Source organism: Gymnoscopelus microlampas (genome assembly GCF_963454915.1).
Source record: "Gymnoscopelus microlampas genome assembly, chromosome: 14".
NCBI classification, from domain to species: Eukaryota; Metazoa; Chordata; class Actinopteri; order Myctophiformes; family Myctophidae; genus Gymnoscopelus; species Gymnoscopelus microlampas.
The window spans coordinates 45,942,261-46,046,387 of record NC_139951.1 but is presented as its reverse complement, the minus strand read 5'-3'; the positions used below and the strand labels follow the sequence as shown (position 1 = coordinate 46,046,387).

Genomic DNA, 104,127 nt, shown 5'->3' with positions numbered 1-104,127 from the left:
AAAGTAAACAATGCTTTTATCTGACAGGACTGACTGACATCAGGATTCTTCTGTTGGGAACGAGTCGGTCTGGGAAGATTTTTGCAGGAAACACCATACTGGGAGGATGGGAGGTTGTACCTTGGAATAGTACACCACAAGAGCAAGCTACACGCTTTCTGCAATCTGGTACTAGTATAAATATGTTGTTTGGCTTTTTTTGTTCTCTTTTTGTTCTCCCTTCCCACTTTCCCCCCCTCTCTTCTTCCTCCCCCTCTTCTTTCTATGGAAATAACGTTGTGATGGGAACGATGTACGAAAGCAAATTTCACCCACTTGTTTTACCTTGTAAACCTGACAATAAACCTGATTCTGATTCTTATGCAGCTGGAATTCAGAGGTTAGCGCAGTGCGATGTAAGAAAGGTAAGATATGTAGCAGCAAGGAGACATCTGACAGTGGTGGAGTCACCAGGCTGGTACGACAACAGTCCACTACAGGACACCTCAGAGATGGACAAACTGGAGATCCAGAACAGTGTGTCACTCTGTTTTCCTGGACCACATGCTGTCCTTCTGGTGGTTCCGATTCATGAAGCATTCACCAAAGCACAGAGAGTAGCATTAGAGGAACACATGACACTTCTGTCAGAGACAATCTGGAGTCACACCATAGTACTGTTCAGGAATGGAGACCGTCTGGGAGACACAAGCATTGAGCAGCACATTGAGGCTCAAGGGGAAGACCTCCGCTGGCTTGTTGACAAATGTGGGAACAGATATCATGTCTTCTTCAACCCTACGGAGAGTGATTCCCTCTCCGGAAGACTCTCTCGTCAGGTGACAGAGCTGCTGGAGAAGATAGATGAGATGGTGGCAGGAAACGGAGGTGGACACTATGAAGATGATGCAGAGGCTTCAGAGAAGGTGTCAGAGAGGAAGAGGAACATAGAGAAGCATGCCCAGACATTAATGACCAAGACACAGAGACAAAGAACTGCTCTGAAAGCTCAGTTTGAAGGTGATGATTATAAAATCTGTCTGTCTGTCTGTCATTTGTGTGTCTGTCTGTCTGTTATCAATCTGATTGGTAAATTAAATTATTATTAAAGACCCCATGACACGCTAGAAATCATGATATTTGCTCTACCATGACATACCGTATTTCTGGTCAAAACAGTTTGTTAGGGGGGGCTATGGACAGGACATGTCACAGACATTGAGTAGCGTTTACAGGAGCCAATGGGAAGAGGTTATCAGGTGTCAGTGACTAACAGACTCAAGTTGAAGAAACCAAAAGGACTCTGTATTAATCAGTGTTGAACAACTACGTGACCTATTTATCAGCTAAAATATATAGTTTGTTTAGAATCTAGCTGCGACAGTTTCGCAATGCGTTTTTCTCTCCATTTCTCCCCCGCGCCTGCCGCCTGTCAGTATCCAGCCAGCACACACTGGCCAGTGATAGCCGGCTGTGTCTGCTCTGCCGAGGTCCCTGCCTCGGCTGCGATTTCAGCCAATCGCAAGCAGGCCGGGCGGGCTTGGCAAAATCCAGTTGCCTTTAATTTATAGCATATTATAGCAGAGCTATAATATGGTGCTGGAGTTGATAAAGTATAAATGGGCGTGGGCCATAAATATTCAATAACATTTAAAAATATATATATTTAAAAAAATGCACCAGGCCCGGTGTGACATCAAAATATTTCAACTCTGACCAGCTCTTTTTATTTTTCTTTGTTTTTGGAAAATGTGAATTTCAATGCTAAATAACTACTTTTGTTGTCATTTTGGGGGCAGGTATTGCATATAATTGTGTACAGTGAAGCACAAGAAATAAGGGATTTTAACACACCACTGGTTTAAGTTAATGTAGAGTTTGTGTTTGTCAGGAGAACATCAGAGTCTACCAGCTGTGAGGGTGATGTGGGTAGGTGGAGAGAAGAATCAGAGGAGCAGCGCGGGAGATGTCACACTGCAGAAGAACGTGTTTGGACAAACTCCATTACAGGTGATTAATATTAATGAATGAATGAATTTGATGAAAAACACACACACACACACACACACACACACACACACACACACACACACACTCTGATGGCAGAGAGAGGAAACCATGCAAGGCACCAACCTGCCCATTGGGAGCAGTTGGGCTTGGGGGTGTCTTGCTCAAGGACACTTTGACACTAACTCGGCCGGGAGACCGGGAGCGAACTGGGTACCTTCCAGATCTGCTATACAAATAGCCAAAGTATCAACAGAGCATAAGTGGTTAAGACATCATCATGTAATCAATCAACTGTCAGTGATCATTACACACCTATTTTTTACTTTGTTATACGATATAGGCCAAGTACAAGTTCACAATCAGCAATCAAACAATGTAACTACAGTACATTTACTCAAGTACTGTACTTAAGGTACTTTTGAGGTCTTTTTACTATACTGGAGTATTTCCAGTTTTCAGCACTTTTGCTTCTACTCCACTACATTTCAGAGGCAAATATTATGCTTTTACTCCACTATAATTATTTTAAAACTTAAGTTACTAGTTTTCTTTGTAAATTTGGATTATGATCACAAAACATACATTAACTACTTCAGCCCTATATACTGTACATTTCGGCCATTTGAAAATAGCTGATCTACTGTATAAGCTCACAATGCGACACATTGTAAGCTTGCAGATCTGCTATTTTCAAAAGATTCTTATACATTTTATACATTTGAAAACTGTAAAATGGGACATTCTGCGTAATGAGTACTTTCTACCTTTGGTACTTAAAGTACATTTTGATACCAATACTTTTGTACTTTTAAAATCTGAAATTCTGCCTTTTTTTTTGCCAATTTGGGGGTCCACTTGCAATATCCTCACGGCCCATCAGTGGGCCACGGCTCACAGGTTGAGAGTCACGAGAGAGACTTAAATCACCTTTCTTCCCCATTCTGATGCTCGTTTTGAACTGCAGCAGATCATCTGGACCGTGTGTACATGCCTAATTGCATTGAATTGCTGCCATGTGATTGGCTGATTAGAAATTAGAAATTTGCGTTAACGTGCAGTTGGACAGCATACTTTATAAAGTGGCCGGTGAGTGTATTTTTAGGTTGTTCAATTATCCATATAGTTAATTGCTGTTTTATTACATTTTTTGTAGTTTTCCTGTGCAATGTTAGACAATGTGATAATGGGAGACAATGGGACAATGGGAGAATAATAAAGTCAGTGAGTTCATCTCTGTCAAGGTTGAGAGGGAACTCTTCACTGATGACATAATAGAATGAATGTTGATTATTATGACTAACACACAGTAAACCTCATATTCCAGGAGTTTGAAGCCCAGAATAAACTGACAGAATGCGTCAGACAACAGAGACGAGATGGTGAAACAAATGAGACTGTGGTGATCTGTCCATACTGGTTGACTGCACCTCCATCACAGAAGATGAAAGACGTCCTTCTACACGGTGTGACTCTGTGTTCTCCTGGACCCCACGCTGTCCTGGTGAAAGTTCCTGTCAGGTCCAGTTTCTCTGAAGCTGACAGGAGATCAGTGGAAGAACACATGGAGCTGCTGGGGGACAGAGTCTGGAGACACGCTGTGGTTCTGTTCACACAGACTGACTGGCTGGAAAGGAGACCTGTTGAGGAGTACATAGAGTCTGAAGGAGAACCTCTGAAGTGGCTCCTGGAGAAATGTGGCTACAGATACCATGTTTTCGATCAGTTCTGGTTAAAAGACAGAGAGCTGATGGACACAATAGAAAACATGGTGATGAGGAACGGAGGACACTTAGGATCTTCAGACTCAAGAGAAGACAGGTCTGTCGGAGACACTAGACACTTCAAGGTGAGACATTCATTCATCCATTCTTATTGTTTCCACTCATGGTTGTAAACAACAATTCTTGAGTTCTTGAATTATTAACCTCATTTTATACATTCCATGAATGAAAAGGAGCAGGAATAAGAAAAAAATACATTCATAGAATCGACCTCAGGTCTTAATGAGTTACATAATCGTGATCTCTGACATATGTATGTAAAATGTGATAATAACATTTTTTTCTTTAAAAACAAAAACAATATATGTACAGTATGTATGATATACACACGCAGCTCCCTTTTTAGTTATTCACTGTGACATATTCATAATATTAAGTGTGTGTGTGTGTGTGTGTGTGTGTGTGTGTGTGTGTGTGTGTGTGTGTGTGTGTGTGTGTGTGTGTGTGTGTGTGTGTGTGTGTGTGTGTGTGTGTGTGTGTGTGTGTGTGTGTGTGTGTGTGTGTGTGTGTGTGTGTGTGTGTGTGTGTGTGTGCGCGCGCGCGCGCGCCCTGCAGACCGAATGCTACACACTGTCTCGTAACCCACGAGGGAGATGTTTGATCATTAACAACGAGATATTCACTGTGGGGCTGGAAACCCGACACGGAACTCAGAAAGATCAGGGTATGTATCCCTGGTTTGGTGATCTGATATAATTTGTGTCGCATTCAAAGTCAACACATGATGTAGTCTGTCTCTCTCTGTCTCTCTGTCTCTCTGTCTCTCTGTCTCTGTCTCTCTGTCTCTCTGTCTCTCTGTCTCTGTCTCTCTGTCTCTCTCTCTTTCTGCCTCTCTCTCTCTTTCCTTATTGTGTCACACAGAGGCTTTAGAGAGGGTGTTCTCCAGGCTGGGTTTTAAGGTGGAGGTACACCGCAACAAGACAGCATGTGAAATACGTTGTGTGCTGGGAGACCTGGGAAGACAAGATTTCACGAAGGCAGATGCTTTGGTACGTGGTGTTCAACATATCCAAAGAGTTTATTTTTATTTTTATTGATTGAATACTTTATTTGACAGAAATGTAAACAGCACAAGGTACAGTCAGACATTTGGGCTAAAAGGACAACACAAACAAGTCATGGGGACTTGTTTCCATTATGTATTCAATTAATCAACGTGGTATAAAAATAACACAATAATACATATCATCAACCGATACTAAACTATTATGTAAAAAGAAAATCTCAGCAGAGAATGGCGTCACCTTTCTATGGGAAAATTGCGTTTACCTTCCCTTGTGGTCTCCTTATAGATGTTATTTTTCACCTCTAGTATTGTGGCTGATGTGGGAGTCACTCAGTGTCAGTCAGTCTTTCACTGTGCATTCCTGTCTTCACACGGTAATGAATAGGGGTGTGCCGATATATCGTCCCACGATATATCGCGATAGGTTTTCGTGACGATATGTATCGTTTTGGCGTAAAAAAATGTTTTCATAATAAAAAAGTGCCATATATCGTATCGATATCGTGAGCCTAATATCGTGTATTGTATTGTGAAATTAATCGGCACCCCCCTAGCTGAACCATTCTGCCCCTGACATTAGGTGGTGTGCGTGCTGACTCATGGGATGAAGGGATACGTGTTGGGTACAGACGGTGGGCAGGTGCTTCTCCGTGAATTGAAGCAGCCCTTCATAAGTGAGAGTGCCCCCACCTTGGCAGGGAAGCCAAAGCTGTTCTTCATCCAGGCGTGCCAGGGGGACGTCAGCCAGTACGTGCGTCCCCGGAGTAGCATACAGGCAGATAGTCTGTCCCTCAGTCCTGTCCAGTCAGTTTCGTGGTACGCAGACTTCCTGATGGGCATGGCGGCCGTAGAGGAATTCAAAACATTCCGGCATGTGGACACAGGTTCATTCTACACCCAGGAGCTGTGCAGACAGCTTGAAGCAGCAGCAGACAGGTGAGAGGGAGGTTTCAACAACTGTCACCAATACCTATTGAAATATACATGGTGCAAACGGGTAGCCATCTTAGGAGGGTAAGGGTAAATCACCAACCCATAGGAATCCACTGTAATTCAGATGGAGTTGGCCTACCTTTAAATTCATCCTACATGAACTGGAGACAATTTTGATTAGAATAAATATATGTTTCCAAGTGTAAGGTGTAGATAATGTGTTTTATATTTATTGTCCTGCTCAAATACTAGTTTCCCTGAAATGCAGAGTTGACAGAAAGAAGCAGTCACATTTCAGTCACATCGTAGTCATTTCACCAGCGCTAAATTCAAAGTGGGGCATCACTACTGCTGATCGACTGTTAAGTATTTTTGTATGTCACATGCTTATATGCATGCATTCCCTATACCTGCCGTGGAGCTCAGACGGTATAATGAAAAGTTACAACTTGTGAGTTTACCTGGTAGATGAAGCCAGGTATCTAAATGGATTAAATACTGTATATTAAAGTGCGTATTATGAACAAAATTTGCTTATATATAAAACAAAAACAAAACAAAAAAAAACGAATATAAAGATGATGATGATATAAACTCCTCTGTAATGTGACAAAGATGCTAATGGACATGATTATTTGATTTATTTTAAAATAAAATAGGCACACCGTCTTCAAGGCAAAGGATCACTTTATTGAGTTTTATTTTATCAGGTCACTGATGAAGATCCTGTGAGGATCGAAATGTTGTCTATAGCTACTCAATAAAGTGATCCTTTGCCTTTAAGACGGTGTGCGGGCTCTACTGTACCTCTTTTAATATTCGTTATTTGGATAGCCTAACCTTACTTACCAGAGTAATAAAGTGCTTCTAGCAAATGACGACAAATGGCGAGGTCGGACACCACTTTCCCTCTTCATCCTGCAGTTTGCCTGCATTTTATTTATAGATGGCAAGAAAATAAAATTCCCTGGTTGTTATTTATACAAAATGTGACACAGCACCCCTTAGGCATAGCTATAGCTGTAATAGAACTAAAATAGAACTATAATATAATACTATTAGGCTACCATGTATTTTGTTTGTGGGGGGGGGGGGGGGGCGCTGTTTCAAATTTAGGCGGAATACCCAAATGTTGTGTGTATCTATGGCTTATATTCTCCATCCAGTGATGTTTATTCAAGGTGCACTCAGTTTTTTAAAAGTGGACATATTTTAAATTAATGCCAGACCACAAATACACAATGTCAAAGGGGACAGAAATAGAAATATTTCTGATTTATTCACCAATATTCTGTCCCCTTTGACATCACAAGCACAAAACAAAATTGTCTTGAAGGTGAACTTTGATATTTAACGTAAATCCTATGGTTCTGTGGTGAGGAGGACAGGAAAATCAGACATGACACTTCCCAGTGTGTTACTGTATGTATATCAAGAGTTTGCGTTGGAGGACATTTTATACGTAGGCTGGAGATTATTTTTCCAGCGCTGAGAGCGGGTTCTCACAATATGCACGGAGAAGTAATAGATTATATTGTACAACTTGGAATTCAGTAGTAATTTGCCAATGTGATATTCTACTCTACTGTTTTCCTGACAGTGGAGAAGACATCCATAGCGTCCTGACAGCAGTGAACCGTGAGGTCGGCAAACGAGAGTATCCCGTCGACAACAGCTACGACATAGAAACGCCAGAAGGCCGGCAAACCATCTCCCAGAAATCCCTCGTCAAACAAATGCCAGAATGCCGGCACACCCTCACAAAGAAACTTGTCCTCAACTTCATCTGAGATGGGGGTGGGGGCGATCTCAGCAGAGATCACCTAGATAGATCATGGAGAAGGGATAGACAGGATGATGTTAAATATGAACAAACTGAGTCACAAAAGAGAGTTGTGTGAGAGAATTTTTGTGTAGCAGGGACTGTAATATCACACACACATTGAGAAAGTAGCTGAGGGAGAGATAAAGAGAGAGAGAATAGAGACATTAAGCCGGGGTTGATCAAGCCCCGACTTATTTCCCCGTAGCTACCCATGGTCAGTCCTATTAGGGCAAGACGGGGCCCCTCAGTCCGCTTCTCCGGAACTACGGACCGGGGGAGGCTCTGGCACGTGGAGGGACCAGGCTTTGTGGATGGCCTCCTGTCTGGGCCCCTCCTTCGTCTCACCAGGTCCAGGACCTGAGCGTTGCACCAGACTCCCCCCGTTCCAAACATTTCACTCCGGCGTGATGGTGTCTTGGGCCGTGGTGGTACTACAGGCTCCACTTGCGGCTTGCCTGAAAGGCCCTCCTTAAAGGCCTCACACCAACACTCCAAGAAAGCAGGGTTGAGGAGAGCTTTTGTATGAATAAATACAAATAAATAAATGCTTTAACCTCCTCATTGATAAAGCTGCAGGACAGTTTGTAAGCAATGAGTTGTCCCATAACTATCTCCAGTGGTGAATGATTTATAGCATTGAAGTGGAAATATGCAAACATTCGGCGGAAATAGCTGATCTACAAGCTCTTGTGAAGTATATAATTTCACGATCCGTGACATGCTCTGTCTCCCTGTTGTGTTTTCATGTATTTGTTGTTTCCTTGTTATAGTTAGTGTTTTACTTTTCAGTTTCAGTGTCCCTGTTATTCTGAAGTAATGTTGCAGTCCTTGTTTCCGTGTTAGGTGTTGCTTTACACTTCTGTACCTTATTTTGTAGTATTGTTCCATTGTTTGGTTCATTCTGTTTGTTTGGTTCAAGCTGTTGCCTGTCTTGTCTCACCTAACCTTTGATTAGTCATGTTCTCCTCCTGTGTCCTCTTAGTCCCCAAGTAACCTCGCATCACCAGTCTTTCCACCTCGGAGGAAAGCCTGGTCTGCGTTCCAGAAGACAACATATGATCCGGTCTAGACCACGCCTACTGAAAAAAAAAAAAAAAAAAAGAATCCTCTTTCCGGATTCTGCCCATCCGGTTTTGCGGTGCCTCTTTGTTTTGGTTCCCCAATCCCTATTTAAATGGAATAGAATTTCCCCGTGGGATAATACCGACGCTAAATAGTCTCCGGATAGTGCACGCACATTTACATTTAAAAAATAAGCTAAACTATGCCGCATCAAGGATTTTATTAGCACGGACCTATTTTGGGGTGAGACGTCTTTCCGGTTCTGCCCATCCGGCCACTTTTTCTTTTTTTTACTTCCGCTCCCGACCGGATCATATACCCGAAAATGGAATGCTGCCCAGGCTAGCCCCCCAGCCTATCCCAGTGTTGATTGTCTGTTGAGTTCACCTGTGCCCTGTTATTTCCCTGTCTATTTAATCGCTGTGTTTGCAACACAACATTCCCAGTTCATTGTCTTATGTTGCGTGGAGTATATTATGTCTTGGTTTCAGTTCCTAGTAGTGTGTATTCCCACCTTGAGTCAATAAACACTTTGAACAGACCTGTTCAGCCTCTGCCTCATCCTCCACTTGGGTCCTACATTCTACCCTGACTCAAACCGTGACAAAACCATGAAGCCTAAATAAATATATCTCTGTATTCCAATACATTTACAGACTGATTCAACTATTTTCTTGTTAAAAAACTAAAAACTAGATGGTGAATGGGGTTTATGAATGCTGTCATTTATGCAGGAGAGAGTGGGGGTTTAAATTATAGTATCTGCTTGTAAAGTGCATTTTCATTCAAATGCATTTTCTTAAATGGGACTACTGTATGTATATTCATTGTCGTGAAGTTGAATTTTGAAAGTCATTGCATGTGAAGGCCCAACCCACACCGAAATGTGTGTGTGTGTGTGTGTGTGTGTGTGTGTGTGTGTGTGTGTGTGTGTGTGTGTGTGTGTGTGTGTGTGTGTGTGTGTGTGTGTGTGTGTGTGTGTGTGTGTGTGTGTGTGTGTGTGTGTGTGTGTGTGTGTGTGTGTGTGTGTGTGAGTGAGTGTGAGTGTGAGTGTGAGTGTGAGTGTGAGAGAGAGAGAGAGAGAGAGAGAGACATGTGAGAGACATTATGGCTTCCATGAAATGAAAGCCACTTAGCCACAACACACACACACACACACACACACACACACACAATGACAGGAAGAGGCTTTAGTGTATACTGTTGGTCCTTATATATCAGTCAGGAAGTCGCGAAGTAAGCACTACGCCTACGCCACAACCACCATGGTTGTGGTGTAGGCGTAGCGCTAACGTCTTGTTTGTTGCATCAACCTACAGCTCTTCAGCAGAACTGACACTTTATGAAGCATCATGACACATTTTTGACAAGTCACCAAAACAATGTCATTCTCATTCCTTCAACACATATCCATTTGACACTCCCCTAACTCATCAACATTACTATACCTGTTGTTAATATTTACATCTGTTAAAAAAATTACATTTTCACTGAATAATGACTCAGATATATCATATTTCATATCATATTTACATCAAATCAAAACTTTATTTTTAAAGCACATTTAAAACAACCAAAGCCGACCAAAGTGATGTACAATATAAAAAATTGGCGCACAAACAAATGTATGTATGTATGTACAGTATGTATGTTCACATGGAATTGAAAGCCAAGGAGAATAGGTGGGTTTTAAGTAGAGATGTGAGAACCTCAATGGACTGGGCAAATTGGATACGGAGGGCCAGGTTGTTCCAGAGCTTGGGGCCTGCAGCCGCAAAGGCGCGGCCACCCCTGCTCTTTTTGCTAGTCTTCGGAAGGACCAGCATCAACTTATCTGCAGACCTCAGCAGCCAATCATGTAGATTCTCACGGTCGCATGAACTTCTTTTATTGTCAGTTTGTTATTTTCCATGCACACGAGAGGAAGTAGCCACAAAGTGCTTCTCTAATTCTATATATGAAAATATGAATCAACATTTTCCCATCATCAAGAATTATTTTTAACTCAATCTGAGGTAAGTAAATAAAAGATATTTTATTTCATTTTAATTAAATTAATTATGTAATTTTATATACTGTATATATATATATATATATATATATATATATATATATTTCTAAAAATGTTGATTTAAAAGCACACCATTTTTTGTGACGTGTAGCGAGTTGTAGATTTTGAGCTCTTTTTGCTGTTTGTCATACTGTACGTATATAGGGCTTAAGTGGTTAAGTGTGTATCTGCTATCAGGTAGAAAGCTGTATGTCCAAACTCTACTTTTCAGGAAACTATTATTATTATTATTATTATTACCCTTATTATTATTATTATTATTATTATTATTATTTTAAGTCGTAGAGCACTGTGCAGCGGCATCACCGCCAGGCCAAAAACACATACAAGTGTTTGTGTCATATTATTAACAGTTTACCAAACTTAAGCTCAAGTGGAGGTACGAGGTTTTTGACCAGAGAATGTCAATAGGCCTATACCAAATGTATTCTATGGAAAGTGTTGATTCTTCCAGTGAGTATGAGTTTGTGTTCAGTGAGGTGGTCGTCATTGCCAGTCAGCCAGCTGCCAGCATAAAAGCCTGCTCCACTTCAGGCCTTTTTGCCATTCTCACCATAGTGCTATGGGCCATATTTTCATGCTTTGTGCTTAAAATATCTTATAATGTGTGCTAAGGGGGTATTTCACTTTAAAGTACTTCTGAGGTAATTACTCAAGATATTTTATATTCATTTTTATCAGACATGCCCCCATCCTATACAAACCCATTGTAACTTCAAACTCCATTTTTAACCATGTTAGATTCACTGAAAACACACGTCCCTGGTTTTGGTGACTGAATTGTCCTTCTACTTCTACTGCATGAGGGCAGATGCGGTCTTGCTTTAGGCAAGGTTAGGCGACTGCCTGGGGCCACAACAGTCAGGGGGCCTCATGAGATTTACCCAAATTATTATTTTTTCAATATAAATAAATTGTTTTTCATTCCATTTGAGGCAAAAACTCAAAAATCCTGCGTGAAAATGCCACAACAAGACCTCTTATTTTATAGGCTTCACTTCATTTCACTCTGAGCCCCCCCCCCCCCCCCCCACCCCCTTAGTTCAGAATGCAATGGTCTATTCTATAGGCCGCCGCCCACCGGCCAATTGCAAGCCGAGCTGCCCAGAAAGTCACGTCACATAGGCCCAATTCCAAACCACCCCCTCACTGACTTGACTTGGGTGCGCGTTCATGTGAGCTCCGTAAGGGCTTGAGGGTTGTTCCAATCCAAATGGAATTGGGCCATTCTACGAAATAAGCACACTCACTCACTGACTGCTGGGTGTGTTAGTTGGAGAGTGGAGACAAGACAGGAAGTCACAGAGAGAGAGACACACAGAAAGTGAGAGATAGAGAGATTTGACAGAGGTGCACAAAAACAGAGGAAAATAAGAAGTTGATAAATAAACTCCCAAAATTAACTTAATTTTTCACCTCCCCTGCTGCACCTGCACCTCCTGGTGATACTGTTGTTACAGCAGCAACAACAACCAGCATTAGTGCTGCTAACAAGCAAGACCTCAGAAAGGAGTACACTTTTGTGGGGCACCCTTTGCTCAGCAAAACGCACAGCAAGGACCCCCAAATGTATATGTATTTAGCCGTGGACCCCCTTCTCAAAATATTTTGTGCCAGGGACCATTCGAGATTATTCCATTTCAAAATGTTAATAAAATACAAGCTATGAGCTTGTAGATCGGCTATTTTTGAATAAAGTGTCAAATAGGTTTACATTTTGATGCTCTATTAACTAATTTAGCTGGGGACCCCCTTTATTTAGGGCATGGGTTCCCAAACTTTTCTGCCCGCTACCCCAAAATAATGCGTCCATTGACTCACGACCCCACCTAACCCTGGAAGTACAGTAATTTCTGCACATAAACTTGCACGGTGCGCATTTGTAATGTATTAAGCCTAGGACTTTTGAGTGTAGGCCTACTACTTGTACTGTTAATAATCTTGTTAATATAGAATTCAATCAATCACATTTACAGTACGAGATGCGTTTTCTTTTTTATGACCCAAAATAATTTTGCGACCCCAACTTTGGGAACCCCTGATTTAGGGAACCAAAGACCATTAATGAATGACTGTATTTTATAATATTTTTCTTTACTTTTATTTGTTCATGCTTAGATTGTCTTTTTCTTAGGTTTTTGTTGAATTAATTGTTCCTGAGGTAAATAGTCCATCTAATCTAATCCATACTGGCATATCAGAAAGAATAAAACAGAGAGCGAGGGGAAGACAAGAGGAGACCCATGGACTCTGTCGCTGTTATTTTGAACGATGATGGACTACTGTGAAAAGGAGAGGGTAGTCCTCTACCTGCACTTCTCAGATTGAGTTATTATTGCTTGTCAGTCAAAGCATGCCGTTTTATGGCACCTTTCCCTTTGTTGCTGACATCAATTATGTATCAATTATATAAACAAGCGTGGGAGGAGGGAGGAGTGTTCAGTCGTGTGAGTGACTGTTGGGAGCGAGCCTATGACAACTAAAAGCACACACGCAGTAGTGCATACTAAAGCCAATATGCTGGCTGCCAGCTGATATTCTAATCTATACCAATGAAACAGGGATTTACCGAGATATGTAAATATAAACCAAAAGCCGGACAAGTATGCGTCCGGCCAGAGGATGCGCCGCGGAACGGAGAACAGCTAGGTCAAAAAACGGACGGTCTGGCCAAAAAACAGTCGAATGGCCACCTTAGTGCAGCTAGTGCTATAGTGCTACTCTCCCAATACTCCAAGGACACAGTCCACTACAATGTCTTACATATACCATTTTCTACCAAACAACATTTTTGCAACTGCTCATACACTTTCACTACACTCCCGCAAACCAGCATATTGTGTATTTGCAATCATTTCATCAACATCAATCCCTCAACATTTTCAGATTCCACTCACCTGTATAATGATTAGATTCCAAACATTGCTGGCCCACAATGACCTACCTGGCCACCTGATTCAGATGCTATCAATGCATTGAATGGGACATTATCACCTTTTATTAGACCATTGAATGGGCGAAGTAGGCGACCTACTTACCTACCCGCGATTTATCAGACCATTCATTGGGTGTTATCAAGACATACTGACCTACCGACGGAGATGACTTAAATAGTTCAGTTTCGGTTTTGGTTTTGGTTGTTTTGGTTTCGGACCATGACGGAGGCGCGCAGTCTCAGGCGAGCTGGAGCCCCGCGAAGGACCACCGAGGGAGCTAAAGCGACCGAGTTACCGTCCTGAGCGGTGCGACGCTCGCCTGAGCCTACTCAGCGCCGTTGGAGTTATGTACCGATAGGCACAGAATCGTAAATATTGTTGTGGGTACTGCTCCGCCTCCAAAGTAGGTCAGTAGCTCCTGATTACGCCCAATGAATGGTCTGACAAATCCCGGGTAGGTCCGTGTATCGCCTACTCGTCACCATTCAATGGTCTGATAAAACGTGATAATCTCCCATTCAATGCATTGATAGCATTCGAAGCCGGTGACCTGGCCTGGCGGAGACCCATGTGCTCCGAGGAGCACACTTTTATAGTTGTCTCCGCCAGGCCGAAGGCATGGTGGAGAGTATGTTTTCACTTTGTCCGTCCGTCTGTGAACACCTAACATTGGTCAAGCTTCATGTGACATCACAATATGTAATATAAATAGGTAAGACAGAATTAATCATAGACAGAATTAATCAGGAACAGTACTTTCTAATGTGATACTATCAAGGACAATACAGAATTACCATTCTGTATTGTCTATGCCTAGATTGGGAAGAGTGGAAATATTCCTGCAGGGAATTGAAACTTCACATTGTCCTGTTTATGTCACCCTGATTGGTTAAGATTGACTTTTACCACCTCGCCTGGCGGAGACCTGTGCTCCGAGGAGCACATTTTCTAGTTTTATTATATGTTTGCTATTTTAAAACATTTTTGTCATTCAAAAATATTATTAAAAAATCACACCCAGTGTGAAGTGGGCGGTGTGGTCACAGTGATGGAAGTGATTCACTTATAAAAAATCACACCCTGTGTGAAGAGAGTGGTGCCTTTGATGAGCCCCGTATTGATGTTGTCATCAATGTTTGTCTTTTGGACATACACCCGGACACACAGACAAAGTCAGATATAGGAGTGGTTGGCACCACTCAAAAACCATAAAAGTGTTTTTTTTGTGGGGGGTACACTGGTGGCCAATCACAGCGCAGGGTTGGGGGGGTGCAAATTGGATCGATGTCCAAACCTCACTTATAGGGGCGGTTGCACCGCCCAAAAATAAATAAAGGAAATTCTCACACATGAGAGGGACAATATCAATCACCGAAAAAAAGGACGGGTGTTGTCAGTGAATCCGAGGCTGAGGTTAAAAATGGAGTTTGACGTTACAATGGGTTTGCATAGCGATGATAGGATGAGGGTTAGGACATTGATTCAAGGGACACTTCTCCTTTCTGAATATTGTTGTCAAATTCCTCTTCAGTTTCATTGAAGAGGAGTTACCTTGTTGATTGAACTGAATGAACATATGCTCCAGTGGTTGGGAATCTGGGATGAATGGTGTTGTAGTGTGCAGCTGTAGTTGTTCCTGGGAAGGCCAGTAATCCTAGTTACTTTCTCTAGCACTATATAATATATAATCTGCTTCTATCTCTCTGCCTTCTGTGTCAGGTTTCAGTATATAAATAGAAATGTGACGTCATGCTGTGATGACGTCACGCTGGCATTGTGCCAGATTAGGTGGTGATCTCATGCTGGTGTCTGATAAAATGAATATCAAGTATCTATATATTGAATCAAGCAACTTAAAAATGGTCTGGGGTGCACACAAAAGCCTGAGTAGATGTTAAAATTAACTGTTTTAAAGTGACATACCCCTTTAAAGTACATATAGAAAGCTTCTGTCAGTGGTTTATATTTCATAGGATTTCAGTAAAAAACAGCCAAGAAAGGGCACTTTTCAACTCTGAGGGCATTAGGTAAAGTGCTCTAATCTGTGCATGTGCCTGCAGTCTGCCTGCAATGTATGAACTCTTTATGTGTTTATATGTCCATTTGACTTAGGAAAAAAAACACATGAGCACGCTGACACCCACTAGTGCAATATGTCAGAATGCTCCAAAGTGAGGGAGGCGCTTGTTTTGTTTCACTCTCACCAGATTAAGGTTTGATACGTTTTTTTTTACATGCATGACTTTTTCATCACTTGAAAACAGGACAGATGCACCAACAGTGAGGCTTTGAAGACCATGTGGAACAACCGAAGGTCTCACATGTTGACAAGCACACTGTCTGACATGGTAAGTCGATGGATGGAATGGTTGAAACTGTTCATACTGTATGTTCTGCATGTGATTGGCAGATAAATGTATTCTTACACTACAGGCCGAACTAACTTTTGTAGGAAATGTAATGTACTTGTTACACATTCATTCATTCATTCATTCATTCATTGTTTTGTTTTGTTGAATGTCACTTGGAATGATGATTATGTTTTTTCTAACAAATTCCCAAGGAAGTTTGCAAACTCCCTGGTTTTCCAAATGCACTGTAACATATACTGTACGTATGACAGCAACAATGCTAAGTAAATACAATAAAATAAAGCAGTCCACTATGTATGTTATATACAGTACACATGACAGCATCATTAAGTCAGTCTTTACAGCCGTGCATTCATCAAAGTTTTTTATTTCAAGGACCCCCAGTTTGATATGCATTAGGGACCGGGCCGGGACTCCAGTTTCAGAACCACTGCATTACAGCACATTAATGATTGACATGTTCCTCTTGATTGACAGCAATCACTTGTCAGTGCATGTTGACACAGGAGGACTAAAGTTTACAGTCATCTCTTCAACACTTTAATAAGGTAACGGATGTTTCAATATATCATCTTACAAATCAAATGAAGTTACAGATGTGTTTTTATAGGTAGAACACATCAGATGATAGTAAATGATGGATGTACAGTTTACTGTACAGTCAGACTCATCCTGCAATGGACTGTTCACTCTACTAGTGTCTGTCAAACTGTGCTGCTGCATCAGCTTTCAATCCAACACACTTAGGAACTGACAGGAATGTATATTGCAAATTTGTACGGCTATTTGTTTTGTTTATGGCCGTCCGTAAGCCAAAATGTCCACTTATAGACAAGTATCATTGACTTAGTGATGGACTACTGTGAAACCTACTGAACACATCCATGTACTCAGGATAATGAATCCTAACCGTTTGAGTGATCCCATGACCTTGTCTCTGGCGCCACTCTGAGGCCAAAGTGTCAACTTCACACACAAACTATCAATACTTTTGGCAGTTTACATTAATGTCATTTTAATTTTGGGTGTTTCCAGTAGGCTACAATGTTTTCCAGATTGTTCTCCAAACGAACGACCAGCAACACACCAGCAGGTGAAACATTATGATAGAAATATCAAGTGCATGATTAAATTAATTTAATGTAAAGTAGGACTATTTTCACAGAAGCATTTTTTGATTCATTCATGGAAAGTAAAAGAGTACACACACACATATATATATATATATATATATATATATATATATATATATACATACATACATACATACATACATACATACACACACACACACACACACACACACACACACACACACACACACACACACACACACACACACACACACACACACACACACACACACACACACACACACATATATATATACACACACATACACATACACATACACACACACTTTTGTATGTGGTTAAACAGCAATATTTTCTCTGACAGGACCATCTGACCTCAGGATTGTGTTGCTGGGATGGCAGCGCTCTGGGAAGAGTTCAGCAGGAAACACCATTCTGAGAGGAGGTGTTTTTAAAATTAGTCAGATAGGTCAGAGGTCAGCTCAGTGTGAGGTAAGACATGCTGAGATAGCAGGGAGACATCTGACAGTGGTGGACTCACCAGGCTGGCTCTACAACAGTCCACTACAGGACACCTCAGAGATGGACAAACTGGAGATCCAGAACAGTGTGAGTCTCTGTCCTCCTGGACCACATTCTGTTCTTCTGATGGTTCCTCTTGATAGAGCATTCACCAAAGCACAGAGAGTAGCAGTAGAGGAACACATGACACTTCTGTCACAGAGTGTGTGGAGTCACACTGTAGTACTATTCAGCTATGGAGATTGTCTGGGAGACATAAGCATTGAGCAGCACATTAAGGCTGAAGGGGAAGACCTCCGCTGGCTTGTTGACAAATGTGGGAACAGATATCATGTCTTCAACACTATGAAGAGCGATGACACTCAGGTGGCAGAGCTGCTGGTGAAGATAGATGACATGGTGGCAGGAAACAGAGGTGGACACTTTGAACATGATGGAGACATTTGTGAGAAGATCTCAGAGAGGAAGAGGAACATAGAGGAACATGTACAGACATTCATGACCAAGAAACACAGTCAAATAACTGCTCTGAAAGAAGGTAATGTTTTTAAAATATCTATTGTATCTGCCTGGTAAATTAATAATAATAATTACCCTTCTTATAAACTATAATAATCAATAAACTAGTATACTAGTACCAAAAAAAGTCAATGCACATCATCATAACATGTTGCATCATGGCGTGTTGTGAACTTGTAGATCGGCTATTTTCTCTATTTTTGAAAGGTCGGTCTGTAGATTTTATAAATACTGAACCAATTAACAAGAGCTTGTGACTAAATAATAACCAAGTTGGATCCATGGACACAGGTAATTTTTTTCCCCATTTCCTGAAAAGTAACGATTTTGGACAAACAAGGTTTCCACCCGACAGCAACGATATGAAGGCTGCTGTAAAAGTACATTTTATGACTCATCTAATGACCAAAAGATTGACATCTTCATTAACCACTGAAACCCTTTATTCTTATCAAAACAGACCTGAGTTGGCTCTGTACTTTGTGCACTCTTTTCTCGATCAACACCAAATTTCTTTCCCCAAAATAGCCGATCTACAAGCTCACAGTGCGTTGGAACGTGTGTCATAATTGTAATACTTTATATAACTCAATCTCTGAATCCAGGTCCTAAATATTTAAATCAGTTCAGTGAACTCATGTAGAGTTTGTGTCTGTTAGGAGAACATCAGAGTCTACCAGATGTGGGGGTGATGTTGGTTGGTGGAGAGCAGGAGCAGAGGAGCAGAGCTGGAAATACCATACTGCAGCAGAATGTGTTTCAACGAACTCTATACAAGGTGCGTATTATTATATGAATGTGATGTTATAATGCATATACACTCAGATATATTCAAATTAAACAGTAGAGACATCAAATTTTTTTTTTCTGATGACAATGTGAACATACTGTCATACATATTTAACATCCTTTTTACTTTAAAAAAAAAAACTTCTTTCAGAATTTTTAAATATAGCCGATTTACTACTCACAACTTGTCACATTGCAAAGTATAACATAAGCAAGACATGTAATCATTGAACTGTGATCAATAGAGACACACATGGACTACAAAATGTACGCCCACTATTGAGACAGTGCACCCGCAAGGTCCGTTAGAACGATGTACTGCAGCTGTCAATGCAATGCCTATGAGAGACATCGTAAAATACCGTAATTTCACTGGTTGACTACTGGCTGTAGCGATTGTTTTAATGTTCTAATAAAGTGTCCCATTTGTTTTATTTGTCATTTTTAATGTGACAATGTGACATGTCGGGATATGTCACTCCTCCATTTAGTTGGGGTATTTCCCCAACTTACATTCAGGCATGTTAATACAACAGCGGTAATTAAACCCACACGTTTACATTTTTCATGGAATTTCATAGAAAATTCATATACTATGAGATGTTCAAAATATAGACATGAACAAAGTCAGTCAGGATTGGGATGAGAATTCAAAGTCGGAGCTCGTTGCTCGGTGCTCGTAAAGACAGTGATGTCACTGAAACTACTTGCCTTTCTGTCGTCTCCCCTCTGATGTGTTAACATTATGGGTAACCCATTAAAGTGGCAAATTAAATGTGAAACACATCAACTATTAAGAAAACAAGAAGATATGTTGATAAAGGGCGGCAGTGGCTCAGGGGTGGAGTGGGCAGAATATAATGACAGTTTTGATTGTTATGATTAACATACAGTAAATCTCATATTCCAGGAGTTTAAAACACAGACTAAACTGACAGAATGTGATAGACAACAGAGACGGGTTGCTGGAAGAAATGTGACTGTGGTGAACTGTCCAGACTGGTCGACTACGTCTCCATCACAGAAGATGAAAGACGTCCTTCTACACGGTGTGACTCTGTGTTCTCCTGGACCCCATGCTGTCCTGTTGCCTGTTCCTGTCAGGTCCAGTTTCTCTGAAGCTGACAGGAGATCAGTGGAGGAACACATGGAGCTGCTGGGGGACAGATTCTGGAGACACGCTCTGGTTCTGTTCACACGGGGATACTGGCTGGGAGAGAGATGTGTTGAGGAGTACATAGAGTCTGAAGGAGAACCTCTAAGGTGGCTCCTGGAGAAATGTGGCTACAGATACCACGTTCAACATGGTTTCAAGTGGGACATTTCAGAACTAACAGAGCTGATTGAGAAAATAGAAGACATGGCGATGATGAATCAAAGTCATGAATCAAAGTCACCTCAATGTGAGATTGAGTCCACTAATAATAATAATAATAATAATAATAATAATATTAATAATAATAATAATAATAATATGAATAATAATAATATGAATAATAATATATTAATCTTTTATTATCATTCTAAATGTCTTGCTGTCTGTTGTCTTCTGTTCCAGTGAGTGGTGGAACACCTTCTGAGACAGGAAGTTTATGCAGCAGGCCTTACCATATTAATAAGAAGGTCTCTGATTGGCTGAAGAAGAGCCGGTCTGCATCAATTTCAACAGGATATAGTTCCATGACCCAGACAGACACTGAGGTGATGTGAGAGATGAAGATGTTTCATCCAATGAAACATCAGATATCTGTCCTTGGACAATGAACATCTTAAATGAGTTACTGTTAGTGATTTGCCAGTAATCAAGAATCAATAGAATATTTGAACTGGGTTAATACAATAAGTCACTTAAAATATGCTGTTACATTTTACATTACTTACACTGGCTGAATCTGGCTGAAAGTTATGTTTCCTTCGCATCATTCTTAGGATCTATCTACACAATCATCTTCTGAAGAGGAGGAAGAGGAGGAAGAAGAGGAGAAAGAGGAAGATGAGGACTCTGGTGAGAGACATGGATCATATCTCTCTTTTACACTGCAAGCCTCCAAGCTGCTTCTGATCCACTAACTGTCTGTCTTTACTCTCTACAGAAGACTGGATGAACATGATGAAGATGATGGAGATAGAAAGTGGAGAGGAAGGTAAAAAGAAAAGTCAACACTCCTTAATCGATTGTACAATGAACTCTAAGTGTTTGTGTGAATACAAAATGAAGGATTACACATGCAGAACTAAAAGGTTGTCTCTTTAATGTCTCCTTGTAGAGTTCAAGACACCAGAGCTGGGTGATTATGATAATGGTAGGTGAGAGATGAATGGATGTATGAATATGTAAATATGTAAATATATCACAAATCTAAATCTACACCTGCACAAACTCTGGAATACATCATCTCTCTCAAACTATTGTCACCTTTGAGACCATGATAACTTTTGACTTGATGACACTTATGTTACTGTCTAGAAGCTGAGCTTTTCAATAGAAAACATATTGTTAATCCAATATCAACTATTGTTATTTGTCCCTCCAGATCAGGTGTACTCAAGATCATGCTGTAAAAAATGCCAGCACGTCCAGCAGGTATTTGCCTAATGCAGATACTCTTCTTGATATTATACGTATGGTAGACTGTAGGTGACCCTAAATTATCTCCTGTGTTTTTTGTACTTGGTAGAGCTACGGCAATAAAAGGATCATTCCTGACAAGCTCTCCAGAGGACGCTTGCAGTGAGTCTGGACGTCACTTTGACATCATCTAGCCATCTGGTTTCATTCTATTCTTGTTCCTTATAAGACTTTGTGGTGGAAGGAGCAAGGCACTTAAAAGCAATAATAACGAACCAGTCTGCATGTTCACTATTTATTCAGCACCAAGTACAATTTACAACATAATGTCTAATCTAATCAAACACGAGAGCAGGCGGCGGAAGCAGAAAGCTTCTTCACATACCTGTAGTTTCAGCCAGGCATCTTATACTCTCTTCCTTTCCCTATCTTCACATAGTTTCAGGCAGCTATACTCTCTTCCTTTCCCTATCTTCACATAGTCTCAGGCAGCTATACTCTCTTCCTTTCCCTATCTTCACATAGTTTCAGGCAGCTATACTCTCTTCCTTTCCCTATCTTCACATAGTCTCAGGCAGCTATACTCTCTTCCTTTCCCTATCTTCACATACTGTAGTTTCAGGCAGCTATGCTCTCTTCCTTTCCCTATCAAGCAGACAGAATCAAATCTATTCTTACCTAACAATCACAAGGTGTTTCAAATTAAGCCTCCTCCCTCCATCATCAGAATTCATGTTGCTGTCCTAATATGTCCTAGTTAGTAAGTCCTTTCTTATCTTCACTTAAATCAGAGACCTTTAGTGTCCAGTAGCTGGTCAGTGTGACACGTCCAGATATCATACAGGATGTGTCCTCATATTTGTTCATTGTTAATGTAGCAGTTAAAGCAGACTGTGATGATGCAATTTTAGTCTGTATGACCAACACACACATGTTGTAGTGTATCCTATATATTTACTCAAATACATACACACAATCTAAAATATGAACCTTGCATACAGTATCACCTCATAGTCTAGGAATTCCCTAACAACATTTGTGTGTGTGTGTGTGTGTGTGTGTGTGTGTGTGTGTGTGTGTGTGTGTGTGTGTGTGTGTGTGTGTGTGTGTGTGTGTGTGTGTGTGTGTGTGTGTGTGTGTGTGTGTGTGTGTGTGTGTGTCTGCATTCTTTAGGGCTCAGCTGGAGGGAGAGGGGACATACGAGTGTGCATTAACAGGCTTGATATTTGAGGCGTCTGAGCGAGTTCTGGTGGGTTATTCCATCCTGTCCTGGTCCAAGTTCTACAAGTTCGTCCAGAACCCTTGGATGATCGCTGGTTCCATATTCAACGTACAGACAGTCAACAAGGATGCATCTGCCCTCAAGTTCATCCGGCTCCCCCACTCCCTGTGCCTGGCTGGTGAGAATATTCAGCATGCTGGCTCTGACAAATGTAATATTAACTGTACAACTACACATATTCCATGTCTAATATTATTTTACAATATTGTTAATCCAAATAACAGTATCCTACAGCAGGGGTGCAGCCATCGGTGGGCCTGGGTGTGCCGTGGCCCACCCACATAGAAAGCTGGCCCATCCAATCGATTTTGCAAAAAAATAAGAATTAAATAACACAACCCTACCCTAACCCTAACCCTAACCCTAAACCGAAATAAAGTAACAAAAACCCTAAAAGAAAGTAGCAAAAACCAGGAAGAAATACAAAAATCCTGCCTAGGCCCAGCCTATACGCTAGTATAGTTCTGGCTGCGCCGCTGTCCTACAGTGATATTTCTGCCTGTGTTCTGCCTTTTTTGGCCTTTTGTTGTAACTGTACCTCATCTTTCGCATTATCTTCATCCAGGCCAGGAAAAGGAGAAGGTATTTGGTGTCCTACACATCACTGGCAAGAATCCCCTCATTGAGATAGTCCAGTATTCTGGTAGTCATATAAAGTGGCCAGTGTCCTCCCTGTCACCCGTGGGTGCCATCCATAGGGTTTCCATCGCCCTGGACACACCGCAGGTGGAAAACCACGGAGCCGTGATGGTCTACGAGGATCTGATGAGTAGTATCGACGCTCACATTTTCCGCATCTTCCTCGCCGGCAACAACTCATCAGATATTAAAGTGAGAAGGCCACCAAGATGGAGACAAGTTGTTTTATAATGATAGTGTTATACATTATCGTGTGTGTAATTAAAATAATAGACATTTAGAGCTATAAGGATAGATTTCAAAGGAGCTCTCCGAAAAGTGAAAAGAGGATGTTAGAGGATGTCATCCTGTAAAAAAGTGGTTTATCAGCCTTGCGAAGACATTTCTGGCTTCAAAGAGGGCAGGAGGGAAAGGACTGAGCTCGTAACGCATAATCTCCTCCAATGCTATATACATATAAAAATAAATCTCAATTGAGATGTAGCCATTTTAAGCTCCCGGCCGCCATTTTGAACGCCATCTCAAAAATGACATCTTTCCGGAAGGTATATTTTCCTGCATTTGTAGTAGCCTATGTTCTTAAGCATCTCCAGAGGTACCAGAATCAATTGGAAAACACATTTTATGCCTTTTTCCAATTGAGATATAGCCATTTTAACTGGCTACTATCCAAATTATTTGGCCCTGGGTAGGCAACAGGGCCTTGCAGAAACCTGCGCTCCGAGGAGTGCACAGTTTGGTTGCTAGACATGATTTATTTAAACTCTGCTCTGAATAATTCTTGACTAGTTGGAATGCACCAGCATGTTCTCATTTTCACCAAAACCTTAATATGGTCTCCAATATTATTGAGTATTAACAACCTGTCAATCTAACGTACTGTATACTTGTCTGGAAAGAAGTGACTGTTTTTTTGTCTTTCCTACTTCTCTCATTTTGTCATCACCTGTTTTCCTTGTGTGTGGCAGGACATCAAGAAGATGGTGAAGAAAGAACGTTTCAACAGGGTTGACAAGAATCATCTCTGTCTACTGGTAGATGGGAAGTACAATCTGATGAGTGAGCCAAGAGGGGAAATTCATCCTGAGGTGTGTTTTTGTGTATAGGCAACAGGTGTAGCTGTGAACATGTTGTATGTATGTATGTATTTATTTATTACAAAAGTGTGATACAAATGTATATTAATGTTATGTGTCTGTGTGCAGTACTTGCCATTCACCCTGAAATCAACTGAGTTCAGAGGATTCTTTGAAGCATACTATAAGAAGCCACCTCCATTCGAATTGTATCTTAAAGTGAGTGGTATTGATGATAACGCATGGACTGCAAACATTCGAGAAGGTAACTACTGTATGTACACAGTCACCTGTCTACTTGTAGAATGTTTATGAATCTTTATAACTTTGCAGTGTACAGTATTTCTGAATGACGATGCCTATATTTTGTTCTCATGTCAGGTGACCTGCTGCTGGGTTCCACAGAGAAAAAGCTGCGCCAACTACAACTGCTTCGTTCATGTCGGACAAGCTCGGGCAAAAGGAGAATGCGTAAGAGTGATTGATTTGACTTACAATAATTAGGTTTAATTTGTAAATATCTGGATTTTCAGCATTGTAGCACCAGACAGTAATTGCCATATCTCTTACAGATAAAATGCAGACTTCTGATGGATCAGGTTCAGGAATCACCACTAAGAGACAGTTTCTCCTTAATGAGCCAGCAGGTGATTTCCTTACTCATGAGATATATAAATTCGAACATATGTTTATTTTTTATGTTACATAACTGTAACATAAAAAAATAAATCCATATATATATATATATATATATATATATATATATATATATATATATATATATATATATATATATATATATATATATATATATATATAAATATAGTCAATAAACAAAGTTTCAACCCAGCAGTGTCTTCATTACACAAGAGAACCTGTTGGGTAGAAACACTATCATTTTATTATTACACAATTATTTAAGTTATCAACATAAGACAATATTGAATAGGTCCGATTTTCTGATACGATGCAATTTATTCAGTGATGTAGACTAGTTCACTGAATATTGTGTAGCTTGTGGCTTTAGAAGCTGCTTGTCTTCTTCACATCATGAACATGAAAAAAAAATCTGCTACAGTATCAACTGATTATTGTTTTCTCTCAGGTGCATCAGGTGTGAAAGAACCTCAGACTGGCCAGACAACAGGTAAGACCTTTACTTGTCTCTGGCCTGTATATTTAACCCTGAAATCAAACCAAGACAGAATAATCGCATGGATAATGAGATAATTAAACTTTAACAAGTTCAGTGCACCTCTACTTTTCTGAGGCCTGAAGTCAAGTAACAATTGTCAATCTTATTTTCTTTCTGACAGACATGAAAGCTGACTTTGTGGAGAAGAACAGGAGTGCGCTAGTTCAGCGTGTCACAGAGGTTATGAGCATAGCAGATGATCTCCTTGACAAACACATTTTCACAAATGAGACCTATAGCAAAATCAAGGAAGAAAAGACCAGTGCAGAACAAATGAGAATACTGCTTGATGTTACACGTAAAAAGGGAAAAAGAGCGATGTCCGAATTGTACGATTCACTGCGAAAGCATGAATCGTATCTTGTTGAAGATCTAGGTAAGAACCAACAACTTTAAATCCCTCTCTCAGTCCAGTCCAGAGTTGTACAGTGTGTGACATGCTTTTTCTGTTTGTTTGTTTTCAAATTCCAGCAGAAGATCAGGGCAGATAATCATGCTGTATTAGCTGAGCTCCCAGTGGAAGCTGAAAACCTGGCTGACCTCAAACATCACAGAAACATCCACACGACCTGATGGCTTCTCTATGCAAAGACTTGTGTGACACAACCAGCATGATTGTGCGCTTGTAGATCTGCTATTTTATTACATTGTGGGATGCAATTCCTTATTGGATATATATTGTGGAGTTTCGCTAGGCGGCCGGCTGACAGGTAAGCACCTCCTCAATCAGCATGATCTGAGGACACCTGCGCTGACCAGCTAGGAGCGGGCATGAAAAGCACTCACTCTGCCTCAGTCTTCACTGGCTCTCCTCATTGAATGGATGGGTGCTCAAGCAGTAAGCCAAAACCTCCACTTATTCCTCCCTCTATATTTATGTTGGTGAAATGTCATACTATGTAGGCATGTCCACCTCTCTTCTCTCATAGGCAACATAGGACTTGACTGGAAAAGTACAGAAATGTGCACGGACAAAAACCGGAGGAATTTATGTTTGGATATTATTTTGTTATGGATGCTTTCCCCCATTCCCACTCTGTGCCATTATACTAAATAAATGCCCCTTTGAGGCTTTTGCAATACCGTCTCTTGTGTGTTGGTTTGGATATGGATCTTATAACAAGTAAGACGCGCGAACGCGGGAAGCGAACGCAGCCCTATTTTTTTTTGGTCTTTTTAAAATTGTTATGTTGTGTATTTACGGACTTGTAATCCGTGTTATTTCACCGTGATGGGGAGAGCGTAGAGAGAAAGTCACGTGACTGCCTCCACCTCGTATTGAAGTTAATTGTCAGTCCGTGCTATTTCACCGTGTTTGGGGGGCGATCGGGTTGGTTTCATAGTAAGCTCCACTCTGAGATCTGTCAGCAGCCAATGAGAGCGTGAGTCACATGGGGGCGCGGCTGCACACAGGCAGTGCATACACACAGAGACACACACAACCCGAGCATGGTTTCATAGTAGGCTCCACTTGGGCGGAGGCGCGCTCCTTCAGCGTTCGCAATCAAGCAAAACATTAACAGGTGTGTAGTCTCAGTGATTTGTACCATAGGAGATGCAATGTTTTTTAACATAAAATTGTAGAACATAGAATTTAAGTGACACAAAACAAAAGGTTAAATTCTTAATATAACACAAGTACCAACACTGATAAGAAACTACATTCTGCAAACAGCTACAGCAAGAAGAATCAACTGATTAATCAAAGGTATGCACAACAATGTCCATTCACCACCATGGATATCAACATTAATAGAAGTATTGTAGTTCACATCCATGTGTTCTGTATTAAAACCACACATCATGATGGTGTATTTGTCATTAGAATATTGACAGAGATAGTTTCCAAGGGTTCAGAAGGGTTGCTTTCATGCTAATTGCTGTTCATCTGTAGTGGTCCTGGATGAAGTAGTAGACCTACTCTGACATTTTCTTAATATTGAAGGTAGGTTAAGTGATATGTTTGGGTTAAAACTAAAAGTTTTGTATTAAATGGTTAAAGCTCTATATTTTGATAGTAATCATTGCTATAAATTTTAGGTATTAAAAAGGTCTTAAAAGTCCTTAAAGGACGACTTCACCACTTTTCAACATATCTTCATATAATAGGTCCTCAGCTCCTCACTAATGCTCATGATAAAATGATACAATTTTTTTCTAATCAGTCTGTGTCTCAGAGGAGGGCTGTAGACAGTTCAGAAACCTGTCTACCGGTGACATCATCGATGGGGAATCCAAGCTAATAGAAACTGCAGGCTTTGTATTCCTGGAAAGTTGCAATGCAATAATAGATCCCATTGTTCTCGCCTTTATAAAAATCTGAATACAAAATTGTAATCTTTTTGGAAAAAAATGTTTTGCCTGCTTATGGCAGTCCATCGATGTCGATGATGACATTGCTCCAAAAGCATATGTTGGGATGGTTATTGTGGTTGGTTTCGCCTGTGTATAGCCAGGTGGCTGCTCAGACAGATGCGTGATCCGCAGATTTTGTCACAGGAGGGGCAGGGGAAGGCAGCAGTGGTGGTTGGTGGACGTTTGGCACGTTGGTGCCAAACACAGACCAAGTAGAAAAAAATGGTATAATTTTATCATGAGCATTAGTGAGGACCTATTATATGAAGATATGTTGAAAAGTGGTGAAGTCGTCCTTTAAATTGTGACTTCACTGTGATGTGGGGAACTCCCCAAAATCATGTCAGGTACCGACCCACAGGTTGAGAACCACTGCTGCCGTAGACATATATGGGCATGGCTTCCTGCTCTGACACTCTCTCTGCGCGTCTAATCCAATCACTGCGATTGGGGGGCGGGACATTGAGGACATATTCTCTATGTGACGGCTCTGTTTGGGATTCCCTCATAGGGCCATCTCAACCAATCACAGCGACTTTGGGACATGTAAACACGGAACCGCGATTCTATGGAAACACAGGATAAATAATAATGACACAGGCTTGTCTAAATAACCCAATTAAACCGTTAATTAAATACGGCTGGATAGATACAGTACATCTAGTGTATGTATACTTTATACTAGATGGATACAGTATATCTAGTGTCTATCTATGTGTACTTTGCATGACTGTGTAGAACAGCACCATGACGTGAGAGGCTTCATTACAACACAAAGGAATAGAAGGCAACGCTTGGCATAAGGTAAGACATGGCTTTATTTAACTGTGCACTGTGTAGTTAACCTGTCTGTCTGTCTGTCTGTCTGTGCAGTTAACCTGCCTACCTACCTGTCTGTCTGTGCAGTTAACCTGCCTACCTGTCTGTCTGTCTGTCTGTCTGTCTGTCTGTCTGTGCAGTTAACCTACCTGTCTGTCTGTCTGTCTGTCTGTCTGTCTGTCTGTCTGTGCAGTTAACCTACCTGTCTGTCTGTCTGTCTGTCTGTCTGTCTGTCTGTGCAGTTAACCTACCTGCCTGTCTGTCTGTCTGTCTGTCTGTCTGTCTGTCTGTCTGTCTGTGCAGTTAACCTACCTGTCTGTCTGTCTGTCTGTCTGTGAAGTTAACCTACCTGTCTGTCTGTCTGTCTGCCTGCCTGTCTGTCTGTCTGTCTGTCTGTCTGACTGTCTGTCTGTCTGTCTGTCTGTCTGTCTGTCTGTCTGACTGTCTGTCTGTCTGTCTGTCTGTGCAGTTAACCTACCTGTCTGTCTGTCTGTCTGTCTGTGCAGTTAACCAACCTGTCTGACGTCTGTCTGTCTGTCTGTGCAGTTAACCTACCTGTCTGTCTGTCTGTCTGTGCAGTTAACCAACCTGTCTGACGTCTGTCTGTCTGTCTGTGCAGTTAACCTACCTACCTGTCTGTCTGTCTGTCTGTCTGTCTGTCTGTCTGTCTGTGCAGTTAAACTACTTGCAGCACTGTTACAGCGAGACTTTTATTATTTGGTTTAATAGAAGTGGCTTATAAACGTATTTGTGGTTGAGTGTGGTGTATTTGTGGTTGAGTGTGGTGTATTTGTGGTTGAGTGTGGTGTATTTGGTTAAATGTGTGAGTTGGCTTTAATAGCGTGTAGATCCTGTGTAGTGGAAATACTGTGACAGTCAACAAGTTGACAGGCTGGGAGAGTGTGTTGTTACTGTTGTCCCCAGATTGCTGTTGTTTTATTGTTGTTTGAGTTATAGGTAAAACATGCATTATATTAGCCTATGAGTAGAAGTAAAAGTACAGACAATTGGAAATGCTCCAGTAAAGTAAAACATACCTAAACATTGTACTTAAGTACAGTACTTGAGTACATGTACTTAGATTCTTTACAGCACTGCTTGTAAAAAAACGTCTTCCAGTACAAGTACAGTAGCTGACAGATAGTGTTGTTGTCTTCCCAGACAGACAAGAGCTTTTGATGTCCACATGTGCTGACATACTGTCTCCTATGTGTCCATTTATTGTGAATGCAGGCATGTTGTTAAAGAGTGTTGTAATTTCATTGTGCAAATGGTGCCATTCATATTTGGTGCAAATTCATGTGATTTGATTTTTAAAAAAAAGCTAAAATACCACAAAAAAAAAACTAACAGTTCATGGTAAAAGATACTACATGTATTTTATATTTTTTGTATTTTATATTAAGAGGGCAGTCTTGTTTTATTTATGTAAACTGTATAAAATCCACTGTACGATCACGAGATCAGTAAGAATACTGTGTATAGTATACTAGTTAATCCAGATCGTCTATTTTCAAATAGCCTAAGTATAAAATAGGGCTTAAGTGGTTAATTATGTAATGTATGTTTTGTAATAATGTTATGTAATAATAATTTAATTAGTAATTAAAGCTTTAAAATAATTGTAGTGGAGTACAAAGTACAATAAGATCTGTGAACGAAGTTTAAAGTATTAAAAAATAATGGAAAAGGTCACAGAGGGGGCGTGAGGACTTGTCTATCTGATAAAAGATTAAACATGTTGCACAACAATCATAACAAACTCCCTCATGTAACATCATTGTGAACTAACTTCTGTTTTTTCTTGGAACCACTGCCTTGTTTCATGTTGTCAAATGGCAACAAACCATTTCACTACATTTCCCAGAATGCAGTGACATACTGTTAACTATCCAATCATGTGCAGCGGTTGCTCCAGGTCTGAAGTTCATTTGGTTCCTTCCTGTCAGTTGCCCTCGCAGAAAGAGGAAGCACTCACAACGTTCTGCTCAAGTCTACGAAACAACATGTTTCCTTTCAGAAAATAATAAAAACTGAGGTGAGTTAACCCATTGAGACCAGGAAAGCATCTGTTTAACCATTATCTTATACTTTTGGCTATTCAAAAATAGCAGATATACAATGCCGCGCCATGAGCTTGTAGATCTGCTATTTTTGAAAAATCATGAAAATGTGTGCAAATATTTATATATATATTTGTTTAAAGTGAACATTTGTAACTCAAATATCTGCTTTTGGGGAAGTCTACAAATGTCTTCTAAATCCTAACGGTTCTTTTATTTTTCCTTTATTTATGTTGCTATAATAAGTGGTTCTCAAAAATTTTTCATGTCAAGGACCCCCAAAATGATATGTATTTGTCCACGGACCCCCATCTCAAAATATTTTGTTCCAGGGACCCCCAGAAGATAAGATTTGAGATAAAAATATATATATGTATATATTCAAAGATTTGCACAAATATTTCACTATTTTTGAATAGCCAAATAAATCTAAAACGACACAGATACGTTCCCAGTCTTAATGGGTTAAAGAGTAATATCTTATCATTCAAATGTGTATCTCTGTTGAGTTTTTAATGATTTGATGTAATATTTTGTATTATATCATATAATAGAATACTGTATTTATTTTTTACTGTATATATGGTCAGATACTTACATGTTTCATAATAACATGTTTACCAAACTCAAGCTCAAGTGAAGTTAACCACTTGAACCCCATATTGGTAAACGGAGTCCCTCAGGGCTCAATACTAGTGTATTTTCTGTTTCCTGTTATTATTGGGAAAGCTTTTGCAGAACGACAAGCTCATGAGCTTGTCTATCTGCTGTTTTCAGCGAAAGCTTTCCCCACAATACCGATGCTGGGGTTTAAGGTTTTTGACCAGCAAATGTCAATAGGCCTATCGCCACGTGTCGGCTATTCGGCTACGACACAGCCGATTTCACCCACTGCTCGGAGATGTGTCATAGTTATGCAGAAGGAATAGCCTCTTTCTTTTTGTATTTCACCCAGGTGGCCGTGGTTAGGCTATTCTATCCCTAACTGTAACCCTAACACTAACCTTAACCCATTGAATCCGAGAACGCATCTGTGTCATTTTAAGATTTCTTTGGGTATTCAAAAATAGCAGATCTACAAGCTCATAGTCGCGCTTGTAGATCTGCTATTTTTGAAAAATCTAGAAAATGTGTGCAAATCTTTGAATATATATATATATATGTATTTTTAAACAGACATGTGTCACTCAAATCTTTGCTTCTGGGGGGTCCCTGGAACAAAACATTTTGAGATAGGGGTCCACGGCCAAATACATGTTTTCTAAATCCTAACAGTATGTTGCTGTATCAGTGGTGCTCCAGCGTTTCCATGTCAAGGACCCCAACATGATATGTATTTGGCCGCAGACCCCCATCTCAAAATATGTTGTTCCAGGGACCCTCAGAAGCACAGATCAGAGTTAAAAATGTTCGCTTTAAAACATATATATATATTCAAAGATTTGCACAAATTGTCCACATTTTTCAAAAAAAAGTGTAGATCTACAAGTTACATAGTGTGGCACCTATGAACCATGAGCTTGTAGATCTGCTATTTTTGAATAGACAAAGAAGTCTTAAAATGACACCGATGCTTTCCCGGTCTTAATGTATTAACCTGACAGAAACTCTGCCTAAACCACGGCCATATGGGTGATTCCCTTGAAAAAGAGGTTCTTGCATAATATGCAGAAGTTCTCCGGTGACATGCACTGCCATCGCTGGGTGTAATCAAGGGGGGTTAGGGTTAGGAGTACAGGAAACCAAGTGTCGTCTATGACAGTGGTTCCCAAACTGGGAGTCGGGACCCCTGGGCGGGCCCCCAGATGACTTTGAGGGGTACCCAGATGATTAGCTTAATGGGCAACATACAGTATAAGTGTATGCAGGGTATCTACACATTTCTGAAGTGACAATTTAAGGATTTTTAAGACCTTTTTAATACCTCTAACGTGAAAAAAACAAACTAATAATAAGACCATTACTACGTCAAAAGTAACCAACAAACTATACTATAAGAAATGGTCAAACATTGGCCAAATTGTCAAATATTACCTAAGAAAGAGGCAACTATTGTGAAAATAGCCGATTGGCTATTCGGTTGTTTTTCACAACATTTATCTGTGGAACCAAGTCAAACAAAATATAATACCTCAATTCCTACAATTCCAAGTGCTTGTCGGGGTGGGGGGTCCCCGGTTCAAATATGATTATTTTGGGGGGGCCCCAGTTCAAATATGATTATTTTGGGGGGTCCCCAGTTCAAATATGATTATTTTGGGCGGTCCCCAGTTCAAATATGATTATTTTGGGTGGTTGTGACCTGAAAAGTCTGGTAAACACATCAGATTACAGTAAATGATGGATGTACAGTTTGCTGTGCAGTCATCCAGCAATGGACTGTTCACTGTCTCTAGTGTCTGTCAAACTGTACTGCAGCATCAGCTCTCAATCCAACACACTCAGAATTATGTTTATCACAGGATTGGTGATATTGCCAATTTGTATGGCTATTTAGTTTGTCTGGCCGTCCGTAGGTCACAATGTCCAGTATAGACCAGAAGGGATTGCTATGAAAACCACTGGGCTGAGCACTTTCATGTACTCTGTACCTAACTCTGTATCTATCCTAACCATTTGAGCGAACCCCTGACCTTGACTCTGATGCCACCCTCTGGCCAAAGTGTGAACTTCACACACAAGATATCTCACAGTTTACATTGCTGTAGTCACTCAATGTTCAATCGCTTCCATTGTACAGTAAAATGCTACAGGAGCAAAGCGGATGACCCCCCCCCACACACTTCTGTTTCGTCTTTGCAGTCACAAAAATGTGTCCCTCCCAACTAGAGCTTCAGCCCGTTTGTAGCCTTCAATTCTAGTCCTAGTACTGCGCTGATCAATGGTCACCGAGTTATGGCCATTTGAAGTGTTAAAGGACAACTTTGTTTTTTTACAACCAAGGTTTATGTTTTAGCTTGTAATTAAAGCAAATAGAAGATGAGTGTTCATTTTTTTCATTTAATGCCTTCTACAGTTTTAACAATTTTCGCTATCTTTTTTTTACAGTGGGTGGGGGCATTTGGCAGGTGGCTAAATATGTATTTTTTTACACAATAAATAAAGGTCCCGTGGTCTTTGATAGCCAGACGTGAGTCATTGGGGGCTAGAAGAGCTACTGTAAATAATAATAAAGAAATCGCCGGGTTATTGTGTAAAAAAAATACATATTTAGCCACCTGCCCGAATGCCCCCGCCCACGGCCACAAAGATCGTGAAAATTGCTAAAACTATAGAAAGCAGTAAATGAAAATGTTTTAACACTCATCTTTTATTTACTTTATAATTACAAGCTAAAACATAAACCTTGGTTGTACAAAAACAAAGTTGTCCTTTAAACACTGCTGTAACACTGCTCTAGTGTGTGCAATTTAGTTTGTAGACTATTCTCAAGCCAAACCGCTGAACAGTGTTTGTGCCAAGTTTGGTACAGATTGGAACAGAACGGAGCACCTGTGGCAATGTTCTCATTGTAAATAATGTCTTGCTGTCTGTTGTCTTGTGTTCCAGTGAGTGGTGAAACACCTTCTGAGACGGGACATGTGTACAGCTGGTCACCTGACAAGAAGAAGGTCTCTGATTGGCTGGAGAAGAAACATCACAGGGCATCCTATTCAGCATATGAGAGCATGAGTGGAGTTCTTACACAGACACAGGCTGACAGGATGAGTGTGAGAGATGTTGCTTCATAGATAAACTGATTGATTAACTTTAGTTTAGGGAAATATTTGCACTTTTGTCTTAGTGCAGATGCGTAGGTTGAGTACAATACGTTACTGTACGTCTCCTAGAATCTGTCCCTAGACAAGAGAAGAGAGGGGATGACGTTAGAGAAAAACACACAAAATACAGCAAAAAAGAATAATGAAATGTGTCTCCAAAAACCTAACCTAACCTAAAATACAATTAATGTCGTAAAAATCACATCCAACATCACATTGATGTTTAAAGGGATAGTAGAGACTTGAATTCATGGCTATTTTTTTTGTTTTTGTCGCTTTCCTAAGCCAATAATTTGATGACCAGCGGACCGGTAGGCAGCGGTTCCGGTAGGAGATACAAAGGAGACTCTTTGTGTCTCCTACCGGAACCGCTGCCGGTCATCAAATTATTGGCTTAGGAATGAGACAAAAAAAAACAAGGTCTGTAAAGTGAAAACCATTCAGTCTTTTTAATAAGTCAACTGCTGTTTTTTTTTTTAACAATCTCTGTTCAATGTTTCTTCATGTACCGTCATTTCTCCACCAAACATGGTCATTTTCAGAACACTGATTTAGTTTATGTTCATTCATGTACTGTAATTTGTGCCTGGCACCCACTGCACCCTGTGTATGTCCATAAAAGACCAATCCTATATCTGTCCTTGGATAATGGACATCTTAAATGAGTTGCTGTAAGTGATTTGCCAGTAATCAATAGAATAATTAAACTGGGTTTTATAGATTAAATCACTTAAAATATGCTGTTACTTTCTGAAGGTTGATTTCTCAGACAGGCTGAATCTTGCCGAAAGTTGGTGTTTTATGATTTCTCCTCAATCATTCTTAGGATTCGTCTAATAGCTCATCAGAGGAAGAGGAGGAGGAAGAGGAGTATTCTGGTGAGGGACATGGATAATATCTCTCTTTTACAACAGTGCATTGACTTGTGTCAGCCAGCAGGTGTCGCGGCAACAGCATGCGACCAAAATACTTGATAGACTTTTTGCCTTTTGTAGTCATTTACATCAACGTGTATTTACATCAACGTGTTTCTATAGTTACATCAATGTGTATTAATAATACTAATAATACCAGCTAATGTCCCTGCCTGGTTGACGTAATCATGTTAGGCTGCTTTACATTATGTTCTTTATGGTAGTTAATTGCCCCATTTGGAACCTCACTCTCTAGGTAGTTAATAGCAATCATATCTTTACTTTATTGAATTTAGAGGGAAGGGATGTACCATTGTCTACCATTTCTTAATTCATAAGAAATGGTACCCCCCCCCAAGGACCCCCGGTGGTCCCCGGACCCCACTTTGAGAACCAGTGTTTTACACTGTCAGCCTCCAAGTTGCCTCTGATCCACTAACTGTCCACTGTCTTTACTCTCTACAGAAGACATGAAGAACATGATGAAGATGCTGGGGATTCAAAATGGAGAGGAAGGTAAATAATGTAACTCTCCTTAATCAATTATGCAACTAGAAACCTGTGGACCTGTGCTGCTCAGAGCAGAGGTCTCCTGAATTCAGAGAACCGGCAGGGGCGGGCAGTGACACTCATGTATCCGAATAAAGCAACCTATTTTCAGCATGGCCCTTTCAAATGTCCCCTTGCGTCACGTTGCTCTGTGGTGGTGGTGGAACGAATTGCTGATTGGCTGAAGGGGTTGTCACTCAGTCAATACTACTACTCCCGCCCAGCTCCCGCCCACAGCCAAATAGCCAAATAGGAGTTCATGCCAGACTCATTCCTGAAATCAAATGGAAATGAGATTTCCGGAGGGGGGGTGGGGGGGGGGGGGGGTTAAAGAGAAAACATTGTGTGCTACCAGGCTAACACACAACTACTGTAAATGTTTTCTCTTTAACCCATTGAAACCGGGAAAGCATCTGCATGTGTAACCACTTTAACCATTATTTTACACTTTGGCTATTTAAAGATAGCAGATATAGCACATCACTTCGTGCTGCGTTATGAGCTTGTAGATCTGCTTTTTTTAATCTTGAAAATTTGTGCAAATCTTTGAATAAATATATAGAGTATACAGTATATATATTTTTTAAACAAGTTAAAAACTTTTTTTTTTAGTTGGGGGGTCCACGGCCAAATACGTATAATTTTGGCATTTTTACATCAAAAAGTTTTGAGCACCATTGATATAGCAACATTCATATTTCAGAAAACTGGTAATGGGTTAATGTCTTCCTATCCACAAGTTTCCTAGGGCATGGAGGGCATCACTTCCTGTCGATTTGATACCTGATTAGTCTCGCGTCACCAGACTACTATTCCACAATCTCTGAATGGTATATAGAGTCTGGAACTCCACTTCCCGAAAGATGTGAAACGGAAGTTTTTCAGACCGGAAAGACATTCGACCAATCACGAAGCGGTGCCCGCGGACCTGTAGTCCCAGTGGAAACAGAACCGAGGCGGAAGCATAGTCATAGGAGCAATAGATTCATGTTATTTGTGCGAGGATTGTTTATCACAGAAAACTGATAAAGGTATCATGGAATTAACGTCGAAAAAAATGTGAAAGAAGACACTAGTAGACATAAACGATGTTTATGAGATTCGTTGATTCCAGTCGGACTCCTTTGCGCCACTGCACAATGCTAAAACGGAAATAGATAGGGGAGGGGCATCCGCTTTCCCCTTACACATTATCAGAGCTTCCGAGTCCCAGACTGTATGCCGGAAACATTTGTAAATTGTGGGAGGCACCAGTCTGGTAACGCGAGACTAATACCTGATCAAATGGACAGGAAGTGATGCCCACCATGCCCTAGGAAACTTGTGGATAGGGCTGAAGAATCCTGATATGGATGATTCTGATAATGGTTGATGAGAAATGAATGAATTAATCTACGAATCATTGAAAATACGTGTAACTATTGTTATTTTTTTTTGTCATCCCAGATGAGGTTTACTCAAGATCATGCTGTGAAAAATGCCAACATGTCCAGCAGGTTAGTTTGTTCAAAGCAGATACTCTTCTATATATACGTACTGTATGTATGGCTGCTGTTGATCCTAAATGATCTCCTGTGTGTGTGTTTGCTTGGTAGAGCTACGGCAAGAAGATCATTCCTGAGAAGCTCTCCAGAGGACGCTTGCAGTGAGTCTGGACATCACTTTGACATCATCTGCCCATATACAGTACCGTAGTTTAATTATGATCTTCTTATTCCTTATAAGGCTTTGATTTTGGCATGTGTGTGTGTGTGTGTGTGTGTGTGTGTGTGTGTGTGTGTGTGTGTGTGTGTGTGTGTGTGTGTGTGTGTGTGTGTGTGTGTGTGTGTGTGTGTGTGTGTGTGTGTGTGTGTGTGTGTGTGTGTGTGCACATTCTTTAGGGCTCAACTGGAGGGAGAGGGCACATACGAGTGTGCATTAACAGGCTTGATATTTGAGGCGTCTGAGCGAGTTCTGGTGGGTTATTCCATCCTGTCCTGGTCCAAGTTCAACAAGTTCGTCCAGAACCCTTGGATGATCGCTGGTCCCATATTCAACGTACACACAGTCAACAAGGATGCATCTGCCCTCAAGTCCGTCCAGCTCCCCCACTCCCTGTGCCTGACTGGTGAGAGTATAATGCTGGCTCTGAAATATTTATTATTGACTCTACAACGAAAATCTTCTAATGTCTGATATTATTTTACAATGTGGCGAATCCAGCAGTGGTGTAAAGTAACTAAGTACATTTATTCAAGTGCTGTACATAAGTACAATTTTGAGGTATCTTTTACTTGACTGGAGTATTTCCAATTGTCTGTTCTTTTACTTCTACTCCGCTACTTCTCAGATGAAAATATTGTACTTTAACTCCACTACAATTATTTGAAATTTTTAGTTACTAGTTACTTTTTGATTTTGATTATTATTTCAAAACATACATTAAACACTTCCGCCCTATATATACATTTCGGCCATTTGAAAATAGCCGATCTACGAGCTCACAATGCGTCTTGATGTGACGCATTGTGAGATCTGCTATTTGTAGATCTGCTATTTTCAAAAGATTAGATTTTGTATTTATTTGAAAACTTATATTCTGCATAATGAGTACTTTCTACCTTTGGTACTTTAAGTTTTGACACCAATACTTTGGTACTTTTACTCAAGTAAATTTTGAATTCCGGACTTTTACTTGTAACAGAGTAGTTCTATATTGCAGTATTGATGTACTTTTTCCACCACTGGAACCCAGATAACAGTATCCTACAGTGATATTTCTGTTACACTATTGTCCGTCTTCAGCCTTTCTGTCTTGTTGTCTCTATAAAAGTGTCCCTCCTTCCTTCCTCCTCATTATCTTCACCTGCAGGCCATGGAGAAGAGAGGGTATTTGGTGTCCTACGCGTCACAGGCAAGAATCCCCTCATTGAGAGAGTCCAGTACTCTGGTAGTCATCTAAAGTGGCCGGTGTCCTCCTCCCTGTCACCCATGGGTGCCATCGCCCGGGACGCACAGCAGGTGGAAAACCACGGAGCCGTGATGGTCTACGAGAATCTGGGGAGCAGTATGGACAACCACTGTTTCCGCATCTTCCTCGCCAGCTGCAACTCATCACATATTCAAGTGAGGAGGCCACAAAGATGGAGACAATGTTTTTTTGTATAATGATCGTAATCGTGTGAAACATTATCTCAATATCTTTTAACTTTTAAAATAATAAAGTTTTAGAGCAGTGGTTCTCAACTAGTGGTCCGGGGACAACCAGTGGTCCTTGAAGTGATCCCAGGTGGTCCCCAGCTAAATGATGGAGAGTTGGTAACCAAAGAAAATTGACCCTTTATAGATCTTTAACTCTTGAGAGTGTAAAATGAAACCAAATGGACCCTTATAGATCTTTAACTCTTGAGTGTAAAATGAAACCAAATGGACCCTTATAGATCTTTAGCTCTTGAGAACGTAAAATGAAACCAAATGGACCCTTACGGGTCCATTTGGTTTCATTTTACGCTCTCAAGAGTTAAATTATTGTTAAATATCTGCATTACTTCATTAAATAATTGTTATTTTGATCAACGTTTGCCTGTTATCTCTCCTAATGGTACCAACATCAATACAGCATGGATGGAATTGTGGACAAAATCTTATCCAACAAAACAAAAAACAACAAAAAAATTCTATAATATAAGTTTTGGGTCTGAGAGTCTAAATCTCATCAAACAGTGGTCCGTGGCTCAAATGGCCCCAAAAAAGAATGGACTTTGATATGAAAAAGGTTGAAAACCACCGTTTTAGAGCTCTATAAGGATAGACTGCAAAGGAGCTCCCTGAAAAGTGAAAAGAGGATGTTGTAAAGCATAATCCAATCCAATCCACTTTATTTATAGAGCACATTTAAAAACAACAGTGTTGAACCAAAGTGCTGTACACTCAGTAAAATACTAAAATATACAATAAACAAGACAACGATTGACACAATGCCTGGGGGAAGCAGCTTCTCAATCTGAATTTTCAAATGCCAAGGAGAACAAGTGAGTGTTCAAACGTGATTTAAACACAGGCAGGTTTTGAGACACTCTAACATGGGGTGGCAGCTTGTTCCACAGTGTGGGCGCTATGGAGGAAAATGATCTATCTTAATCTAAGCATAATGCATGCTTTCCTGCCTATAGTGTGTGAAGTCACATAACTTGTACCTCGTACTGTACCTTTATTGCATAATGAGAGTTATCTGTCCACACAGAGTCAGTTTAACTTTAGTTTTTGACTCTTCAGACATGACTCCTCTTTGGTAGCAATCTTTTGATTGATTGAATATTTTATTAGGCAAAAAAATGTAAAACAACACATTTACATTTAAAATACTTTGTCTAACAGGTCCGTTCATAAAAGTCCTTGCGGACTTGTTTCCAATGAGGGCCTTGGTATTCAATTCATAGACATATATAGTGGCATCACAGTTCGAATATCATTACACAAAGAAAATAAAAAAACAGCAAGAATATATATATATCTATATATCTATATATATATCTATACATATATATATATATATATATATACATACATAAATACATACATATAATACTATGTACAACAAAAGAAAAAAAAAAAAGAAAAAAGGGGGGGGGGGGGAGATATGTACAAGAACAGGGGGGGGGGGGTCGGCTATCTAATGGGAAAATGGTACTACCTCCTCTTTTGGCCTCCTGAAAGGTGATTTTTTAAGGCTCTTTTAAATGAGCCCAGCGAACTGCATTTTTTGAGGGATGGGGTTAGCCCATTCCAATCCTGGGTGGCAGTGCTGTAGAAGGAGAATTTGCCCATGTTTGTTTTATGGGTGGGTGGTACCAAATTGTTGTTAACGCTCCCTCTGGTATTGTGACTGTGGGTGTCACTAACCTTTTGGAGGTATTTACTCAGATATGCGGGAATAGGGGGCATATCGGGCAAATTTTCGTTTACAATTTTGAAGGCCAGTCCCATTTTTAGTTGTTTAACCCTGTCTTCCACCCTGAGCCAGCCTAGGCTGGCAAAATGGGCGGGAGAAAGGTGGGTCATGGGCCCCAATCCGAGGAGTAGCCGAATCAGTTTGTTTTGGGAGGTTTGAAGCTTAGTCTTCAGTGACACTGAGGTGTTGGAGTACCAGGAGGTGCTAGCATAGTCAAAATGTGGTTGAATCAGGGCCCCTGAGAGGGTCCTGAGGGCCTGTGGGTTGACAAAAGAGGAAACTCTGCCCATAAATTTGGTTCTCTGGTTTACTATTTTGACCACCTTTGTCCCCATGCTTTCACCCGACAGGTATTTGTCGAGAATACAACCCAAATAGGTAATCTCTTCTTTGCTAGCGATAATTGTGTCATCGACTTTGACCTTGAAATCATTTACCTCCATCTGTCTGAGGGAATGTTTGGTCCTTTATCTGTCTAGTTGAACTAACAACCACAGGCAGTGTCTTGACTATCGTATCAACACTACATCCAGTCCAAATAAATGTAACTGCGGAAATCAAGAGAAATATTAAATAAAATAGATGAAGAATGCCTCAATATGAGCTGTTTTGGATATATTCATTGAACGCAATGTCGACTACAGGTTTTAATTATTTTTTATTCGATTTATTTTCAATCAATCATATGGACAGACGTAAAAAAACAGACGTAAAAAACGGATGATAGTGATCAATGACCAGCTGTTTTTAGATGACTATATGTTATGTTATTGCTAGACATGATTAATAATTCTTATTTTGACTAAACCTGACTAAAACATGGTCTTCAATATTTTTGACAACCTGTCAATATACACTGCTCAAAATAATTAAGGGAACACTTTGATCCCTTAATTCGTTTGAGCAGTTTGTGTTAGCAGTATGTACACAGATCATGAAAACTCAAAAATAATTAAGTGATCAAAGTGTTCCCTACATTTCTTTGAGCTGCATATAACTTCTAATCAGTGCTGGAAAAAGTATTCACATGCTTTACTTAAGTAAAAGTGTCAATACTGCAATGTAGAAATATTCTGTTACAGGTAAAAGTCCGGTATTCAAAATGTACTTTATTAGCATCAAAATGTACTTAAAGTACCAACAGTAGAAAGTACTAATTATGCAGAATGTCCCATTTCACAAGTTTTCAAATGCATACATATTATTAAAGTCTTTTTAAAATAGCAGATCTACAAGCTGAGCTTTTGAGGGCTGAAGTGGTTAATGAATGTTTTGTATTAATAATCAAAATCTATAAAGTAACTGGTAACTAAAGTTGTCAAATAATTGTAGTGGAGTAAAAGTATAATGTTTGCCTCTGAGATGTAGTGGAGTAGAAGTAAAAGTACTGAACATTGGAAATACTCCACTAAAGTAAAGATACCTAATTTTTTTTTAAAGATACCTAAAAAATGTACTTAAGTACAGTACTTGACCACTGCTTGTAATTGTCTGAGAAGAAGTGACTGATTTGTTTGTTTGTTTTTCACTCTCTCCTGTTGTTCATCACCTTGTCCACCGGTTGTGTGTGTGTGTGTGTGTGTGTGTGTGTGTGTGTGTGTGTGTGTGTGTGTGTGTGTGTGTGTGTGTGTGTGTGTGTGTGTGTGTGTGTGTGTGCGTGTGCGTGTGCGCACGGCAGGACATCAAGAAGACGTTGAAGAAGGGACGTTTCTGTACGGTTGACCTCGACTCCTTCTGTCTGCTGGTGGAGCAGAAGTACCATCTGATGAGTGAGCCAAGTGGAGAGATTGATCCCGTGGTGTGTTTGTGTGTAGATGTTATTCATGTAACGATTCACTCAACTCACCATATGTTTCCAATCACCATACTAGGTTCACAATACCATTTTCACAAACATATTTATTTTCCAGACAAATATATTTGTTTAATTATTTCTCTTACACAAATCCAGTATTTTCTTCTCTTTTTTTATTTTTTATTTTGTACAATACTGTGTTTTTAAAACTCTTTTTTTAATCAATTCTCTCAAGATCCTGTATTTTCCTGTACTATTCTTTTTTTTTTACGCGCCCTCTGCTGTTTGCATCGCGATACATTCTTTATTAAATCGATTTAAATTGTCACAAGTTTACATGCCTAGTAGATATAGGTGTAGTTATGAACATGTTCTATTGTATTCATCATGAATGTGTGACATAAGTTAATTGTTAATGTTGTGTGTCTGTGTAGTACTTGCCATTCACCCTGGAATCAACCGAGTTCAGAGGTTTCTTTGAAGCATACTATGAGCAGCCACCTCCATTCAAACTGAGCCTTACAATGTATGGTTCTGACGTTCCTGTATGGACTGCAACCATTCGAGAAGGTACCTACCGTATGTAATTTACAAAGTCACCTGTATGCAGTGGTGGAAAAAGTACTCCCATTTTTTTACTAAAGTAAAAGTATCAATACTGCAATGTAGAAATACTCTGTTAGGGCGCGCTCCCACCAAAACATGGTCGGGTGCACGGCCACAGTTTTTTGCAGCCAGCGGATTCTAAAATACGGGAGTGACGCGCCTGTCACTAACTTTCAGGACCGTCCCCGTAGCCCGCACCGCCTTCTGCCTTGAGCACCATGGTGCTTCCTGAGTCTTGGGACGGTCCGCCTTCGACTCACCCGATTGGACAGAGGGGGAAAATCAGCTCCTGTCTCCAGCAGAAATGGACAAGTCGTGTAGAGCAGATAAACGCACGGTCTGCGCGACAAGCGGAAAGATCCGCTCTTGTGTGAATCCACGCATTTACGTTGACAAAGCATTGGCAGATTCTGCCCCAGAGGTAAAATAAAAGTGCGGTGGGAGCGTGCCCTTACAAGTAAAAGTCCGGTCATCAAAATTTACTTGAGTAAAAGTACAAAAGTATTGGCATCAAAATATACTTAAAGTACCAACAGTAAAAGTACTCATCGTGAAGAATGTCCCATTTCACAAGTTAAAAATGTATAAAAAAGTATTTTGAAAATAGCAGATCTACATGCTCACAGAGCATGTGAGCATGTAGATCAGCCATTTTCAAATGGCTGAAATGTATATAGGGCTGATGTATGTTAATGTATGTTCTGTGATAATAATCTAAATCAGCAAAGTAACGAGTAACTAAAGTTGTCAAATAATTGTGGTGGAATAGTAGAAGTAAAAGTAGTGGAAATGGGAAATACTCCATTAAAGTAAAGATTCCTCAAAAGTGTGCATAAGTACAGTACTTGAGTAAATGTACTTAGTTACTTTACACCACTATGTATGTATGTATGTATGTATGTATGTATGTATGTATGTACTGTACACAGTCACCTGTCTACTTGAATGTTTGTGTTTTATTGGTGCTTTATCGTAATGTGTGGAACTTTGCAGTGCATTTCTGAATGATGAGGCCTATATATATATATATATTTTGTTCTCGTGTCAGGTGACTTGCTGGGCAGCACAGAGAACATGGGCAGCAAACTACAACTACTATTCGGTCAGCTTCAGCCGGGCTCGGGCGAGTGACGGCGACTGCTTAGTGACGGACTATACAAACCCCAAACCAGGTGTTTTTTTTTTAATCAACATCACAACTTCCCTCTCAGATAACTGAACAGGTTCCATGCCCGCTCTGAATGTGATTCAGGACTAGCAGAACGTGATGAGAACTGTGTAGAGCTTTCACTCAACACGGTGACAAATCAAGTGACACAGACACAAAGGTTTCTAACCCGGGAACGCATCTCTGTGTCATTTTTAGATTTTTTTGGGCTATTCAAAAATAGCAGATAAACAAGCTCATAGCGTGGCACCGAGTGCCGCGCTATGATCTTGTAGATCTGCTATTTGTTTTGAAAAATCGTGAAAATGTGTGCAAATCTTAGAATATATATATTTTTTAAAGCAGACATTTGTAACTCAAATCTTTGCTTCTGGGGGGATTCCAGAAATGTCTTCTAAATGTCTGTTGCTATAATATCTCCAACTTTTTCACGTCAAGGACCACCAAAAGTGATATGTATTTGGCCGTGGACCCCCATCTCAAAATATTTTGTTCCAGGGACCCCCATGAAGCAAAGATTTGAGTTACATTACATTACAGTCATTTAGCAGACGCTTTTATCCAAAGCGACTTACAATAAGTGCATTCAACATAGGTAGGGAACGAAAACTACTAATCACCAGAAGTCTTAAGTGCATTTCCTGCAAAAACAAGCCACCAAGAGTATACCTAGCGCTATGGTAAAAGTGCAATATATCAGCTACCTACTTTCTTAAACAGATGAGACAAAATAGCAAAATCAAATGAGCACGAGCTAATACAAAAAGTGTATCGACTAAACAAGATTCAATAAAACAGTACAACAATAAAACAAGAGTTCGTACAACTAGTTAACAAGTAAGCCAGGCAAAGGAAGGGTAGTGTTTCCTGAAGAGGTGGGTTTTCAGCCTGCGGCGAAAGATGGGCAGTGACTCTGCTGTCCTGACATCAGTGGGAAGTTCATTCCACCACTGTGGGGCCAGAACAGAAAAAAGTTGTGACCGTGCCGATCGACCAGAAGGACCCTTGAGTGACGAGGCAATCAGTCGCCCCGAGGTGGCAGACCGAAGTGGTCGGGCAGGGGTGTAGGCATCGACCATAGCCCGGAGTTACAAGTGTTCGCTTAAAAAATTATTAGCACACATTTTCACGATTTTTCTAAAAATAGCAGATCTACAAGCTCATAGCGCGGCACTCTGTGCTGTCATTGTCGTGCTGTGTGGGTCCTACATGCTTTAAGAAAATGTGCCTTGGTGCCTGACTAAATTGGAGGGAAGGAAAAAAAAGCCATGTTGGTAAAAAAATGATGTGTCATGACATAAAACTTAACATTCCAGCCAACCTTGATCTGCTAGAGTTTGCCTCGATCGATTACATGTCAATTTTTATCAATTTTTAGTCAAGTCACACCTCCAAGCTTAGATAAAGCTTTATCTTAACAACTTTAAGATAAAGTTGTTAAAATGATTGCGATGCTATATGTTAAATGCTTTTGCTGGCGACCCCCTGGAACCTTCCAAGGACCCCTGGGGGTCCCCGGACCCTACTTTGAGAACCAATGCCTTAAAAGACACTGTTAGAATAATGAACAGCACTTGAACAGAACTTGCACTGGATTTATTACATTGTGGGATCAGATTCCTTATTGTTTTTTTTATTAAATATTTGTATGTAATTTTATAATTTTAACTTTAACTTTGTTTTTATATAGAAGGTCTGAAAGGCCTGGGGCCCGTGTGTTTAATTGCAGTTAAATGAACTTTTAAGTGTTTGAATAATAAATTGAAACTTGTACATTGGTTCCTTGGTCTTTTCAGCCTGTTAGGCTACATGTCCATGTTAGCCCATTAAGACCTGAGGCCCATTCTACAAATGTCTTCTAAATCCTTTTCTGTTTTCTGAGAAAAACACGTTTCTATACGTATCAATGGTGCTCAAACCTTTTCATGTCAAGGCCACGGACCGCTCACCCCCCATCTCAAAATATTTTGTTCCAAAGACCCCCAGAAGCAAAGATTTGAGTAAAAAAAAAATCTTTAAAAAAAAAAAAAAAATATATATATATATATATTCAAATTTTCACGATCTTTCAAAAATAGCAGATCTACAAGCTCATGGTGCGCCACGAAGTGACGCACTATGAGCTTGCATATCTGCTATCTGTGAATAGCCAATCAATGTGCTATATATATATATATATATTAGGGCTGGGACTTCAATTGATTAATTACAGAAAATGTACGCCATTAAAAAAAAATCGCATTTTAATCGCGCTTAGTTTTTTCTCACTGGACGACTTTCAGGCGTACCGATCATACCGGTGCACCAAGACCGGTGCTCTGTTTATTATTCTGGCCTGGGATATTGAGGGAGAGTTGGACTGAAGGGGTCTATCTTATTTTTACTTTTTTTAAATCAATATGGACTAACTAGATTGTTGGTAGTGTTATGGCCTTTGGAGCAACAGAGTTTTGTTTTTGTTAGTCTGGTTTGTTCATACAGGATATTGGACAATGAGGTCAATCAAGACATCTTAATTTTTATTTCTCCTAATGTTCAGGGTTTCCACTGTTACTGGAATGTACTTTACTTGAAAGTATTGTGTTTTACTTGCTTGAATTTACAGCAGGTCCTTGAATTTATACAGGCTACCTGAATCTCTGAATATATTCCTAAAATTGATGCACTTTGTGATAAAACTTGCACTGATCTGTTAGTCCAGGGGTCTTCAACAGGGGGTCTGGGACCCCTAGGGGGTCCTCAGAGCTACTCTAGGGGGTCCGCCAAATCTTTGTGTGATAGGATTTAGTTTTTTTTTTATATTAACCACAACCCTAGAATTCCTTTTCTGAGGGGAACATTAGCCGAAAATAGCAGATCTACAAGCTTGTAGATCGGCTATTTTTGCTATAGGTGTAGAGGGGAAAAAAGAGCAGACTAAGAGACTAAGTAAAAACAAATAATAATAATCTGAAACACAATTTTATACAATATAGAGTACTAGGGGGTCCCTGCTTCATCTCTCTCTCAGCTAGGGGGTCCTTGGCCTGAAAACGTTGAAGACCCCTGTGTTAGTCTGTTTTGTACCACCTTGATTAAAAAAAACTATATTTTGTTGCTTAAACTTATGTATTCACTCATTGATTCACTCGGATACCAAATCTGTTTTAACTTAACGTTTTATTCATTATTTTATTTATTCATTCATTCATTCATTTAGTGTTTTCCCCCCCTCTACACAACATTTCTTTGCCAAAAATAGCTGATCAACCTTGCCTTGTACATGATCTTGTAGATCAGCTATTTTCGCATGTTTAAAATATTTGCCCCAGAATAGAGACGGTACTGTAGGTTCATGTTAATAGTTTTTTTTCTTCACATAATAGAACATTTTCATTCTTCATTACAAGGACTGGCCAGCAGAGGGAAACAGTGTTTCATTTTTTTTAATCTAACAGCAGTAACTTGTAATCAGTGATGAGTGGGGAGGTATAATGTAATGTCTGACTGACTGTAACAAATAATTGTAAATTGCAGCAGAAAATATGCATGTAGGCTACATAGTATGCATGTATTGTTTGTTCATTATTTATTCAACTTATTATAAAAAAAACGCTATAGATAGTATTATCATCTGTTATTGTTTGTTTATGGTAGTCACCCGGTGTTGGTTTTGATTGATTGATTGATTGTACTTTATTTAGTAGGACATGAGAACAACAGTACATGGAAGTACAAATTCACAATACAAGGTCTACTAAACTGGAAGACTCATTAAGCACTGAGCTTGTTTAAGATGAGATCCCCATGCACACACATCATGATGACATAAGAGACAGACAGTAGCAGTGGTGGACAGTATGGAGTAAAAGGAGGATCTGTACTTTACTTGAGTATTAGATTTCTTTGATACTTATTACTCTGATTTAAGTACATTTACAAGACAATATTTTACATTTACTCGAGTACATTTCTAGGAAGGCTGTACTGAGTACTGAGTACTTTTAGGTTGGCTGTTTCTTTTTTCTTCCCTAAAATGCAATTTTAGGGAAGGCCACACTTCTGCTCTCTCACACCGTGTTTCTGGCTTCCCCTTCCGCTCGCCTCATTTTTACATTCTGTATGGGTGTATAAGTGTAAAAGTAATTTCTATTTTCGTCTTTATAGGTGTTTTATAGGTGTTTCTGCAGGCTTTGTATAACATAGTAGTTCTACAAGCAAGCACACCTGCAGTGTACATCTTATAGTACAGTGCAGGTGGTTTCAGATAATTACTTCTCTGAAACAAGAGTTACAATGTCTTATACATTCATTACAGCAATTCATTGATATAGCAATTAAGAAATGTACTTCTACTTTTATTTTTACTTGTACTTTAAGTATTTTTAAAAGCATGTACTGTAAAAAAAGAATGACAAGAGATCTACTTAAAGAGGCACTATAACTTTATTTTTACTTAATAAAATAAACGTATGTTAATACAATATAACTTATACAATTGGGCCGGTTATATTGTGTCTCCCTGCCCTTCTACTGAGACATTTAGATGGTGTCAAAGGTCATGTCTCACCTAGACACAGGATCTAACATGAATTTTGACCAGATGTGTTAGTCAAAAGGAAAACAAAAATAGGAAATCAAAGTTTGTTCGTGTGGAGACTAAGCAAGTCGACTTGTCTCTGTGCCATCTTGTTTGGACAGGGTGAAGTTAGTCTGTGCATGTCGGCGTCATCTTGTTTTGACAAGGTCAAGTTAACGGTTGTGGGTGTGGGTGCTTCTTCTTTGTGACCACATCCTCTGCTCTCAGGAGAGCAGAAGACGAAATTTGTTCACAATAACACACGGTATCAGAGTGGGTACATCATGCATCCTGTGCACATTACAAAGCATCACACATTAGTCATCCAACCGACACATTTCCTGTGTGTGCTCGGCTTTCTCCTTGGGTGCTCGGGCTCCCCGGCACCCACAGGATTGGCTAATGTCTGCAGGTCTTTGCACAAACATGCACTGAACAGAGAGAATGTTCTGTTTTCTATGTCAACTGTATGCATGCAGAATGAGCATGTAAGGTATTGTGTCATATCACCAGATGTTACTTATAATCTGGTGAAAAAATATACGTGTAATCACTGTAATCAAAACGGCCTTCATGACAGTTACTCTATGCATTATTTTTTTTATTTTATCTTTTTTTTTTTAGAACAGATGGCCTCAGTTTAAAGTTAGCTCCATGTCCTAATCTTTGAAGCTGAACCCTGTTAGGGCAACCACACTAATAATCATCATAATTTTGCTGCCAACATCATCTCTTCCATATACAGCTCAGCCATTTGTATCCATCCCCTGCCTCCCAATCAGTATGAAAACTAACTGGCATCCTCCGTCACTCCTATACACAAAACATTTGACCACTCATCCCCTATATATGGTGCTAATGGCAGCCACGCTTCTACAAATTCGTCCAAGGTACCCCGTAGAACATCTCTCCAAGGGAATTAAACTAAACACGTTTTCAAACCATAGCAGGACACTTGGAGGACTGTCATCGATCAATCCATTTGTTAAGGATTGAAAAACGAGCAGCATAGAGCAAAGCTCTTAATAGATGTAAATTTCCTTTTGTTAATATGACATTTATGTCTGACCATAGAATAGAGTAAAGTGGATCTCTAATAGACACTAAGTGTGAGTTTCTAGATAGATATGCTTAGTAAGACACACGCATAAACAAATTAAATTAAATAAAACATCTGGGGGACGGCTCTCAGTTTGACAACATCTCTCTGTGTTTCCCCGCCCAGCTCAACACTATATAACCAGGAAACATTGTATTACTCAGGAATCAGCTTGTACCTGGTGCTGTGTGACTACAGATCAACTACAACAAGGACCTTGGATTAATGACTTTAAACCTTACCTTAAAGGTAAGGACTGTACCAGAAAACCAAACATAAGTTTGATAGTGATACATTTTACTATAGAATTGAATGACACATTATACTAACATATTATTATACTAACATAAGACGATGCTGATGAAATCTTTTGAATTAATTAAAAACAAATGCAGTCTATTGGAAGCACTTTGTGAAGTCAAATAATATGCTGTATGAGGGTTTGTTCAGGTTCAGAACGGATATTTTGTGTGACAGTAAACATGATCCATCCACATCATGACTGTCCAACAGTAAAAACAACTAACGATGTTTGGAAATGTATTTTGAAAAACTATGTCTGGAGCTTTTATTGCGAAAAACTATGTAAGACAATGAGTATGTTACCTTATATTGCTTTTATTTCTGACTGTTAGATGTCTACTAAGCTGGAGTAAATTAAACCACGATTAACAAAACTGCTTCAAAAAATAATTGTAGTAAGGCATTGGAAGGGGGAGGAGAGTGAGTTTGCGGGAGAGGAGAGAATGCTGTAACACTGTCATAAATCATTTGAAAAGGTATAGCTGATTGGCTAATCCTAGTGAAAGATTTGTTGATAGGCAAATAACAGCTTGTCTTACTTCGGCACCAGCTATACATGGGCAGAGCCCAGTGGCCCTCTGAATTATGAGCGTTTGTGATACTTTCTGGGGTGTAGAGCAACCAATACTATACTGACGGGGATGGTACCATTTTGTATAGCTAACATGGTTGGCTTTGTTTAAGAACTTAATTATACAACGTTACATGAAATGGACACATATATATGACACTAACATTTTTAAAATACTATAACCTGTCTAATAACCTGAATATTAGTGGTCCAAATGATTTGAAGGAAAGAGAGGTTGAATTGGCTGGACTTTCTCAATATCCATTAAATATAATTGTTGTGTCTTCAAAATGGATCTCTCATTAGAGAGTGTTGGGCCGGCAATAGCTGAGTGGTTATTGAGCCCGTCTGGGGAGCCAGAGCCCCTGGTTGTCCTAGGTAGGATTCTAGGCCAGGCTAGCAATGTGTTGATGTGTATCCCTGAGCAAGACTCTTAACCCGAGTGCCACACAATGGCTGCTCACTGCTCCTAGTTGTTATCTACAAGTTTCCTAGGGAATTATGGGCATCACTTCCTGTCGTCAGTCTGTCCAGAATAGTCTCGCGTTACCAGACTGTTGCCTCCCACAATTTTCAAATGTTTCCGGCATACAGTCTGGGACTCGGAAGCTCTGATCATGATTAGAATATAAACCGGATGTGGAGCCTCCTCTCCATTTCCGTTTCGTCTTTACAGTCGCGCAAATTTATCCTAATATAAATACAAATCATCTAAGTATACATAGCTTGCTGCTTAGCAGAAATGGAAATTAAAAAGTAAAGTGTAAAGATATTTTAAAAGATATTTTCATGAACGGAAGTGCCAGCTTCCTCTCTCGGATTTTGGGAGTTGTGGTTCCAGACTCTATATAGCATTCAGAGATTGTGGAATAGTTGTCTGGCTACGCGAGACTAGTCCAGAATGACTGACAACAGGAAGTGATGCTCATAATTCCCTCAATGCCCCTTGGGACACTGGAAACTCGTGGATAGGGTGGGTGAAATGCAAAGGACAAATTTCACGTATGTGCAAATATACTGTGACAAATAACACCCCAACACAGTGCAAAAAACAAGGTGTCCTGCTATGTATTCCAGATGTAAAATATCTGTAATTTGAGAGAAAATACATGTGTTTATCTGCCAAAAATCTGCTATGAAACTCAAAGTTTCCTGAGCCTGCAAAGACCAGTATCGTACCAACTTAAGTATGTGTGACCCCCTGCTGGGGCTGCTGCCATAGAGAGGCATGGGTCCTATATTATTATTATTGTTGTTGACACGTCTGATGTGTGGTGGTTGATGTGCACCATCTAGGGGAACAGTATGTTGCTGGCCAGTGTTGTGCCAAATGTTGCATCCCTGTAAGAATCAGTTTCCCCAGCTTGTTGAAATAGACTGTAGATGTACTGTGTGCACTGTACTGTACGTAGAAAGTAGAAAATAGAATTATAGGATTAAAATGAGAAAATCTTGGCTGAAGGTTTTATGTGAATTTGTTATATTATTAAAGCAGCCCATTAAATAGTCACTGCTGGTGACTGTTGAATTTGTCCCCAGTGGGACAATATAGGCTATAGATTGGAATTCATGAGATGAATTTAGTTTTTTTTTTTCATAATGGGTTCATAACTGGGCCTGTAGCCAGGGCCGCTGACAGCATTCTCAGGTGAGGACTAGATTTTCAAAATCGGGCCCCCCCCCTCGATGCGCACGTGAATATATTTTTTTTTGTGATATTTAAATAGACATGTATTCCTGGAGATGCTCATTAATACTTGCACGTTTTGCATGTGTTTCTTGTATTCCATCCAGTAGACTAAAACGCACCATATAATAAGTCTGTATACGTCTGGTGATATGACACAATACCTTACATGCTCATTCTGCATGCATACAGTTGACCTAGAAAAGAGAGAGAGAGAGAGAGAGCTTATATTCAGCCTTCTTTGTGACCACATCCTGTCCTCTCATGATGCTCTCTTCTCCACAGCAGACACAGCTGTTAGCTGCAGTTTCATAACGTACCAACACGCGCAACCGTTAACTTCACCTTGTCAAAACAAGATGGCGCAGACATGCACAGCGGCTAAATTCACAGTGTCAAAACAAGATGGCGCAGAGACAAGTCGAATTGTTTGGTCTCCACACAAACAACCTTTCATTTCCTATACTAACACTGAGCATATGATAACATTAGACTGTGACAAATAAGGCGATTTTCTGGTGGTGGGCCTGAATTAGAATTCACTTAGTATTCAACTTAGTATTCACTTACTTAGTATTAAAAGGATCCCTGGCTAATAATTGCCCTCTATAACTAAAATATATATTTATAACATACCTAAAATATTTTACTTATTTTAGAAACAGTTCATTCACTCAATAGGGGCCATGCCCATCGCAAGTTGATGATGTCATGTGTCCATGTGTGGTCTAGCCCTATGTATGGAATGCATGTGCAACAAAAAAAAACATATTTAAAATATAGATTTGATGCTCACATTAACCTTATAAGTATTAAGTTGTTTTGTAGACCACACATCGGTAAATGACATCATCAACGTGCGACGGGCATTACCCCTATTGAGTGAAAGTGATTTTATTTATTTCTAAAATAAATAAAATGTTTAAGGTGTTTTTAATTTTACATTTTAGTTATAGAGGACAATTATAATGTATTAAGGCATGTGTGGCTTATTAGCCAGGGATCCTTTTAACATTATGGCCATGGCTGCATATCAGTGGGGTGTGTAACACCCATGGACATTCTCACTTTTACAATAGAGTCTGTGTTCAGCTGTCCAAAATTAAGGATATTTTGCTAAATGCAGGTATGATGACACTGATATGTTGCAACATCAGGGTTGTTTATGATTATGTTTACATGTTTAAAATTAACATAACAAACGTACTACCATGATGACTAGTACTACTACTACTACTACTACTACTACTACTACTACTACTACTGCTACTACTACTACTACTACTGCTACTACTTATAATAATAATAATAATAATAATAAATATAGCTGCTAGCAGCAATTACGTGACCAAGGAATGAAATATGGAAAACACAATATGCAATACACGCAATAAGCCATAGAGACAGAATAGATTGAACTTGAGACAAAGCAGCCCATGCAATTAACAAGTGAGTATTCTGAACAGCTGAGCAGAGTGCTGAGGGATTGTGGATATTGTAATGTATCTCTGTATTGTGTTGCTTATAATGCAGATTTCAAACTCGTATCACAAATTCTGTTATCATGACAAAAGTTGTCATGATAAACTGCTCAAAATGGCCGAAAATCTTACTGGTCAAATGTGTTCCTCATGAGTCAAGGCACATGTGTAAGCAAGTTTCATGGCTGAAAGAGGCATGATTTATGCCTGTTCAAAGTGACTGCTATAGCGCCCCACTTTGGCCAATATGAATAAGCTTTGTTTCAGCGCTATTTGGCATGCACCATACTGCAAAGTTTCGTAAAGATCTGACACTGCATTCATGTAGTTAGGGGCAGAAGAATAATTTCCATAAAACTGCAATATTCATTGGCCCCTGGAGGCTTACATTTTTCACGTACAAACTGTTTTCCAACTCGGTTTTTAGATATTGGTCCAAAGTCCATGTAAGTTTCGTGCAGATTGCTCAAAAATCTCAGGAGGAGATAGATTTTTTTTCCATATAATTCAAAATGGTGGAAGATCTAAGGGGCAGAGGTCATAGGTCAAAGTGACAAATGTTTTCCTCATAAGGAGACGCATATGTGTATTGAATTCATCATCATCATTTCTCTGAAGTTTTTCATGACCCTATGGTAGAATACTGCAGAGTTTCGTAAAAAATGACTGCACGGTTTGGCCTGGAGTGGCGGAAGAAGAAGAAAACTAAGAAAAACAAACGGGGTCCTACGCACTACGTGCTTGGCCCCCTAACTAAGAAAAACAAAAGGGGTCCTAGGCACTACGTGCTTGGTCCCCTAAATATAGCTGCAAGCAGCAATACGGGGGCCAAGAAATGCAATGTGCAATATAGAAAAAGCAATATTCAATATGCGCAATAAGCCGTATAGAAACATAATAGACTGAACTTGAGAGAAAGAAGACCATGCAATTAACAAATGAGCATTGGAAACAGCTGAGCAGAGTTATTTGTAGATATTAAAATGTCTTTATTATGTTGCCTACAATGGCAGATTTGAGATTTCAAACTGTTTCAAGACAAAAGTTTGCCAAATGTTTTACTTCATCTACACAACATGGACAGATCGTAGTGTTCTAATTAGGCTATAGTCTTTCATCACAATTGCCATTGACAGTCGGTTTAGCCATGGCCTGGATTCAAACATGTGACCTTCTGTTTCCCAGGCGTTCTTTCTACCCATTCAACTTCATTAAACTTTAATATTCATTGGCCCCTGGAGGCTTAATTTTTTTCACATAAAAATATTGCAGTACGATGTTTTTTCGATATTGGTCCAACGTTCGCATGAAAGTTTCGTGCAGATTGCTCAAAAATCCCAGGAGAGATAATTCAAAATGGTGTGTAGATCTGAGGTCACAGTTGTTCGGCATGAGGAGACACATGTGTATTGAAGTTTCATGGCTGTAGCTCAAACAGGGTATGAGTTATACCTGTTCAAAGTTAGCATTTTCAATTGAGTGCTATAGTGCCACCCTTTGACAAATGACTGTGAGTTTCATTTCTTGGCCGTTTTCCATGACCCTCTACCAGTATGCCGAGTTTCGTAAAAAGCTAAATAATAATAATCAAACCAACCAAAACAAAAGGCGACCTACGCACTACTTGCTTGGCGCCCTAATAATAATAAAACGAACAAAAACAAAAGGGTGCCGCATTGCGTGCTTGGCCAACTAATAATAATACTAATAATAGATTACTGTGACTTATTTTATTGTTTTGCAGTTCAAACAACAGCTGTAGACAGGATGTCTAGGGGAACCTCAGCTTCCATCAGAGGTGAGTTCTATTAAAACACATGAAACCAAGGAACTGCTAATGGTTTAGTCAAATCTCTGATCTTTATGAATATTATATGTATTTCTCCAACCAGGGAAGAAGAGCGGCCCGCCAAAACTGAGAATTGTTCTTATCGGGGGAAGACATGCAGGTGCAGTCAGTGGAAAGAGCTTAGTAGGAAACATCATCCTGGGCAGACATGTTTTTAAAACAAACAGAAGAACATCTAAGAGTGTCATGAGACAAGAATTAGTGTCAGGGAGAAAGATTACTGTGGTTGACACTCCAGGATGGATATCTCATTATCCCCTAGATCTTACCCCATCACTGACTCAGTTAGAAATCCAACAGAGTGTGTATCTGTGTCCTCCAGCACCCAATGTCTTTGTCCTAGTGATGAGATTGGACATCCCATATGTAGGAACAGGAATGTCAGCAGAGGAGCATATGAGATTTCTCTTCAGTGACCGAGTGTGGAGGCACACTATTGTGGTGTTCACTGTAGCTGATAAAAACAACATGAGACCTGATCTCATTAGCTCTAGCTGTGAATTAAGATATCTCACTGAGAAATGTGAAGGCCGCTTCCATGTTCTTAACATTAGTGACAGAGGAGATGGGAGCCAGGTCACAGAGCTGCTGGAGAAGATAGAGCAGATGGTGGCTAGTAATCGTTGTCTCTATAAGACAGAAAAACAAGTCTCAGAGGAACTGAAGAAGAAGAAGAAAACTATCAGAAGAAGAGCAGAACAAAGGAGGGCGCACAAACAAACAAGAAGAATTCCAAAACATATTGGTATGTTTTGTTTTACTTTAATAACAATAATAATGATAATAATGAACGGGCCCTCAAACCTCTGCCCACGTTAGGGGCAAATATCGACCAATCAAAACAGGCAGCAGAGCCAAGTAACTCTAGTGAAGGACAAGGATTTTCAAGCAAGTCCAGTGTGGGAACTCATGACTCTGTACGACAAACTGTTCAAAAGTTATGGCAAAATATAGAAACTATGAAATATTGACCAATCAGAATAGGGGGCGGGGCTAATTAACTCAAATGAAGGACAAGGACTCAACCGAATCAATTGACCACTTTTTTCACCACTTTGTTAAAGTGACAATTTGCAAAATTTTAACAATATTGCAAGATTCTGATATGAGGAGATAATACTAATACTGCAAATAAAAATTATAGGTTTGCTGCCAAATATTGTATTTGTTTAAACATGCTAACGCTGGTGTCCCTATTTTTGGGCACATTGTTGTTGTTGTTTTTGTTTTCAATTAAGTATGTTTTAAGTATATTTGAAGTGGTTAGCTACAATGTTTTAAACCTAAACTTTTTTTATATGACACAAGCTCACAATTTGGCGTGTTGGAAATCAATGTGAGGTTAGATAGCTATTTTCACAATACAAAATAAAATAAAACTGAAACTTGAAAATGTGGTTAAATAGTAAACAATATTTTCTCTGACAGGATTGACTGACCTCAGGGTTCTGTTGTTGGGAAGGCGTTGGTCTGGGAAGAGTTCAGCAGGAAACATCATTCTGAGAGGAAATGTTTTTCAAACTGAACAGAGGTCAGTGCAGAGTGAGGTAAGACACGGTGAAGTAGCAGGGAGACATGTGACCGTGGTGGACTCACCAGGCTGGTACTACAACAGTCCACTACAGGACACATCAGAGATGGACAAACTGGAGATCCAGTACAGTGTGTGTCTCTGTCCTCCTGGACCACATGCTGTTCTTCTGATTGTTCCTCTTTATGCAGCATTCACCAAAGCACAGAGAGTAGCAGTAGAGGAACACATGACACTTCTGACACAGAAGGTGTGGAGTCACACTATAGTACTGTTCACTTATGGAGACCAACTGGGAGACACAAGCATTGAGCAGCACATTGAGGCTGAAGGGGAAGACCTCCGCTGGCTTGTTGACACATGTGGGAACAGATATCATGTCTTCAACAATAAGAATAGAGACACTCAGGTCACAGAGCTGCTGGAGAAAATAGAGGAGATGGTGTCAGGAAACAGAGGTGGACACTATGAATTTGATGGAGATGTTTGTGAAAAGATATCAGAGAGGAAGAGGAACATTGAGGGACATGTCCTGAAAGAAGCATCACCACTGAACACAAGTAAAGCAGCTGCTCAAATTATATGATATAATCTCAATGTTGGGACATTTTTATATATCGTTGCTGTCAAACAGAAACATTGTATCTCCATTATTTCAACCTTTTATTGTTCTTTTTAAATTAATCTCCTACTTTCTCGTATAGTACAAGAGTATCAAAATTGGTAGGTGGTCTTACGGCTGTAATTGCTGAAGCCCTACCCCCTCTGCTTTCCTATTTGCTGGGGTTTAAACAGCCATAACTCCAGTTGACAGCATGTTACTGGCTCCAAACTTGGTCCCACAGACTTTCCAGTTTTATAAAAAATGTACCACTTCCAGTTCCCCCCTCTTACTTCTGGTTTGTCGGAATTGCGTTGAACTTCACACACACTCTCTGAGGGGTGTGGAGTTCAATGGCGCAACCAGGAAGTCACCAAGGTATGACAGTGGACCTGGGTGCTGCAATGTTTATCACTTGAAATGGCCATACTTCGGTAACCATTGCTCTTATCAGTGCATCACAGGACTAGGTTTGAAGGCCATGTAGCGGCCTGAACATTTTGTTATGCTAAATGAGCAATGCATTAGTTCTACTGTTCTGTGATCAGTTCAGTCAGAATTGTTAATTAATAATTCATATAACTCAATCTCTGAATCCAGGTCCTAAATATTTCAATCAGTGTTAAGTCAACTAATGTAGAGTTTGTGTCTGTCAGGAGAACATCTGAGGCTACCAGATGTGAGGCTGATGTTGGTTGGTGGAGAGCAGGAGCAGAGGAGCAGAGCTGGAGGTATCATACTGCAGCAGGATGTGTTCAGGCGAACTCCATTGAAGGTGAGTAATATTATATGAATGTGGTGTCATAATGAATGACCTCAAACAGTAAACAGTAAAGAGATCTAGGGCCCTATAAAGGGCCAGACTGGCTAAACCCACTCATTTGGGATTTAGGACCGTGCAAAAGTTGCTATTTTGAGACACCTGCCTTACCCGCAAAACACCCGCACTACCCGTTACATTATGCAAAGGTGTGTTTTGGGCGTTACAATAATAAAACCAATCACCGTGCCAGATGCCATTGAGAAGAGTCAGAAGACTGCGCAGGCCATTATCCCCAATCCAATATATACTCTCCTCTCTCCCTCTCTGCCAGTGTTGCCAGGTCTGCTTATTATAAGCCACATTGGGCTTGTTTTTCTGTAAAGGTGCTTGTAAATAATGGTAGAATGATTGTGAGCTTGTAGATCGGATATTTTCAATAGCCAGCATATACACATTGTTTAATGGCAGACATAGGTTTGAAGTGCTCATGTGGCCTATTATAGTCGCCTCTTTTGGGATTGTTTTCATAGACCTGTTTGCTTATTCCTCTCGCAAATTATGGCAACACAGCTCTTCAGCTCTGCAGCCGCACCATGGGGATTCAACATGGAAAACATGCACCCGACCTTTGGTTTCTAAGCTTTAGCCTTTGATTGCCTTTCAAACCACAGTTGATAGACATACGTATCACCTACATGTTACTGATTAGAAGGAATTTTATATTTTTGTTATCAGTGCATTATTTCCTGCGTTAAAACTGGCGTGTGTAATTTGGAGAGCATTGCATTGCGCGACGCACAAATTGTCTACTTTGAATAGACTATCTTATATAAACACAATTGACACAAGGAATTGACACGCTCACTTCTGCTGATTATAGGAAAATTATAATCACAGAGATTTGGGTCGCGGGTGTGGGTATAGCAGTGGCAAAAATAGGGGCCCATGTGACCAATGAACTGTCAGTGTTCGTATTTGTCCATTCCAATAGACCAATTATTTGTTTACTAACATTGAGCCTGGACGCACAGGTGATTGTTTCACGCAATCAATTCCCAACCTGTTTCGGGGTGCACTGGTTTCAGCACACCCCAACCCCCTCTTGTGTGTGTTGGCTAGTGAGACGCGTCCTAACGAGACCTGATATAATGGGTTTCGTTGCGCGCATACTGGCTGCACGCAGCCAGTGTGACGTCGTCTGTTAAGGGGTCTATTGGCTACGATTGGCTTTCAAAGTTTGGGGGAGGGGCTTGTTTTGCTGTGTTTGCTTTGCGACCACTCGCCATGGCTGCTTCGATGGTTTTGAGTCGATACCAACTCCTTATTGAGGACAGAATAGAATGAATGTTTTGATTATTATTACTAACATACAGTAAACGTCATATTCAATTCCAGGAGTTTAAAACCCAGTCCAAAATGACAGTATGTGTCAAACAACAGAGACAAGTTGCTAGAAGAAATGTGACTGTGGTGAACTGTCCAGACGGGTCGACTACACCTCCACCAGAGATCAAAGACGTCCTTCTACACGGTGTGGCTCTGTGTTCTCCTGGAGCTCATGCTGTCCTTTTGACTGTTGATGTCAGGTCCAGTTTCTCTGAAGCTGACAGGAGATCAGTGAAGGAACTCATGGAGCTGCTGGGGGACAGAGTCTGGACACACACTCTGGTTCTGTTCACATGGGGACAGTGGCTGGGGGAGAGATGTGTTGAGGAGTACATAGAGTCTGAAGGAGAACCTCTGAGGTGGCTCCTGGAGAAATGTCGCTACAGATACCATGTTCTAGATTGCTTCAAGTGGGACATTTCAGAAGTAACAGAGCTGATGGAGAAAATTGAAGACGTGGTGATGATGAATCAATGTGAGATCGAGTTCACTATTAGTATTAGTAGTAGTAATAATAATAATAATAATAATAATAATATAATTATTATTGTATCATTATCATTGTAAATGTCTTGCTGTCTTCTGTTGCAGTGAGTGGTGAAACATCTTCTGAGACAGGCAGTTTATACAGATGGTCACCTCACAAGAAGGTCTCTGATTGGTTGCGGAACAAACATCCTCGACCAATAGCATCCACTTCAGGATATGGAACCATGAGTGAAGTTCTTACCCAGACAGACACTGTGATAAGTGTGAGAAATTAAGATCTTTCATATAAATTAAACTATAGTTTAGGAAAATATGTGCAACTTTGTCTTAGTGCAGATGCACATATTCATATGTAGGCTAATGTTGAGTACAACTCTAAATGTACATAATTTCATATGTAATTAATTACTAAGTTGTTATTCAAGTAGGTCTCCTATATCTGTCCCTATACAGAGAGAGGAGATGACATTTGAGAAGAAAGAAAACATACAAAATTCCCCAAAATATAGATCATGACATCACATTTTTCAGGTTTAAATAATAATTTTGGCTTTTCAAAAACAAGGTCTGTAAAGTGAAAATCCTCTTTTAAAACGAGTCAACTCTTTTAACAATCTCCGTTCAATCTTTGTTCATGTAATCTTCCACCATACATGATCATTGTCCGAACTTTGATTATTTTATATTTTTATTTATGCAGTTTGTTGGTCATGGGTGCCTCGCACTCACTGCACCCTGTATGTCCATAAAAGACAGATATCTATCAATGGACATCTTAAATGCGTTAACCGATTTACCAATATTTCAGAAACACTTGAACTGGGATAATAGTTACTTAAAAGATGCTGTAGTATTCAGAATTCTTATTTCTTATACTGGCTGACTCTGGCTGAAAGTTGTGTTTTATGATTTCCCCTCATGGTTCTTAGGATTTGTCTATTAAGAGCTCATCAGAGGAAGAGGAGGTAGAGGAGGAAGATGATTCTGGTGAGAGACATTGGCCATATCTCCCTTTTACACTTTAAGTCTCCAAGCTGCCTCTGATCCACTGTCTTTACTCTCTACAGAAGCCTTGATAGAGATGATGAAGATGATGAAGATAGAAAGTGGAGACAAAGGTAAGAAAAACAAACAAACAAACAAACAAACAATATACAATAAACCTGATGTATATACAAAATGAACAATTGCACATAACTAAATGTTTTCTCTTTAATGTCTATGCAGAGCTCAAGAAACCTGCTGATAATGGTAGGTGAGAGATAAATGAATGAATGAGTCTAAATCCACACCTGGACAAACTCTGGAACACATCACCTCTCTCAGAATTCAGAATGTTGTTCCTTTTCCTATCATGATAACATTTGACTTGATGACTCTTACATTCTATCCCCTGATCCTGAAGTTTTCAATGGAAAATATCCAATATCAACAATATCTTGGATGTGTAACTATTGTTTTTGTCCCTCCAGATGAGGTTTACTTAAGATCATGCTGTGAAAAATGCCAACATGTCCAGCAGGTCAGTTTGTCCAATGCAGATATCCTTCAACATATACTTTACGTATGTATGACTGTTCTTGATCCTAAATGATCACCTGTGTGTGTGTGTGTGTGTGTGTGTGTGTGTGTGTGTGTGTGTGTGTGTGTGTGTGTGTGTGTGTGTGTGTGTGTGTGTGTGTGTGTGTGTGTGTGTGTGTTTGCTTGGTAGAGCTACGGCAAGAAGATCACTCCTAAGAAGCTCTCCAGAGGATGCTTGCAGTGAGTCTGGACATCACTTTGACATCATCTGCCCATCTAGTTTAATTATATTCTTCTTATTCCTTATAAGGCTTTGATGTTGGTTTCTGTGTGTGCATGTGTACGTGCGTGTATGTGCACTCTTTAGGGCTCAGCTGGAGGGTGAGGGGACATTTGAGTGTGCATTAACAGGCTTGATATTTGAGGCGACTAAGCGAGTTCTGGTGGGTTACTCCATCCTGTCCTGGTCCACATTGAGCAAGTTCGTCCAGAACCCTTGGATGATCGCTGGTCCCATATTCAACGTACAGACAGTCAACAAGGATGCGTCTGCCCTCAAGTCCATCCAGCTCCCCCACTCCCTGTGCCTGACTGGTGAGAATTTCTGGCTCTGACATATCGTTCCTCCCCGGAATCAGTCTGGACTTCGGCCCATAGGGAGCGAGTATGAGAAATCAGAAAATGATCGGGCCAATCAGTGACTGCGTTTCAACTGCTGTCCGTACAACAGTGAAAAGCATCAAAATCATTTTCTGATTTCTCATACTTGCTCCCTATGGGCCGAAGTCCAGACTGATACCGGGGAGGAATGTGAGATCATTGTGCCTTAAGCCTTGATGTCCTAAGCCAATCAGAATGCTTGTTACATTCCAAATTGACTTAGGCAGAAATGATTTTGAGCAAGCATTCAAACCTTAAAAATATGAGTTAGGCAATTATGCTATGAAGCTAATGATATTTGTTATTGACTGTACAGCTAAACATCTTCTATGTCTAATAATATATTTTTCAATATGGCGAATCCAAATAACACTATCCTACAGTGATATTTCTGTTACACTATTGTCTGTCTTCAGCCTTTCCGGGCTTCCATGCATTTTGTTCTGTCTCTATAAAACCATTCCTCTATCCTTCCTTCCCATTATCTTCACCCAGGCCAGGAAGAAGAGAAGGTATTTGGTGTCCTACACGTCACTGGCAAGAATCCTGTCATTGAGAGGGTCCAGTACTCTGGTAGTCATCTAAAGTGGCCGGTGTCCTCCCTGTCACCCGTGGGTGCCATCGCCCTGGACGCACAGCAGGGTAAACACCACGGAGCAGTGCTGGTCTACGAGGATCTGGGGAGTAGTATCGACACTCACTGTTTCCGCATCTATCTTTCCAGCTGCAACTCATCAGATATTAAAGTGAGGAGGCCACAAAGATGGAGAGTTTTTGTATAATGATAATCACGTGAAACCTTCTCGTTTGTTGTTTGTTTGTTTGTTTTAATAATAAACCTTCAGAGCTCTTGAAGGATAAATAAGGATATACACAATTGCATTTAACGTTTTATTAATCCCATTGCAATGATACCATGGTAAAGTTATTTCCATTAATTTTAATTAACTTCACTCCACCTTTTTCTTTTATACCACCAGAGATTGCCTCGTGTAGAACCACCAAAATAATTTAGATTAAGAATGCCTCAATATGAGCTGTTTTGGATACATGCATTGAACACAATGTTGAGCTGTCAGAGCACTAAATGAGGACATGGGCAGACAAAAAAAATCCCCCCTGTCAGGTGATAAGAAGCAGCCTGCTCACTCCTCATGCATTGAAGGAAGCATGAGCTCAGTTCGGGGCTGTCCCCAGGCTGGCAGAGGGAGAGTAGTGCCCAGGATTACAGCTTATGATTACAGCGTATGCAATTGGCACTGGGTGACAAAATGGGTTACAAAAATGGGTATATAAATCATTTTAATATATGGGTATATTGAATACATTTTCTATAATATTATTATTTATTCTCTTACTTTATATATTGTTACGTTTAGAATGTAGCACAATCTTTTGCGGAACAAGTCCCAACAACATTTCGCTGCTTGTACTTTTATAAGTTAGTGACAGATAAAACCTTCTCGATTCTTAACTACATGCTTTAATTATTTTGATTAGATTTTAATAATCCTAGTGATCAATGACCAAGCTGTCATCAATATTTAGATAACTATTTATAATTTTTTCATATATTATTGTTTCCGCCAGGCTGGACGGCCAGAGGAGAGAGGCTATATTTTCGGTCCTGTGTGTCCGTCCATCCGTCCATCAATGTGTCAGTCAGTCAGTGTGCCTGTGAACAGATAATCTATGGCATAGTTAGTTGGATTCCTTGGCTCATGATGCAACTCCCCATAGGCTATGCCCTATTCCGCCTCACAAGATTTTCCACCATTTTGCGTTTTCTTAAAAACACACTTTTTGCTACTATTATTATATTATTGTCAATCTAACTTCTAATTGGAAGGAAGTGACTGCCTTTTTGTCTTCCCTCCTTCTCTCCTATTATTCATCACCTTGTCCACCTGTTGTCCTTGTGCGTGGCAGGACATCAAGAAGAAGGTAAAGAAGGGACGTTTCAACCGGGTTGACAAGAATCCTCTCTGTCTACTGGTAGATGGGGAGTACAACCTGATGAGTGAGCCAAGAGGAGAAATTCATCCTGAGGTGTGTTTTTGTGTAGATAGGTGCAGCTATGATTCATGAACATGTTGTGTGTATTTATGAATGTGTGATATAAGTTAATTATTAATGTTATTTGTCTGTGCAGTACTTGCCATTCACTCTGGCACCAACTCCGATCAGAGGCTTCTTTGAAGCATACTATGAGCAGCCACCTCCATTCACATTTAATCTTAAAGTGAGTGGTACTGATGTTACTGCATGGAACGCAATCATTCGACAAGGTAGGTACCTATTATGTACACATAATAATGTTTATGAATGAACTTTGCAGTGTGCAGTATTTCTGAATGCCTATTCTTCTTGTCAGGTGACTTGGTGGTTGTCACAGAGATAAAGCCAAGCAAACTACAAGTACTTGGTCGGACTCAGCCAGGCCCAAGCAAAAGGAAAATGTGTAAGTGTGATCGGTTTGACTTACAATATAATAATTATTATTATTAGATTTAATTTGTGAGATTTTCAGTATTGTACAACCAGAGAGTAATTTCCATCTCTCTTACAGACATATCTGATACACCAGGTGAAGCAATCACTAGTAAGAGACAGTTTCTCCTAAATGAGCCAGGTAATGTCATGAGATAACATTTTAAAAAAGAGCAATCCATGGTGCCAAAAGTGAACCTTGTTTCTTGATTTGCAACTGATTTACTGGCGGTGACAAATGGGCAAAAGAACACCAGCAAAATAGCAGAGAACTAATTTCAGAGCAGAGAACTTATTCAGTCATCATTGGCATGGCATCTGATTTAGTTCACTGAATATTGTGTTTTCTTCACATCATGAACATGAGAGTCATTTCTTTTACAGTATCAACTGATTATTGTTTTCTCTCAAATCCATCAGGTGTGAAAGAACCCCAGATTAGCCAGACAACAGGTAAGACCATAACTTGTCATTGACCTGTATATTTAACCCTGAAATCAAGCTAAGAACAGAATAATTAAATGGATAATGAGATAATTAAACTTGAACAAGTTCAGTCTGTACATTTCTGAGGGCAGAAGTCAAGTAATAATTTTCAATCTTTTTTTCTTTTTTCACAGACATGAAAGCTGAATTTGTGGAGAAGAACAGGAGTGCGCTAGTTCAGCGTGTCACAGAGGTTCTGAGCATAGCAGATGATCTTCTTCAAAAGCGCATTTTCGCAAATGAAACCTACAGCAAAATCAAGGAAGCAAAGACCAGTGCAGAACAAATGAGAATCCTGCTTGATGTTACATGTAAAAAGGGAAAAAGAGCGATGTCAGCATTCTATGATTCTCTGCAACAGCATGAATCGTTTCTTTTGGAAGATATGGGTAAGAACCGACAACTTCAAATTACGCTTTTAGTCCAGTCTGTTGGAGTCGTGTGTGACTTGCTTTTTCTGTTTGTTGGTTTTCAAATTCCAGAAGAAGATCAGGGCACATAATCCTGCTGCATTATCCCAGTGATAGCTGAAAACCTGTCTGACCTTGAAAATCCCAGACACGTCCATACAACCGGATGGCTTCTCTATGAAACAACTACAGTAGAACACTTTTGTGAAACAACAGGTGCATGTTGGCAGTGACTGCAAACAGACTGGTTTTATCAACACCACAACTTCACTCACGGTTCTATGCTCTGAGTGTGATTCAGGACTAGCAGAACATGCACAGAACCGTGTAGGCCTCACTCACACATAGACGTGAAGCAATCATGCCTTATTGGTGACTGATCATAATGCTTTTCGGGAAATGGGCAGTTCTGCGAGATGCTCAAACGGACGTACTGTAGATGTCAGCTGTGTATAGTCTTTTCGCAGCGCTGCTTTGTGCAGTTATCGAGGAGTGATCGCAATTGCTGCTGCTTGGTGGTGACACAAAAAAGATGTCTAGTAGACGAGAAAGGGCTTTGGCGTTGGTGTTGTTTGTGGCCGAGGAGAAAGAGAAAGAGGGAGAAGGAGCAGATCTACAAGCTCACAATGTGTCGCATCGCGACACATTGTGAGCTTGTAGATCTGCTATTTTCAAATGGATGAAATGTTTTCAAGTAATTGTATTGGAATAAAAAGTAGGTACAATATTTGCCTCTGAGATGTAGTGGAGTAAAAGTAAAAGTGCTGAAAATTGGAAATCCAGTTAAGTGAAAAACACCTCAAGTAAATGTTGGCTACCCAAAATGATTGGATATAGAGGTTTTGGACCAATCTGTGGCAATTGTAGAAATATTACACCTTAATTAAAGAATGTTGTAGTCATGTATACTTTACATTGTAAAGTATACGTGACTACGACCCTTTCATTGCGTTGATCAATTATGCCATAGAATCTCCAGGCCAGTGCGTGGCTGCACTCGCCAGTGCGTAATATGGCATTCATATTATTAACTTTATAACCTACCAAAGCATTATGGTTTAAAGTAATTCATTTATAATGCCACATCCTTTATGTGTAAAGCCCTGACGTTGTTTCTTTTATATTTTTGGTCCGTGGTCGGGTAACTTTAATAACGCACAGGGTCAGGGCTCATCAATTCATTCCGGTGATGCCTTATTTTTATTTTGTGTTAATTTGGGGGCCGGAGATTCACAAATGTGAAGCTCATTTTCGGAAAGTGGGAAAAAAAAACTATGCATGCAAATTTATGCATGTTTATTTTCATCCTCTAATCTGTATTGTATCTCTTATGTGGATGATGTGTGTGTGTGTGTGTGTGTGTGTGTGTGTGTGTGTGTGTGTGTGTGTGTGTGTGTGTGTGTGTGTGTGTGTGTGTGTGTGTGTGTGTGTGTGTGTGTGTGTGTGAGAGCACGCATGCATGTGTAGCCCCCACAGTCAAATTAGCCAAGAAGCTGCGTGAAACAGACCTGCCAATCGGGCTCAGCCCTATTGGCATGACTGGTAACACGTCAGACTGGCGAGTGGGAGCCTTGGGTTCAATCCCAGCTCACTGCGTTCCACTACACATGCGTCACTGCATTCCCTGTAGTTCAACTGTCAGGCTCCTCTCCTGTGGAACCATCTTCGAGGTTTGGTCCAGGAGACAGACACCCTAAGTTTAAGAGCAGGCTTAAAACATTCCTTCCATTTGGGGAACAACAGCACCATCATCATCCATAGTCTCTAATGCCATCAAAGACAGTGCAGTGCCACGTTTGATTACCTCATTAACAAATGAGTGCCTGGTGAAACATGTTCAACAATTCTTATGAACGTGTTGTGTGGTGAAGTAAGTAAGTACATTTTATTTGTATGGCACTTCTCACAGAGAGAACTCACAAAGTGGTTTACATACAAACAGAAATAAAAACACAGCATGAAACATTCGAATGATTAAAAACAACAAAAACAACGCAGGCTCACTCCCATTGCCTTCTTGGGAGTGAGACTGTGTTGCAAAAGCAAATATTGTAATTGTAATATGTAGATTTGTATTATTATTATTACATGTGTAATAATAAACCTGTGTATCCATGTTTCATGTGTGACAGATGTACTTTCCGGGGCCTCTGTGAGCCAGCAGGTGGTTGTTGCGCTCTCTGCTTTTGGCAAACATCCATATGTTACATGTGTGACAGATGTACTTTTCGGGGCCTCTGTGAGCTCAGCAGGTGGCGGTTGCACTCTCTGCTTTTGGCAAACACCTCTGGACTGTCAGAACATTCATAGGGCTTAAAATGACAAAACATAGAGCCCTATATACATTTCGGCCATTTGAAAATAGCCGATTTACAAGCTCACAATGCGTCGTGTTGCGACGCATTGTGAGCTTGTATCTACTATTTTCAAAAGATTTTTTTTTTTAACTTGGGACATTCTGCATAACGAGTACTTTTACTTTTGGTACTTTAAGTACACTAGTCCATAGCCGGTGAAGTGCGCAGGCGAAAGTAGTTGCAAACGTGGGGTTATGCCGCGTCGCGTCCCGTCCCGTTAAATGTCAACTTCCTCCCCCTTCTGAAACTCTCACCTGTCATGTCAATACAGGGAACTGAAACCATAGACGGATTAAAGTGGAAATGGGCCCTGTGCACAAAATCGCAACGAACCCCCCCCCCCCTTTTTTTGCGGTTATTGCGGTTATATTGGGCGTTTTGGGGCGTTTTTTGGTTACTTTATTTCGGTTTTAGGGTTAGGGTTAGGGTATATATATATATATATTATATATATTATATATATTTTTTTAAAAGCCTATTAAATCCAAGGCCCCCCATTGGCTCAGGGCCCTGTGCACGTGCACACTTTGCCCAAGCCATAATCCGTCCCTGACTGAAACTAATGTCTTCAGCCACTTTTTTGCATAATTATTTTGATTATTTTAGAGCAACGGTACTTTTCCACCTCAAGTATCATGCTTGTTCTGCCCTCTAATGGCAAGTGTTGCCAGAGCCACCTACTGGCCCTTCAATTTATTTTATACAACAGGTGTACTGTATTGTCCTGATTAGGAGAAGCACACAGGTGTAAATGTGCTCTTCATTATACGTGTGCTCTGATATTCCTCTTTTCATCATCTCTTGTTGAGCTGTCAACAGGCTTTGTCTGTAAGTGGCATCTGTTCCTTTTCTTCTGACAGGAGAATGTAGTTTCTGATTTGTGTATTTCATGCATAATTGATTTATTTTACATTCTCTGTGTGTAGATTACCTCAGTGTGTTCACCTGCTTGTTTGTTTGTTTGTTTGTTGTTAGTTACAGCCTGTCTTTTTCTTTCTTTTTCATAGTTTTACTCCATTTCCTGAAGTACAAGTGTGACAATAAAACACAGGATGCTATTTCCTGACTCCCATGTCATTTTTTAAAGGAGTTTGGCTGACTGTCTAACTATGTACACTAATGTACACATAGCGAGGACAGTACAATGCTTCATGCATCGCAAGACTTAGTGATATATTCAAACCTTATAGAAGGCCTTGTTTAACCATTTGCCAACCCATTATCATCAGGGTATGCAGTGGTGTAAGTACATTTACTCAAGTTCTGTACTTAAGTACAATTTTTGGGTATTTTTTTACTTTACTGGAGTATTTTCAATATGCAGTACTTTCACTTCTACTCCACTGCATCTCAGAGGCAAATATTGTACTTTTACTCCATTACAATCATATGAAAACTTTAGTTATTAGTTACTTAGAAATATTTTGAATATACATATTCATATACATTAACCACTTCAACCCTATAGTGCAGTGGTTCTCAACATGTGGGCCCCACATGATTTTTGGGGGTCCCCAGATAACAGTGAAGTGACAATCTAAGGACTTTTACGACCTTTTTAATACCTACAAAAAGAGAAAGAAATAAGACTACTGCTGCATCAAAAGTAATCAACAAACTACACAAAAACTGGTCAAATATTGGCCAAATTGTCAAGTAATATAAGAAATAGGCAAAAAGTCTGAAAATAGCCGATCTGCAAGCTCACAACGCCTCGCGTTGCGAGGCGTTGTGAGCTTGTAGATCTGCTATTTTCACAATACTGTATGTATCTGTGGAACCGAGTCAAACAAGTGAGGGGGGTCCCCAGTTCAAATTTGATTATTTTGGGGGGTCGCGGCCTGAAAAGGTTGAGAACCACTGCTATAGTGCGTGCCAACGTGCTTAAGACTAGAGAGTGACATTAGATGACGGTGGTCTGTGTTTGTATACATTAACTTCTTTGCCGACTACAGTACATAGAGCCCGTATGAACACACAGAATGGACAGAAGATGATTTCGAACTGCTACCACCACTTACATGACTACACCTGATGCAGTACCTTATTGAAGGAACACGCTATTATACATTTAATAGCTTCCATAGTGAATTTTTGTAGATTGGGTGTTTTTTTTTTAGAGATAGGTAATGTGGTCATCGCCACATAGTAGCTCAGGCTGTTAGCTTCTCAACATTTACAAACAGGCTGTCTACCCGACTCACTGTGTTTTAATAACAAATGACTGAAAACGGGGCATCGTTACCCTGTCTGGCTTCACGTGTATTGTGTTTCATTTGTAAATGTATATTTCACTTGTAAAGTCTTTCTAGAGAAGCTTCTGTATGCGTCTGTATGCTGTAGTCGTTGCACGAAAACCTGTTGGTCTACTCTAGATAGAACCTGGGTCACCCTGAAGGAGTCATTTTTGCCTTGCCAATGGCTTATAATTAACATTTTCCTGTACTTGAAAGTTACTTACACAGCCACTTTTTTTCTACTTGTAGCAGATGCACTGAATGTAAAGGCATTCAGAACTGTAGTCATTTTCTATGATAACACATGGTATGGGCTGTTCCCCGAAAACAGCCGATCTACAAGCGTACTGCTGTTGATTGGCTATTTTTCGGAGAAGAGATGTAAGGTATGTGTTTCATAAAAATCCACCGTAGACATATATGAGCTACTTTCTGTCAATAACTTCCGTGCAGGTGATTATTTTTGTAAGTGTTAGAGTTTGGAAGCGCTCGTTTTCAATAACGCAACGTCCTGCTGCCTCCTGCATTGTGTGCAAACGAGTGCTTCCAAACTCCAATGCTCCATGCTGCTCAATGTTTTGCCTCTCAGTCTAGATGAGGGGTGTGTGTCCTGGTGGCAAAGTGACGCATGTGCATACTCTCTATAAGCTGACTGAGCAGAACCCAACAAGTTGTGGCTTCACTGATTACTGTCTGTCAGTCTCATCAGATCACTGAGTTTCAGTTGAAACAGTTCACTGTCACAGCAGGCTGTGCCACACGTTACGACGCCACCCAGAGCCTTATACCTGACAGGTGAGCGTCTCAACTTCATTTCATTGTTGTTGTATTGTCCATGTTGTTGTTGTTGTGAGCTTGTAGATCTGCTATTTTCAAAAGATTTGTATACATTTGAAAACTTGTGAAAAGGGACATTTTGCATAATGAGTACTTTATACTATACTTTTAAAGTACTATATTCTGACAGTAATCATTGCTACAGAGTGTTTGTTCGGTCACAGGGGTCTCTCCAGCTCTTTAGTAAACAGAATATAGTACATTTTCAGGTAGGTGACAACATTTAAGTCAATCAGGAGAGGGCACTGAAAATGCTTTTTCTGTTTAATAAAGAGCTGGAGAACCATGGGAGACTCCTTTTATTGAACAAACACTCTATAGCAGTGAGTACTATCACAATATAGAGCTATTTAACACTTATTTTAACAAAAGTAAATCACTTACCCTACTTTAAGTACATTTTGATACCAATACTTTTATACTTTTGTACTAAGACCGGATCCCCGTATTTCAAAAGACAATGCTTAGTTTTTATACTCCAGGTCCCAATACGTCCAAATAGCAAAGAGACATAGAAAATGCATACCAAACAAGAGCTTGGGTCTGAAGAGGATTTACATTTAATTTTTTTTCAACAAACGGTTGATAAAGCACTCTTTCTATTTGAGAAGTTTATGTATGCATAAGCTTGGTGTGTGGGTGATGATATTACATTTTTTATGAACCCTCTCCTTCTGTTTTAATCCTTAAATAATTAATCCCTCGTTTTTTCCCTCAACACTAAATATATTTGCATAAAATAGCGGATCTACAAGCTCAAAACGCGTCGCAGGGTGACGCATTTTGAGCTTGTAGATCTGCTATTTTTGCTATTTTTTGATTGGAATCCTGATTTTTTTTTTAAATACTAGTCGTTAAGCTACTATAATATAGACTGAAGTAATTAAAGCGGGTCATGTTTGTATGTTTGGAATTGTAACAGCTGTAACAGCAGTAATATATCAGTACTCCTATATTAACCTAAGGGCCGCATTAAGTGAAGGTGGGGCCGCATGTGGCCCCCGGGCCGCCAGTTGCCCATGTATGGTATACACACACACACACACTGTCTTTAGCCGAAGGCCTCACCAGCAACGACGTACAGGACATGAAGTACTTATTACAGCCAGGGTAGAACATTGTGACAGGTATGATTTATGACAAACATCCTCAAACCCCCGCCGTATATACCATTTCCCTGCTTTCCTCCTATAGACATGTTTGAGTTACATGCATAGCACATACGCACACTAGGGCTGCACGATATGGACAAAAATGTATATCTCGATATATATGCAAGATATCTCTATCGATACGATACAATATGACTATTATTATTTTATATTTTAACTGTAGAAACAGTGAAAACTAAGCATTTCTTTAAAGAAGAAACTGCATAATAATTACCAAATGGACGTGGAAAAGTGCAGTGTTATTGACCAGAACAGACCAATCACTGTCAAACGTGTCAATCAACATGAACATACTGTAATCAAACATTTTGCTGCAGCTCTGCTTTGACAATTATTCAACAGTATTTTACATCTAACAATGCTAAGCATTGTTTTACAAAAACGGAATATCCTATTCCAAAATGTATATAGGAAATTCATATTTTATTGATCATAAAAGACCAATCACTATCTTAGCCTGCATTTAGATAAGAAAGATCAAAGATACTGCAGCTCTTCTTTGACAATAGAGTAACTAACAACAACAGTGCAAGTGCTTGCAGTCTTCAAAAAACAGCATAAATATATAGTTACTTAACTATTTTACTCATCAGAACATTAGTGCAACAGTCCAACATACTATAGAGAATCAGTAGTACCTCTTATTGTATTGGTGAGTGTATGTAAACATTGGACAGCGTAAGTAAACAATCTTTCCATTTACACATTCAGAATAGAGGTAGGTGCGTCTTGGTACTATATGAATGTGTGCATAAAAATAGATTAAACAAAAATAAAAGTAAAACGATTCACAGGAGGCAGGCACAGGCAGTGATCACCCCATGTGCACACAGTCAGTGCACACGCTCCCACCACCTCGTACAATCCAGCAGTCAAAGTCTCTCAGTCTCAAGTCCCATCCCTCTTGTTTCACCATCTCTGGCCACCCTGTGCATTAATATTTGTGTGCACGACTTCTAGATATTCTTTGCAAGGAACACCAGCTGATTAACCATTTCTGGCTTCAGACAGGATCTCTCACAACTTACAATATTGTCCCCCGTGCGGAAGACTCTCTCCGAGGGAGAGCTGGTGGCTGGCACACACAAATATTGTCTTGCCATGTTGCTGACTGAGCCAGGGAAAGTTCACCTGGTGTTTATTCCACCACAGAAGCGGGTCCTCTTCATTGTCAAGCGGCGTGACCAGTGTTCAGGTCAGCTTCTATGGCAGCAGTGGGTTCAACTGGTGCTGTGGCACATTTAAAAGCAACACATTTGTAACAACAGCATAATATTGGGTTGTGCAGGTGAGATATAGAAAACCCTGTGGGGTTTATACAGTTAATATCATCTCATTTAACAGCAGGGGCAGGCGCACGGCTTCACAGGTGCGCTCCCCCCCCACTTCTAAAATTCTGGACATCTGCCAGTGCTTTCTTCTGCTCCAGGATCCTGTCAATCATGAGCAGCCTGGATCCGCATCGAGTTTGCCACTCAGTGAACTGGAAGTGCTTCTGGGCCTTCTCAAGTGCCTGCACCCTCTTTTTCCAGCTGTGTGAGAAGTGGCACACCAACTTTTTGCAGACGGCTGCTGTATGGCTGATCCGCTTGTCACTTTTCATTGCATTTTGATGGAGATGTGTACAAGCACAATATATAAATTAACCACACATTAACACAGATTGTTCCATCTCTCTCTCCCCCTCACTCACCCTCTCTCTATGACTCTCTCCCCCTCACTCTCTCTCACTCTCTCCCCCTCAATCTCTCCCCATCTCTATCTCTCTCCCCCCTCACTCTCTCTCCCACTCTCCCCCCCACTCCCCCCCCTCTCTCCCTCTCTCTCCAACCTCTCTCTCTCCCCTCTCTCCCCCCCTTGTATACTTAGCTTGACAAAATTTTAAGGAAAGCTGTTTAATACATTCCAAGTACAATTCCATGCAATATTTGTGACTATACTGTATATTCATACAGTAGCACTTGCATGTAGGGTTGTTTCTGAAATTTAAACTGCCCGTTGTGCTGGCCTACACGAGAACGATGCAGTCAGAAACAATCCAAGTTGGGAATACATGCCCTACTTATTTTACTGCACACTTATCATGTTTTTGCGTGGGCCCTAGCTGGGCCAAAATACATACATTCCACAGGCAGTACAGGCACTATTGCTAAATGTCAGTGTTACAACTGGATTTTCAGCAGGTATAGCTATCTGTATCTCTGCCACTAGTAATGGTGGAAAAAATGACTTGAGTAAAAGTACAAAAGTATTGGTATCCAAATGTACTTAAAGTACCAAAAGTAAAAGCACTAAAATGTTCCACATCCACAATCCACAAGATCCACAAGCTCACAATATTTTCAAATAGCCCAGGTATAAAATGGGGCTAGTAACTAGTAACTACAGTTTTCAAAGTAAAAGTACAATATTTGCCTCTGAGATGTAGTGAAGTAGAAGTAAAAGTATAGACAATTAGAAATACTCCAGGAAAGGAAAAAGTACCTCAAAATTCTACTTAAGTACAGTACTTGAGTAAATGTACTTAGTTACTTTACACCACTTCTAGAAATAGACAGCAGATCGTGGATCAAAGTCTATCTACAGAAGTACTGTATAGAGGAGTAATACATTAAACCAGTAAGGTGTTACGTATTGTTTTTGGCGGCAGAAAAAAATAGGAGATTCCTGGGCCTGGGACTATGAGGGGTTATGAGAAGGTCTTGAATCTTGATTCTCTTTGATTCTCAGACTCCTGGGTCTTTGGCCATGAAGGACTACGAGGAGGCCACGGCCTTCCTTGGACGGTGGGGCCGCTTCCAGCAGACCGTGTTCTTCCTGCTCTGTGCCAGCACCGTTTCCAGTGGCCTCAGTGCGTTCTCTGTCATCTTCCTGGCCGACACCCCCCGCCACCACTGCCTGGTTCCGGATGTCAACCTGACTGCAGAGTGGCGCACGGCCATCATCCCGGTAGAGGTGAGCGCCATGACGCCGGTGTATTGTTCTTTACCACAGTGGTTCTCAACCTTTTTCATGTCAAGGACAAAAGGATGTGTACTGTATTTGGCCGCTGTAATAATTTTATTCTCTAGGTCATTCAAAGTCTGGTCAGATGATGTGGATGAGAGAAGTTCATTGAAAATACAAGGTGATGTCTCAGTTATAGCAGCATAGAAGAAGAGCAATGCATCGGGAACACATTAAGTCTCAAACAAGCGTCCAAGTTAACATGTTCTCATTTATTGAAACACAAGCAGTCACATATATACATTGACAGAATTAGTGTTGGACAGCCCATCGAGGCGGTCTCGTATGGGCGTAGCTATTACACAAATAAATTTTGCCTATATGTGTAAGTGAGTGAAGTGCAGCATAAGTGCAGCAAAAGTTCATCAGATGAGATAAGCGAAGACATCGGCAGGGCCCCTTTGCCACATCCTGGGCAGATGTGCTGTGGCTTTCCAGAGACCTAAATCGAGCAACGTCGTCAGGTTTTCACCACGGGTGAAAACCTGACGACCCCCAGAAGCAAAGATTTGAGTACAAATGTTCGCTTTGAAAAATATGTATTCATAGATTTGCACAAATGTTCACGATTTTAAAAAAAAATAGCAGATCTACAAGCTCATATCGTGGAGCTCTATGAGCTTGTATATCTGCTATTTTTGAATAGCCAAAGTACAAAATATGGATAAAGGGGTTAAAATGATGGTACCCCCCGGCCCCCCCCCCCCCCCCCTGTCCTGACATCAGTGGGGAGTTCATTCCACCACTGTGGGGCCTGAACAGAAAAAAGCCGTGACCGTATAGTTCGACCAGAAGGACCACTGAGCGACGGGGCAACCAGTCGCCCCGAGGCGGCAGACCAAAGTGGTCGGGCAGGGGTACACACGGCTAATTGCACTGTAATGGAGGTTATTATATTTGACCAGGTGGTGAACGGACAGGAGGAGCAGAGCCGATGCCACCGGTACAGACTGGACGAGGTCAGGAACCTGTCCGCTCTGGGCTACATCCCCGGTCGGGACGTGAACCTCACTGAACTGAGACAGGAGAGCTGTGTGGACGGATGGAGCTACAGCCAAGACATCTACCAGTCCACCATCGTCACGGAGGTCAGTGCGTGCGTGCGTGCGTGCGTCAGTGGTGGAATAAGTACTCACATTATTTACTTAAGTAAAAGTATCAATACTGCAATGTAGAAATGTACACACTTTATTTATTTATACACTTTCAAGTTAACACTACACAATCCATAACTTTAGTGAATACGATTTTATTTTGAACCAAAGGTGCGCCCGGAAGTGTCAATCTTCCTTTTCTGTAAATTCTCAACCTGCAGTTTGACCTGGTATGCAGCAACCAGTGGAAACAACCGTTCACCTCCTCAGTGTACTTCCTGGGAGTTCTGTGTGGATCCTTCTTCTCTGGACAGATCTCAGACAGGTATTTGAAAACCCCATGGCATGATTATTTAATAATGACCCATGACGCTCCGTCTCTTCAGGCTTGTGGGGAAATGGCCTGAAATGAACGAGTACTTCACAGCCTTCCTACAGAGTTGCAGTGGGGTCAAAAGTAAAATATGTGTCTTTTAAATGTAGTGGAGTGAAAGCAATCAAAAAAGTATACCAAAAAAAATACTCATAGATACAGATACTCATAAAATGTACTTAACCCATTGAGACCTGGAACCTGTCATTTTTAGATTTGAGCTAAAAAGCATTATTTTACACTTTGGGCTATTCAAAAATAGCAGATATACAAGCTCATAGCGCGGCACCGAGTGCTGCGCTACGAGCTTGTAGATCTGCTATTTTTGAAAAATCTTGAAAATGTGTGCAAATCTTTGAATATATATATTTTTAAAGCGAAGATTTTTCTGGGGGGGGGGGGGTCCCTGGAACAACATATTTTGATGGGGGTCCGCAGCCAAATACATACAATTTTGGGGGTCCTTGACATGAAAAAGATTGAGCACCACTGATATAGAAACATATGTTTTTCAGAATACTGTTGAGATTTAGGAGACATCGGCTTCAGGTCTCAATGTTAAGTGCAGTACTCAAGTAAATGTACACCGATAACTGTCCATGTGTGACATAAGGAGTCATGGTCATGGTTATGTGATTTGACCTAGTCAGTTATCCTGTGTTATCATTGGTCTATCTGGTTTATAATCCACCAATAATAACTAACAGTTTGACCGTTTGTCCAGATGTGTATGGCTGGCCTTTTAAAAATAAAATGACTTTTTTTGTATCCGTGAACGTGTATGTTGGGTGAAAGTACCACTTCTACATGATGTTTTAGTAGAATGACAACTTTTTATTTTTATTGTTATAACTGCTCAAAGGCCTCTTTTGATTAAATGATCCAGATAATAATAATAATAACAATAATACATCAGACTTATATTGCGCTTTTCTAGTACCCAAAGTCGCTTTACAAAACAGCTTAAAAACAATTTTATTAGGAGAAAAGAAAAACAAAAGAAAACATTAAAAAGGCTAAAACAAGGCTAAGACTTAGGGGAAGAAAGTGAGGTTAGGTTTAGGCAGGGAAAGCAAGTCTAAAGAGGTGGGTTTTGAGGGAGGCTTTGAACACGGCAAGAGTGGGGGCAGCTTTGATGTGAGGTGGGAGTGGATTCCAAAGGGTGGGGGCCGCAACTGAAAATGCCCTGTCACCCCAGGTGCGTTTTTCTTTATTTTTTTGGGGAAGTCCAGGAGGTTTGCGTCGCCGGACCTGAGGGAGCGGGAGGGTGCGTGGCATTGGAGGAGGTCAGAGAGGTAGCGGGGGGCCAGGTTATTGAGGGCTTTGTAGGTGGTGATGAGTATTTTGAAATCAATTCTGTGTTTAACTGGGAGCCAATGAAGGTCATGGAGTACTGGGGTTCTGGTGAGGAGGCGGGCAGCAGAGTTTTGGACATATTGAAGTTTTTTGAGAGTTTTAGCAGTGGCACCGTACTTCATGGATGTATGTTGGTTATTGTCAGTGGTGGAAAAGGTAATCAAATGTTTTACTTAAGTAAAAGTATCAATACCGCAATGTAGAAGTACTCTGTTACAATTAAAAGTCCGGAATTCAAAATGTACTTGAGTAAAAGTACGTATTGGCATCGAAATGTACTTAAAGTACCAAAAGTAAAAGTACTAAAATGTTTGAAAATAGCAGATCTACAAGCTCACAACGCGTCGCGATGCCACCACTGCTAACATGTAAATTGTAAATTGCAAAGGAAAGAGAAACAAAATACATGTTGGCTAATTTTGTCTCCTTTTTGGTTTTTTTAAAAGGTTTGGAAGAAAGCCCATCATGTTTGCAAACATGGCCGTCCAGACACTCTTTACCTTTGTGGAAATCTTCTCTCCCTCGTGGACGGTGTTCGCTATCCTCTTCTTCATCGTTGCTTTGGGCCAGAACTCCAACCATATTTGTGCTTTTGTCATAGGTATGCAACAACTACTCACACGTGTTGACAGTGGTGGAAAAAAGTACTCAAATGTTTTACTTAAGTAAAAGTATCAATCCTGCAATGTAGCCGGAATTCAAAATTCACTTGAGTAAAAGTACAAAAGTATTGGTATCAAAATGTACTTGTAGTACCAAAAGTAGAAAGTGCTCATCATGCAGCAATGTCCTTTTTTCACAAGTTTTCAAATGTATAAAATGTATGCAAATCTTTTGAAAATACACGATCTTGTGAGCTAATAATCAAAATCTACAAAGTAACTATTAACTAACGTTTTCAAATAATCGTATTGGAGTAAAAGTATAATATTTGCCTCTGAGATGTAGTGGAGTAGAAGTGAAAGTACTGAAAATTGGAAATACGCCAGTAAAGTAAAAAATACCAAAGAATTCTACTTAAGTACAGTACTTGAGTAAATGTGTTTGTGCATATCGACATTATTGCGAAATGAAGTGTCTAGGACTCTAGGTTTGTGGAAATCTGTGGAACTCGGAGGAGCTCTAACCGATAAAGGTGTTTTATTTTTGGTGTATTTCTCTCCCTCTGCTTCCCTTCAGGTACTGAGATCTTGACAGGAAACGTGCGTGTCCTGTTTTTGTCTCTGGGAATGAACCTGTTCTTTGGTGCTGGCTACATGATGCTGCCTCTCTTTGCTTATTTCATAAGAGACTATAAGTACCTTCTGCTGGCTTTAGCTCTGCCAGGCCTGCTCTACATCCCCCTCTGGTGGTGAGTTGCAGTCATTGTTTACAGTTTACAGTTCTTGGCATTTAGCAGACGCTCTTAATCCAGAGTGATTTACAGTAAGCAAGGACACAAGATAATACATAATAATACACATAATACATCAAATGCATAAAAATAGTAATCTAATAATAAAATAATACATAAGTAAACCAATAATCTAATACTAACTAATACATACGTAAACCAAGAACCTATCATCAGCCTGTACATTGAAACTGTACACTATAGGATGCCAGGCCAACAATGACCTGGCATCTGTCTACATAACATGCTATTTATATAACATTATAGCCTTTGCATAATCCAGCAAGGTCGTCAAGGCTAGGACAATTGAAGAAGAAGCATCACTACTGAGCCAGTTTTTTTTTTTAAACTCATAATATTGGGGTCTTAATATTATCACTATTACCTGTGACAGCTCACTGTAGTATAGATGCAAATATTTATTTCATTCTTTTATTAATTCAAATTCTGAGGGTTTTTTATTTTATTTATTTACTTATTTTATAACTTTTTATTTCATTTTTCAGGAGAAAAATAACAGGCACTGAATCCTTAAAGGGATATTTCACTTTCAAACATGTTTGGGGTCATTTTTTACGTCTACTCAGGCTTTTGTGAGCACCCAGAAGTTGCTTTATTCAGTATATTTAGATATTTGATATTCATTTTATCTGACACGCCCCCTTCCTATACAAATCCATTGTAACTCTATTTTAACCATGATGGATTCATTGAAAACACCCGTCCTTGGTTCTGGTGACTGATTGTCCTTCTAATGTGTGAGGGGGCGTGTTCTTTCAATGACTTGCTTTTCATTTATTTTATTCTATTTATTTGTCCATTTTCCAAATCAATTATTACAAAATGAATTTAAAAAAAACACGGCCCCCTCACGCGTTAGAAGTACAATATCAGTCACGTTTAACTGGTATCCTTCTTTGAAGCACTACATTGAAACTGCATACACACTTGTGCACTTCCTCTGGATAAGAGCATCTGCTTAATGACTAAATTATAACGTAACATTTTCAGTATAGATTTGACGGTTATTTAAGTTTTTTGGAGACGTCTTTTTCTCTCAAAATTATTACATTTTAAAAGGATGATATTTTCTGTATGCTGTAATCACCTGTATGGGACCATGAATTGCTTTTGAGGTGAAGCCCTTCCGACTGTTTGAGCGTGAACCTCTTTCTACATGTGTTCCATAACCAAAGCGTGGACCTTCTCTCTCCCACCTGCGAGGCAGGTTCATCCCAGAGTCTCCTCGATGGCTGATCTCTCAGGGAAGAATAGAGGAGGCTGAGGCCGTACTGAGAGAAGCTGCTAAGAAGAACCACGTAGAGGCTCCGAAGGTCATCCTTGAAGGTTATGATGTAAGTTGACTTTTAAGTCATAGCCATACTGTTTAACCTTTTCAATTACATGTATTTCTAATATATATATAATTCTTCACTTGCATATTTTTCACAATAACCATTCCACATAAATGTGTTGTGTGACCACTTCCCTAAACACTATAAAATACTATTTGTAATCCCAATTTTCTGGCCCCAACACTGGGAATCGCATTTCTAACAGATGCTGTAATGACCGCGTAGCTACCTGAGGTGTCACCAAAAATACTTCAAAAAGCATTGAGCACAGACGTTTTGGAGTGCAAGGCGTGAAGCCTAAAGGTGAATACTAAAGCCGAAAGGTGAATACAGTATAAAGGGCCCTGCTATACATCTAACATTATGTTCAGAAATAGACAGCGACCATTATATTGATTCAAATTTGTCTTTGATGACAGCCATAAACGCATAACATTTTGGCATGGAGGGAGAATACACAATGAACTGATGCTTTGTGTCCTGCAGAGCAGTGGTGAGATGTAACTAAGTACATTTACTTAAGTACTGTAAAATGTTGAGGTATTTTTACTTTACTGGAGTATTTCCAATTTGCAATACTTTTACTTTTACTCCACTACATCTCAGAGGAAAATATTGTTCTTTTACTCCACTACAATCATTTGAAAATTTTAGTTACTCGTTACTTTTTAGATTTAGATTGTTTTTACTAAACATAACATTAACCACTTAAGCCCTATATATATTTCGGCTGTTTTCAAAAGATTTCTTATACATTTTGAAAACTTGAAATGGGACATTCTACATAATGAGTAGTTTTACTTTTGGTACTTTAAGTACATTTTGATGCCAATACTTTTGTACTTTTACTCAAGCAAATTTAGAATTCCGAACGTTTACAGAACATATTTCTACATAGTAGTATTGATACTTTTACTGAAGTAAAACATTTGAGTACTTTTTACACCACCGCTGCAGAGTGACATGGCAAAAGACAGATGCGAGCCAGTGAAGCGCCACAGCGTTCTAGACCTGCTAAGGTTCACCAGAACCAGAAACACAACACTCATACTCTTCCTAGTGTGGTGAGTATCCACACTCACCTTATCACACATACTGTGGAAGGGTATATGTCTATTATAATAATAATAATAATAATAATAATACATTTTATTTATAACGCACTTTACATTCTCACGAATCTCAGAGTGCTACAGATTAAAAGCAGAGCATAAAAGCAGCATAGGCAACAAAACAATTTTAAAAGACCCAACCAGGCTAAACTAAGAGGGCCAACATTTAGAATTTAAAACTCATACGAAAAACAATCAAAGTCAGTGAAAAGTTAGAAAAATGCTTTTTTTAAAAGGTAGGTCCATTTTTAAAAGCATCAGTGGACTGTGGCGCTCTCAGGTGGTCTGGGAGGGCATACCACAGACAAGGGGCTGTGTGGCAGAAGGCCCGGTCGCCCATGGTGCGGAGGTTGGTGTCAGGCACAACAAGAAGGTTGGTGTTGTTGGAGCGGAGGCTTCGTGTGGCAGGTTTTGGGGTGAGGAGTTCTTTGAGGTAGGGGGGGGGCGTTGCCGTAAATGCACTGATGGGTGAGAAGGGAAATCTTGTATTCGGTCCTGAAGGAGATGGGGAGCCAGTGAAGTGAGCGGAGGATGGGTGTGATATGGTCATATTTTCGCACTCTCATCAGGACCCTAGCAGCGCTGTTTTGGATGTATTGGAGCCTTTGGAGGCTCTTGCTAGGGATCCCGATGAGTATCTATAAGTATGTGCTTCTTTTGCATGTCTTAAGACACATAGACGTAGTGGTGTAAAGTAAGTACATTTACTCAAGTACAGTACTTAAATACAATTTTGAGGTCTCACCCATTTTCAACCTATCTTGATATAATAGGTCCTCACTAATGCTCATGATATAATGATACCATTTTTTTCTAATCAGTCTGTGTCTCAGAGGATGGCTGTAGAAGACAGTTCAGAAACCCATCTACCAGTGACATCATCGATTGGGAATCCAAGCTAATAGAAACAGCAGGCTTTGTATTCCTGGAAAGTTGCAATGCAATAATAGATCCCATTGTTCTCGCCTTAATAAAAATCTGAATCAAAAAATGATTATCTTTTTGGGAAAACAAATCCTGCCTAACGATGATGTCACTGGTAGACAGGTTTCTGGACTGTCCACAGCCCTCCTATGAGACACAGACCAAGTAGATTTTTTTTAAAGAATTTAATCATGAGCAATGAGCATTAGTGAGGACCCATTATATGAAGATAGGTTGAAAATGGGTGAAGTCGTCCTTTAACTTAAACTTAAATACAAATACATTGGACATAAAAAAGACAATAGAATTTTAATACCAGTCATTAAGCTACTAATATAGACTGAAGTCATTAAAGCGGGTCATGTTTGCAATTGTAACAGCTAAAATCAATAATATATCAGTATTCCGTTATCAACCTGCGGGCCGCATTAAGTGAAGGTGGGGGCCGCATGGTCATGCATGTACCTATCTATCAATCTGGCCATCCATCTATAGCAGGGGTCTTCAACAGGCCAAGGACCCCCTAGCTGAGAGAGAGATGAAGCAGGGACCCCCTACTCTATATTGTATAAAATTGTGTTTCAGATTTTTAAAGTTTTTTTTTTACTTAGTCTGCTCTTTTTTCCCTCTACAGCATACCTCTTTGCCAAAAATAGCTGCGAGGCGTTGAGAGCTTGTAGATCGGCTATTTTCGGCTAATGTTCCCCTCAGAAAAGGAATTCTAGGATTCAAGTGGTTAATGTAAAAAACGAAATACTATCACACAAAGATTTGGCGGACCCCCTATAGTAGCTCTGAGGACCCCCTAGGGGTCCCGGACCCCCTGTTGAAGACCCCTGATCTGTGTGTGTGTGTGTGTGTGTGTGTGTGTGTGTGTGTGTGTGTGTGTGTGTGTGTGTGTGCGTGCGCGTGTCCCTCCTCCCAGGTTCACTATAAACAGTGGCTTCTTTGGCCTGTCGCTGAACACATCCCGTCTCCACGGCGACCGCTTTCTCAACTGTTTCATCTCGGCGGCCGTGGGGGTGCCGGCGTCCGTCTCCAGCTGGCTGGCGCTGCAGTATCTTCCCAGGCGGCTGACCGTGGCGCTCAGCATGGTGCTCGGAGGAGGAATGCTGTACTGCATTCAGCTGGTGCCACAAGGTGGCTGTAGGGACCAGTGTCACCGGCTTCGAATGCTATCAATGCATTGAATGGGAGATTATCACGTTTTATCAGACCATTGAATGGGCCAGTAGGTGACGAGTAGGCGATACACGGACCTACCCGCGATTTGTCAGACCATTCATTGGGCGTAATCAGGAGCTACTGACCTAATTTGGAGGCGGAGCAGTCCCCACAACAATATTTACGATTCTGTGCCTATCGGTACATAACTCCAACGGCGCTGAGTAGGCTTAGGCGAGCGTCGCACCGCTCAGGACGGTAACTCGGTCGCTTTAGCTCCCTCGGTGGTCCTTCGCGGGGCTCCAGCTCGCCTGAGACTGCGCGCCTCCGTCATGGTCCGAAACCAAAACAACCAAAACCGAAACTGAACTATTTAAGTCATCTCCGTTGGTAGGTCAGTATGTCTTGATAACACCCAATGAATGGTCTGATAAATCACGGGTAGGTAAGTAGGTCGCCTACTTCGCCCATTCAATGGTCTGATAAAACGTGATAATCTCCCATTCAATGCATTGATATCATCCGAATCAGGTGCCAGTGTTGATTTTGACAACAAATTTTGTTTTCGTTTTAGTCATAGTCTTTTGAATCAAATTCCATTTAGTTTGAGTCATAATTTAATCATCTGAAAGGTTTTATTTTTTGTCTAGTTTTAGTCGACTAAATATCATGAGATTTTAGTCGACTAAATCGACAGTTGATTTAGTCGACTAAAATGTATTTTGGCGTTGCCTTGATGGCGTCATAATGGCTGCTTTTACACTTGTTACATGCTGAAAACAGACGATCTACAAGCTCACAACGCGTCGCAGCACGACGCGTTGTGAGCTTGTAGATCTGCTATTTTTAGAGCGCAACACCCGGGCGCAACCAAACATAAAATGACTTGTCTTTTAGATCTACTGGATCTCTTCTCCACTTGTCCCTCCCTAACATTTTAGTCTAGTTTTTAGTTGTTGATGAAATTGTCAATATATTTAGTCTTAGTTTTAGTCGTCGTAGCTTAGTTTTTATTTTGCTTTTATTTAGTTTTCGTCAGTGAAAAAAGGTAGTCAACGAACATTTTTCATCATAGTTTTAGTCGACGAAATCAACACTGCTGTAGGGACTTTATCATAGGAAACTAATGAATCTTGGAAGTTACAAGACTACTCCTTCTCAGTCTAAAGATGAAACAAAATGTCATCCTTAACAGCATTCCATACCACTTTGGGACGTAATCTTATCTAAAGGACGAAGGCCAGGCTCCAAGAGTGGCTAACTTGGCATTAATGCCAAATAAAACCAATGCCAGTCAGAGTTGCGTGTGCGTGTGCGTGTGCGTGTGCGTGTGCGTGTGCGTGTGCGTGTGCGTGTGTGCGTGTTTTGGATATATTCAAACACTTGCATGCATATGTATGTACACAAATACATACATGCATAAATATACACACACACACATACTGTACAACATATCTAAATAGATAGATACATGCATCTATTCTACTTTATTCTCTTCTATTCTTCTGTTTGCTTAGGTCTACCTGACCTGTCCATAGCACTGGAGATGCTGGGTAAATTGTGCATTTCCACCAGTTTCCAAACGATTTTCGCCTACACCGGAGAGCTGTACCCAACAGTCATCAGAAACACAGCTGTTGGCACCTGTGCCATGGTTTCCAGACTGGGCGGTATCCTTGCTCCTTATGTCATGCAACTGAGTAAGTTTCTGTCCATATAGAGTAATATTTATTACTATTAGTAGTAATAACTACTATTGCATCTGAACAGATACTTCCGAAGTGAGTTACTGGCACAGAAATGGTGCAGACAACCATCAAATGACACAGGTCAAGGGTTGGGATGTTTAAGATCTACATTCTTGAATAGTTTGACTTATACTTGATGGCAGCGAAGCTTATCCCATCGTTCGTTCCTGACCCATCAAATGTACTGTTGCTACTGTGGGAAAAGATCTCCTCCGACCCCAGCCTCCAGCTGTGTAGATTCTGCTCTAACTGGGGGGGGGGTCGAAAATATATATGTATATTTATATATTATATTATATATAAATGTGTGGGAACCCTGTGTAGTGCTGCTGCAGGGAGCATCCCCAAGAGTAGAAGCGTACCACCAAGTCAATTAGTTAATTAATTAGGCGTTTCCTGACAGAAGTATTATGGTACTTCAACACTTATGAACTCCCATGCACATGCTGCATACTAAACTGTTAAGTCATTAAAATGTGCTCTTCTCCATATGCAGGTATATACTACAAGTATCTACCATATCTATTGCTGGGTTCTCTGGCTCTTCTGTCTGCCCTGGCCACTCTCTTCCTTCCGGAGACCTTTGGTCGACCTTTGCCTGAAACTATCGAGCAGATGCCTGTGAGAGAAAGGTATGCTTCCTGGGAGAATTTACCAGTCGTGATCTTGGAGATAAAGATAGGACATTTTGTCCTACTTTTTTGGGGCATGTTTTTAGGCCGGAAAATAATGTTTTCCTTAATGCTCAAAAAATAGCAAGAATAGCCAATCTACAAGCTTGTACATCTGAAGTTAATGCAATTTCTCCTACGACGAAGTATAGGGCTTCTTTAGTGGTTATCTGCATTTATACACAACACTAATCCTATGCCTTTTTCTTTGCTAGGATAAAGTGTGCATGTTTCGTCATTCCAGAGGATGAGACTCCATCTGTGCCCCATCTACGACAACATTCTACAAAATGTTAATGTTTGCACATTTTTGCATACTTTCAACCATACATTTATGATTTATGATCGGAATGTTGACAGAGAAATACAAAAAAACAAATGAAATGCCAAAAAATGTAATACCCCAATGAAATCATACAAATGGTGTAAAAATATGCCTTTGCTTAGTATGTACATTTATTAAACTCCTCTCCCTGGAGGTGGCCTCCCTCCATGCTCCTCCCCTTGGAGGCGGGCTCCCTACATGCTCCTCCCTCCCCTGGCGGAGCTGAAAGAGAGTGAGGAGAGAGGCAGGCCGCCTCCAGGCTCATCGCCGTACAAAGACAGAAAATGAAGATCTAGCCCATACATGGGCAACTGGCAGCCCGGGGGCCACATGTGGCCCCCACCTTCATTAATATCAGACTGATATACTGATATAATATTGATTTCAGGTGTTACAATTCCTAACATGCAAACATGACCAGCTTTAAATACTTCACTCTATATTAGTAGCATAATGTCTAGTATTAAAATTCTATTGTCTTTTTTATGTCCAATGTATTTGTATTTAAGTTCATAAAGTTTAACTAAATGCATTTGAAATGAAATAAAAAATGTACTTTTCAAGAAACGGTTCAAGAAATGGCATAAAGAGTACTTTATACTTTTGATACTATTAGTAGTTGTAGAAGTAGTAGCAGTATGTGGCCTACATACCCTTTTCATGTCCTTTAGCCTGTTGTACTCATCCAAGGCATCGTGTAAAGGGAAAATAGTTTATTTAAAACAGGTTAGTGACAAGCAGTGATCCTTACACACGTTTGCCCTAAAATATATATATTTCAAACTATTGTTTGTTTGTGTGGAGGCAGGAGCTGATTTTCCCCCTCTGTCCAATCGGGCGGACCGTCTCAAGACTCAGGAAGCACCATGGTGCTCAAGGCAGAAGGCGGTGAGGGCTACGGGGAGGGTGCTGAAAGTGAGTGACAGGCGCGTCACTCCCGTTTTTTTTTATCCGCTGGCTGCAAAAAACTGTGGCCGCGCAGAACCTGCGTTTAACGCTAGCCGACCATGTTTTGGTGGGAGCGCGCCCTAAAGCAATATTTCCAACGTCAAGAATTCATCTCGCATCATCCATCATCATCAACAGACACAGTGGTGGAAAAAGTACTCAAATGTTTTACTTAAGTAAAAGTATCAATACTGCAATGTAGAAGTACTCTGTTACAAGTAAAAGTCCGGAATTCAAAATTGACTTGAGTAAAAGTACAAATGTATTGGTATCAAAATGTACTTAAAGTACCGAAAGTAAAAGTACTAAAATGTTTGAAAATAGCAGACCTACAAGGTCACAACGTGTCGCGAAAAGTGAAGTTCCCCGGCGGGATGAAGACTAAGGTCAATGCACTTCCACAGGTCTTCAGAGCTGGGAGGAAACATCTGTACCTCTGGACATTTTTAAGAACCACTTACAAACACTCTGGTTTAAACAAGCATTTGTGGAATGTCTTAGATTTTATTTTTGAGTGGTGCTAGCCACTCAAAAATGACTTGTGTCTGGCCTCAACAGCTGTGGCTGATTGCAACACAAAGATGCAACCAGTTACACTAATTATACACAAACAGCATTTTACAAACATTTCAGGGCAAAAAAATTAAAAAAACAGAGCCAAAAATGTTCAGATTACATTTATATTTATCTTCTTACTAAATATTTCATGTTTTCTTGCCTACTATTTTCTCATAATCCTTGGTGTCTGAAAGTGTGTGTGTGTGTGTGTGTGTGTGTGTGTGTGTGTGTGTGTGTGTGTGTGTGTGTGTGTGTGTGTGTGTGTGTGTGTGTGTGTGTGTGTGTGTGTGTGTGTGTAAGCGCCTGCCTGCCTGCCTGCCTGCCTGCCTGCCTGCCTGCCTGTCTGCCTGTCTGTCTGTCTGTCTGTCTGTCCTCCTGCCCCACTCTTATCTGATGTGTGCTGTTGTCTGGGTACTTGGTGGTTGTTCCAGTTTTGCTGTTGAAAGCTGAAACCTGGTTGTACTGAACTCTAAGCTACCTCTGACCCTCATGGTACAACATCTGCCTCAAGATGAGCTCCTTGCTTTCAGCACCATGCACAAACTGTGAACCAACAGCCACAAGAGTATAGTATAATAATAATCTTGGATGGGTGCTGCTGTTGGACAGTGGGGTCCTTGCGGGGGTTCCAGGGAGTCCCAAGCTCTGTGTGTGTGTGTGTGTGTGTGTGTGTGTGTGTGTGTGTGTGCAGCTAAACAGATTGCACAATACTGTGCAATCTCTTCTACTATCGGTAGCGTGAGTACTTTTACTTTTGGTACTTTAAGTACATTTTGATGCCAATACTTTTGTACTTTTACTCAAGTACATTTTGAATTCCGGACTTTTACTTTTAACAGAGTATTTTTACATTGCAGTATTGATACTTTTACTTAAGTAAGAAATATGAGTACTTTTTCTACCACGGATGTTAACTGAAAACAAATTTGACTGAGCAACTTTCAGTTGCAGTTGAGTAATGTTTCACCAGGAGTACAATAAAGTAAATACGCGTTATGTAAATAAAGTATGTAATAATCATCACAATATTGCTGCCAACATCATCTCTTCCATACAGCTCAGCCATTTTTATCCATCCCCTGCCTCCCAATTAGTATGACAACCAACATGGAATTAATATAATGGTAGCCATGCTTCTACACATTCGGCACCCTGACCATGGCCTCTCGTATGAAGTCAAACACATAGCATGAATAGAGCCTCAGGTAGCGAGGTAGGTATGTATCAGTATCACCATTCACCATTAAAGTGAAAAACGTTTAAAAAATCCGGCAACACCGGTCGCAAGTTCGCAACACAGCTGTATGATGATTTAACGTGTCTGAAAAACGAGCTGAAAAACGAGCGACGTTGACATTTCAAGATATGTCGTCTCGGATGTGGGAATTTAGAAACAGAACTAACAGGTGGAGTTGCCACTCCACCTGTCAACCCCGTGATAATGAATGAGAGGCCTTCCGGCCAAAGGTTAAAGACCCCCTGCAGCTAAAAATAATAGGTACAAAGTCTAATTTGTACCTATACTTCCATTCGTGCCATCAATAATAGCAGCAGGAGGAGGTAGCTATGAGTAGCTATTATTATCTGGATCTTGTGATTATGTCTATGTCTATGTGGGTCTTGTGTATGTATGTTTACTGTGTGTTGGAGTTTCTTACTATCTGTAACATAAATTGCCCAGTTTGGGACATAAACTTGAACTTACTTATTGCCATGACATGTAGACATGTTAGGAATTTGGTTTGATGCAGACAGTGGAGCGCAGTTTACAACAGGACTGGTGCAAGACAGGACAAGACAGTGCAAACCACTGTCTTTGTAGCTATTAAAGCTATTAAAGTAGCTTCTTCATAATATATATATTTTTAAAGCGATATACTGTAGTTATAGCAGTGACTGAGACAACAGACTGAAAAACTATGCTTAACTGAACTGAACCAATGTGGCCCGCACCCCAAAATGAGTTTGACACCCCTGCTGTAGAACATAACTCCAAGGGCATTAAACTTAACACTTTTTCAAACCATAGTAGGACACTTGTCATCAATCAATCCATTTATTAAGGATTGGCAACCGAGCAGCATAGAGCAAAGCTTAGCATAGTAAAGTGGATAATAGACACTTGTGTGCGGGAAAAATGTTTTGGGGGGACGGCTCTCAGTTTGTCATCTGTCAACATCTCTCTGTGTTTCCCCGCCCAGCCAAACACTATAACCAGGAGAGAGAAAACATTGTATTACTCAGGAATCAGCTTGTACCTGGTGCTGTGTGACTACAGATCAACTACAACATTCAACATTTAAATTCCAACGACTGGCAAGGACCTTGGATTCATTACTTTAAAGGTAAGGACAGCTGCACCAGAAAACCAACACATACGTTTGATGGTGTTACATTTTACAATATCATTGAATGACTGTATTGCACATTATACTATCATAAGACGATGCTGATGAAATCTTTTAATAATGTCTTAATTAAATACAAATGCAGTCTATTGGGAAGCACTTTGTGAAGTCAAATATTATACTATATCAGGGTTTGTTCAGGTTCAGATAGAGGAACAGTCCACTATACAGTATGTATGAAGTGCATTTCATGTTTAATATTTAATACTGCATGTCATGAAAACGTCTGAAAACAGGGCGGGGCATATCACAGATTGATTGGCATGTTTTATTCACTCCCTCGGTCTCACCTCACTCGGACCAGGACATGGCTTTACATGAAAATGCATTTTATTTGTAAATCTGTGCATATGAAATATGCACAGATCATGAAAAGCTTTGAATATATAATATATAAAGCCAAAAAGAAAATAGTTTGTTCCATGCAGGGACCTCCAGATGCAAATATTTGAGTTACAAATGTTCACGTTAAAATATATATATATATTCAAAGATTTGCACGCATTTTCAAGATTTTTCAAAAATAGCAGATTTTTCATAATAGCAGATCATATCGTGGCACCGAGTGCCGCGCTATGAGCTTGTAGATCTGCTATTTTTGAATAACCAAAGAAATCCCCAAAATGACACACAGATGCGTTCCAGGTCTTAATGGGTTAGAACTGGCGAGACCAACAGTTATCCACTCCTACACACTGTCGTTGCATCTCGATCTTGCAAGGTACCGAACAAGATCGAGGTGCATCTTTTAAAGCTATACTCAAATCCTTCTCTTACATCCATCCACAGCTCCCTCGCACCTGACCTGAGCAACGATGGCGACCTTTTCCAAGGCCACTGACACAATTGTCCGTCAGCTCGACCCAGAGGGCAGCCTCATCCCCGTTTACAGTCTTTACAATGCAGATAAGCTGGTTCTCATGAGGCTAGTTGTCAAGAAAAAGAAAACTTTCGCCTGGCAGAGAGCCAAGTACCAGCCATCCCTCTTCACCCTCAGTGATCTATTGCTGGATGAACCACTAAGTTTAGGTATGTCCTACATTGCAGTGGTGGGAAAAGTACTCAAATGTTCTAATTAAGTAAAAGTATCATCAATACTGCAATGTAGAAGTACTCTGTTACAAGTAAAAGTCCGGAATTAAAACATTTCTTGAGTAAAAGTACAAAAGTATTGGTATCAAAAAGTAAAAATACTAAAACGTTTGAAAATAGCAGATCTACAAGCTCACAACGCGTCGCGATTTTTTTATTGGAATCTTGATTTTGTTTTTTGGAATCCCGAAAAGTAACATTTTTATTTAATTTCAAATGCATTTAGTTATACTCATGTTAACTTTTTTTTTTTAAACTTAAATACAAATACATTTGGACATAAAAGAGACAATAGGATGTAGTCATTAAGCTACTAATATAGACTGAAGTAATTAAAGCGAGTCATGTTTGCATGTTTGGAACTGTAACAGCTGAAATCGGCCTGGGGGCCACACATGGGGCCCCCAGGCCGCCTGTTTCCCATGTATATCCTACATGGAGATTGTACTGATAACGTACGTATACAGTAGATCTCTGTTACAAAAACTATTATTAGCTAGATTTTAGATTTTAAAAAAGTACACTTTTTGCAGACTGCTACAAATATACTAAATGACTTTGACATTATTAAATGGCTTTAATGCAGGCACATGCACACAAATAAGCCAACCAGTGCCTGAGCACCTGCCTGATTGCCTTCTTGTGAATTCTGTTTTTTTTTCTCCACTGTGAACTTGTCCTTTCTTTCTTTGCGTGTATGTGATTTTTATGCATTTTATACATTTGAAAACTTGTGAAATGGGGACATTCTGCATAATGAGCACTTTCTACTTTTGGTACTTTAAGTAAAATTTTGTACTGTACCATTACTTTTGTACTTTTACTCAAGTACATTTGGAATTCTGGACTTTTACTGTATCCCCCGTCACTGTTATCTTCACAGTGTTTGTTCTCTCTCTCTCTCTCTCTCTCTCTCTCTCTCTCTCTCTCTGTCTCTCTCTCTCTCTCTGTGTTGGGGGGGGGGGCAGCATTTCTGCCTGGAAAAGATATACTCTCCTACGAGGGTAAATCCGAGGACATGGTTGATGGGATGCTGGGTGTCGAGGCTGGCGTAGCCGGCGTCACGCTGGGGGCGAAGGTCACTGCCAAGGACAAAAGATCTGTCGGCACACTCAAGAAAGAGGAAGTGGATGTCAAGAAGCTGCTGAGAGATACCAACAACAGGTTGGAGTCACAGTATTTAAATAATTATATTTTAAAGCCAAAGGTATCCTTCACCCAAAAATATCGGTTAGTCTCCCTCTGTGTTCAGGAAGGTGAACATGAAGCATGTGCTGGTGAAGCAGCTGAAGAAGCTCCGTAAGCCTGTCCTGGCCGTGCTGACGGAGAGGATCGTCACCACCAGTACCTGCACCCTCTCTGAACAGTTTAGCTTTGAAGAGAGCCTGGGACTGACGGCAGAGACCGGCACACCGGTGAGCATTGGTGGCTGAGCGTGTGATTGGATATGTGCATTGGTGTAGATGAGCATTGGTTCTCAAAGTGGGGACACCCCAGGGGTCCTTGGGGGGGTTTCCAGGGGGTCCCCAGCAAAATGTGTTAATATAGCATCACAATAGTTTTAACCTTTTATACTTTGGCTATTCAAAAATAGCGGATCTACAAGCTTGTAGCGTGGCACCGAGTGTCACGCTACGAGCTTGTAGATCTGCCATTTGTTTTTAATCGTGAAAATGTGTGCAAACCTTTGAATATATATATTTTTTAAGCGAACATTTGTTACTCAAATCTTTGCTTCTGGGCGTCTCTGGAACACGATATTTGAGATAGGGGTCCGTGGCCAAATACATATCATTTTGGGGGTCCTTGACATGGAAAAGTTTGAGAACCACTGGTGTAGAGCAGGCACGTGCACACATAGACCTCAAAGGGGTCTTGAACCCCTGCCCTTTTACCCATCTGTAAAAGTGCCCTCTCCAGACCATGACTGTAGCACTTACTAGTTTGAAAGAAATGCAAACGCACCCTTTCCATGCCGTACCTGAACGCAGCGTTCAAGATAATTGCCTTTTCCAAATTCTCCCGAACTTGAATGCAGCATTTTAATGTTGAAAGAATTGCATCTCCATTCTCCAGTATTGGCTGGAATCTTCATTATATAGTTGAGTGCGCCAGTGTGGCATCTCGCACCGAAAATAGCCAATCTCCAAGCTCACAACGCCTTGTCTACTCAGGCTTTTGAGAGCCCCACAGACAGTTTTTAAGTTGCTTGACTCAGTATTTAGATATTTGATATTCATTTTATCAGACACGCCCCCTAGCTCCCTGTACGAACCCATTGTAACTTCAAACTCCATTTTTAACATGTTAGATTCATCAGAAACACCCGTCCTTTGTTCTGGTGACTCACACTGCCCTCCTAATACGTGAGGGGGCGTGTTTTTTTGATTACTTTTTTCATCTATTTTTTGTTTTAAAAAGAAAGAAAATCTCCTCACATATTAGAATGACAAAAATGAATTTCAAAAAGCAAGCAACTTAAAACCTGTCCAGGGTGATCACAAAAGCCTGATAAGACGATAACATTACCCAATCTTTTTTTTTCATGAAGTTCATGAAGGTGGTTGTTTTGATTGTGTGTGTGTGTGTGTGTGTGTGTGTGTGTGTGTGTGTGTGTGTGTGTGTGTGTGTGTGTGTGTGTGTGTGTGTGTGTGTGTGTGTGTGTGTGTGTGTGTGTGTGTGTGTGTTTGTACTCAGGCGAAGGTGAAGACCAGCGCCAAAGTTCGGTGCGACAGAGATGATGCCATGGTCGTCCCTCCCGGCACGGTATTCGCCTACAAGCTTGTGGAACTGGACATTCAGAAAAATGGTTTCTTCGGTAAGTAGCCTGATAGGAATTTAGTTTGACTTTTCAAGGTCACATTGACCAACCTTTCTGACATCTGAAGTGCCACTGGCCCCAGATCAGATCACAGCAAATGCCAGTGGTATAAAGTAAATAAGTACAGTTACTTAATTACTGTTACTTAAGAACAATTTTGAGGTACTTTTACTTTACTGCAGTATTTCCAATTTTCTGTACTTTTACTTCTACTCCACTACATCTATTATGACATTATAAAACATACATTAACCACTTTAGCCCTATTTTATGCCTAGGCTATTTGAAAATAACTGATCTACAAGCTCACAATGCGTCGCGTTGTGAGCTTGTAGATCTGCTATTTTCAAACATTTTAGTACTTTTACTTTTGGTACTGTAAGTACATTTTGATACCAATACAAGTAACTTTTGAATTCCGGACTTTTACTTGTAACAGAGTACTTCTACATTGCAGTATTGATACTATTACTTAAGTAAAACATTTAAGTACTTTTCCCACCACTGGCAAATGCACTGTCCGGACTATATGTGACCACTGTCTGTGCATGAATGCATACCTGTATATGTGTTCATACATGTATTTTTCTCAGAGCTGTGCCTGTTTGGTGATGGAGACATTGTGTGTGATGCCATGCCGGAAGATGATGATGGACTGGTTCCCGGTGCGTTTCTATTCACTCGCACGCACGCACGCACGCACGCACGCACGCACGCACGCACGCACGCACGCACGCACGCACGCACGCACGCACGCCACACACACACACACACACACACACACACACACACACACACACACACACACACACACACACACACACACACACACACACACACACACACACACACACACACACACACACACCAATCTGGGAACCCAAAAATGCTACAGATAATAATGATGGTGGAATGCATTAATTCTCTATTAATCCACAGAGCTAGAGAACCTGCGGCCGCTGGCAGAGCTTCCCCGGTCCACTGGTTCTGCTCTGTTCCAGAGGTTGTGTGAAGTGCTGAAGGACAGAGATGCTCTCTGGGATGTAGAGAACACTGTGAGTGACACAGAGACCTGACACTTTTTATTTTTATTCAGCACCCGGTGACACTTATATGACTACAAGTCCATTCACACATCTGTCTATCAACCTGTCTGTTGTTGTCACTGTCACCTGTCTGACTTGTTAATCTCTTTGTCTTTCTCTCAGTTGGATGAGTGGTGCTCAGGTGATGCAGCAGTGCAGACTGAACAAGACGGCTCAGTCAGTCACAGCAATTCTGCAAGTGCCGTATTAGACCTGCTCAGTCACATGGAGAGTGAAGGACCTGGGACCCCTACTGGGACCCCTGGCACCCCAGGGAGCCCCCTGACTGCTGTTCATCTATTGGTCAGCGCCATGGAAGGTTAGGGTGCAAAAAACTACATAAACAGGAAGATAAGACTCACAAAGTTCTATCTTCTTTTAAAAAAATATCCTTTTAGCAGGAGCTGAGATTGTTTGACAACTCACAGGTGTACAAAATGCCTCAAATCATGAACGCAGCATCCGATTGCCGTGAAATATTGCGCCACTAGGCCAAGCAAGAAATGCCACAGAATCCAGGGGAAAAAAAGGTTGGCATTTCTTCCTTGGCCTAGTGGGGATGTGAGTAGGAAGTTTCACGGAAATCGGACGCTGCTTTCATGATCTGAGACATTTTGTACAAAACGAACTACTCCTGCAAACTTTGGAAGCCAATCTTAACCAATAAGGATGGAATATGAAAAATCCGGCACTGTAAAAGAAAAATCAAAATTGGGGCAGAGTTTCTGCCCTGGCCTCCGTGCCTTCGGCCTTGCGGATATAAAAATAGCCTGTTTATGGTGTAAAACAAAGTCATTTTCACCAATTACCTGAATGCCACCGCCCCCCCAGTCAAAAAAAAATCGCTATAACTCATCTTTTAATTATTATCATTACAAAGTAAAAAAAGAACCCTTGCTGTAAAAAAACAAAGTTGTCCTTTAAAATTGTGCATAATGTAATCTAACGTCTGTGTTGTTTATTGTTGTAGCTTTACCTGATGAAACACTGAACCTCCTGAGTGAGAGCAGTCCTGATGTTCTGGTGGCCTTCAATACCCTGGTCAGTCTAACACTGTCTGTCTGTCTGTCTGCCTGTCTGCCTGTCTGCCTGCCTGCCTGCCTGCCTGCCTGCCTGCCTGCCTGTCCGTACTGTTAAATTGTATTCCTAATCTGTGGACGTTACTGATTGGTCTGTTTGTCTGTCTTTTTGCTTGGTCTGTCATATCCTTCCAACAGCTGCACACGCTAGATCTAAAGGATCAGCAGAAGAGCTGCTCTTCTCTTCCTTTGGAGTCCCTGCCCCTCCCCCTACAGGATGACAAGGCTTTCCATTGGGTGCAACAGCTGCTCATCACGTCCAATGTGACCCTCAGGACAAAGGCTGGACGGCTGTGTGCGGAGACAGGAAGTGAACCAGGAGCGCTGCCGCTGGTCCTGTGTTTCACAGTTCAAGGACTGTCTTCTCTGTGTGATCAGCAAAATTAAAGAAGTTTGTGTGTGTGTGTGTGTGTGTGTGTGTGTGTGTGTGTGTGTGTGTGTGTGTGTGTGTGTGTGTGTGTGTGTGTGTGTGTGTGTGCGTACACTCACACACTCATGCATGCATTCTCGTCTGTGTGACAGAAGAGCCTCTGACAGACTAATGCTCAGCAGTACACATTCATTGTATTTATGCTGTATTGTGTGCTTGTAACTTGCATATTCTCAGTCCGACAGAAGGTGCATATTCTGCTGTGACATACAATCTAATATGCTTGTGTTTATCTGTTGTTTATCAGATGCTGTTATAGGGAAGCTGCATTGAAGCAGTGGGTGTGGTGCGTGAAGAGCTGATTAATGATACATGGGGAGCAGCTTTGGTGGATTGCTAGTACTGCTGCACTGGGGTTGGTTGATTAAAGCCAAGGGTGGGGTCTGTATAGACTATAAAAAGGAGAACAGCTCATTTTAGATGCAGCGCCCATGGGGAGAGGCTAGCACCCAAACTGTTCACACTGTTTTGTTTGAGTTTTGACTTGCTTTGTCTTTAGTTATGTTTTCACTTATGTTATCCAGGCCTGGATCAAAATAAACACCTTTATTTTACCTGCAAGCCGGCCTCCTGGTTCATTCATGGCATTTTTAAGGGTTGTTCACTGACTTAAAGCCGATCTACAATCCCACTTGTTAACAGCCTGCATGAATGTGCATGCATGCACATGCTGTGCTGTCTAGAGTGATGACGTGGATTCACTCTCACGTTCCTCCACGGTATCAGTCTGGACTTCGGCCCATAGGGAGCGAGTATGAGAAATCAGAAAATGACCAATCAGTGACTGCGTGTCAACTGCTGTCCGTACAACAGTGAAAAGCATCTAAATGGTTTTCTGATTTCTCTTAGCGCTAGGTATACTCTTAGTTGCTTGTGTTTGAAGAGAATGCACTTAAGACTTCCGGTGAATAGTAGTTTTCTTGCCTACCTATGTTGAATGCACTTATTGTAGGTCGCTTTGGATAAAAGCGTCTGCTAAATGACCATAATGTAAATGTAATGTACTCTATTAATCATTAATGTGGATCAGCTCGTATCATGTCTAGGCGTTAATAACGGATCATACAGACACAGCCGTGGCATGCTAACTCCTCCCAGATAACCAAGAAAAAGCTTTAACCCTATAACGCCAAACGTATCATATATGATACACACATTACACTGATTTTTTAATAAATCAGTGTAATGAATACTTGGACCAAGAACCTGTTGTATCATATCTGACACATCCCCACTTCCCCCTGGACCATACCATTTGCACTGCAGGTAGTTACAGAGCCTCAGTTGGTCTGACCCAAAATGGCTGCCATCAACTAAACAGGAGAGGTTGATGCACTACTAACAAACAATTATTTTTTAAGAAGTTCGGGTAAGTTTTCCTAGTATATCTTTACTAATATTTTGAAATAAGTGTTGGATAACTTGAATGCACTTATGAGCTCTCAAAATTTAGCATTTGAGTTTGTTTTTTATGATGTCAAAATGTTTGTATCATATTTGATACTACGGGTCTATAGTCCTTTACGATTTGTATCATATTTGATACTACAGGTCTAAAATAAATGTTTGTTTGTTTTTTTGTAATGTTAAAACCGGCTTGATTATTATTTTTTTTAATCCCACGATTTTTTAACCCTATTTTTTACACCCAGTGCCAATCTCTATGTAATCCTGGGCGCTACACTCCCTCTGCCAACCTAGGGAGGCCAGGGCCGAGCTCATGCCTCCTTCAATGCATGAGAGCCAACTGACCTTCTTATCACCTGACAGGGGAGAGTTTCCCTGGTTGGACGTAGCGCGTGGAAGGAACACGTTATTCCAACCAGTTCCTTTCCCCTCCATCAGGCGCCCCGGCTGGCCAGGGGGAGGCAGTAAAACCGACTTGAAATAACCCTTGTAATACCCCTTGTATCAAATATGATACAACAAATAAATGATACAAAGGAATGTTAAAAAAAAATAAAAAAAATAAAAAATGTTTTAAGACCCAATAAAGTGTCCCTTTTCAAAATCTTGGAATTTTCTGACCTTTCCTTCATAGTTCAGGTTCTAGAGGGTTAAAAAATGGTACAGGAAACGGCTTGTGTGAAACCTCATATTTCATATACTATTGTCAGGCCAGCTCGGCCTTCTGTGTCTTCTTGGTATAAATGATATATTTACAATAAACGGTGCTCTAAAGAAAAGGTGCACTCAGACAAAAACTGTTGGGGGAATAGTCTGTTATAGGCATCCAAACAGATGGCTCACAGATGGCTATGAAGAAGTTCAAGAACAGACTTCCATCAGTCGATTTCAAACTCCAAAGTAGTAACTCTAACCCTGTCACCGCTAAGATGACCTGACGCTCAGTGGTGTAAAGTAACTAAGTACATTAACTCAAGTACTGCACTTATAAGTACACTTTTGAGGCTTTACTGGAGTATTCTCCATTTTCAAAACTTTTACTTTTACTCCACTACAATTATTTGACAGCTTTAGTTACTAGTTCCTTTGCAGATTTAGATTATTATCAGAAAACATACATTAACCACTTCAGCCCTATATATATATTTCGGCCATTTGAAAATAGCCTATAGATCTACAAGCTCACAATGCGTTGCAATGCGACATAACATAATTACACACGCGCATGCGCACTGTATGTGCACCGTGTGTGTGTGTGTGTGTGTGTGTGTGTGTGTGTGTGTGTGTGTGTGTGTGTGTACGAAATGATCGTTTTTTTGTTTTGTTTTTGGCAACTTTATTTCGGTTTTAGGGTTTGGTTAAGGTTATGTTATTTAATTCATATTTTTTGCCTGATTTTACCGATTTATTATCAAAACATTTAAAATTAATTTAAAAAAAATATATATATATATTTTTGCTAAATTGATTGGGTGGGCCAGCTTTCTATGTAGGTGGGCCACGGCCCATCCAGGCCCACCCATGGCTGCACCCATGATGCACATGATGAAAACAGAGCTATATTGTCCAATTTGACCATACTGTACAATACCAAATGACAGTGGCTTTGGATACAATAATAAGTCCTGGACTCATGGACTCACTTTGCGTTTTTTGGGCGGATTTTGATACTTTTTTTTCTGTTTTTGGCAACTTTATTTCAGTTTTAGGGTTAGGATTATGTTATTTAATTCACCCGTGATGCAAGCTTGTACATCTGCTAGTTTTGTGCAGTATTTGAACATTGTTTTTATACTTTAGAATTTTTAAGACAAATGTTCTCTTCTGGGGGTCCCTGGCACAAAACATTTTCAGATGGGGGTCCATGGCTAAAATCAAATGTATTAAAATATTTTGTAAATAGCAGATGTAAGAGCTCACAACGCGTTGCATCGCTTGTGAGCTTGTAGATCGGCTATTTTCAAATAGCCAAAGTTGGTTTAGGGCTGAAGTGGTTTATGTATGTTTTGTCATAATAATTAAAATCTACAAAGCAACTAGCATTTACTAAAGTATTCATATAATTGTTGTGGAGTAAAAGTATAATATTTGCCTCTGAGATGTATTGGAATAGAAGTAAAAGTATTGCAAATTGGAATACTCCAGTCAAGTAAATTATACTCAAGTAGTAGCTACTTGAGTACTTGAATCTATACTTGTAATGTTATAATTCGACATACGTTTTATTTTGAAATACTACTGGAAATAGAAGGAGCCAGGTAGCCTACTTCACGCTATTGGGATGAAATCAGCAGCTTTATGTTATGGAACGGGGAAAAAAAGAAAAACAGCCAGACAAAAAGTGGGGGGTATGAAATCACAGATCTGTGAGAGTGAGGGTGTCGCGTCGTACGCACAATGAATGGGCGTGACGCCCCTGTGTGTGTGTGTGTGTGTGTGTGTGTGTGTGTGTGCGTGCGTGCGTGCGTGCGTGCGTGCGTGCGTGCGTGTGTGTGTGTGGCTTAAAGGACGACTTCACCGCTTTTCAACCTATCTTCATATAATAGGTCCTCACTAATACTCATGATAAAATGGTACCATTTTTTTCTACTCGGTCTGTGTCTCAGAGGAGGGCTGTGGACAGTTCAGAGTCCCGTCTACCAGTGACATCATCAATGGGGAATCCAAGCTAATAGACCAATTATTTGTTTACTAACATTGAGCCTGGACGCACAGGTGATTGTTTCACGCAATCAATTCCCAACCTGTTTCGGGGTGCACTGGTTTCAGCACACCCCAACCCCCTCTTGTGTGTGTTGGCTAGTGAGACGCGTCCTAACGAGACCTGATATAATGGGTTTCGTTGCGCGCATACTGGCTGCACGCAGCCAGTATGACGTCGTCTGTTAAGGGGTCTATAGAAACTGCAGGCTTTCTATTCCTGGAAAGTTGCAATGCAATAAAAGAAGCCATTGTTCTCGTGTTAATAGAAATCTAAATAAAAAATGTGAAATCTTGATGGAAAAAAAAAGTCATGCCTAACAATGATGTCACTGGTAGACGGTTTCTGGACTGTCCACAGCCCTCCTATGAGACACAGACCAAGTAGAAAAAAATGGTACCATTTTATCATGAGTATTAGTGAGGACCAATTATATGAAGATAGGTTGAAAAGCGGTGAAGTCGTCCTTTAAAACTTTCCTTCCAGTTGGGGAACAACAGCACCAAAAACATAAAAAAAAATAAAAAAACACCTCAAGACATTCCACAAATATTTGTTCAAACCGTAGTGTATTTAAGTGGTTCTTAAAAATGTCAACTGAGGCTGAGGTCTCTAAACCTGTGGAAGGGCATTCCATAGCAATTAGGGGTTTACGTTCAAGCTAAGCTAAGCCCTATTTAAAAAATGTGAAAATACAAGATCTACAAGCACACAACGCATCACAGTTACGCTTGTAGAGCTGCTATCTTTTATTTTATTTATATTTTATTAACATTTCTGGAAACGTTTTGGAAAGTGTCTACATTTTAAAACAGCATGCTTTGATATTAAAAAAGAAACTGTACGTTTGAATACTTAAGCATTTTTAAAAGCACCTACTGCAACACTTTAACTGGAAACAAATTTGACTGAGCAACTTTCATTTGTAGTTGAGTAATGTTTCACCAGGACTACAATAATGTTAACACGCGTATGTAAATACAGTATAATCACAATATTGCTGCCAACAATCCCTTCCATTACATTACATTACATTACAGTTGTTTAGCAGACGCTTTTATCCAAAGCGACTTACAATAAGTGCATTCAACATAGGTAGGGAACGAAACTACTAATACAGCTCAGCCATTTGTATCCATCCCCTGCCTCCCAATTAGTATGACAACTAACTAACATCCTCCTACCCGTCACTCCTATACACAAAACATTTGACCACTCATCCCTTTTATATGGCAGCCATACTTCTACAAATTCGGCCAAGGTACCCTGACCATGGCCTCTCTTACGTCGCCAAACACGGCATGAATAGAGCCTCATAGCGAGGTAGGTAAGTATCACCATTCACCTTAAAGTGAAACACTTTAAAAAATCTGGCAACACCGGTCGCAACACAGCTGTCTTATATGATGATTTAATGTGGCCGTTTGAAAAAAAAACGAGCAATGTTGACATTTCAAGATATGTCGTCTTGGACAAGAGAATTTAGAAACAGAACTAACAGGTGCAGTTGCCACTCCACCTGTTAACCCCGTGCAAAGTTCTTAATAGATGTCAATTTCCTTTTGTTACTATGACATTCTTGTCTGACCCTGGAACATAGTAAAGTGGATAATAGATACTTGTGTGCGGGGAAAACATTTTGGGGGACGGCTCTCAGTTTGACAACATCTCTCTGTGTTTCCCCGCCCAGCTCAACACTATATCCAGGAGAGAGAAAACATTGTATTACTCAGGAATCAGCTTGTACCTGGTGCTGTGTGACTACAGATCAACTACAACATTCAACATTTAAATTCCAACGACTGGCAAGGACCTTGGATTCATTACTTTAAAGGTAAGGACAGCTGCATCAGAAAACCAACACATACGTTTGATGGTGTTACATTTTACAATATAATTGAATGACTGTATTGTACATTATATACTATTATAAGACGATGCTGATGAAATCTTTTAATAATGTCTTAAT

At 40.3% G+C, this 104,127-nt stretch overlaps 6 protein-coding genes across 7 annotated transcripts in view; all 6 read left to right on the top strand.

Moving 5' to 3' along the window:
• LOC311060496 (uncharacterized protein) overlaps positions 1-9,133 on the top strand; it is a 16,931-nt gene extending 7,798 nt beyond the window's left edge. The window contains exons 4-11 of the mRNA XM_084078691.1: positions 28-168; positions 367-999; positions 1,871-1,989; positions 3,314-3,835; positions 4,326-4,434; positions 4,632-4,759; positions 5,357-5,712; positions 7,310-9,133. Of these exons, the coding sequence (XP_083934817.1) occupies positions 28-168; positions 367-999; positions 1,871-1,989; positions 3,314-3,835; positions 4,326-4,434; positions 4,632-4,759; positions 5,357-5,712; positions 7,310-7,499 (2,198 nt within the window). The 3' untranslated portion in view covers positions 7,500-9,133. The remainder of the gene's footprint in view (positions 1-27; positions 169-366; positions 1,000-1,870; positions 1,990-3,313; positions 3,836-4,325; positions 4,435-4,631; positions 4,760-5,356; positions 5,713-7,309) is intronic.
• Positions 9,134-17,936: 8,803 nt separating this feature from the next.
• On the top strand, positions 17,937-26,198 carry LOC311060258 (uncharacterized protein; the record flags this gene model as incomplete). The annotated part of the gene is made up of 18 exons (XM_084078394.1): positions 17,937-18,129; positions 18,770-18,888; positions 19,810-20,302; positions 20,458-20,600; positions 20,829-20,904; positions 20,993-21,043; positions 21,167-21,202; positions 21,434-21,483; positions 21,578-21,630; positions 22,642-22,868; positions 23,316-23,581; positions 24,358-24,477; positions 24,595-24,730; positions 24,847-24,936; positions 25,038-25,112; positions 25,571-25,612; positions 25,782-26,036; positions 26,132-26,198. The coding sequence occupies 18 exons, from the start codon at positions 17,937-17,939 to the stop codon at positions 26,149-26,151; spliced, it is 2,445 nt and encodes an 814-aa protein (XP_083934520.1). The 3' UTR covers positions 26,152-26,198.
• An 8,167-nt stretch (positions 26,199-34,365) lies between these two features.
• Positions 34,366-47,421, top strand: LOC311060499 (uncharacterized protein). Its single transcript, XM_084078695.1, has 11 exons — positions 34,366-34,607; positions 35,485-35,536; positions 36,038-36,088; positions 37,568-37,617; positions 37,717-37,766; positions 38,002-38,228; positions 38,973-39,226; positions 42,730-42,849; positions 43,281-43,416; positions 44,501-46,778; positions 46,986-47,421. Exons 1-10 carry the CDS (start codon positions 34,416-34,418, stop codon positions 44,581-44,583), a joined length of 1,215 nt encoding a protein of 404 aa, XP_083934821.1. The 5' UTR covers positions 34,366-34,415; the 3' UTR covers positions 44,584-46,778; positions 46,986-47,421.
• A 5,304-nt stretch (positions 47,422-52,725) lies between these two features.
• On the top strand, positions 52,726-67,345 carry LOC311060494 (uncharacterized protein). Of its 2 annotated transcripts, none has more exons than XM_084078689.1 (21): positions 52,726-52,799; positions 56,064-56,117; positions 56,212-56,913; positions 57,597-58,259; positions 58,957-59,075; positions 60,459-60,924; positions 61,041-61,201; positions 61,868-61,925; positions 62,006-62,056; positions 62,166-62,189; positions 62,411-62,460; positions 62,650-62,699; positions 62,827-63,053; positions 63,615-63,865; positions 65,049-65,168; positions 65,272-65,407; positions 65,494-65,580; positions 65,689-65,751; positions 66,030-66,062; positions 66,239-66,484; positions 66,578-67,345. In XM_084078689.1, exons 2-21 carry the CDS (start codon positions 56,087-56,089, stop codon positions 66,595-66,597), a joined length of 3,558 nt encoding a protein of 1,185 aa, XP_083934815.1. In that variant the 5' UTR covers positions 52,726-52,799; positions 56,064-56,086; the 3' UTR covers positions 66,598-67,345. The 2 variants fall into 2 exon arrangements, with proteins under 2 accessions (XP_083934815.1, XP_083934814.1); XM_084078688.1 differs by having other exon boundaries at positions 66,230-66,484.
• An 8,511-nt stretch (positions 67,346-75,856) lies between these two features.
• LOC311060257 (organic cation/carnitine transporter 2-like) lies at positions 75,857-87,176 on the top strand (the record flags this gene model as incomplete). Its single annotated transcript, XM_084078393.1, has 10 exons — positions 75,857-76,063; positions 77,020-77,202; positions 77,430-77,533; positions 79,384-79,538; positions 80,117-80,288; positions 81,559-81,685; positions 83,078-83,265; positions 84,647-84,861; positions 86,403-86,585; positions 87,130-87,176. Coding segments are annotated over 10 exons (1,581 nt in total), but the record flags the coding sequence as incomplete, so codon positions are not given.
• A 5,182-nt stretch (positions 87,177-92,358) lies between these two features.
• Positions 92,359-98,007, top strand: LOC311060256 (gasdermin-E-like; the record flags this gene model as incomplete). The annotated part of the gene is made up of 9 exons (XM_084078392.1): positions 92,359-92,572; positions 93,604-93,799; positions 93,888-94,050; positions 95,333-95,453; positions 96,050-96,121; positions 96,396-96,511; positions 96,665-96,860; positions 97,512-97,582; positions 97,759-98,007. The coding sequence occupies 9 exons, from the start codon at positions 92,359-92,361 to the stop codon at positions 98,005-98,007; spliced, it is 1,398 nt and encodes a 465-aa protein (XP_083934518.1).
• Between the last annotated feature and the right edge of the window lie 6,120 nt (positions 98,008-104,127).

Excerpts from the sequence above, each read along its gene's own strand:
- LOC311060494 (XM_084078688.1), top strand. The coding sequence starts at position 56,087 with ATGTCTAGGGGAACCTCAGCTTCCATCAGAG. Across the intron at positions 62,057-62,165 it reads GATAGAAAGTGGAGACAAAG|AGCTCAAGAAACCTGCTGAT; the intron begins GTAAGAAAAACA and ends ATGTCTATGCAG. Across the intron at positions 65,752-66,029 it reads GTTTCTCCTAAATGAGCCAG|GTGTGAAAGAACCCCAGATT; the intron begins GTAATGTCATGA and ends CAAATCCATCAG.
- LOC311060499 (XM_084078695.1), top strand. The coding sequence starts at position 34,416 with ATGTCTTGCTGTCTGTTGTCTTGTGTTCCAGTGAGTGGTGAAACACCT. Across the intron at positions 34,608-35,484 it reads CACAGGCTGACAGGATGAGT|GATTCGTCTAATAGCTCATC; the intron begins GTGAGAGATGTT and ends AATCATTCTTAG. Across the intron at positions 36,089-37,567 it reads GATTCAAAATGGAGAGGAAG|ATGAGGTTTACTCAAGATCA; the intron begins GTAAATAATGTA and ends TTGTCATCCCAG.